This window comes from Agelaius phoeniceus, chromosome 3 (genome assembly GCF_051311805.1).
Source record: "Agelaius phoeniceus isolate bAgePho1 chromosome 3, bAgePho1.hap1, whole genome shotgun sequence".
Taxonomy (NCBI): domain Eukaryota; kingdom Metazoa; phylum Chordata; class Aves; order Passeriformes; family Icteridae; genus Agelaius; species Agelaius phoeniceus.
In genome coordinates this window covers 26,707,868-26,852,046 of record NC_135267.1, presented here as the reverse complement: position 1 = coordinate 26,852,046, position 144,179 = coordinate 26,707,868, and the positions used below count along the sequence as shown (strand labels likewise).

At 37.3% G+C, this 144,179-nt stretch overlaps 1 protein-coding gene across 1 annotated transcript; it reads right to left on the bottom strand.

Annotated features, from left to right (window-relative positions):
• Positions 1 to 52,811: 52,811 nt before the first annotated feature.
• On the bottom strand, positions 52,812 to 143,354 carry COL21A1 (collagen type XXI alpha 1 chain). The gene is made up of 30 exons (XM_054629981.2): positions 143,240 to 143,354; positions 120,425 to 120,544; positions 118,425 to 118,976; positions 113,889 to 114,057; positions 113,539 to 113,755; positions 112,021 to 112,194; positions 111,003 to 111,080; positions 108,718 to 108,726; positions 107,191 to 107,274; positions 105,047 to 105,109; positions 97,136 to 97,189; positions 96,114 to 96,167; positions 93,737 to 93,790; positions 92,858 to 92,911; positions 90,882 to 90,935; positions 90,750 to 90,803; positions 88,091 to 88,144; positions 72,789 to 72,833; positions 72,393 to 72,446; positions 68,020 to 68,073; positions 66,664 to 66,717; positions 66,110 to 66,181; positions 62,852 to 62,887; positions 62,164 to 62,208; positions 60,051 to 60,083; positions 57,113 to 57,259; positions 56,975 to 57,029; positions 56,498 to 56,698; positions 54,966 to 55,043; positions 52,812 to 54,219 (listed from the first exon to the last, which is right to left on the bottom strand). Exons 2-30 carry the CDS (start codon positions 120,510 to 120,512, stop codon positions 54,032 to 54,034), a joined length of 2,874 nt encoding a protein of 957 aa, XP_054485956.2. The 5' UTR covers positions 120,513 to 120,544; positions 143,240 to 143,354; the 3' UTR covers positions 52,812 to 54,031.
• Positions 143,355 to 144,179: the final 825 nt, after the last annotated feature.

Here is a 144,179-nt window from a genome sequence, read left to right as displayed (position 1 = left end):
AAAGAAAAGTGTTATTTCCTGTTTTTTCTTCTTTTCATTTGTTCTGCTCAGTCAGTTGCAATGATACATGAGACTTTGCCATACATATGTCTTTTCTAAATTTGGCCATCGCATAGCCTGCAACAAGACTTCTTCCTCTTTTCCAGTAATATATTTCCTTTTTTCCCTAAGCATTCATAAAAGCCAGTGGATTGATTGCTCAGAGGATTTAAGTCCTCAGCCCATCAGTACGTCCAGCAATAGAAATTTCCTATATTATGGCAAGTTACACATTAGTTAATTTTTTTTTTCATTAAAAAAGCCAAAAATGCCTTTAAATTCAAAGGTATTTTTATGTAGCAAACATCTTTCCAGACAGTAACTAAATAAGAACATATCTGAACTAGTAATCATATGTTTGATGAAAAGAGCTACTCTTATTTTTTTATGGAGCCACAACCAAACAAGTAACATAAATACAAAGCATTTATTTTACAATAACTTGCACTCCACTCAGGCACCAAATGTCCCAGACTAGAACTCAGAAATATTTTTTAAGTTTTTATTAATATAAACAAAATGTCCTTTTGCATAAGCCTATATTCCATAAATACTCAGTCTTAGCATGCGTATTTCATACAGGGCAACTCTAAAATTGAAAGTCTCTGCTAAAGAAGTGAAAGGTATCTGTAATCACAGATAGACCCCAATTTGCATTTCCAATATGAAACAATGAACATCTAAAGAAAAAATACCGTGCACAATTTCAGCATATCAAGATATAAACAGATAGACCTTTCTTTGCCAGATGCTAAACCTGGTAGCAATGTAAGAAATCACTTGAACAGCCCTTACCCAGCCCTTTAAAAATAAAAGGAAGACTAAAATGGCTCCAGAAGTGAGCTCCCCTTAGGGATAGATATCTGAGAGAGGAGCACATAACCAGTGGTGCACCTGGAGAGCAGGGACTCTGAGGCAGGAAAGCAGCAGAGCACTGTGCAGGCACCCTGGCAGTACAAGATCGGAAGCAGCTGCATGAATTTCTTAAACAATGTGGCATGTATGCACATGATGAGTGAATTCAGAGCTCATTACGTTTGTACTAACCTAAACAATGTTAGAGAAAATATCGTAGGGGAAGTAATGAAACCTGGGAATCCAGATCTTGCCAATCTTGCATTCCAATGGATCACCATTCACTATAATAGTGAAAAAAATTATAGCTACCCAACAGACCTCTGTAATCATTGAAGGTAGAAGTGGTTTTGTGGGCAATGCCCACTACTCAAAAATATACAAAAATCAGTGAATGGCTTCTCAGTGCAGAATCCCTTTTGTTCTCAATGTCACATCAATAGAGGGTGATTTGACACAGCAATGTTTCTCTGCAACTGTTTGGCAAGTTAGACTAAAATGCAGACCCTCTTCAGGATATTTGCAGTCTAAATCTGAAACATATGCATGCACACAGAATAATTCTGATGGCCCTGTCCCTCCTTAATGACCAGCTAAATTTGACATTCAGATCAATATTATGCATAAACAGATGATTCAGCATTAAAAATATTTAAGTCTGTTCTTGTTACCTCCCTGCAAGGCTATTGCTGCAAAAAGTACCTGGAGAAAGACTCCTATAAAAAGGTTTCACGAGAGCTGGAGAATAATTAGTTGCTAAAGCTACAGATTCCCCAGCAAAAAGAAAGAAAGTAGTCTGAACATCTCCTGGGGGAGGAATGTGACACTGACACCATAATTTGGCAAACCTGTTGCACTACCTGTATCCAAGTCAGATTTAGAGTGGTATGGACTGCATAAGGTGTACATTTCAGACTTAGGACATAAGTATGCATACGTCCAAATGTTCCAAATGTCCAATCAAAAAAACTTGTACATAACTTTCACTCAGGTTTTTATTTTATTGAGTTGGATGTTGTATGACATGTATTCTTACCCTGATAACATAAGAATTAAGCACAAATATATTTTTCTGCATCATTGAAAGACACATCTTCTAATGCAAAGGTAATTCCATTTGCAATGGGCACAGTGTGAAAACTGGTAGAATTCATTGCAGAAATTGGCAGTTAAGAAATAAATTAACTATGACGTTTGCAAACCCCTTTTATTCAGAGTATTATTTATTTATAGAGAGAGTACTTCCATTTTATGCTACAGCAAGAGGAATCCATTGCAAAATAATACAGATTATGTGGAAGTGTTCAATACTTAGATTATAGTGCTATTTATTCAGTTACCAACCAGTTTCCTGAAAAAAAGAGTTTTTCATCCAGGTATTCAAAAGCACAGGAAAAATCACAAATCAACCTAGGAGGTAAGTTCTCAAGCATTTTATAGATGGCATTTAATAGAACACTTTGTTTAAAATTTACAGAAAAGGCTCCAGCTTCAAGTACAATAATTTGTGAAGTTTGTTCTATTCACAGTACATACACAATGTTGTAAAACTATCAGCACAGAATACTCTGCAGTATTAAAATTATATTTTTCTTTAACATTAAGAAAATTGAGAAAAATAATTTTGCAATCTGCCTGAGGACCTTTTGAAACTTCTTGTATTCAAGGACTGAGAGATAAAAAACCTTGTTTCACACATATACTTCAGAAACGAGAACAACAAAATATACAATTAATAATATGATTCAACATCACAGTGCTATCATTTGTATAATTTAAAAACCCAAAGAGCTCCCAGAAATCCCCTTTGGTTTAAAGTAAGCCCCTAATTATCTCAAAAGAAAAAAATGGAGCTGCACTGAAGCAAATACAAAACACTTGGACAAGAGCAACAACATTTGCAAGTAGTAAAGCACTTTTAAAGAAGATTATTCTTGGCTCAGCTTGTAGAAGGGTTTTATTGTGCCCCAGCTGTAGACTGGTACCTGCTGGTCTCCTTGTTCTCTGGCTGCAGCACGGCCAGAAGTATCTTGTGCTGTTCCCAGGCTGGTTGAAGTGCTTTTCCAGGGAACATCTTCTGCCTCTTGCTGGAGTTCTTTTTATTTTCAACTACAGATTCAAACAGAAATTAATTTCTAAACGGATGCCTTCTAGGTAGCTGCACTGTACTATTGTTTATATCGTGAAATACTCTACCTATGTAAGTACAGGAATTATTTCTTCCCTTGAGCATTTTGCTACTCTATTCCATAGCCGTGGCTTTAGCACCTCTACTGGCAATGGGATAGTGCAGCAGTCTCTTAATCTCTCTAAATTAGTTTTGGGGCTTTTATACCGTTTTCCTGTGCTTCATTTTATACACTCTCTCCCTCTCTTCCCAATACTTTCTCCTATTACATCTCTCTACATTTAGTTTGCCACTTGAATGTGCTGCCTCTGATCCCACATGGACTTTCTTTTCAGCTTTTTAAACTTTAAATATTTTTTCCTCACCAGCTCCATTTTCACATTTCTTCTTTCCCCCTCCACATATCTGTAGACAGATGTTATTTCCTTCTTTTAAAATTACTTCCTTTGTTTAGCAAAGTTTCCCCTTTTCTAAGAGATCAGCTGGCCTCTCAGGCAGTAAAAAAGGAGCTGCTGCTCCAGTACTTCCAATTGAAAGTGATCACTACCATGAATCACACAGTCCTTGAGAGACTAGTAATCTCCTGCTGTTGGAGGAGGATTGTGGAAGAAAAAGATGTGCATGGTACAACTGCTAGACTATGTGCACCCTAAAATCTTTGGTATGTGCTAACTGATCTTTCTACATAGAATTGTCGAATAATTTAGGTTGGAAAAGACATCTAAGACAATCAACTCCATTAACCAGCACTGCCAAGCCCACTGCTAAACTATGTCCCAAAGTGCCACATCTATGTCTTTTAAAAACCTCTGGAGATGATATCTCAGCCATTTCCCTGGGACAGCCTGTTTCACTGACTGACAGTCCTTTCTGTGAAGAAATTTCTTTATCTAAACTTCTCCATGTGCAACTTGAGGTCACTTCCCTTTGTCCTGTCACTTGTTACTTGGGAGAAGAGATAGACCCCCCCTTTGCTGACCCCTCCTGCAGGTAGCTAAAGAGAGCAATAAGGTCTTCCCTGAGCCTCTTCCCCAGGCTAAACAACCCCAGCTCCCTCAGATATTCCTCATAAAACTTGTGTACAGACCTTTCAACAGCTCCACTCTGACCCAGAACTGGATACAGCATTCGAGGTGTGGCCCCAGCAGTGCTGAGTACAGGGGGACAATCCCTGCCCTGCCCCTGCTGGCCACACTATTGCTGATACAGGCCAGGATGCCACTGGCCTTCCTTGGCCACCTGTGCACACACTGGCTCATGTTCAGCCAAATGTAAACCAGTACCCCCAGGTTTTCTTCTGGGCACATTTCCAGCCACTCAGTCCCCAGCCTGTAGTTCTGTGCAGGGTTGTTGTGACCCAAAAATAGGAGTCAACACTTGGCCATGATGAGCCTCATAAAATTGTCTTTGACCCATTGATCCAGCCCATCCAAATACCCTTTCTTGCAATTCAGCATATCATGATACCTGCCCAACTTGGTGTCATCCACAAACTGACTGTGGTGCACTTCATTCCCTGGTCCAGATCATTGATAAAGATATTAAACAGGGCTGATCCAAATCCCTGATCCCTGGGGAACACCACTAGTGACCAGTTACCAAGTGGATGTGGCACCATTCAGCATCACTCTCTGGGCCCAGCTATCCAGTTTTTAATCCAGCAAAAAACGCAACTATTCACGCTGTTGGTCTATTTAATAAACCAACATGCTATAGCACTGTGGCAATGATAAAACACAAATCAAGAAAAGTCTTTAAAATAAAATACTGTTTTCTTGAATTTCTCTCCTTCAACCATACTCTCTTCTAGCATGTAATGCCTTGATCTTGCAAAATTATTACAATGGGCTACGGCTGATAAAATTTATTTAATTAACAATTGGTAACCGTTGCCAGTATTTACTACAGCAGTCTGTTCAAACCAGAATTTGATAAGCTGGCAAAGCAAAGGAATAAAGTGAAAAATCAGTTTATGCTGTTGGTCTAGAAAATCCATTTGTTTCTCTCAGATGTTTGTTATGGTGGTTGAGAAAAACTGAAATACTGGAGAAAGTATATACCTAAAATCTGCAGTAAATTTGCTGCAAAATCTTTACATTGAAGTTAAAAGATTATTGTAGCCACTCAACTTTCCTTTATGTAGCCAGAGGTCTGAAAACATGACCTGCATGATGCCAAATAGAGTAATCCAAGGCTCTTGTAAAGTAGGCTTAGGCAAGAGGAACATGATTTACATTGCAACCCTTGCATCTGAAACTGCATTGTAATCTGTAATCTGTAAACTTGAAAGAGACATGCGAGCAGTCCTTCATTTCTGCTTCTTTAGCTGTACTACTTTCAGTGTTTGTTCCCTTACATTTAGACCTTTAAATTGGAAAAAAGAAAGGTATTTCCGGAAGGAATTCTAGCTACGCCATGCAAATTAAAAAACAGCTACAGATGCCAACTGAGACTGTAGGACAATGTTTTCCTTTGGGTAGTGGATTCACAATATTTTCAGGTTTTATTTTTCAGGTTTATTTTAGGTTTTGCTATCTGTTGTTCACTGCTAATCATCAAAAAATATATCTGCTTCTCTAGAAAGAAGCATTGAATCACAAAAAACAAACTGAGCCTTGTTCATGAGTAGCTTAGATTAGGATGATACATATGATAAAAATACTTCTGCATAGCCCAAGCATGTGGGTGCACCTCCTCATCATGATCTCTCAGAGCAGATGCCCAATATTTTCTGTGCTTTTTTTCTCCTCTTTATCACCTTTTAATGATAAAATGTACACTGGGACAAATCAATGAGAATTTTCCACGACTTTTAGGCATTTTGGATATTTTCTGTATGCTCCTGTGAGCACTGCTAGAAGAACCACATGTAATGGACTGGCAGGAAAGCTTCCACCTTTGAGATGTAGCTGCCTCCTGGCTCTGACATCTTCCTTTGGCATGAGAAGGGTGCTAGAAAGGGAAGTTCAGTCTTGTGGCAGAAGCATTTTGCAACAATTCATTCTGAGGCCCAAGGTTAACTAAGTTCTCATTTCTTCATCGTAATTCAAAGCTGATCAGTTTATTATTTCTGTAAAGCTTTATGAAGTTTGTTCTCCTATATTTATGGACGTTTAAAGAACTAAAATTCTCTGCTTTCAAGCAATGACTGATCCTGTTAATGCAGATGAAAAAAATAAAATATGTTTAAAGTACAGAATGGCCAGAGAGCCTCAAACCATAAAACTTATTTAGTGCTCTCCTAAAAAGCATGAAGATCACCAAACATATTATTTGTATTTAGAGAAAAAAAAAGAAAAGAGAGAAACAAAACTTTTCAGGCTAAGAATTTTGTTTCCAAGTTCTATCTAAAATCATGTTTTATGGTTACATTATAAATTGCTTAAAAATGGGGTTTATAATGGAAATGGTGACAAACTTAAGTATGGCAGCACTAGCAGGCGCCAGCATAATTACAGTCTTCTCAAGACATAACTTATTACAGGCTACACAGCAGAGCCAGTATTTTGTATTTTAATTAAGAAACCTGGATTTTGTTTGTAATAATTGACTGTTATGCCGCCCCTCTTGCCAGGACACTCTTTTACAAGAAACTCTTGCCTCTAGTAGTCTTTTTTTGTTAAATATTTTAAATACATTTTATATTTTTGTCCTGAAGATTGCATGCATTTTATAGGTCATTATTAACTGTCTTTTGATGACTTCAGTTGTTCTATATTTTTTTATGGAGATCTTTGTTCCTCTCATCTGTGACCAGAAAAGGTTTACAGTTTAAGTCTCTGAGAAGTATAATACTGTAATATCTGTTATCTGCCTCAATCTGTACTATGCAGGCCTTCCATAAGAAAGCATTTTCTTTGGCAATGCTCTCCTAATGCCCTAGGCAGGTACTACAGACCCCGTTACCCAGAGATACCAAAACAATTACAGTGTTTCTCTGCTGTCCTGACAAGGGCATCATGTCAGCTCCCACCATGGGACAGAGAAGTTCAGTTCCTGGCACTGGGCTCTATATCCTACTTGTTACCAGCTCCTTGTGCATTGCTGAAATTAAAAAACATGGTGCATAGTGGTCTGAGAAACACCAGCTGTTTGTCAGTGCTGGGGAGGAGCCAGCCAGGCGCTGGGACAATGCCACAAGGGTTGCTGCCACCACTCAGCACCTCAGACCCTCAGTGGCCTCTGCTGGCCGTGCTGCCCACCTGCCTTGCCCTCAGCCTCACCCCTGCAGCAGCTGCTGCTACAGACACACTCCTTCCATTTTTCAGCTTTGCCTTCGTTTCCTCATTTCTTTCAGTTGTTCTTCATGTTGCAGGAGTGTGTCCTCCACGGCCAACACTGACAAATGGCAGCTCTGTACAAGCCTGGTCCACAAGCACTAGGTTTCTAATTTTGACAGCAGGTAATTAGATGTTTAGAGAACGACCTTGAATTAAGTAGATCACACCAGCCCATGTGCAATTTAATATGCTGTAGCTTAACAGGCACATGTACAAACGAGAACTATAGAAGCGTTTAGCATTTTTAACTGGAAACCACATATGAATTGAAGCAGTTCAGAACAAATAGAATATTTTTCTCAAATTGTTGTTTTTTTTTTTTTTTATGTGCCTGACTAGCACTGAGTACAGCAGACTCAGCTAAAAGCATTGCTCACAGACTCTTTCTCTCTGTTTGGCCTCAGAACAGTGCTGTTCCAACCAACACTATTCAGTCATTTTCCCCCAGGACTGTCTACCAACTAGAGAGATTATCAAAGTTAATTATGTCACTTCCTTTCTTTTCTCCAACACACTTGCAGACTAAGAAAAGAGACAAAGCAGTCAGCCTTACCAGCAGATCTCTCTCTGCTTCCTCCTACAGAAGTTTGCCTCCTGGCAAAAGGACCTTCAACAAGACTTTGCTGCTTTTGGATCTTCCAAGTGGAGCACAGAAAAAAGAGAGCATAGAATATAATCTACCACTACATGGTATGGGAGGGAAAAAAATCTAGAAAATAGTGGCATTGTCTTGTGATTTTCTTTTGGATCCTGAAGCACTTATCAGTATTGCATTAGCAAAGAGATGATTAAAAACAGACAAAAAAGTTTTTATTTATATTTTGAGTCCGTGAAAAACACTTCCAAAATGAAGAGTAAGTGAAGGAAGAAATAGACAGCAAGAAAATTCATAGAAAATACTCAAAAATTATATCACAAATATCTATATTTGAGATATCAAATATCTTAAAAATCACTCTTCACCAACTATTTATTAGGTGGCATTGATTTCAACTGTGTGAGGAAAAAAGCCGTAAAACATATTTCAGTGATAACGTTCAGTCAGATGAACTTGATGAGTAAGGAATAATCTGTGGGATGACTGGAAAGCTGAAGTCTGAGCCTAGAAAGCCCACATCGAGGTCCAGTGAGGTCCCTAGGAAAAGGAAAGTCTATTGGATGAACTAGTAGATCATTTTCTGATATGCACCCTACTTTTAATCATGAGAAAGAGGGAAGGCTGTAAGGTGAGATATCAAGCAAGTTCCAGTTCAGCTGATGCTACACAAGGGAAGGAACAACCTTGTCTAGGAAAGTTGTCCAGCACGAGAGGCACCCAGCACCTTCCAAGCAGTGTTATGGAGCTGAGGGCAAGGAATCAGGGTGGGGTATGACCACCAGACTTTAGAAAACACAGGAGATTTGAGGAATGCTAATGAAGTATTATTGCAGTCAGTGCTAATGCAGGTTCAGTTCCATAGTTTTTTCTCTGCTTGATCATATGTTAAAACACCTTTTCATCTGATTCTCCAAAGACAGCTCAAGCAATATTTCATCATGCAGGAAACAAGAGGGACCAACAAACAGACTGCATGTGCAATAAAAAAGAAAAAAAAAAAACAGCCCCATGATCTGATTCCTTTATCCAAACTGACTAGACTGATTGCCTTGACATCACGTTTATCAATTCCACATGTTTTATGGGGAAACTTTTTCTAATTCCCAGAAAAGGATGCCTACAAAGGTGAAAGCAGAAATGAGTAGAATCCATCTCCTAGGAGTATGTATTGACTGCAGCACTTTGTTTTGTGCCATAGAAGGGAAGTTAATATGCCCTTTAAAAGCAGCAATAAATTTTGAAAATATGCATGTATTTCAGAAACAAAACTTACAGAAAAAGAGGTGTGTCAGAAAAAGTAAATGGAGTATAATTGTCTCTTCTGTGGTCAAGAGGAAGACAGTCTGACAGAGAAGTTCTTGAACACCAACAGATTTTCCTCTTGAAGCGTCTTGTAATATGAACCTGAGTTATTGTCAAGATTTAGGCTACTCAAGAAGAAAAGATATAATTAAAAATACTATTAGGAATCATTGCTGGAAAATCAGAATTAGATATTACTCTCTGAAGAATGATACACAAATAGGAAACTAATGAACCTAAATCTCTGCCACCAGATACCAAAACCAGAAAAGATATAAGTAAAATAAAAGATTAAGGATTTTTATTGGAAATACAATACTATTTTTACAGTTGCCTGTGCAAAATGTATAAGAGCTAAGAGCAAAAGCTTTGTTTTGTTTACCTGACAGGAAACCTCTTCTATCTCATGCTATGTGTAAACAGAAGGGTCTTTAAACCTGAGAGCTCAACAGGAGCTGAGCAACAGGATTATCTGCTATCATTAGCAGTTGTGAATCCATTTTCAGGTTCTGCAGTCTTCTTCCATTTGTTCTCTGAATGCAGTGTGGAGCACGACTCCTTCTCAGCTGGAATTTTTCCGGCAACTTCTGTCATAACAATGGAATGATAGGAAATGTTGGCCAAATCATGCAGGCTTTAGTCAGGCAGTGCACCTAATTAAGACAGTGAGAGATCTTCCCTTCATTTGAACAGTGGAAATGAGCCTCATTCACTCACCGAACATGATTCTTACCTTTTGTTTGTTTGTTTGGTTGTTGTGCATTACTGAAAGATGACATGAACACTGTCTGGCTATTGAATGGAATAACAATCCTGTCCACCATGTACCAGCTCCATCCTTCACAGGGGTGCAGTTGGATATAAAGGTGTCTGTTACAGCACATGCACAAACTCATTCTAATCAGCAGCAAAATGTACTTTGGCCCCATTCCAGCAGAGCACTCAATCATTTGCTTATCAGTTGAAAGGATAACTCAAATACTCCAAATTATGAACACGCTTTTATGCCTTGTTCTATCACACCCAGAATGTTTGCACTATTTGCTTGGATTAATATTAACCAGAGACTGAGAGAGATGAAATGGGGGAGAGAGGCTTACAGCAAACTGACATTCCAAGCACCGCAACACACAACTGCAATATTTTAATCCTACTAATACTTTTCAAATGGTTTTGCACAACCACCTGCTTAACAGATGAGATTAGAAACTTAAGCCTCCGGTCTTAGGTCTCTGATTAGAAACTTAAACCTCTGGTCTTCAGGAGTACTAATTTCTTTTAAGAAATAACCTTGGTTTTAAGTCATCCCAAACCATTCCACTTGCATTTAAGTTGGTGTAATCTGTATTTCAGTTTCCTGGGATGAATACTGAAAATGTCCTAAGGTCTTTGCTTTTCCTAAAATTATTTCTCTTACCTGCTATGATGACACAATATCCATAAAATCAGGATCTCTTCCAGGTAGTCCCAGCTGTCTGTGGGTGATGTCTAAGTGAGGCAACCAATAGTGCAACTGATCAGATTCCAGACTGGCACAGCTTCTTTTCCACAGCCACCTGCATCTTTCCCTTTCTGAACCATGGGCATGACCCACTTTTACCCATTGATTTATTTCTAATGAAATAATACTCAAATTCAGAGAAATATTTATATGGATAAAGTAGTAAAGAAATTAATGACTTGCATGGGTAACATAAAATATTTCTTTAAATTACTGTGTTATTTGATAAAAGGTAATGAAAGAAATGCATCAAACCAGAAAATTTTGGCCATTAAATTTAAAAGACAGTGGCTACAGACAGTTACAGATGAACAAATGCATACAAAACCAAGAGTTAATGATAAATACTTTGAAAATACGTAGACTAGGAGAGAACCAAAAGTCTGTCAAAAGAAAAAGTAGGAGAGCAAAAAAAAGGAGGGAGGGATTTGTGACGAGATTATATTTTATAGAAATTTCTTCATTGTAGCTCAAGAAAATACAAAAATTGTTCAGTGTAAGTTTTTAAGGAAGAAAACAAAAATCAGAGTTGATGTTATGGACCAAAGCTCTGTGGTTACCATCATGCTGCAAATATCTTTAGGTTACAAACTAGTATTTATGCACACCTTTGAAAAAAAAATTAGCATGTTTCTAGCATGCCTTTTAATAGTAGTATGAGGCTGATACCAATGGGAGTGGTTCACTCCCATGCTCACTAGGCATATTTAACAAAAGTATCAAGAGTAAAAACACAGATATCCACACACAATTAACTCAACAAATGAGAAGTGAAAAAATAACAGTTCACTTTTACATGACATTTATGCTTTTGAGTGAAGCTTGCACAGACACTATCATTTACACTTCTTATTTCACCTCTAATCTACAGCAGTGTGAACTACCTGCCTTTTTATTCAGTATTTTTACTACCTGAATAAAATAATCTACAAATTGTCCATTACTTAAATCTCCTCTTATTTCCCATAAGATGACTTGTACAACTGGAAGCTGATCGCTGTTATTTTCCATCTTAGCTTCACTGTTCCAGTGCCCACTTTGGTTTGACAGAAACAACCTAGCTCCCTGTTGGTGACTATTAGGGAACCTTGTAGGACAGACAGCCATTTCTCATTGGGCCACCATCTCTCCTGAGGTGCCTGGGATTTCTACCCATCCTGCCTAATGGCAAGCATAAGGGTAGGCTCATCAGAGTCAAAAGAGAGGAATGGGGTTAGCCAGGATGCATTTCATTCCTCTGGCATCCTCATCCCTCTCAAGAAATTACAAGCCACTAGAATTCCGTACCCTGTAATTCTCCTCAAAGGACAGCACTGCTCTCCAAGCACTCCAGCTTTTCTGTTTAACAGGAGGTAGGTGTGTGAATTATTCAGCAAAGATAGTTGTACATGGATTTCTATCATAGGATTTTTCCATAAATATAGAGAAAAGAGAATTGATGAAATCTACCATGTCAACAACCTGCATTAGGAGAAAGCATCTATCTGACCTTATCCAATACAGGTAGAGGTCATTTTCAACACACTTGTGCCATTTACTGTTCACTGTGCAAGTACCAGTGCATCACTCCTAGCTGAAATAACTGTGATACACTTACAAACTCGATATATCTAGAAGACAGAATAATCCTGAAAATTAACAATGTCTCATAAAAGTCACTGACATTTTGATTAAGTTAATTGGGGAAACTATTTACTAAATATCTCAGTGAATTATTAAACCTAATACATCAAATATCCAAAATATATAAATAATGAATTTTAAATCTGTCAGAATATGGGTTAAATAGATCATATGATAAATATTATTCAACGCCACTAATAAATTTTCTTAAGCAATCTTAATCCTGCTTGCTGGTTTATTCTAAAGTAATATATGGCAAGCACTGGGGTTCAACTTAGAGCTTCATTTTTTATCATAAGTGAACACATATTTTTGGAGAAACACAGATTTACAATCAAGGAGACAGCTATATGACAATCTTGATAGAGAAACTGGTCATTCTGTGGGCATATTTAATAAAGAAATAAATCAAACATTAAAATAATTCTCTGAGGAAACTTACTTCATTTGAAGGGAGAAATAAAGGTTCACCAGTAACCATAGTGAGTTCATATTATTGCCTTTGTTTTTATAAGTTGTTGCCATGACTTTTTTGACTTTTGGGCTAGATTGGACTTAAAACACAACAGATGGCTACAATTATGTGTCTGTAACTCTTTTTTAGAATAACTAAACAGAACACAATAAAATAAACAGGCTTATATTCCAAAGAGACTCACACAGTTTAAGAGAGCTATACATGGTTATTAAAAAAAAACTCCAAAACATTCTAGACTCTATATACAATAGGAATAAAGCATAAATGAGAAGTTAGTTTCACAATGTGCTGTATTCCATAGGCACATGATTCATACCTATAATTTCATTCCTTTGACTAGCAATTTCAGGAATAAAATGAAATCACATTATAATTTTGTGATTACTTGGGGTCCAAGTGTGCATTCCTTTCAACAGAACAGCTTCCATTGAATTTTGTTTCAACAAGAAGTACTATCTTGGGCTTTTTGTAGGGTAGCTTTTAGGTAAGCACAGCTTAATTTTAATATTTTTATCTAAAATGAGACCTTAAGAGGCCTTTGGATCAATTGTTTCCTAAAAAGAAATTTATTTTATTACCTCATGGTACATCAATTTGCACACCAGCAGCCTTAGTAAAGGGCAAAAAGAGACTTTAATAATAGGAATGGAAAAAGTCATGGAAATTTTTTGTGACTAAACAACACCTCACTGAATCAAAACCCCAACATCATTGTGCCTTTAAGGCCATGTTGTGCAACACAGATTAACACAAGCTATTTTGAAGAGCACAAATGACCTCAACTGTTGCAAAAATCAGGGTATATCTTAATGGAATATCAGCTTAACCTTTAAACTTTCTAGCATTGTTCCTTGCTATTTTATTTTTTAAATGAGGCTGTTAATTAATTTCTTCTCTGTAACTGTCTAAGTTATTAAGGCATTTTAGACTTGTGTGTCTAAAAAGACTTGGGTATTACTAGTGGTTTCCTGGTCATACTCTGCCTGGGTCAGCCAGCAAAGAAACATTCATGGTCCGGGAGTGAGCCTTTCTGCTCCTGTCACACGCCAGGCTGCTAAGTCCAACCCATCCAGCACATTCCCACGTTCCTTTCCCATCTATGACTGAAGCAGAAACTCGGGTTTTTTCTTCAGATATCACTGGTATGTTCAGTGACTACAAGACCATACCTGCAAGACTGATGTCAAGCTGAAGTTTTGCAAGTTAAAGTCAGCAGCTTTTCCTTCATCAACAGCATAGTCTACCTAAACTGTAAACAAATGCAGAGCAATTTGAATAGGTCAGTCTCAAGCATCCATTCATGTAATCTTTTATTTCTCCTATGAAAAGTAACCATAACTTGCTCACTAATAATATTGTGGGTATCTGGATCCATTAGTGGTGCAATGTCATCCTTTCTGTAGGCTTCTGCTTCTCTAAGCTCATCCCTGAACACGTTAAGCATCTTTTCAAAGCCACATCAAAAGTTTTGAATGGACCACACTGAAGTTTTTGACACAATGGTGGCAGCACACTGAAGGATCAAGAGGCATGTTACTACAAATATGCTTCCTTATCTAAGAAGACAGGAAAGCAGTTTCTTGATCTCAGTCCAGTTGACTCAACAGTTCTCATTGATTTCATCTTTTGTTTCTCATCCCTGCTGTACACAGCTTTCATGGGACACTTTTTGCTTTAAAAAGCGTCATTTTTCACTATTTATCAAGAGCAAAGTGAATTTTTAAAGTGAGAAATTATTTAAGCTGTGAAAGCAAAGGTGACAAGCATGAGAAACTTAGCATAATTAAAGCATAATAAATCATAAGATACAACCAAGATATCCAGTTCAGGAAAGCCCTCCAGCATATGCTAACCTTTAAACACACTCAAAAATTCACTGAGGCAAATTCCTCTTAAGCACTTTATTGGATCCAGGATAAGTTTTAGAACACAGTAAGTAACAAAAAAAGGCAACAGATATGTCATCTATTTAAAGATTTATTTATAAGCATTTACTAAAACTCTGTATACAAAACAAGGTAATTTTGTTTTCATGATGTCCACAATTATCCTGATGATATCACTACAGCCTTTACTGTAGTGCCCCAATTTTAGTCAGAGTAAAATAGCTGGTAAATCTAAACACAGAGAAGTTATTCAGTCTGGCTGTATATATATTCAAAAATGCCAAGGAAAATAGGAAAACCAAATTTGCTGTACCACTGACACTTGATTCAGAAGTGTCATGGAAAAATAGAAAAATGCAAAAGGTAAGAGGCACTAGTACTGTTTAAGGTGGGGCAGACCAAGAATGACTGATTAGGTGTAAGTACCAATGCACATTTTGAGTTTATAATTTTACTGTCACGTTGTCAGTATGGCTCATAGAAAAGGCTTTGCTGATGGATACTCACATACACTGTATGTACATAATCATTTTCTGTAATTGCTATTCCTTGAATTATGAAGATAGATAGCTTTTCCTTAGTTTGGTTGATTTTTCAGTTTAATTTTGATTTCTAATGTATCAAACATGTTCTGTTCCTTGATTCAACAGCTCCTTTAAAGTCATCTCTTCACTTTTTCTCTGGCTAGTGAAATGTTTCCTAAGAATCTTTATAAGCTGTTGAGGTCTAAATGAAAAAAACACGGAGGATGCCACATGAGTAGGAAAACTCTACTTCAGTTCCTTCAAACCAAATTCCACCAGCTTCTGTTGAAATCATGAACTCACCACTTTCTTTATGAAAGCTGACACTTGTGAACACTCCCCAGAAGCTTCATTTTATAAGATCTGATGAAGGATGAAACAGCAAGATTTGTTTAATAGGTGAAGAGATAGGACCACACCAAAGTGTAAATGGGAATTGCTGGGTTGCTGCAAAGAGTTTTTCAGTCTTGCAGCACTATTTGTATGAGATTTCTTTCTCCTACAAGAAAACTGATGGGGGAGTTTTCTACAACTTGTTCAAACACTTCATGGAAAGGAGATTAGTTTGGCTTTAATTTAACCAACTAAATTGAGTGTTATTACTGGAAACAGCTCTAAGCTTTTCAATTCCCCTAATGAGGTCCAAACTTCTATGGATGCTATCACCTGAGACTACTGTAATATTTTATTTGGATTTAAATCTTTAACTTGGCAGCACTGCTGTGTCTCCGTGGACACCTCTCATTTTAGTTTTATATTCTCCCAGGTGGTTGATTACTTATCCCCGTAACAGGATTCCTTTTCATATTGAGGAAGCTCTGACCTCCATTCCAGCACCGCACTGAAATTTTAGCAGACGTGGGATGTTGTTTTTGTTTGTTTTGTTTCACTATCAAGACCAAACAACCCATTATATTGGATTTATTTGACAGATATTTCAAGGCACCTCAATTTGCTGAGTTTCTTTGATTCTTAATGTTGTTTGGAACTAATCTCTTCTGCTAACATGAAAGCAAACTAAGAGCCAAGATTTTTATGGGAGACAGGAAACGTATATATTTAAAGTACTGCTGTGTTATCTTTTACAGCAACAACAAAGGGAATATAGACCCAAATATACCCCCAAGTGACACAGTTGATTTTTTAACTGGTTTTAAGTGTAAGTACTCTTGGAATATTTATATGGTATCAGCAAGAGCATTAAAATCTGCTTAGAACCACAACCCCAAAGTAGCATTACTGTCTGCCAACTTGCCCAGAACTGTAATGGACACCTGATCAGTTGGAAATGTTATTTCACAGAAGGAATTTCCCTTTGTTGATGACTTGCCCTCTGTTTTCTGTTTACAAATAGAAAACTAGGAAAAAAAACCCCAAAGCCTATGCAACCTTTTCAACCAAAGTATTCATATACATTAAAACAGCTTCTCATACACAAGAAAGAGTATTTCTTAACGTAAATGCCATTCTGTATGACAGACCTCACTGAAATAATTCTCTTAAGCAATGTAGAGAGAAATAGCATTATACTGTCCAGAGTATCTTCTTCCAATCTAGTAATAAAACATGTTTATTTAGCCTAATTGATCTCTATGAGATGTTGAGATTAGGCTGATTTCTACACAGTGCTGTTAAGACATTTCATGACTTGTGTAATAGTAGGTATGAAAATGGTAGCAAGAAAACAAGGTTGAGCTCACTTGAGAAATACAGTTGACAGCACAAATTTTCTACAGGAGACATGAGTTAAGGGAAACAAGTTTGACAATGTTTATGTTTTCTGCCTTATAGAAGGATTAAGAAACAACACCATAAAACCAAAATCCAAAATAAAAGGCAAATTCCAGCAAGTTACAAAATAATTTGCTTGTATCAGCTTATAATTTCAGTAGTTAAATGTAATACAATGGACATCCTCAAACTACACAATAGGAGGAAAGGCATCCTTCAAAAAATAATTTGTGTTTTGCTATTTCATATGCAATCCAAGAATATAGAATTTTAAGGGTAGTGTGAGGGTACTGACATCATTCTGTATGAGACAGTTCTTGCAAGAACACAGGCTCAAAACAAGCTAGAGAGAAAGCAGCATAATTAAATTCCAACAATATATCACTATCTTTTTGCCTGATGCCAAAAATACTGAGATGGCTTCAGATACTGTCAGGACACCTCCTTTGTCAAGCCAAACATTGTACCTGAAACAAATTTATGCTGAGAACATGCATTCTTTTATGCTCAGTCAGCCCAATTTTCCTTCTGCAGAACTGCATATCCAGTTCTCTCACTGGAGTCATCAGATCAGATTCATCCAGATTAGAAATATATACATCTGAGCTGGGTTACCCCACCCACTGGCAGCAGACTTTAGAAGACAGGATATGTATTGTGCCTAAGAAAGCCTATGCAGGGAGCAGCACACAGTGGCTGACAGAGATGCATGAAATGGGCAGTGGTGAATCCAGCCTGAACCTTTCCTGTCTCTGGCCACAGTCCCATGGTCGGAGGGCAGCGTGCTCACTCATGCTGTGGGGGTGTTGTGTGCCCTCCCTGGAAGACCTGGGATGTGTAAATACATTCCTGGACACATTAACCCAGAAAAACCATGGAGATTATACAATTTATGTGCAAGAAAGGTTTTGCAAAGGCCTGTGACAGACTTTCATGTGAGTAGCAAAGGTCACATTCTGACTCCAAAACGCCTTTCCTTACCAATTCCTCCTCACTAGAATTTCAAATCCCTTACTCCAGAGCACCAGACAGCAAGACTCATTCAAAAAAAAAAAGAAAAAAAGAGCCAAGATTTTATTTTTAAAAAACATGGAGCAAATAATCCTTTTTCCCAAACCTTCTCAGCCAGAAATTTTCAAACATTTCAGCCTGAGGCACAGCCAGGATATAAAATAGTACCCTGAAAAAGTGTTTAGTTCAGAAAATCATAAGGGGATGAAAAATGGCGTTTAGAACTGGTAATATTAAAAGCATGGGTGATTCAATTAGTCCCAATAATAAATAATTTACATATCTAGATACTTTTAAGTCACGAGGATAAGTTAAGTAACTAACAGTTAATTAAAGCAAACTGAGGTCCAAGTATTTTTCTGTTTGGAAACTTTCTACTGACACTGAGCAGTTCATCTGTTCCATGGATATAAAACAATAAAATAAGTTTAGCTGGAGTTAAGGCCTTTTACACCCTTTTGCTTTCCACTGACCTTTTCAGAATATATTCTACAACCTTCAGCCTGAGACATAGCTGGGTTTTTCAGTATTTCCAGCCTGCAGATGATACTGAAGCCAAATTTGTATGAAAAACAATCACAGTAAACAATTGCATTATCAGCTGTGGAGTTGTCTCATGCTGAGAGAAACACCTAGGGGGGAAAAAAGTCAAAGCACAGATCCATATTTACATAAATGCATGTATACATGACAGAGGGAGATTTCTGTATCTATGTATATGTGCAGTGTACATTTGCTGCATTATTCAATGAAAATTCCAGCTGCTGGAGCTGCAAATGCTCTAGGAAGAGCTGGCAAAACAAGTATTATTGTCTTATCACAGTGCTGTACCTAAGCCACATTAAACTGAATATCCATGCAAACGTTAGTGAAAACTATTACAAGGTAAAAATCCTATCAACTCAGTATGTTACCCAATCCAAAGCACTTAAAATACAAATACTATATTATATATACAGTCTCAAAACATGGCACATATTACCATGGAACATTGTACACAATAGTATTTGCATCAGTTTCATTGCACTTTTGCAGCTTCGTTTAGATTGATTTTTTATACAGAAATTTCTATAAGCATTTCTGATTTCAATGCCATGTAAGTAGCAAGAGATTTTTGCAATCAAACCCTTGCAATTTAAATTTACTTATTTACCAACTTTTTTACTTACTAATTTATTAATACTTGCTTTATTTGTAGGGAGAGAGAGTGGGGCTGTATACTCCAAGTAATCTAGATAATGTATGACCAAAAAAACTTGTAAGAAATGAAATCTCTGTAATTGTGGGAAAAACACAGTATACAAGTCCAGTAATTCTGTATGTTGTTCGAATTGCTAAATACTGTGGTCCAAAGTATCTTCTGCCATCTAGTGGGAAAAGCACCTCACAGGCTGCCTTCAGGCTCACTGCTTCCCTGCCACTCGGAAAAGCCACGGAGAAATACTTACACTGACTGGAAAAGCAAGCATCACTGCTTTAGCACAAAATCAGGCTCACTTCGGAAATCTTCTCTGAGATAAGTACCTATCCAGAAAATTCGTCATTAATATATATTCTATAAATTCAAATTTTAAACACTGGATGGGTTTATTACCATGGCTTTATCACTTGAAGTACTTCAGAGCATAGTTAAAGCATAGCAAGTCTGTACCAAGGACCAAAGCATCATAATATCAGTCAATCTGGAGGAGGAATCCAAAATAATGGATTCAGTTTCAACTAAAAGCCTGAGATGGTTTGCTGTCAAAATGCAAAGGATTAAAAGACAGTCTACCTATATACTACTTAGAACCTCTTCCAAATAATGGTACAGTGCTTTCAAAAACCCTCACGGTTTCTTGTAGATGATTACATACAGTAAATTCAACCTAAAAAAAAAAAAAATTACTCCAGTAACGAATGAGATGAAAATTTTACAACCTTTTGTCCAAACAGAGCCAGAAGATACCATAATTTTAGCATAGCTAAGAACTATTTTTCCTCTTAGCTGCTCTTTACAGAACCACAGGCTCAATTAGGTTGGAAAAGACCTTTGAGATCATCGAGTCCAACCTATGACTGAACACCACCTTGTCAACCATACCATGGCAGCAACTGCCACAACCAGTCTTAGACATTTACAGAGAAAAGACTCCAACAATCTCTCTTCCAGTGCCTAATCACCCTTTCCATGAATAAATTCTTCCCAATACCCAACTTAAACCTCCCCTGGCACAGTTTAAGACTGTGTTCTCTGGTCCTATCACTGGTTCCCTAAAAGAAAAGGCCAATCCCCACATGGCTACAACTTCCTTTCAGGCAGTTGTAGATCCCTTCCAATGGATTTAGTATTTCAGATACACAAATCAGAACTGTCAGTCCTAAGAGGCAATGTATTCTTGTATTTACATTCACAGTCATAATCCTGATCTTAAAGTGTAGCCTGGAAAGCTGTATTGGGCACTTTTGCTGGACAAGTGACAGGAACCCAACAGACCTCCTGCAACATTCCTCCACCTCCCCACAGTGAAGCAATACAGGAAATTACAGCTTAAGTCAATAAAGACTGTCCATAGAGAAAGGCCAATGCTAGATTCAGGAGCCCTGAATTCAGCAGAGAATGAGAACCCATCAGAATGGGTTGTTCTGATTCACATCCAACTACGAAGAATCCCAGTTCAGGCCTATCCAAACCAGAGATTTTATCTTCATTGTTCCTAGAGAGGTGCTATTTCTCTGAACACTGAGAGGTGTAATTTCTCACTGACACAAGGGCTGGACCAAATTCTGTCCACAAGGCCACACCTGCAGGATGAAGGTGCAAGAGACCCAGGCTGGTGTCACAGCAACAGCCATAGGAAAGAGTTGGTACGGCAGGCTGGCCCCAACCCTCACACACACTTCCATGCTTATTCCCATGAGCCAGCAGGACCAGGGACAGGACAAACTGGAGTAAAAAATCCCATGGATTGAGATGAAAACAGGGAGACCAATTACCAAGCAGTGTCCTGGGCAAAGCAGATTCACCCTGGTTAAATGTTAATTAAAAAATCTATTTAACAACTGATCCAGAAAGTGTGGGGAAAAGGCAAAAATAAAAAACAGGGGAAAAAAAAAACACCCGTCATCGTGTCCCAGTCTCAGCTCCTCCTCAGGCACCTCTCCTCCCCACAGCTGCTCCCCGTGTCACTTCTTTCCAGTCCTTTCTTCTCTCTCCTTGCTCTTGCCGCAGGTGCATTCAGTGCCTTTAGAAGACGTGATGGCAGGCACAGACGATGGGGGTCAGTTCACAGTGGTTCCTCTCTGCCAATCCTTCTTTCCTCCAGTTTGCCCGTGCTCTGGCACGTGCCTTCCATGGGCAGGAGTGCCTCTGGGGTGTGCCAGCTCTGCCACAGGGCACCTCCTACTCCGCTGACCGTGCGCTCCCTCTGCTCTCCCTTCCCCGGTTCCCTCCTCCTCCTCCTCTCTCCCCTTCTCCCTGTCCCCCGGGATATCCCACAGTGTTTTCTCCCTCCTCGAACACCTTCCCTCGCAATGTTCTGCCCCGGCCGTGGCTCAGCCCTGCCCTGCGGTGCCCGGCAGGATCCGGCTGGAACCGGCCATTGGATCCGGCTGGAACCGGCTGTGTCCGGCTGGGGCAGCCCCGGCCTCCCCTCACGGAGCTCCGCAGCCCCCGCTGGGAGTCCTGGTGTCCAGAGGAGCTGACTAACACCAATCTAGGTTGTAATTAACTATCTTTTATAATATTGAAAGTAGCAGTAAAGGAAATCATACATCCTACATGGGAAGGTTATTGCAGTAAAAATAGAATTAATCTTAGCATAAAGCTAACCATACGTGTGTAGGTCGCATTATTTGTTTTTCCTCCATGGGGTCCCTAGTAACTAAAAGCACCAGGGAAATATTTGTTTACTGTTCCTGTCTGGCTCAAATCCACAGATTTTTAAGTGACACAATGTTCCAAGCATTTACTCTAAATCTTGCAAACAAATGTAAAAACAACAATTAAAAAATCAAATATACTGACGTAATTATTTTTTCTGGGTGACAAAACATCTCTACCTCAGGTACGACAGTGGAATCCAGCTCCCTTCTCTATGGCCATCTTGTCAATTTGCTAATTCTGAAACAGGGACAAGAAGAACTCCTGAAGATCCCTTTTTTGAACTTGACTCTTTAAGTCCCCACAGCTCTACAGCTCCAAAGGAACAGGAAATTCTGTTTCCATTGGCCACATAGGGATGAGGGCAAGCAGATTCAGAACAGGACTTCAGTTAGCATCGAACATTCAGATCAGAATTACCCAACTGCCCTGCATGCCAAGGGGAAAAAAGAGATTAAACTGTTCTATATTGACATTTGAACTTCATGTCACATATTTCTTCTATCAGAAAAGGATCAGGAGAAAAAGGAAGGGACAGTCAAAGTTGCATTAGCTTAAGTCTCAAAGCTGCCATCCTTTCAAAAGTCATACAGATAGGTATGCTTTCCACTAAGGAGCTTCTCCAGCAATTTACAATTACTGTCATTTACAGATGTAATGTTATAGAAAACACCCAATTTGTTAGTGGACCTTAAAGCTATGGACTTGTTCAGAGCATACTAAGAGCCAAAGGTCAGCACAGAAATATTTGGGAGATTCATCTGGTGTGTGAATACCTACTACAGATGGTACAGCTCATGCTTGATTTAGAGCAGAGACTCAACTGCCCATCTCCCACATCCACAGTGAGCACTTATTACTATTTGCTATTTTTCACTGGCAAAAACCCCTAGACATAAGCTACCTATGCAGCTGGTCTGAATTAGGAGTTTAACTCCAGAAGAAGAAATATAGATGAGGAGAGATCTAGATCTGGCACTAGCACAGCAGATTAGGAACAGCACTATAGTATTAAAGTTACTTAAAGATATAGATCAAGATGAATTTACAGTTAAAACTGCTAAGAAAACACAAAAGGGAATCCAATTTCAGCATAAAGTCTGTAGAAAAAATACTATTATTTTAAATATTTCAGGTCCATTAAGACTTCTATTTGGTTAAACATCCAAACAGAAATGAACTGAACTAGCTTGCTGCTCAAGGCTAGTTATAAATCTTTAAGAGAGAAGTACAAATACTTACTATTCCCAAATAATATAATGACAGTCAGAGGCTACAAACATTTTCCCCCCTGAAAACTACATAGAAACAAAAAAAATAATAACCAAACAAAACAAACAAATAAAAGGCCCCAAAATAATGGAAACAACTCGTTTATTCCATGAGCTGGAAGTTCTTCCAATTTATGCAACATGTTTCTAGATGAACATGTCTCATCAATTTTCTATTCCCCTGAGAGTACTGTTAAATATAAGTGTTGCAACTGTGTCTGATATGTTGCAAAGCTTCATAAGGTAGGACTTTTAAAATGTATTAAAATTGACTAAGAAAAAAAGTGTGGAAACAGAAATCAAGACTTCATGGCTTCCCTTAGCTTCTACCCCAGATGAAAAGGTAGTCAAGTGAGAAAATAAAATGCATCAGTTTATGTCTTGATTAACTTGGTATGATTGCATGGGTATATTGGAAAAAAAGAGATTGCTGTCTCATTTATAAATTATAATGTGATCATAGAATTAATGTTCCAAATCATTCTGATGAAGCAGAAATAAAAGTCTATACTTGATATTAAAACTGATGTATTTTTCTTGATTCCTTAGCCTGATCAAACAACTTTGATTTTTCTTATTTACATTTATAATTAAACAACTCTAATTTGTACTAAGTTTTCCTCCTTATTTTTCCTGACTCACCAGCAATCAGGTTCAAAGCATAGTTTAACAGGGATAAGATAAAGATGTCCTAGTGAGATGAGGATCTAGGGAGTCTTCCTTCTTACATCAGAAAGTGCAAACGATCGCTGTCTTCCCACACTTGTGCAACCATATCTTTATCTTCTCATACAGACCTGGGACTAGTTTCCCTTGAAGTATTAATTATACCAAAAGAGAACCTAGAAAAATTGAGACAACTCTAGCATGTACCAAAACATTTCTCTCTGTTGAAAATGGCCATCTTTTTAAGGGTCAGGTTTCTACTGTGAGTTCAAATTTGACTGCAGCAAACAATTTCAGGGTAAATAATAGACAGAATTTTAAAATGCAATCCAAGAAGTTTACTTTAGACAATTACTTTTTCTAAAGGGATTGAAGTAACTCTTCTGTGGTGTTTTATTTATGCTGTGCTTACTCTAGCATACACATAATAAATAGTAATAACCACTAAAAGCAAGAGCATAAACTGACCTCTAAGCTACACAAGAGTCAGACTGAACAAGAGCTGGTCATAACTGCATTTTTAATTGCATTCACTTTTTAATTACCATTTAATCAAACAAATGTCTTTTATAATACTGCCCACATCCTCTTAAGCAATCAGTGAAATTTTTTTTATATACAACCTTACCAAAAAGGTCACAACAAAAGTAAGCCATTAAGTTATCACAGATAAGTCTGGAAGTAATTATGTAAAGCCAAACAAATCCTGACAGATGAATTAAACAAATCAAAGTTCATTGTTAGAAGAACTAGAGCCTGACCCAGTAACCTCATGTGTTTGTTCCTCTGATTCCATGAGAAGAGAAAAAGAGGTCCTCAGAAACCCAAGATAAGAAAGATTAGTACTAAACAAGTTTATTAGCATGGCAGTCTTTCATGACCAAGGAGAGCTGGACTCCACTGTGGTAGACAGACATTGTAGAGCCACAGAGCAGCATGTCTAGTGCCATTGTTAGAAAGTCACTCAGCTAGCTTACCTTGAACTTATCTAAACGAGAAATCAACTGTTAAAAAAAAGGTGACTTTTGAAAACTTCATTAGAATAATTTAAAAAATCTTTACATAGAAATTCAGAACCAATCCTAATATTATCTTATCCAAATTCTGTGATTCTGTGACTGCTCCATTTCTCATCAGACTGGATGCAGTTGGGGTTTGGAAAACTGTGAGTTTTTGCTTGCATTTAAGAGACTTTAGAATTTTATTTACACTTCAGGAAAATGCATGTACTTAAGTGAGGAATCTTTTTTTTTTTTTTTTTTGGATTGCTAATATTTTTAACAGAGCATCATTTTATGATACCTACCAGGTGACAAACATAATATTTGAGGAGCTAGTTTTACTAGCTTTCATAATACCAGAATCACCCTTGGTCAGTGATTATGGAAGATCTGAAGACATATACTAATAAGCTAATACAAACTCAGAGTTGCTTATTGTGAGACCAAATGGAAGGACCTACTCAAAATCTGCTGTTTAATCAAGCTAGAAATTAGGAATCAAACCTTTGCTTAATTTAAATCAGTGAAGCATCCCCTAAAATCTGTCTGGGATGGAGGTCTGCTTTTTTTTTATACTTCTCCTTGCACAAGGTACAAGCAATAAAGATGCTGCACCCTCAGAGCAGTGCAGTGCCTGTCTTACTAATATAAGCACAATTTATTATCTGATTAATATAAACACAATTTTTTTTTCCAGGATTGTATTTGATTTCCTCTCTTAGCTTAGAGATAAAACAAGATAGATATTTCAGCCACTGGGAACCAAAGCCCCTACATGTAAGTAATCTCCATAGTAATTTAAATGTATCATTCCCATAGTGTGAATTCACAAGTGTTCAGAAACACTGTACAAAACAATTGCATTGGAAAGTACAATAGTTTTTAGTTCATTCAGGTCAATAGGTTGATTTCAGAAAATTAGAATCAAATTATGGAAGTTTTCTGCCCGAGGACATTGGATTTTAAATAGTAAAACTGATAACTAGAAATTTGAAATTTTGTACAGCAGATGGCAATGTATTCTTAAAAATGCCTAAATGAACTGTTTCATGGAGATCATCAGATCATTGCTGCTTATTACTGAGTACTTAACCTGTTAATAAGACCAACTCAGAAGACATTGATCCAACTGCTCTGATGAGCAGATTCCACCTGACTCTTCACCTGAAAATCTCAGCAAAGATCTTTAAAGGGTGGATTTTCCACTTCTTATTTTAAGGGGTAATTCTTAGTATTATATACTCCAATTACTCCAAGTTGAGATTTCAGGTTTATATGAATGCTTGTATTTTAGGCACTTTTCTTTTGAGAATTTCTAAAATGAAAATGTCTAGTGAAAAAGGATATTCAGTAGTAAAAGAGCATTAGTGTTCAGCTGCAAGTCAGCAAGTCTACAGGGCTTCATCTGACAACATTCAGCTTTGTACTAAACCCTCTAATCTCTAAGTTGTCAAAGAAGGGTGCCCAGCAATATTCAACTGAAGAAGAGGTCAAGGCATATGTGAAAACCTAAAAATCTCCTTCTATGTGAAAAGTTTTTAAAAATCTAGCATGTATTTCTTATTTTTTTTCTTCCCAGCAGTAACACAGCTAACAAATAAAGCACACTGGAACAACCTTTGCATGACGATTTACAATTTTGCATGATTGCTTTACAGTCAAAAAAGAGAGGCTTAGTCCTAAAAATCAAATTAAGTATTTTGCAGATTCCATAATAATTAAAACTTTCACACAGAAATTCCTTTCTTCATCTCCATGCAGTGACTTGGTTTTAGCATTGTTCTTCATGTGGAGAAGAAAATTGAAGTAAAGTCTTGAAACACAGGGATGAGAACTACACCATTCCCCAGGAAGAAAAATCTAAACAAATGTTTGTTCCAGCAACTGAAATTTCACCATCTCCAGACATAAACATTTCCTTTACAGTTCATGTGATCTTTGTCTCTCAGTAGCAGGGACTTACGTGTCATCAGACAGCCAGTGTGGATCCAAGCTTTATTTTCCAGATTCTTGATCAGATCTTGTTTTTCTACAGTTATGGCTGGGAAACTCCCTGATTGTGTCTTTTAAGGGCCACATCTTAGTCACTCAGCTAGAAGTCAGGATTAATCCTGCTTCTCTCAACAGCCCTGTTTCATTGAAATTACAGGTTCCTATCTTTGGCTTTTTACCAGCTTCATCCAGCTAGACCATAACCCTGCTTGCCATAGATTTGTTTGTCCCATATTAGAATTTTATTCCAGGAAAAAGTGGAAATGATTTTTCCTTAGAGGATCCCTGCTCAAAGCCTTTTGTTTCTCAGGTGTTATCCTGATTCACAGCACGTTCCAGACTTTCATTGAAGAACTGCAGGTCTCATTTTCTTCCTAATTTATACCATAAATATGGGCTTTACTGCTACTTCAGCTTCCTAAGGTACACATTGCTTTATGGGTATTTCAAATCCACCTAAAATTTTACCTTTTCTGCAAGAAAAAGGCTTTTCAGGGTAATATGTCCAAAAATTCTTCATCCACTTAAGAATGCAATGGAAAATTGTGGGCCACATTTGTTTGTCTTGACTTTAGAAACCAAAATCATGGGTGTTTGCAGGAAGTTAGGAGGAAAACATCTCTTTGGGTTCTGTGGAACAAGACAAGATCCTCTGAGGTTCTCAAAAATCTTAGGTAATACTAATTTCCTTCTAAAACTGTTTTACTAGTAATCAGCATCTGCATATCTAAGAGTACATATTTACCTCTTTTCTGAAGTCCCTAAGAGATAGGTATAATCTGAAGGTAAATAGTTATGGCTATGGAGACAAAAAGATCCATTCCAGAGATGTGAAGCTTTCATTCACTTGGAAGATCATACAATGGACAAACGTCCCCCCAGCAAAAATTTAAAAAAAAATTAAAATCTTACCAGCAACTGAAGTGCTCAGCTATTTGCAGTTGATCTGAAAGTATCTAAATATACGAAATACAAGCTCTTTGTGTAAGTTATAGTTGTGATTCAGTGGCTGACCTTTGCCCACAGCAGTACACATAGAGACATGTACACCACCTGTTTTGGGTAACTCCCCATTTTGTTGTGGGGTTTTGTTCTACACTTTTTACAAGCCCACACTTTTTACAAGCTGTCTTGCTCCGGACATGCTGAGCAACCAAGCCCCTTTGTTCCTCAGGAGCTTTGTGGCAGAGTACAAGTGACTCCAGGGATGCTGCAACAGACTGCCTGCGTGGGATCCCAGCAGTTCTTTCTGCAGGTTACAGCTCTAGGTCATGCAAACTCCAACAAATAAAATAATAACAAAGCAAATTCTGCTGAGAATGACAAGGCACCTTTCAAAATGTAACAGGTACCCTTCAATTGTAATATTTTTTGAGACTAATCTAAATCAGGATTGATTGTGTATTTAAACTCACCTTCCTTTCAGAAGCAGTTGATTTCAGGAGTAATATAGCAGGAACTATTGTTAATGCCGTGATGGATCTCTCTCAAGTCACAATTCATTTGTAGTAGGAACAGCTTAGGGGAAAAAAAGCAACCAATCAACCAACCAAACATGTACCTTTAAAATGAAAATCTATGCACAAAGATATCCACTATTTGAAATTTTAAAAGCCCCAACCAAGCAAAAAAAAACCCCACAAAAACCCAAACCCTAACCCTCAAGCAAAATCTTACATTTTCAAAAGGAGGTTAATTTTCCTCCATTTTTGCCATAAATGAAAAAACATAGTATTTTTGTCTTACTGTTTCTTTCTCAAAATATTACTCTCAGTCATTAAAAATTTGGGCTCAGAAACTGAGCTGCATGGGATGCCATCTAAGTTTCACTAACACAAGTGCTGATTCCTCTCGCTTACTTGGTCAGGTCAATAAAGAAATAACCAAGTTTCACTGATATGAAGAATAATATCTTATAATCATTGGCATAAAAATGCATTTACAAAATAAATTTTATGTTCCTGGACAGTGGAAACTACATATTGGTTTCAGCTAATGTGTACATATGTTGACCACATGTTTTAAGCCTGTCCTGAACACTTACAAGTATTTTCCAATAAATCCTCTGTGTTATTTCACCCTCTCTGCTCTTCCTAATGCAAGGATTTCTTGATTTTATTTAAAAAGTAGATATTTGTGAAGTATCAGTTATAAATATTTGAAGACTATACTGTACCCCACTGTGAATTGTAGCCCATCTATCCTGACCACTGTATTTTAAAGATGATTTGTAAGCACTGTTCTGGAGCCCCTGTGCAAGCCCGGCTTTAAACAACTGTTTTATTACTGAATATTTTGCCAAGAGGAAAATTGCTAGTTTTCTTTAAAAGAAAAGAAGAAAACTTTTCTCTGGAAATGCTTGTGAAAAGTAAGTTAAATGGTACTGACTGAATTTATTGCAGTCTGACGTCCTAAGTTTGCATGAATCAGTAGGTTTAAATGCTTGAAAAATATGTAGAAGGAAGATAAAATCCTCATTAACTGAATCCCACAGTCCATGTGAATGCTGTAGTTTCCCTCTATTTAATTTCTACACTGAGTTCCCTCAGCACCTGCAAAAGAGTTCACAACTCTTGCCTGAAGTGAGACCTGCAAGGAGGAAGTTCACATCACCAAACTTCAAGATAATATGGAGACACATGCACCTCCAAAGGGTAATTCTGAATAGGAACAATGGAAAACTTCCTATAGTAGTGTCTCTTTTTGGCATAGGAGTTGAATTTAAGTGTTTCTCTTTGAAGATCTTATTTTAGGATTTTTTATATATGGGAAGACAGAGAGACTATTGTATATCTTAGGGAGGTGCCTACAATTTGACAACAGAGAATATGAAATATGTCTCCTCCTCAAAATATATTCTATAGATTATATTGCATTTTCATGTCTTCAGACACTTTCACTGGTTAGCAATATTATGACAGTCTTTGTCATCTGAGCATAAAGCAGTGTCTCATTTTCCTTTGCAAGTAGAGTGTTTCTTCAGCCACCTTTTGTTTCTTGTTAAATAGATGTTCCATTTAATGAAAAATTAAGAAGAAGAACATATTATAGTGCAACCAGGTATGTTCTCATAATAATTTCATTCTAGTCTTCAAAACCCATGTGAAAAGAGTGGCTGTCATCTATAGTAACACTAGTTTTTGAATCTTCCTCTTAAAAATGTAGGATTGTAATGCAAATGCAAGTTCAAACAGTAAAAATCTTGATATAATCCAAAATTAACTCATAGAAGAGCTATTTTTGTCCCAATCTTTTGAGACATTGCTGACATGAATAAGAGGATCTGGCTGCACAAAATTTTTCCTACCTTTTTAGGCACTGGTCTCTTTAGTAAAATTGGGTTAGAATACCCTGTACCCTTATTTTGCTGCATAAGTAAAAAGCCTAAGTTCTAAACGATTAGAAATTTCACTTAAATTGACTTATCTGGGAAAACATTTACTAACAAATAAAACTTTTTTAGAAATAAATGTCTTGATCCTGCTGCTCAGGAGCTTGGTTTAGACAGTGACATCCCTCAATGGAGCTGCTAGTTCTAAGCTTTTGGCCAGAAAAAAACTGACCCTGACACAGTAAGTATATCATGTGGGTTAGACAACTACATTATCTGTGTTGCAAACACAAGTGTTAAGTGCATAATATATTAACTGCATGTTGTTAAACACAGAGCAGTGGAAACATGCATCTAACCATGTATGGTAAACTGGAGTTTATATTTCAGTTCATTTGCGAAGTATGGGAAGAGGAAGAGCCTACAATAAACACTTGTCCAGTTTGTTAAACATCATCAATAAATGACCCAGCAGTGCAATTCCTGTTTAAGGGCGTAATGTTCTTATGTACAGTCTCATGACAGAGCAAAGTCAAATGAAGCAGGGGCCTCTACACAATTCTCTTGTGTCCTGTCACTCTTCTCACTGATGTCCACATACAGCCACATTAGCCTACTGCTGGGAACACCTATTGTCCAGGGTGTGATTGCTTCCAAGTGCAGTAAAGAAAACAGTGTTATCACTCAGCAGAGAATGCACCTTCCCCATCACAAGTATTTAAGAATCAACAAGAGGAAGTACTTTTTCACACAACACATAATTACATTTTGGAACTCATTGCCACAGGATGTTGTTAAGGCCAAAGCATAAATGGAGTTAAAGAAGAGATTAGGCAAATTCATGGAGAAAGGGTCCACCAGTGGCTATTAAAATATGATGGTCCAGATGCTGACTCTAATTCAGGAAATCCCTAAGCCATTGATTGCCAAAAGCTGAGGAGAGAGTAAGGGACATAGAACAGCAGACAATGTTCAGTACTGGTGTGTTATTCTTGTATGGATACTCAGTAAAAAACCATTAAAAATTAAATAAGAACTATACCATACTATCAATCCTAACCTGCCTAAAATATTTTGATCTCAAGGTAACCAAGATTTAAGCAAATTTGACAAAGAAGTTGGTGAAAATAGGCAAATCAATGGAAGAGAGACTTTTTTAATGCCTCAAAGCTGCAGTACCAGCTCAGCTTTTATTAAATATTAACCCAAGACATATACGTAGGAGGTCCAAAAGCATTGCAACTCTGTTCACAAAGCTATGTGCTATTATAATATATAAATACTGCATAGCCCATCAAAATAGTTGCAACTGAATGAGAGCTGTAGTGAACTATAATGAATATTTAACACTCAACACAACTTATGGTCACATAAATAACCCTAACTAATTCAGAACCCAGAGTCAACCCAGCTGCTGAAATGCAATAAAATACATGCCATGAAATAAAACAAGGAGAAAAAACAGCCCTAGAAACAATAAGAAACAAATTTGTTTACATTTGATAGTAAAAATGTACATTTTACGTTGCCATTCATTTGCAGTCACATACCATAAAGTCACATCTGCACCAAATGTTCTACTCCCTCCTTTTGAACTCCTTTGAAATATTTCCTTGGTCTTTTTAAAGGAGAGTAAAAATGGCTTCAGACAACTAATTCAAGATCTGTTTTGTTTCTTTTCAAGATTTCCTTCCAGATTATTAAGAGGGCCTCAAAATTTAGCTAAACAAAATAATCATGTTGGAAAAAAATTAATGATTCATTTGAAAAAAAAACATGCTTCTTGGCAAAAAGGAAAGGAAACTTATAGAAGACAAAGGCAATAACTGAAGGACTTCCTTATAGAAACAAGCCTGAATGAATGTCATCACTGATTCCTTATAGTCAGCACACATGATATGAATTGTATTAACTCTTTGTGTGTTATACAGTATATATGGTAGTACACCTCAGACCAAACCATTTCACAAAGTCAATGCTCGTTCATGACTTAACTTTTTATCCAGCAAAGCATCTTCCTGGCATTACTGAGAGAGGTACAGAGTCCATAAAAGACAGAAATGAAAATCTGTCTTGTTAGAAGTTATTGCCCTTTGGGGAAACCCTAAATCTGGATGCAAAGCATCAGTATAGGAAGACTACACTGCTTGGCCAGGAAACAGGCATGCCTATGGGATTGCTTTTTGGATTGACTCTGACTTCAGTATATTTATTTCTGAATCTCAAAATTTCGAGCCAATAATAGTCCAAAGCCACAATTTTCATCTTTTAATATTGCATCAGAAGTGTTTTATATACTGCTCAACTTACAGTACCTTGTAAATGGAAATAAATCAATTAGAATACCCTGAAGACCAAACTTACTGCAAATGGCTCAGTCCTAAAGCTTGTAGTTTTAGTGAGTTCGCTAAGGCCGTTGAGTATGTTTAAGTGTGAAGGCTCAGAACCCTCTGAGGAAAATGAAGAGTAGATAATTGTCTCTAACATATAATTTAAATGTTGTGAGCTGTTCCCAGTTGTCCACAAAGAAGTCACTAATTCATGCCTTCTCCTTACAGAGAGGTAAGGAGTCTGGATAATAACATGACATTCAGGGAATAGAGAATGCTAAGACTTGCTTGAGATAGTAAATTTTTAATTTTTTTTGCAAAGTAATGAAAATTACATCTGCAATTGTCTATGTCAGACAATTAATTTATCAATAGAAAGGAAACTCCTTTAGTGGAAATGGAATAATGAAACTATTTTGGGAAAATAACCATTCCAGTGCCTCGAGGGCTCAGTGAGTGCCTCACTGCCTGTGCCTGAGGCTGCAGACAGCTGCAGTCTTGTCAATAAAAGTGCCCTCACAAGTTACATGCTGCAAAGCTTCCATCCTTGCCCAGATAGTGAGAAGGAAATATTTCATTAAACCTCAAGTCCATTCATTCCTTAATATTCAGCAATGCCAGTACTTAGGGGAAACCAAGAATATGTCAGTGAGATGAATATCTGTTAAGATACTCCCATATCACTTTACATTGATTTCAAAAGAATTTCCAGCTAAAGTAAAAGCCTATCAATTTCCAGTTCTCCAGCAGTCATGTAATTGTGTGATATAAGCCCATTGGAGTCTACTGGAGTCTTTCCAACTGCTTTAATATGTCTGGGGATGAAATATATCAGCTGAACTGACTAGGTAATAACACTGGAGCAGATTTCCTAGGACTCCAGATGAGCTTCCTGTCAGTTCCCACAGCTCTTCCCCCAAACAGCTCTGATTAGGAAACAGCAATAACCGTACTCTGCTCAGATGAGGCAGTAAGGCTCTGACTACTGTGTATACGCTGCAATTTGGAGGCTTCCTTCTGATAAGTGTTTGAAGGAAAGAAGCTAATTATTTTCCAGGAACTTAGGTTAAGAGTACATGAAATCATAGGAATAAAAGACATAAATCAAAAAGTAAGCTTGATTTACATGATCCTCTCAAATAAGGTATCTTTCTAAAATAAAGGAAAACATTTTCATTTTTTTTTTCATTAATACAAATGATTCAATTCACTTGTCCTCACACAGGCATCCAATGCCATTTGGGATATGCAGAAGCCATTGTGCGGTCTTGAAAGCAGAGGAATGTTCTTTCTTTTCAAATAAAAAATGCATTTAAGATAATCTAATTCTGAACTACAAAGAACAAATGTCAGAGTAAAGTTTAACTAACAATATCATAAATAGGTAATCTCATCACAAGTAATATTAATTTTATAGAGACACTCCTGAGACATGCTGGAGAAATAATGAATCTCTACTTTTCAGAATAACAATGCTGAACCCGGAAGAGAATTTCAGCTGATGTGATTTCTCTCATTGCTGGGCTTACCTGGCCAACTATTAAATTTTACCCAAGTAGTCTCTGTGTTAACATAAAACAGCAGATCAGGTAATGCCTTCAACAATTACAATACATTTTAATTGCACTCTCAAGGAATCTTCACTTAATTACTGAAGGCTCAGTTGATGCAAAATCATGTAATGGTCATACAGGTCAGGTGTGAATATTAGAGAAAAAAGTAAAGTCTTCCGGAAAAAGAAATGTGAATTATGAAATTTTTCAGCCTGATAGGCTTCATACAAATATTTTGGCAGGCCGGCCAAAAGTCCTTCTAATTTGGAAAAGGAATGGAGTTTCAGTTATTGTTGTCATAGTTACAGAGTTGTTGTCATAGAGAGCATCATCACCTTCATTCTTCCATCATTATGTATCCTCGCACGTCTTTGAAAAAAGATATGGAGTTATTTTAATGCAAGAAGACATGACAGAGTCTCTCAGTTTGGACAGAGATAACAAAAGGGAGACATGATGGAGGTCTATAAAACCATTAAATATGTAGAGAAATTGAATAGGGAAGCACTAGTCACTGGTTTTTTAGTATAATAATCAGGGAGTACCCACTTTATTTACCAGGCAGAAAGTTTAAAACAAACATAGGAAGTCATTTTTCACACTTAATTAGATTTCATTCAAATTAAACTGTGGAACTCATTATCACAGGATGTTGGGGAGGTCAAAAGTCCAAAAGGCTCCAAAAGGCATTAAAAAATTCTCATGGAGACTAGATCCATTAGAGGCTACATAGCGGATAGTCCAGATGAGAGCCACAGTTCAGGAAATGTTTACAACCACTGATTGTCATAAATGAAGGACTCACTCCAGGGAAGTGAGCAGGTGTAGCATATTCTATCCATATTAAATTTATATTAAGTGTCCGCTACTGGTCATTGCAAAAATAAACATTGACAAAATAACAGTCATGATGGACAGATGATCTAAATAAATATAGCATCACTTCTTTTCTGTAAATTTGTTACTTATATGAATGAAAAGTAAATATGGAGTGATTGCCATTTTGACATAGTAGAATCTTAAATGAAATTGATTAAAACAAAATTTAAGGTGCACAGTAATGATCAGGTGTTCCCTGGAGCACCATCAGTAAAATACTGCAGAGTTCCAGTTTTCCTCTTAGTTAAGAATTCAAGAGTGAAAACTGTGTTCTTTTTGTGCTCAAAAGAAGCATATTTTGTAAGAACTATGTATTTCTCAGCCTAATTCCACATAATCATCTACCAAAAGTATTGTATGTCTTTTTCACTCTAGTAGTAAGGAATTGACAGATTTCCTATGCCCTTATTGATTTCATCATCTAAATAATTTTCTTTTAAAGCTGGTTTTCCTCAAAGATCCAGATGACATTTATGAAATACTGATATATTTTGGAAAGGAAAAGAAAAATTGAACAAACAGTCATTGCTGCATATTGCTATTTGTTCAGGGAGTGTTTTAGGTGCAAAGCAGTATATATATTTATATATTTACATATTTAAGAAGGACAATATACTTGAACTAGAGCACATCATGTTAAAATACAGGCCAAGGCTATAATGATGTGTCTTAGTAAGGAAATTTCCAGTTCTCTTTACTATGTTTACAGAAAGAAGTGCTATGTTTTAACATCAGGCAAGAAAGCAAGTTTCCACAGGCAATGACCTACAACAAGATGCATTTTTGTAGCTAGCACATGTGGTAGTTCTATTAGCTCAGAGATTTCAAGTAAGAATCCCCCAAATCCAGCTGCACACAGGAGCTGCTTAATTTTATGTTAGCTACATGTACTTTTGTCCAGCTCAACAAACTGTGCAAATAATTTGACTAAGGATTAGATGATTCCCAGCAATTTTAAGTGTTCCAAAGAACATATGCTAAATATCTTTCTAGTTTGTTTTGCCTTCAGTGTATTTGAACAACTAAGGAAAAAGAAGAAAGTAGAAAATTAGCTAGTAACCAATTCTGATGAGCAATGTTATTTACAAGTTCTGAGGGCTTAAATTGCTGTAACTGTGTCCTGAAATCACCTTTTGATTTTGATAAACTTATGACATTGTTTTGTTCCTTTATGGTTAATTTGGAATATCCTGTGATGGAATTACACTACCATGTAAATTCTTGCAAATTAGGTAAGTTTCACTTTGATTAATAATTAGAGGTATCAAAAGAAAACCAAAGCCTTTTGCCGCCATGTCACTAGAAAATAGTTTTATTGTTAGGATTCTAGCTATTGCTCTGGACAACAGTAGCTATTAGTTTCAAAAGTAGATCTGAGTATCCACTATATTTTCATTTGATATCCTGATCTGAAAACAGCGAAGCAGAAGGGAACTAGCTGTTACAGAATTAAGTGTAACCAAAAGCATAACTGTTTAAAGGAGAATCAAATATGACAATGCATTGATTGAGTTTGTACAAGCCCACAAAATACAGATGTTTCTAGCATATCACATATCCCAAATCTGTTTTGAAGGACATTTTGTACAGGAATGTGTCCTGTGTATGGAACCCTTCCAGTATATATTATTTGCCTATTGCAAAGTTCAAACTAACCCCTCTTACTCTCCTCTTCTCGCCCATCCCTCAAGAACACCGCAGTTAGAAAATTACATTTGTCATGGAAATGTGCTCTCCAATGATGCAAAAGGTCAATAAAAGGATGCTTTCCCAATCTATTGTCTCTGTTACTCTGCCTTGATTGGTGAACTGGTGATAAATGGGCTGATAATATTAACTCAGTTTTTCTGTTCCTGCCCCTTGTCTCTTGCTCCTGGGCATCTTTTCTCTTTTGGTTTCTGGTGCATTCTACATCATATCTTTAAGATACCCAGAATTGTAGCCTCTTCATCAAATGACAGAAATGTACAGAATACCTATAAAAAAATTTTTTTTTTTTTTTTTGGTACAGAGGAAGAGTATAAAATTCGCCATCACATGAAATGTGACCATTGTCCATAACTAAAGAAACCTAAAAAAATGCTGATCTTATGGATCAGCAGCTTGATCTAACTTCATCAGCAGCTTGATCTAACTTCAAGTAGGCTTTAATTTCCAAGTTGGCCCTTCTTTGAGCAGAGATACCAGGTTACTTTCAGAAGTCCTTTCTAATCTAAATTATTCAATGTTTCTCTGTCCTACCAGTTTATCCTGGCGAGTAACATCTACTTGGCTTCCCCAAATTACATATGTGTTATAATAACCACTTATTTGTATCCATTTCTGTAATCACTATCTTGTAGGAACATACTCTAGGCTTCAATGAGAATTTATTGTAACCACCTAAAGAAAAAAAGGAAAGTAAAGAAGTAATGCAAAGGTGTTTACTGTCAGAGTTAAAGAACAGGAAAATGAAGATCATAATAATATGCAAGGGAAATGTTTGGGCTTCAGTGAAGGAGGGCCCCTTCATAATGGACCTTCATTGGAGACATCTGTTTGGCATATCTTCCACTGCTTCTGTAAAGGCTGTGTTCAAATGGGGATGCCAATAAATATGAGGATCTACTCATACAGACTTCTTAAAGACTGGGTCTTACATCCACTGAAACTCAGGAAGTCAAAATAAAAAAGTCCATCCAAAACGTTGCTGTTAGGAGGTCCTCTCAAGAGCAGCAGGAGAGCTTGACAAGGAAGTGGGCTGACTGAAATATAATAAATATGTATTTGCCTGAAGCAGAATAAGATCTGGAAGTGTGAAGGCTCTAGGTTATCTAGGGAATCTGAAGCAACTCTGGCAGGAGAGAAGGAATGTGGCTCAGTCAGGAATGCTGCTTGCTCAGCCTTAGCAGCCAAGGCCAATAACTGATTTCTATCTTGGTGACCTGCAAGGAATCTACCCTACAGATTTGAAAAATGTGCCCTAAAGCATCTACTTCTTTTTTATAGTGGTGCTTGCGCATTTCAAAGAGCAGTGCTTCTGGGACTCAGTGCTGAGGAAGCTGAAAGAATGATCTGCTGACTTGTGAAGTATCAGAAAGTGCCACTGCAAAGGGCCTGGAGTCCACTTAGAGAAAAGCTGCCAGGGCTCATCTGAATCACACACTACTCCACCACACTGCTAACTCACATAAAAATTTATGGTTCCTCTGGGACTAAAAGTGAGTAGATCAGAAACCACTAGAGCCAGAGGCCCACATTATATTCTCCTCAACTCTCCACAGTGTATGAAAAGGCTAGACAATGACTGACCTCTTTTGGATAGAATGAGATAAACACATGCTTTCAGGGATATAAGGACAAAATAAAAGCAGTTAGTAGAAGGAAGAGAAAATATACCCTGTTTATGTGCCTACCTATTCTGGTAGCACTTTGGCTTCCTTCTTTATGCTACAAAGAGACTGCTGCATAGACATGCTGTAGCACCCAAAAAGAAAGGAAGGAAACTTTTTGGATATAATCATCTGAAACTCTTGAAGAAATTTCAGTGATTGAGGATAAGAGAGTAAAGTGGCATGAAAGAAAAAAGGAAAGGTAATTCGTTAGGTTGATGAATATCGTCCATCCCAAATTTCATCCAAAAGTAAAGAGCCCAAGCAAAATCTGGAAGCCTTCATACCTTCAAAATTATTAGCCAATGAGAATAAAAGAGATTTCTTGGATACAGCATTAACAAAGATCTCAGTTTTTCAGAACTAAAATACAGTAGGAAGATGATTTAGGGGTTACCTGGAAATATATGCATGTAGGATTTGGGGTAGAGGGAAACAGCAACCACAGTCATGATAAGGACAGCAGTGATTGTCCATAGATATTGAAACCAATGGGAGTTCTGAAATAGAAATGGGACATTAATACCCTCATACTAGTTAGCTATTGGTTTATTAACTTTCCCAAGCAGGTAAGTTAGTAACTTCCCCAGACAGCCAGGTCAGCTGGGATGGAGCTGGCAATGTCTAATCTGATGAACTGTCTTGGTGTCTAAAACGTGGTGTTTATATGTGCCTACATGCACATGTCTTATGAGATGGTCTCTGGAATATTTTCACTTCAGAACTGAACTTGGCAATTATTTAGGTGAACATCATGCCAGGGGTTTTCCCTCTATTCACTGACACAAAAACATTCACTGGCAGTATTTCACTTTCTAGTACAATTCAGCCAGAGAGAAGGATGAATCTTGCCTGTTTTTAATATAAGTCCATTGTAGATGCTGCTCCCAACATAGTAATCCTTAGTTCTCAGTAAATGAGAACAGGCACTTTTAGAAAGGATTTAATCTAGACTAGCATGGGCATTTACACTAAAATGAGAAAAAATCACACTCTGTTTCTCTCTCAAGAAAATAAAAACAATAAGAATGTAGCTAAGAATGAACATTGGAATGGAGTATGCCTGCCTAATTTTTCAAAGCTTCTCAGCATGATCCTGTGCTAAGCTAAAAGAAACTATCATGCACTAAGAGTAAAAAAATTCCCAGGATATTAGTAATTGGTTAAAAGCCAGAAAGCTAGGCAAAAAGAAATAGACTGAGATGGCAAGAATCTGCTGTCAGGTCTTTTTTGCTGCTCCATATTTTCAGAAGTTATTTGAAATATGGAACAAATAATGAGCTTACAACTGTTGCCAAGTTCACAGATGGCAGGGATGTACTCAAGATCATCAACTCTTAGACTGGATGAATAGGGCAATAAACAGAAAGTGTTTTTTCACTAGAAAGTGTTACCAAGCAATTACATAGACTGAAGATGAAAACCATTATCCAGTAAGTGAAAACCTATGGATGTAGGGGAAAAAGAGTTCCAAATCACAGATACAGAAAGGTGTGTCTGAATTTCTCATTACATTTCAAAGGCCTCAGATTTGCTTTAAGTATATTTGTGAAAACATCAATTTAAGGCTCAGACATACTTGAAAGTCAAGCGTTATTTGGAATTACTACAGTAAAGGAGGAAAACACATCAAAAACCAGTAGAAACAGTACAGAAAATGAAAAAAACTCACTGCATCATGCCATGGCATCATGCTTTTCAGGATATCATACAACTAGGAAAAGCTCAGAAAAAGAGACTGTAAGGATGGCATGGAAAGACTCCTATACAAAAGCAGATTAAGAACAGAAAAAGAGATATTTGAGGAAGAATGTAGTAGTGATCTACAAAATCCTTTAGAGTATGAAAAAACTGAGCAGTTTAACTCACAGATTTTAGAAAACATAGGTCCAGTGAGGAATCCATATCCAGTTTGGAGAAAAGTTGTAACATGAATGAGGAAATTACCCATTTGAGTGAGAAATTGAAAAGAAGTAAAACAGTCTTTGCTTTTTTTGGTCACAAAAATGTGTTTCATTGTCCTACATCTCTTGCTTTGGCAAAAGAAAAAGGGAGAACAAAAAAAGAAGATGAAGAAAACAGCAAGCCCTTCCAACTACTAAACGTGATTGGTTTCCATTTCATGTAGATTCTGTCTCACAATTAAATAATAAGTAATTATGTGTCTATGTATGGAATTTCTCAGCTAGCTTTTCATGCTATGCTCTTTAACAAAAGTTTGGGTTCAAGCAGAGAATGAGGCTTTGAGCCTTCTGACTGCCTTTTTTAATATCTCCCATTTGTATACACATACACATTTTATTTGTTTGATTGTAATGGGTTTGTTTGCCTTGTGGGCTTCTTGTCCCTACCTCCTTATTCCCCTTCTTTTGTGTCTTTTTACTTCAAAAGCTCTGTTTGATTTTCCAGGAATGAAAAAATATACAAAGTTGTGAAACAAAGGAAATGTAACAATTTAATATTCCTCCAGGATGGAATTGTATGAGGAATTTTATAGGAGGCCAATTATAAGCCTCAGTATGGAGCTTTCTGTCTTTTATGTGTGTAGTAATTTTGGGCACTCATTTGGGCCTGGGACCAAGTCTGGAACTGGCTCAACCCAAAAAAACAACTAATTGAATGTTTCAGACAAAAGCTGCAATCCTAAAATCCCCCTTAGTGTGCCACTGCTGGATGCAGAGAGCAGCTCAGCTCAGTGCTCCACATCTTCTCCTTTGAAGTCCCCCAAGTATTTAGACAGCAGTGAAACTTCTTCTAAAAACAGATGTAAAGCTGGTCTGGTGCCCGAATTCAAGCCCTACCACCACCATCCATGTGAAACCAACAAGGTTTTTTCACAGAACAACTTTTCTGGCCTTGCAACAGGGTTTGTTCCTGGCCCAGCTACCTCCAGCTATTTCAGGTACCCCCTGGGGGTACCATGCTCTCAGACCTTCCCTCTCTACCTCAGGAGAGGGGCAGAAACTCCCACCCTCCTCTGCATGTGCTGTCAGTTCCAGTTCTGGTTGTGTGAGAGGGGGTATGAAGGCAGCCATTTCAGCCCAAAGGACTCAGTGGGCTCCAGGATGCAGAGGAGGATGTGCCAGGAGCCCACTGAGGAGGATGTACCAAGAAAAGCAATCTTACTGTCAGGGAAGGGTATATGCGGCTGTTTCTTTTAATTATCGAAGTTTTAAAAAATAGTGCTGCGATTCGTGAACGGGAAAGTGGAAAATGTCCTGCAGCAAGCTCCCCAGTTCTCCCTCAACCCCCGTCCCTGCCGTCTTTCCCTATTCCCGCTTCCCCTAAACCGGCTGGAGGGGGGGAAGCAACCCACCCAGAGCAGACACAGGGCTGCTACCTTCTCCCTGGCTTCCCCCAGTACCCTGGGTACCCTTGCCCCGACAGTGCTGGCCACACTGTGGGGGAACCTGCTCCTAACCCTCCTTCCAATCCCCTTTTCACAGTTTCTGAGCCCAAAAAAGTTCAAGGTTGCTTTTTTTTGCTGCCCAAAACCCCTTCCTCGCACGATCCCAAGACATGCCACAAGATGGTCACCACCTCATGGCTCCCATGCTACAAAATGGCTGCCACCACGTGACTGGGTCTTTTACTCCCTCTTTGTCATCGCAAAATGGCCACTGCCACGTGGCGACCATGCCTGCGCCACAAAATGGCTGCCACCTCCTGGCAGAAGCATCTCCTTCCCACAATCCCTTCTGTCCCGCCCTGCCTCCTAACCCTGCCTCTTTCCCCTCTTCTTCCTCTGCAGCATTTACATTGTTTCCTCCCACATGATTACGTAACGCCTCCTCCCACATCACCTGACCCCTCCCCTTTTTCCACGGCAGTACCATCTCCTCCGCCCTTGCTCCACATGGCTTCTGCCCAGAGTTCCACCCCTCACCCTCAGGGTGCTGCCCCCTCGGTTCCTGTTTCCCACACCCCGCCTTCCAGTTCCCACGGTGATGCAGCAGCTGGAGGGGGGGGACCTGGAAAGCAGGATGATATAAGTAATGCAGAGCCTTTGTTCCTCGCTCCAGTTACATATAATAGAAATGGGACGCACCCACGGTATAAGCCTCTTTCTTATGATCATATCTGGGATCTCTACAAACCCGAACTAGAATTTGGCCCAAAAAGCGAGTTTTTTCAGAGCATTTTAAAGACAACATTTTCAAGAACATTAGTTCCCAAAGATATTAAACAGCTCTTTAGTTGTCTGCTTGCTCCAGCTGAGTATCAATTGTGGGAAAGGACTTGGAGGAGGTTAGCAGGGGACCTCCTCCCAGAGATCCAAAAAAGTGAGGACTATGCTGCAGATACTGAGGGCCACCCAATTACAATAGATCACCTTATGGGTGAGGGGGAGTGGAATTCTGTGCAAACGCAAGCGGCAAAAATTCCCCGAGAAGTCCTGAATGTGGTGAGGGCTACGGCCAAACGAGCCTTCTTTGGAATGCCTTCCAAAGAACCTGCAGTGCCTTACACTGCCATTAAACAATCTCTTTCTGAACCATTTATAGATTTTGTTGACAGGGTAAGAGCTGCAGTTGAGAAAAGGGTAGACAGCCCTCAGCTACAAGAGCAGCTCATTCTAGACACTGTAACCACCAATGCCAATGATGCCTGCAGGAGGGTCATCCTCGCTCTTCCCACGTCACCACTGCCCACACTCACTCAAGTTATTGAAGAGTGCATGCGGAAAGCCACGCTCATCATTGAAGATGTCTTTAGAGCCAATCCGCCACCCGAAAGAGCGATGGCCGCAGCCTTCTCAGCCCCACGTTGGATGCCAAACCGCAGTCTCGTCCCGCAGCCACTGGAGCTGACAGGGCAGGCTAGCTGCTCCCGGAGTGACCGGTGGAGACTACAAATCCCACCACTCCCAGGTCCTCTGCGAGAGCCCCAAGTAGTGGCTCTGTCTGCGGCGTAGTGACGCAGACGAGAGCAGGACTGTGAAGTACTGAGGTGAAGGAAGGAAGGAGTGGACACACGTAGGGATGCCAAGGTGCTTTATTGACCCAGGCGGGGCCAGTGACGGTGTCAGGGAAAAACCGTTAGGGAGGCACTTATAAAGGGGAAGGGTGTAATGGAAGGAGACACGAGGGACCAATGAACGAAGCCCAGGGGAGGAGCAAGGGACACAACTGAACCAATAGGAATGGCCCAGGGGAGGGAAAAGGCTCAGGGGACAAATCATATGTTAGGTAAGGAAAGACTGACATAGAAATTTCTCAAAAGGAAAGGGGGTTGGTTACATTGATTGACAGGTAACTGGTGGAAGGAACGAACCATTACAAGGGAGAACATGGGGGGAACCGAGGGTCTAACCAAATTCTTAACTTTAAAAAATAACTACCTTTACAATAAACCCATATAAAACACACAATGCTACACTGACACCAGCAAATTGGAGAAACTTGGCAAACACTTATTTCTCATTCACAATACCTGGTCTGGGTTGTTCCCTGCAGAAATCCTGCCATGACCCTTGTTCCAGGTTCGCCACTGCAGCCAGCTCTGCCACTTAGAACTCCGCCAAAGCGCCACAGCCCATCTGCAGGAGGTCACACCCAGGCACCAGGGAAACATCCAAGAATCAGGGAGGAGTTTCAGCCCTCTTGACATGAGACACTCAAGCTCCCAGCCAAAGCACCAATGTAAAGAGTACCCAGGAGTGCTTTCTTTAATTCCTGATGCTCTGTAAGCTTTTCTGCCAGGGTGGGAGCACAGCACTGTGGTCTGACTTTTAAGGCACTTTATCAGCAAGTAGTGCAGTCGGTTCAGTTCAAAGCCTGTTTCTGTAGGCAATGGGCATTCACACATGTGGGAACTTCTCTGGGGGCAGTAGTAGCATTTCCACTTTCCCACACAGCTTCTGGGCAGGTGCCCCACAGCTGTCCTACAGTTCTGCCCCTCCTGCTTCAGCCAAACCACACCCTTCAGTTTCAAGCAGGAATCAGTTCTCACTGTATTTTGGATGAGTGTTTTCAAACATAGCCCACTTTATAGGAAAGGGAAATTGCTATCAAATTGCTGAGTATCAGGAGAAAATTTCACAAGCCTTAATTCAGATGTGGCTAATGGGTTGGAAGATTTGCTACCCTCCCTAGCACTGAGGGAGGTTATTTCAGTGCAGAATCCAAGGCTGATCCATCCCTAAGTCTTTCCCTTTCAGCTTGCTCTCAGCAGCTCTTTATTAGTTTAGGAAATCCAGGTACATCACCCAGGGTTCTAAGGCCAGCTCTAGAGATCACTGGCTGTATTGGATCTGACTCAATCCCTTTCCAGACCTTAAGTACCTTCATGTCAGCTCCCTGAGCAATTATGCACACTCTTAGAGTGGTGTGGTGAGTGAATCCAGAGAATTTTCACTGCTTTTCTGTGTTCTCAGTGTCACAATGAGAGGAATTTCAAGCCTTGTCTTCAGTCTGGAAGAAATATTTCTTTCAAATTAAGATCAGCCATTGCTTTCTGAGGGCATCTGATTCAGTAGCGATGGACTGAGGCTGATACATATACTATAAAAATATTAATTCTCATTTCAAAGAATTAGGAAATATCTGGCTGTTAATTTATATCCTCCCCTAATTTGAAGAAAAAATCAGTTAGAAAAGCAGCATGATCACTTTCTCTAGAAAGGCAAGTATCCCTTGACCTGGAATTTACTCTTTCTTGACTGGACAGGCATTCATTCCAATGAGGAACAGAGGAGCTATATCTGTAGCGTTCCTTTAGCTGTAACTCTGCAAACAGTAGAGACTCTGCTTTTTCTGAATAGTTTTTAGCATATTCATTTCCTTTCCAAATTCTGGGCTATTTTTGATTACGAAAGAATACACTCAGTTTTCAGCAACACAGAATGCTAAGTTGCTACTGTCTTTCAGCCAACATGTCTTCACATGTAGGATTTGGATGTCATCTGTTAAATGAGCTTTCAAATGACAAAGATATTGCAGAGAGAACTTGATCATGCATATTAGCACTGAATATATACTTTTTAGAACTTAATGAACATTGCTGAACTGCTCAGAAATGTTTGTACCTTACATTAAGGAGCTGTATCTATTTTCTCTTCTGAATGAAGTGCATACTTAGAATAAACACAAGACACTTTCTTTGACTTGTGTGCTGGACTGAACTTCAATCACTTTAAACAGCTTGAGAACTGAATTTGATGGCAATGTACATAATTCACTGAATATGCACAGAAAGGTGAACTTACAGACTTGAAGCAGAACTGCACTGAGCACAGTAAAGGTGAGACAGCCAGGAGAAGCACTTAATTAAATAGCATATTACAAGAGCTTCTCATGGCATCAGAGTCACATGAACAATAACAATGTTTCGTCTGATCATATTTTTAGACATAATATCATGGTTTAGACCATGAAGAGACTTTCCAGTTCCAGTCAGGCTGTGAACAGTGCTGGATGAAGGGGAAAGAACTTGCATGGAAAATTTCCCTCTATTACATGTACAAGTAATCAGATGAAGTTGTGTGAAAACAATGTGCCAAGGTGTACAGCTGTGTGTTTTCCTTCTGATCATCCAGCATGGAAAATGCGGCTGCTTACCGTGAAGGATATGCCGGAACACCTCCTGTAACCATAAAATTTCCCATAAGTACACTTGCTATAAAAATTAATTTCCATTTGTCAACACTTAGTGCCCAGTGCTCTCAAGGCATTTTAACAGATGACAATTTGTTTAAACTTTTGATTTAAACATGATGAACATTTTGTTATGTATCTATAAAGCTCCAAGTATGATCCAAGTATTTTTACTGGAAATTAAAATGTCACTTCTTCCAAACATGTTATTTCTTTACTTGGCATACGGGCACGACTGATGGAGTAAATGTGAGAAATTGCTGTAGCACTGAGAAAAGGTGGTTCTTAATGCTGAAGAGTTTGGAACTGATGTTAAAATTTGCCTCCTTGACTTCCTTGAAGTCACTGCCATGTAATGGCATTAATGCACATACTGCATAATCTTCCAAGGAATAAATGTTGATAGATGCACTGATGTGAAGCAGCACTCTCCAACAACCTGGTCTAGTGAAGGGTGTCCATGCCCAAGGCTCACAGCCCCACCCAACCTGGCTTTGAACACTTCCAAGGATGATGCATCCAAAAGTTTCCAGGCAATCTGTTCCAGTGTCCCACCAGTTTCATTGCATATTTACATTGTGATTATATTGATGCCTTGAGAGGCTACCTGGAACAGAGGCTGGAGAGAGTCCAAGGAATAAGGTAGGTATTTATTAAAAGCTCTTCAAAGGATGCACCTTGGGCAGTACAAAAGCCTGGCTCACACTACACCCAAGATGGACGATGGGTCACACATTTTCACACTTTTATAAGTTTTGGTTCATTTACATATTGGGGTTAATTGTCCAATTACAGCTTCAGGTTATGAAGTCCCATCCTCCCAGACTGCTGTATTTGCTGATTAGACAACATAGGAAACCAAGCTCAAACAGGCAAGAAGTTTAGTCCTAAGAGACACTATTTTTATTACCACGTCCTTCCAGCTCTGATAACAGGCACACAAGGCAGAAGGTTTCCCCTGTCAATATCTCAGAGCTCCCTCCCACCACACAAAGATTCCTTACAGCATTGGTTCCATGAGTCCTTCTCACAGACCTGTTCAGCAGCTGCCCTCTCCTCCAGGCAGTCTTTTCTCTCTCACACAACTTTGCAACCAGAGAGAACAATCCCATGGTAGCAAAGGAATATGCACACAGCTCTCAACAGGCTGCATGTCTGCCAGTAACTCCCTTTATTCCTCAGGATCTAGGGAAATACCTGGTGTTTACACCTCTGTTTAAAGGAGCATTGCAAGCACAGCAGAAGAGACTGAAGTAGAAGGAAGATGTGGATAAAGACACATACAGACTGTGACATGACAAAAGCAGAACAAAAGCTTAACAAAAACAGAAATGTAGTTAAAAAGAAATGTAGTCACAAAGAAAAAAAAAGAAAATGAAAATGAGATTAAAGAAAAAAAGTTCATTGCAGATAGAGGAAAAAGAAAAAAGAAGATTCACTGATGAGTTACCATCAAAATATTAATTACTCCACGGTTTCTCAAGCCTTTGCCAGTATGAATGAATTACAAAGACATCCTTTAGGTAGTAATGTCATTGTGAGGTAAAATGATAATAACCTACTTCTGTTTTGAACTATACAAAATTTTCTTTCTCATGACAGACACTGCCTGAATTTATCTACCAAAAAAGTAAGTTTTCCTATTTATTATCCACTACATCTACATGTTAAAGTAACATTGATAGTAACTTTTAATACCTGTTTGCTTTTGCCTGTTGGTATTTTGTGGGTACCTCCAGCTTTTATATGAGCTCAGTGGTATGCACACCTGTTGGAAGGCACCTCCAACAATAATTTGATTCATAATTTAGTGTACAATAATTTGATTCATAATTTAGCAGTGATCTGGTTACAGTGAATACTGAACAGTGACTTCTGAACACTGCTTCTGTTAGCCTGAGTAATAATGAGCTGCCCTGGAAAAAGCTGCTGGCTGCTGGATTCCTGAGTGCAACAGACACCCTGGTGCAAGAGAAAAAATGAAGTTTGGGGGATTTTATTATTTATTTATTTATTTATTTATTTAGGGGGAATGCCAGTTCAGCCCCTTCTTCAGAAAGGCACATCAGCCCAGTTCCTGAGCACAGATGGCTTTGGATATTCAGTACAAGATTTATGTGACCACAACACACAAAGCCACATTCTTTTTCCTCAGTTTTAGGTTTGGGGTTTTTTTCCCTGACAAGCATTATAAAAGGACTAATGTGTACATGAAAAAATATCTTTAGACTTTCATAACACAAATACTGTTAAGTGCTAGCATTTGCTTGCCAATTTCCAGAGGAGGAGATAGTATCAGGGTGAGACAGTCCTGAATTCTCATCCAGACCTTTGGTCCCAGCTGTCAGAGACTGCTGGTGCTCATCACTGACATATTCATCATGAGCTGTCACTTTTGGGAGGTCTGTTCCTTCATATCAAGAGAGGTACTACACCCACAGTGTACTTTCCCATATTTTTTTTTTTTGAGAAGGACAGGGAAAAGCACAATTCATTCAATATATATTATATCAGAATGAAGGAATAAAGTGGATGACCTATTTCTTCCCTTTCATTTGCTACCCAGACTCCTGTACTGCTTAAGCCATTTTTTTTCTTCAGGATCCATCTTTGTTACATTAAAGGGAGCCATTCATCCCCATCTTACATACCTTGAAGAACCATGTCCCAGTTAGAAGAGAGCTTTTTTTTTCTCCATCTCTCAGGTAGCATTACGTTTTTCAACAGTTCAATAATGTTATTTATTTGAAACACAGTTTCTCTGCATTATTGGGGTTTTTTTGCGTTATATTCAATATGTGATTTCAGTGTTTCCCAGAGATACCATGATTTTTTTTTTTTACATGTTTTAAAAAAGGAAAATCAGAAAACAACACGTTAAACACTCTTTGGAGTTACGAGCTTCCAACATGAGAAAGATATTTTGGAAGCATTATGGACATATGATGTTGTAACTGTCAAATGGCTACATCTTCTGATGAATTCTCACCTACTTTTTCCTCAAGTGGTTACTACATACTTTTATAAGCATAAAATTGGGGAAAAGTGTCAGAAAATCAATACAGAGCACTTTAGTTTTTTAAGCCTATCACAAACAACCAAGGAGTTTCAACCTGCCAAGATACCCACAGGAGAGCTAGCTGAGTGGCCAGATATGACTTCTGAAAAAACATCTAGTGCTTGCATTTTGTGCCAAGAAAGAAAACCACAACACAGAGTAATACAATTTACTGGAATGTCACCAGAATATTTTTTGATATGAAAAAGCACTTCTATGCAAATACTGGGAGAGGGAAGATGCATATAAAGAAAAAAATCGGGGACCATATAGTAATGATTTCCCCATTGTAAAAATGGACTTAAAGTCTCCAAGATACACAGATGATGTCCTCCTGATGAGAAAATCCTGCTTATCAACAGAAGAAAATAACCTACAGAAAATAACCTACAATTTGTTTTTATATTAATTCAAGTTTTAAACATTTCAATAGCACTCCAGAAGGCAATAGCTCTTAAACGGGTTTATGGTCTCTGCTGACTATGGACTATCAGGTGATTTATCACCTATGTGTTCCCCCTACAGGAAAAACTTACAGTATCTTTTCACAGAGGTTTGATTCAATCCATGTGAGCCATAGTGAGTGTTCATTGCCAGGACAGTCAGATGTGCTGAAATTTCATTTTAATGCACCTTGAGTTTTCACAGAAATGAGGTTCTCTAGTTCTGAAAGATGCACAGCTAGCAATTCTCAGCTCCTCCTCTGAAAGGCCAACCAAACCTGACATATGCTGACTACTCCTGAAGCTGACAATGACACCTTGGCTCTGAAGCAGTAGAAGGACTGAGATTGTTCAGTTCCTACAAGACTAGATTTCCAGACTAGACTGCACAGTCCAGAAAGACAGGATGCCATCCACAGGGCCATGGACAAGCCTGAGAAGTGGGCCATGACAATCTCATGAGGCTTAATGAGACCAAGTGCAAGGTGCTGCACCTGGGTCAGGGCAACCCTCAGTATCAATCCAGGCTGGGGGATGAGCAGATCCAGAGCAGCCCTGATGGGAAGGACCTGGGGGTGCTGGTGGATGAGAGGCTGGCCTGGCAATGTCAACTTGCAGCCCAGAAAGCCAAACGTGCCCTGGGCTGCACCAAGAGCAGCGTGGTCAGCAGGGTGAGGGAGGGGATTCTGCCCCTCTGCTCCACTCTGGTGACACCCCACCTGCAGGGTCCCCAGCACAGGAAGGACAAGGACCTGTTGGAATGAGTCCAGAAGAGGGACACCAAGATGATTAGAGGGATGGAGCATCACTCCTTTGAAGAAAGATTAAGAGAATTGGGATTGTTGGGAAGAAATATTGTCAGGGTGGTGAAGCACTGGAACAGGTTGCACAGAGAAGTTGCAGATGCCCCATCCCTGACAGGCTGGATGGTCTAGTAGAAGGAGATGTCCCTGCCCACGGCTGGAAGTTGGACTTTAAGGTCTCTTCCAACCCAAGCCACTTTATGATTTTATGATTTACTTTTTTATTTTTATTTGTAGGACTATGATATCTTTCAGCCAAACAAATGAAGAACTGAGAATGATACATACACACACAGATATATACACATATACACACATGATATATACATGTATATATTTACCAAATAAATCTGTACATGTGGAAACCATCTGTGACATCTGGTCTTTTGCTAAATCATATCTATTTATATATAGACATATCACTCCATATGTATTTACTCCAAACTTCTCTAAGATCATGATTCTCAGAGGTGAAAATTGCTGAGCTCCATCCACACAGCATTAGGCTTTCATTAAGAAATCCAGTTCCCACAGTAATACTTTTCCATTCTGCATCTTAAAGTCCAAGTACATGCCTAAGAAACTGAGAGAAAATAGCAATCAATGAGCATAGTAAAGTATTAAATCTATTTTATGCACACAGAGATATTAGGAGTTGAAGCCATATTAAAAATTTAGTGTAGTGAATCATAGTTCCTCTACTGACACCAAGAGGCACTAGACAACCAGAGAGGATATTTCTTAACTCAAGATTAGACAGCAAAATGATACAAAAAAAAATCCTGACTTTTTTTTTAATCTTGCCCTCTGCTTAAAAATTAGCCCAAGATCCAGTTTTAAAGACTATCATCAGGAGAGTAGGTAAATGTCAGTTAACAGAGTTTCTAGTTATTATTTCCAGAGAGTATCAGAGATGGTGACATGTGCACTGTGATCATTTTAATTCACAGCTTCCGATTGAAGATTAACATCTGCAAGAACCTCATATAGTTTGCATCAACAGTAAATAAAAGTCTCTCTCCTGTGGATCATTAATCTGATAATACTCAAGTTTATACCATTTGTTTAACCTCTTACTGTAGAATCAGATGAAGATCTGGAAATATATTCATATTCTCAGTTAAAAGATCCAATCAAGATACAATCTTGGACACACGTACACTGCTGTATAATCCCACTATATCAAATGAAGTCAGGAAATTAAATGATTATGATGTCTACTAAATTCTGGCTTGATAAAATTTTAAGGAGGAATAATTGAAATCACAGGTTCCTAGGCTATAACATATGCATTTCACTGGGATGGAAGATACTTCCTACAGAGCTCTGGGCATTTCATAATGTAGAACTACATTTCCAAAGTGTCTCCATGTATTTAAGCTACTACTGCTAATTTTCTAAAAGGCACCTGCACAGACTGGATGGCTAGCATGTCTTCTGGAAAATTCCAGCTTGTCAAAACCAAACCTTTTTTTGTAAAAATGCCACAGTTTCACAGACTCAAATTCAGAGCAAAATACCAGAGATCCAGCAGCACTAAAGCTCAAAGCATCCAAACAATTCAGGAGTGTAGGCAATCAAATAGATTCAGCATCAGATCTCCCCCTTTTGCAGATCAAGGTTTTGAATTTGGTTTTACATTCAGTGAAGCCTCTTAATTATTTAGTTTACTAACTCAGTCTTTCTTACCATATTATTACCCAAAATGAAATGGGTCCAACATGAGATTTTGTTTTATAGCTATTGCTAGCTTAGATTGTACTCTTTGAGCAGCACTGTACAGAAATACTCACGCTAGGCCAGACTGAGCTACTTTAGATACCAGAAGGAGCAGAGGATAAGTAACTATCTCTTTTATTTGCATGGAAAAAAAAATTAAGACAAATGTTCCTTAGCAGCCTGACAAGATGACAGCCAGAAGACCAACCACCTCAAGTGTATGCATATCAATGCACACAGCCTGGGGAACAAACAGGAGGAACTGGAGCACACTGAGGTCAGTAGTGGAAAAAACATTTTAAATTTTAGAAGAGAAAATTTCAGCTCTCTCAGACCTAAATTGGGAAGGATTTCATGGGAAGCCTCCATGAAGGATAAAGGAGCTAGACTGTGCCAGGAGTTTTTCTTAAATTCTCTTCCTGGAAGCACAAAAACAGTTCATCTCCTTTAAAGATAGAGAAGTAGGCAGAGCAAGAGACCACCTTGGCTGAACTGTGAGCTTCCGAGTCTGTTCAAAAGAGAAGTGTTCCAGAGATGGAAAAGCTGACAAACACCTGTCAAGAACTATAAGGGAACTGCTACAGTGCACAGAAATGCAGACAGAAAACCAAAGCTGAGCTCAAATAAAAATTGATCATACATATAAAAAACTACAAGAAAGGGGCAATTAATAGATGCAAACTGGAAATTACTCATAGATCCTTAGTCAGTCACTCAGAAACAACCCTCCAGTAGGACTAATGGGGTGACGAAACCACCACTACTTTTAAAATTAAAGCTTGATATATGTGTTAATTTGATCAAATGAAATCATAAAGCTACCAATCAGACTGGCTGAAAATCAAGAGGATTTTTCTACAATTAGGGAACTCTGGTCTTCTGTTTGTATTCACTGTAGTCAAAGGTCCTTCTGACTTGCACTTGTTTGGTTGGTCTTGGTTTTGCCTCCTCTCAGACTCATAATTCACTCAACCATACATCTTATTGGAAAGTGTGTCTTTTATTTTACCTTGAATGTCAAGCATATTAACAGTCTCTGATAGTAGGACAACAGAAAAACAACACATTAGAAAAAGTGACTCACGAAGCACAGGTTAACTTAATACAGGACTCTGCCTTAATTTAAGAAATGGATTTTAAATTCTCATGGGAACTGTGCCTTTGCTCTTTATGTAAAAGCAAGCAATAAACTTCATTAGCAAAGCGTACAATGAAAATTACACACAGCTGGCTTAAAATGAAAAAGGAAACAGCATAACAAACATTGCAGCTGGTCAGCCACCAGTTAGACCTTTCTCCTTGTAAACCTGCTTCTTCAATTTGGCAACGCAGTCCTTGAGCAGAAGCAGCAAAGAGTATATAACTTGATACTTCATTACATAGAACTGTTACATTGGGGTTGTGCAAACATTTTTAAATCTTTAATTTCGTCAAATCATAGCTAAAGCCAGCTATGTCAGGGTTTTAGTATTTTTTACTTTTAATGCTTTTTTCATATGAGTTGACAGTACCATTTTCAATAGAACCTTGGCCCTTGGACCTGTAGTTCTACCTTTGCACTTGACCTTGGTTTGAAGCAGAGCTGCATGGCAAGACAGGTGGCATTTCTCCTGTGATGAGTCCAAATATCTGTCTTAATTCATAAAAATCTGATAACATGCTTTCACTCACATCTGGAGCAATGACATATGAAATGGACATACGACAATGAAATTTGCACACATATGAAGTCAAAGTCAGCCCCATTCTTTCAAAATCAAATACTGTGTATGTTGGCTGCATGTGAAAAATTTCACAGTTATTTATACCTGACCAATGCCATTTATGACCTAATTCTGCTCCCAGTGGTGTTTCCAGCAATTTTGCAAAGGACTTGCTTTGGTAAAGAGAGGTAAAAGGAGAATGATAGGACACTTAAATACTAAATACCAAATATTAGAGTTAATTTTATTTCTATTAAAACTGATAATCTCTTTAAAAACACTTGAGATTCAACCAGTGCAAGGTATAAAAAAAGTACAGGTGTTTTGGAGTTTCTTGAAAAGGAATGTATAACCTTTGAGATCATTATTTATAATGCTTTTAATGTCAGAGGTACTTTTGTTCTTTCTTATGGGATTATTGCTGGTCACCTTCCTGAGATTTGAAAGACCATGAAAGATAAGCACCGTAACTATTCCTCTAAAGTATCATATCACAAATTAATAATTTGGTCCTTTTCTAAATGGATCTCTCCCCACAATTACACTAAAACACAGTGATGGGTCACAAATTCCAGGGGGTCCAACTGGTCCTGGCATTCCTGGAGTGCCACGATCTCCATCTTTACCAGGCTGCCCACGCTCTCCAGGACGTCCTTCCTTACTCATCCCTGGTGGACCTTCAGGACCTTAATAACACACATGCAATAAATAAATAAATGCATTACCCTTAAAATGAAAAAGAACAAGTATGAATCCACAACACCCCTGCTCTTTGGTAAAGTATGCAGATAAAGAAAACTTCATTTCCTGCAAAAGACACTTCTTGTTAGAAACTGCTTATATATTTATATAAACGACACGATATCTTATAAAGATTTTTTTAAATCACATGAAGAACACTTTAAATAAAGATAGCTTTTAAAGGAGAACATGAAAATCTGCTTTAGTACACTATTCTACTTTATCATATTATCTGGTACCACCATGGCAAGAATCAGTCCCTCTATTTCTATTTGTTTCTCTGCCTTTGGATGGGGCCCTAATATATCTTCTAAATGCCCAACTTTACATTTTGTATGCATATACTAATGTTATGAAGAATATTTTCCCTCATTAAGCAATCCTTAAAAGTCACATGATCATATCAGGGCTCAGTTTTCAGATATAGCTGACTTCAGGATCCATCTATCATGAAACAGCAGTCTCACATACCAATCTCCTACAGGACCTGTCTTATGTTAAATAATTATTATATGGCAATTTATAAGGTGCAAGTGATGCAAGTGACAGGCATTACCCTAAAATATATTTGGTAAGTAAAATGTGTACAAAGTATGCAAGTTTTCCCAAATTACATCAACATTTTTTCTAAACCACACTTCAAAAAAGTTATTAGCATGCACTGAATCTGCACATCTGAACCATCCTTCACCTGGAGGTCCTGGGGGGCCTTGGATCCCAGGAACACCAACTCCTTGGTTGCCTTTTGCACCATTCTTCCCTGGCAGTCCTGTGAATTACCAAACACACACATATCTTTGCACATCATTTTCATCCAATGAAGACAGAAATCAGCATCTGATAATATTTATTGAATTAAATATGTAATATTTCAAAAGCAAATAATGGGACGCAAAACAACCCTTTTTTTGTAACCTGCACAGTGTGACTGGGTTCTAAATTATGCTAATTTCTACTGAATTTAGAGTTGATGCAGCAACAGTTAAGCAGACAGCCACTATCAGCTGAGGGAATAGATGACAGGTAATTAAGCAATTTGCTGTCATCGTCTTCCTATCAGCAAAGTTTTTAATATGTTGTATAAAGGAGGTGTAAGTTTTTCAGCATAACCCTGTGGAATACAGAATATATAGAAAATGTTCCACAACACACACAGCAGAATTAAATCTCCACCAAAGAAGTATTGTGAGAGTCAAAATATGAGCTCTCTTACACCAACCCAGTAAAGTCAGCTTCTTCATAGATACATTATCTATTTTTCCAACATTTATGGAATAAACAGAACTGCTAGTGTCAGCTCCAGAGGAAAACTGCATATTCTCCTGTTGGAGATTAAATTACAAAAGTACTACAGGCAAATCAGCATTACATACAAAATTAATTTGGTGTGCTAGGTCACAGGTAGTAAGTCACAAAGAAAGTAAATATTTATCAACCATTTGTCTGTTTACCATTGGCACATTATTAGCTAGCTGTTATTTCATACAGCTTTCCTGATTATTTTCATGCTACCAGTTACCAAATTATGGACTCCATCCAGTCTCTTGCTCTAGTTCCAGACTACATATGCATACATAACATAAAATCTGCAAATACATCACAGAAATCAGTTGGAATGCTTGGACAGCTGAGTTACCTGAAAGTATAAACCTTAGGCTGCCTAAAAAGAACCAATGAATGTTTACAAAGAAAGGAGCAGAAATTCTTTTGAGATAAAGAGAGCAAAAGGACAAAAAGTCAGAAAATCAAAGGAATATAAATACAAAAGTTGTTGGATGTCAAAAACCAGCACAGCTAATAAGTAGCCAGTGAATACTGTTTCTTAAAAAAGCAGAAATGAACAAGTTTGGAAGAACAGAAATCAGAAGACATGGAAATACCTTGAAATCTATGTATATGCATATTTGAGCTAAAAAAATAATCAAAATGCAGGTAGAAACATTTACATGAGACTAAGAACTCTCTAAAAAGATCAGAACAGAGTTTATAGTACACCACAGTAGAACTGAACAATAACTATCTGGCTGCGTTCCTGTATTCTCTCTCCTGTCACACGTTGCCTGAAGGTGGTGAAACATCCACACACTGCTCCATAGTCACAATTCCTTTCAGCCAAACAATCCCAGCTATTCTCTCACTCCACCCTGCATGAATCCCATCCAAAACTAGAAGCAGAAACCCAAGATATAAAGGCCTTTAGCACCGTGCCCACACACACTGTACCTCTTGTCCCACGAGCCCCAGGGCGACCCGGCATGCCCATCAGCCCCGGAATGCCATCATTCCCTGGTAAACCAGGAAACCCTCTTGGGCCTTCAGGGCCTCTTGGACCTGGTGGTCCTGGAAGTCCTGGGGGAGCACTTTGGGACTGACAATGGTTACAGTTTTGTAGTCTTCCACTCTGGAGAATGGCAGGCAACTGGGCTGGGAGGATTCAAAGAAAAAATTGCTTGAAGTGTTGTAACAATAGAAGTATTGCCCCCAACCACTAATACAAAATCAGTTCCCTCTCTTAACAGAATATAATAGTTTGGTAAAGTATGGAGCCTGTGATGTGGAAATATAGCTCCACACGTGTAGGAAAAAATGAATAAATTGGCAGTATGGAACTTGCTTTCAAAAAAGCATTTCTGTAATTATCAGGAAACTTCTTTAGCACTTCAAACAAGGAAACAACAGTAAAGAAGCTTTCCAACTTACTTCTCAGTACATCCGAACACACCTGTCGAATAAACTCTTCTGAAAATTCCCGTGCCTGAATTGAACAGAGAACAGAGCATGCAATTCTTTCTGGTTTTTAAGGTACCAAAAATGAAAAGTCTGAACTCCTATACATACAGGTTTTCCATCTGATCCAGGTGGTCCTGGGGGTCCTCTATCTCCTGGCTGACCTCTGAGGCCAGGAGGTCCAATCAAACCCTGGACACCAGATTCTCCTTTTTGTCCACTGATGCCTTGAATGCCTGGATCTCCTTTCTCACCTTTCTGGATTGAAAAATCAATGAAAAGCCAATTATATGTTCACAGATCATTTGGAAAGTAGGTAGCACCAAACCAAGATCTTCTAAGAAATCTTTATTGAAGTTCTTCATAAAATTAATGTGATGCCAATGAAAATTAACTTTATATTGATGAAATGTATTTTGCTAAAATGCATTGAAGTTTTCAGATTCCTTAGTAGCTGTTTCAGATAAAATTACCAAAGAGAATTAGAAATAAATTACCTTTTCTTAACTTTCAAGACCCATTTTACTATTCATTATTAACACATGGAAGGAAGGGTTTTATTCACTTTTTCCTCAGAATCAGAAATCTTTTTTATAGTCTGTTAGAATCCTTAGAAAGTCGGAAAAATTGGATGTGAAATTCTGGCACCACTGAAGTTCCTGGAAACTTAAAGCCTTTTACCTTTTATCTTCAGTGTATAACACAAAGGAAAAAATAATTTTATTTTAGGTAGGGATTTTTTTGTTTCTTTTTTTTCCATCTGATTGATAGTAACTGCAGTCTGTTTGCATCACTGGAAAAGGTAAAAAAAATGCTGAAAAATATTTTGATGTACCTTCACCAAAGCAATGGTTCCATTTATGGAATTACCTATTGCAATAGTTCATGTGGAACTCTTTCCCTGCTATGGAGCCAACAAAACATCATTATGTGCCCAAGATTAAAGTCAGTATACTACACTTGCTCCCTTATGAGTTTTTTCCTCCCTTGTTTGCACAGCTTCTGCATAACATTATCAGTTGCTGAAAAATTTTCTTTCTCCACTTCCAACTATTTTAGATGGAACTGTGAGAACTGGACTATTATATATGACAAACTTATTGAAACAATTAATAGAAGTTTAAGAAACGCTCATGCATATGGTCTTAATAGACTTCCACTGAATTTTAAATTATGGTATTTATATTACTTTGTAACATCTCCTATATTACTTATCAAGATTCTTCACATCAGAAAAATTCAAAGCTTCCTGTCTTGGTCTATATTAGTAACAATGCCCAGAATTCTCTATATGAATTACTACAGGGTAACAAGCTTTAAATTCAGTGTCAGATTAACCAGTTTTATGAGCTAAGCTGTAAAATCAGAGAGGTACTTCATGCTCTTAAAGAAACAGAGAAATGAGACAAAATGTGACAGATGTCAGTCAAGTGCCTAAGAGTATTGCTGGAAGGATGGCCAGTTCAGGGGCATGACCTGAACAGCAGTCCATACCTTCAAAAGTCATTCATTAATTCAGATACAGCTTCTTCCAAAGTTGTAGTTGTAATTTATTTTCTTGATATTGTCATCTTGAATATTGTAGTCACAGAGAAGGGATCCTCTTAGCTACCTCATGTAGATTTGTACTTGCTCACTTCTAATACATTATTGCAGAGGTGTTTTTTTCATTTAAACAGTCAGGAAGGCTCAGAGATAAGCACATGGTGCTTATGTAGCTACCTATGGCTATACTAGAAAAGGTATGTGCTGAAGTCTGAAATCATCTTGGGTTTATAGCTAGGAGAGATTTTGTTTTGGTTCTTTTTAAATTTTAATTCCTATTACCCTGTGGACTATATTTGCATAAAAGACTTGCAAGCTGAGCTATCTGAACTAAATGTTAGAGGGGCTAGAAGGCATTAAGAACCAGAGAATACTGGGGAAATAGCATCTACTGTAGAACAACATTAGAGGCAAGAAGCCAGCATAAAAACACCAGGAGAAAATGTTGGAAGCATCAGCAGAACTGCCTGAAGAACTTGCCAAGGAACAACTGAAACTGTAGAGGGAAAATTTTCCACAGTATATCTTGGTGTTTTAATGCTCAGCCACATCCATGTGAGGCCTTGTTTGCTGACCCTTGCTATTGGCAAAGAAAAGCAAAGAAAGGAAAACAGCTCAGTGAGTGCTGAGACTTACAGGCTGAAGAAACTTATTAGAAATCAGAGTCTAACAAAAAACGTACTTTAGAGAAATGGAAAATAAACTAATTTTTTAGGTTTGATAAGTAAACACAATGACATCATTATAGCTTAATAGGTAGTAAGAAATTATTTAAATGAATTTCCAGTAGACATATTTTATTGCCATGTTTTACAATACTTAAGGAGACTAATTCAATAGCATACAAAGACTCTTTTACCAGTTTTGGCAATAATTTAGTAAAATACCTATAAGCCAAACTGCAACTGAAGAATTTCCTAGAACCACAGAAGCATATGAAACAATTCATATGTTAAAATGGATAAAATAATTTCATTATCAGAATGAAACTTCCAGCTAATGTATCCAGCTATTGATATGCAACAATGCTCTAAGGAAAAAGGTTGAACAAACAATATCTAAATAAATTTGAAGAAGAATTTGAATAATGGGAAAGTGTATACTCTGATTTTACAAAATATTGAAATAAGTAAATGATAGCCAACAAAATTAATATTTTAAATACCAATTTTTAAACAACATGCAACACAATGATTCTTTTTCTTTAGTTTTTTTCTTTGGTTATTTCCTCTATTCAACAAATCCCTTCTTTTTTTTGTTGGTTGGTTTCTTGGCTTTTCAATTCTCTTAAAGTATATGTTTGGATTTAATAATTTTTAATGAAATGTCTATCTCATTCTGTCTCTTTATAACTAATACTTCTTTGATATTTTTCAATTTCTCCCCTGTTGCATATAGACATGTGAATATAGATGACTAAACACACATTTTACAGATCACCTAATTTGCAGAAACAAATGGAGTAATTTTGTAATACTATATTTATCATTGCAAAAATACATACCTCTCCTCGTTCTCCACTCAATCCTTCTATTCCCTTTAAAAATAAGATGAAAAAGAAATTTAAAATTTAGGTTGAGCCAAATTATTTGGAATAAAAAATTAATATTTTTTGTCCTTTGTTTTCAGTAATCAATCACAAATGGTAATTTTTAAAGATTCTCTGATTGCTATAGTACAAAAAACAAAGCTATATATAATGATAAAAAATTTATATCAGGGTGAATGAACAGTTCAGTATTACCTTTAATGTAATGTACCTAGAGCATAAGTTGGGAATATATCACACCTATTATAAACGTATAAACATAATATAGATTTAAGAGACAAAATCTTATTCACTTTACAAAAGAAATAGCATGTGTCCTAGCAGAAGTAAACTCCTGATTCAAACTGTTTAATACCATCTTACTAGGCAGAAATTAATTTCAGAGCCTTAGAAATAAAGACTCCATGGTAAGGCAGATTTTGCAATAATTATTTTGGTGTCATTTCTGCCAAGTGATTCAGTGGTGTTACTGACCATTACGTCCCATGGCAAGATGGCAGTTCACCCTTCTGATTCACTCTTATGGACAAGGAGATCTGTAGGGTGTCTTGGAGTCTTGAGAATTCTTGGAAAGATCTTTTGCTGTCTACTAAATGACTGATTTGTTTGGTTCCTGACCAAACCAGATAAGCATAGGAAACAATTTTAGACTTAGTCTGTACTATTTTTTCAGCTTTCTCAAAAAGAAAAAAAAGAAAGCAAGCAAACAGCAATTCAGTTGCATCATTCTATCTGGAAAAAAAACGTTTTCTTTCACTATCACTTTGTTTTCCCTTATAATTGCCCATTATTTGCAAAAAAAAAAAAAAAAAAAAAAAACAAACCGGAAAGTTTAAATTGTAAAATGTCAAAGTTTAAATTCTATAATGTCAATCAAATGACATTATATTTGGTTAAGTCAATGACCTGTCTTTTAGTTTAAACTATTTCTTTATTAAAAAATGTGGTCAGGTTTAACAATGAACTATTTTCAACCTACATATCTCTGAGAGTGTTAACTAACATGCAGTCTAGATCTCCTGCCCAGAATCCCCAGGAACTGGGTCCATCTGGCTAGACAGGCAGCTGTATCAATGTTGTAATTCTGAAAAAAGCAACCGTGGCTTCCTTCCAAGTCTAGTTTTAGATATGTACCTCTGAAAAATACTTCTCTGCTTAGACATGACATAGATTATGCAGTTAACAAGTATTTATAAATACTAACAGCTATTTTCTGCAGAATAATAAGATTGCCAACTATGACACAATCAGAATACACTGGCCTAGAGTTAAAGAGATACAACTGGATTGCACTGATTTACAGCTGAAACAGGAAACATCTGTAATTTATGAGCACAGATGTCAATAATGACTCCCAGCATAGTCTAGGAGGTAGTGAACTGTATGAAAGTGTAGCATAGTGCATGAAAATCTCAACATCTCAACTAACACTATTATAACCTTTATGCAAAAGCCACTATTTGCTGTTATCTGCATTTTATATTACTTGTAACTATTTTATAAAAATATTCTATAATTAAGGCTTTACTACAATAATAAAAGAAATGCACTTATGGTCTGTTTCTCAAGATATAATACCACAGAACACAGAAAGATGTAGGTTGGAAGTGACCTCCTTGGATTCAACTTCCTTTGCAAAACAGATGCAGCTTGATCAATTCAACAGGTTGTTCAGACAGGTTTTGCCACAATATCTATGAACAACCTGCTTCAGTGTTTGACCACCTGTCCTGGTTTAGGGCAAATTTGGAAGAGCAGAATGTTTTTCCTGTACATCAAGTTTCTGTGTTCCAATTCTTGTGCACTTCCTCTCCTCCCTCAAGCATGTACAGCTGAGAGAAGTGTTACTCCATCTTCTCTGTATGTTATAGTTATTATTTTAAAAATACTAAGAGTGTTTAAGAGGCAACTTATATAACTATGTTACCATGTTACACATAAATATATTTCACCTGATGCAAAGACCTATATGTGTTGATGGAAGAAGTGTTAAGAAACAAATATGAATCATGGCCTCAAGCTAGGGTCACTATGGCTCTCTGAAGTAGGATCAATATTTTAACAGTACCTGTAAGCCTGGATTTCCTTGTCTTCCTTTTTCTCCTTTCAGTCCCTTCAGAAAAGAAGCACATTTTATAAAATATAGATTTATCTGGCACGTGTTATTAAATTATCAAAAAAATAACACAAGGAGCTAAATACTAAAACCTCATTCTAAACCAGGACAAATCAACCTGAAAAGTTACTTTTCAAAGAGATCAGAGCAGAAACTGTGAAGAACAAAATTTCTACCCTGAACACAGAGGAACCAAGCCAGGATCCAGGTAATGACAGAATACTCTTCTTTTTCTTGTAGGTATTTCCACAATTTTAGATAGCAAGGAGGAAAATCCCACATGCTAATAGTAAAGTAGGTAGGCAGAGGCCAGGTGGAGTTCCTTTGACCGTGTTTCTGTGATCCTGCAGGCAGGGACAGAATGCATTCTGTGACAGGGATATTCCTCCTCTGGGGCAGCAGCACAACCTGCACCCTGTGCCTGCACCATTGCTAGGAGCACACAGCTCTGCACCAAATACCAACAGCTTGCTCAGGCCCCCAGAAATACAGAAGATTTCCTTGAGGGAGAGTTACTGCTGCTATTCAAGTTAACCTTCTGTGGAGTTTAATCTTAAAAAAAAGCCCTGTCTGAATTAATACCTAAGACTTGTATAAATAGCAATGCCAGATGATTTCATTAGAAACAAAGTTGATATACCTGGATACCAGTGTCACCTTGGTTTCCTTTCTCCCCCTGTAAAAATTAGAAGAACGGTCTCCATTTAAACATGAGTCACCTCTAAAACATGTAGTCTGTGCCTTAATTTAACACAGTAATTACAAAAGAAACAGCTATCTTTTTCTTATACTGAAAGAAAACAAATCACTTTATCCTCATGTACACAAAAAAAAAGTCCAGAAAGCTATACTAAGAAAGGACTTTGTCATTAAAACAACTATGAAAAAGAAAGTGGATGTTCACATACCAAGTAAAAAATTAAAAGCTACAACATAATGAGGTGGCAAGTCTAGCAGGATTTTATCTACTCAGTGTATGGAGTGGAGAGGATGTAGGCAGGAAGAGAGGCAATGTTTCTTATGGGTTAAATTTTAGCTGAATGCACCACTGCATGCATAAGTTATGCAAAACAAGAAAGTATTTTTTCACCACAAACACCTTTATATTTAAATTCAATCAAAATATTTAAGGACTAAGCTCCATTTGGACTCACTTTTTTGCCTCAAAATGTTTAAAGTTAATAATAATGAGGGGATTGGCAATCAGATAGTGTAAATGGTGCTTAGAAGTCAGGTATGTAGTTTTATCAACTTGTCTGAAGACCACCTAATTGACATTGGAGAGAAACAGGCAGTGCATGAAAACTATTCACTCCAATTAACAACAGAGGCATAAAATATGTATGCTGAAAATGTGGCCATCTCTCTTCATTAATTGAAAAGGAAACTTAAAGTTATGAGAGGTAGCTCTTACTCTAACTCTGACATCTTATGTTTAAATAGACATAAATCAAAATGTTGAACCATGAACATAGCAGCTCATGGAACAAAAGACAGATCTGTTGGGGGGGTGTGCAAAACTGCATTTAATAAAAAAATAATTAGAATGGAGATTTTTGGGTCCATTTTGTCAACTTTCCTGTAAGAGCCAAAATTTTGTGTGTTTGGTTGCTTTGGTTTGGTTTTTTTTGGGGGGGGTGGGGGAGGGGGGAGGGCAGTGAAAAAGAAAAGAATATTTAGTTAAATGTGAACAGTAGTGAAGAGGAGACTTTTGCCATGGCAAATATTTACCTGATTGAAAATCCCAGAACATAAAAGACATTTATGCCACCTGTGGTTATTTTGTTGTACGGTACTTGAAAGTAAAATATTCTGTTGTTTCAAGTTTTGAAATCATCTCTAGCTGAAAGGGTTCACTTTTACTACCAGATGCCCAAACTGTGCTTTTCTTCCTGAATAATTCCAGTGTGTCATTGGACTTGTAACTCCAGCTAACTTGCATCTTCATATAAAATAAATGACCTTTTCAAAGGCTTCTTCAGTTTAAAATTTAGAGAAGTTCCATAAATTTTAACAAATTCATCTTTCATAAAATATTGTCTTAGTACATGTGCCTTATATCACCCTGAGATATTGAATTGAATATATAGTGATAATGAATGATTAAACTATTGTTATAACACTGAATCCATGCTCTAGTCAATGTAAGGCACGTCCATATATGTGTCTACTGACATGTGAAGTACTCTAGTATAAGTAACACATGTATATGAGGCTGGCATATATGACACTGGACATACAAGAAATGTGTGCCTTCTGGAGCAGAAGATGAACTCTCTTGGAATACTTCTGCATGGGGTTTTCATAAAACTTGAATCATAACACCACCCTTCTATCTTACTGTCTCTTTACCCTTCAACCTTTCTCTTCTTATGAAAGTGAAATGCCTGATTTAATTCTATTTCTCTAATGCCCTATTGGGTCTGGCTGAGAAGGAGTTCATTTTGTCCATAGCATCCCTCATGGTGCTGTGCTATGCAATGGTGGCTAAAAAGGTGTCGATAACACATCAATGCTTTGAGTACTGCTGAGCAGAGCTCCCTGCAACATCAAGGCTCTCTCTCCAAATCCCTGCTTTTTCCTGTAAGCTAGGGCCAGGTAAGATCTCAGGTGGAGACACAAATTCAGGCTAGGTGGAGAAGGGATTGAGAGCAGCCCTGCAGAGAAGGACTTGTTCATGTTGACAGATGAGAAACTTAACATGACCTGGCAATGTGCACTTCCAGCCCAGAAAGCCAACTACATCCTGGCCTGCATCAAAAGCACTGTGGCCAGCAGGGCAAGGGATGCAATTCTTCCCCCTCCACTCCACTCTCCTGAGACTCCACCTATGTCCAGCTCCAGGGCCCCCAACATAACAAGGACATGGATCTGGTGGATCAAGTCCAGCAGAGGGCCATGAAGATGATTAGACAGCTGAAGCATTTCTCTCATGAAGACAGACTGAGAGAGCTGGGGTTGCTCGGCCCAGAGAAGAGAAGGCTCTGGAGAGACCTTAGAGCAGCCTTCCAGCACCTGAAAGGGGCTTAGGAGAGAGCTGGAGAGGTACTTTTCACAAGGGGCTGTAATGACAGGACAAGAGGGAATGGCTTCAAACTGACACTAGGTTTATTAGGATAAAATTCCTTATTTTGAAGGTGGTGAGGCACTGAGATAGGTTGCTCAGAGAAGGTGTGGATACCTCCTCCCTATAGGTGTTCAAGGCCAGGTTGCATGGGGCTTTGAGCCACCTCATGTAGGGGAAGGAAGTGTCCCTGCCCATGACATGGGGGTTGGAACTAGATGATCTTTAAGACACAACCATTCTATGGTTCTATGACACAGCCAGATGACCTAAACTGAAAGGGATATCCCATACCATGTCTGCTCAGCAATAAAAGCTAAAGGAAAGGGGAAGGAGAGAAAATTTTAATTTTGTGACATTTGTCTACACACCTCTATGTGTACTGAAGTCCTGCTTGCTGGGAATGGTTGGGACAACACATACTGACAGGAAGCAGAGAATAAATACTCTGTTTTACTTTGCTTCCACATATGGCCTTTCCTTTTGCTTTATTAAACTGCCTTTATATTGACCCATGAGCTTTCTCCCATCTTATTTTCTTGATTTTTTCCCCTGCCCTGCTTAAGAGGGGAGTGATGGAGCAGCTTGGTGGGCACCTGGCATTCATCCATATTCATCCATTGTCAACTCACCACAAATGCCTTCACATCAAGGGCTTTATCCTTCAGAAGAAAATTTTCAGGATGGACATATTATTGTTTTAAATGTGTCCAACTGTTATCTACTAATAATGATATATTTAGAGAAAGGATTTTGTAAAATAATGATCACTTATAAGAAAAGCACTTCCAAAAAAAAGATGCAATTAATGTAAAACTGGGAAAAAATACTTACCTTTAATCCCTGGGTACCAGGAATGCCTGGGTAGCCTGGTTCACCTGGAGCCCCTGGTACTCCTAGATCTCCCTGAGTAATACAATAGCTTTGTGTCAGTGACATGCTGTGTATAAAAACACACATTGCATGTTTCTCAAGGCCACAGGATACACTTTGGCTATGATATTTTGAAATTTTACAACTGAAGATCATTGAAATGTCTAAAGGAGTTTTGAAGGGATGGTGAATATAGAGAAGCCACATTCAGTATCTATTTTTATTCTCTTTTAATACAGCTGATGTTTCAAAATTACACAAAAAATACTACCTCAAGTAACAACGTTTGCAGGTTTGAACTTAATGAGCATCTGATTTTCACAGCCTAAAATCTAGTATAAAATTAGTAAGAGTAAGTCATCAAAGGGATTCTGATGCAATGTGATGTTGACTAATATTTTACTGTGAAACCAACTGCCTTATAATTAGCATGGGGAAATAATGGAAAATTAGTACATCATGAAGAAGTAAATGAATCCCTTCTTTAACTAGAACACTGCCAGAATCATATTTACCTTGGCTCCTGATGATCCTGGTTTCCCCTGTATTCCTGGTTCGCCTTTATCACCCTATGTAACAATGTGGGGGATTCATCATTATGTTTTGTCACATGTGGTATGTCTAGCAAACATAAACAGACACTTCTGAGAAACTGACTCTTAAAAATGGGCCCAGGTAGTGACTGAAAGGCTGAAGTTCTTCTCCATTACAGGTAGCCTGAAGGTTTAACTTTCTCTCAGGAAAGATGAGATACTGATGACAAAACCTGATCTGCCAGCTTTTGCATACCTGTCCCATCTCCACTTGCCTCATTTGCCTCACACAGTTACACCAAGTTTGTGTGTACTGATCTCACATTTCCATCATCTTATTTAATTGTCTAAGTCAAAATACTTATTTATGTCCTGGTTTTTATCACAGCCTATGGAATTAGACATATATTCAGCATTAGGATTTGCATTAAATTTAGGAATTATTGACTACATCATGATGGACGTCTGTAAGAATGAGCTTATTAAGAGCGATTCTCTAAGAAACAGCTTATATTCTAAGTGAGATAAATATACAAAATAAAAGCATTTTTCACAGAAAAAAATGCAGCTAATTAATTTTCAGCTGTATCAAGGGTATTCAACCTTATTGACCACAGAAAACATTAATACTTAAAAAAATTATACTCTCAGTATACAATTATAAATAAATGCATATGCACTTTTGGATGTAGACTAATGTATGGGGGAAAGCAATCTAAATGTAAATGCAAACTTAGGGAAATGGTTTCTGTATTCCTAAATATTCTCTAGGACATACAATTCAATACTTACTTACAATTTAATCCAAAACTCATTTTGGATTAAATAAAAAAGTTACACTAACCAATCTGAATTTGTAGTATTTATTTTAGCTTTTGAGAACATTGGTAAAATTAGTTCTTGCTGTAGCTGAAGTGCAATCAATAAAGTTAAATCTGAAATATTTTTGGCTCCTTGGGTGGAAGAAACAGCACATCACATTATTGAACACAATTAAAATATAAATAAATGTAACATGGGAAAGTTCAGATGTATATTGAGAATTATCTGGTTTCCAGCATTGCAGAATGTTTTCCAGGACTGTAAAGCTGAAACAAAGTCTGACCATTTCCACAACTGCTAAAAACCTCACGGGATGACAGGCGCCATTTACTGAGTTATATTAACCTCTCTTGAGACTGAACTATCATAAAAAGGTAACACAGGGAAAATCATCCAGCTGCTCACCAATATTCAATACACAAAAAAATGAGCTGCAAAATCCTGGCACTGCCCAGATCAAATTTGCATACAAAGCAGTCATGTATCAGTCACAAGCAAATTAAGTCAAACACTTACCTTAGGCCCAGGAGCTCCAGGTAGACCAAGTGAACCTTCTGGTCCCATCAAACCCTATTTATTTATGAAAAAGAGAGAGATGTTTCTGTACTAAAACAGAGGAATAATGAGCTTGGTATTGTATTAGTAGTATCATTGTTCTATTTCTTTAGTGAATTAAACAGTAAAATGCAATGTTTTTATCTTATTACTATACAGGCTACAGTTTTGATACAGTACAGTGCAATATTTAGACCTTCTATGGTCTGAATGACCACAGTAGACCTTCTAATGAAGGGCTACTGTGCAATAGAAAAAAAATCATCCAGGAAAAATGAACAGGCTGTCATAGAATACTCCTGAGAGAAAAATTCTTCAACTCAAGACCCAGTCTGTAATGCTTCCTTAGTCATAACTGAAAGTGACACAAAAATTTCTGTGGTTCTGTTTAGGGTTTCCAAAACCAACAGAAGTATTTGTGGCATTTCATAATTCTCTTTCTCCTTTCTGACTGTGTGTCCCTCAAAGGTTGTCATAACTTGACCCATTGGGCAAATTTTGTGGAGATTTATCAGGAGCAATTAACTTTTGGGGCCACACCTTTGTATCTTCTGCAAAATCTTCAGAGTTAAACTACTCATTCAAGAACCCAATAGCTTCTGCCATTTCAGATCATGACACTTCGGCACATGTACAAAGCCAAAACAACCTCTTGGACTCCACAAATGGAATCAAGTTCATAAAGGTATGTTTAGCTGCCTGTTTTAACCTAAAATAAGAGCTAAAGAGCATCAAATCATCAAAGGGCTGACTTCCTTAATTTCTGTTTAAAGCTAGTCTCAAGTATACATTAGAAAAGAAATCCTTTGAAATCATACTTTCCAGGAAGGAATTTCCATTAATCACATTTTCCACATCTGTTGTTTACAATTCTCTATTTCACCACTTCATCTCACTTCACTTTTAGTCTAGAACAGCATGCATCAATAAAATCAATATATTATTATTTTTGTACTTGGACTTGCTTAAATACTGTGAAATACAATCTGCAATAAGAGCTGCAATAAAGGCATAATGATACAGAAACTCAAACAAGTAAGGCCTAGAAATCTAACTTGTCAGAGATTAAATTTTATCAATTATTCCAACTGATAATATTTTCAAAATTCACTGTTATTGCTGTTTTTTAATCTTTTCTTTCATATAAATAAAAAAAATCACCTTCTATTTAGTAATAAATGTTAGGAACAATTCACTCCCACGACATTATCTCAGACTTCTTCCAAAAGTCACATGTAATCAAAACCAGATATAATTTCTCATACAGATAACAACGCAGCTTTGCAAAAAAAAATTAAACTTTATTTGTTTAAAACTAAACTAAAACTTAAAGGGTGTCTTTGTTTCCACAATAGAAGAGAAAATTCAGAATACCTAAAGCAAGAAGTAATTCTCTGTAGCCATTGTTTTCAGAATTTCATCAGTTTTCTGGTATTTCACCTGTGCTTTATTATTAACCAAAGATTAATACAAATTAACCACAGATTAATTCATGTTTCTTGCCTGCTTTATGGTAAGAAAATACTGGTCACCAAAACTTTCCATCAATAAATATAGCAACCTTTTCTTTAGGCCATAGACAATCTACCGCCACACTAGATCATTTCTAGCGAAATCCACATCAGTCTTTGGGTTACAGAAGTGGCATATGCTCACCAAAAATGTCCCTCATTTGTTTTATCTTATACAAAGCAGAAGTACTATAGGTACAGAATAGCTTCTTTTTTTTTTTTTAAGTTAAATCAGCCATGTATTCACATTGACCTACAAACACACACTAGAGAAGGCAAATGAGAAAATACATTTAGTATAATTTAAGGTAAAGAATACATCTGCAGGAAAAGGGGAAAATAAAGTCCCTATTTCCTGGTTTCCTTTTTTACACTTTCATTACTAGGCCATATTTGACTTGTTTTGTTTAAAAAATTACATGGAAACTACTAAATGAAATCAGCACACTGCAAGAAGGAAACTTTCAGATGCAATATAGGAAAAGCTTGTGAACATAATCTAAAAGCTATAAAAAATTAGAAGAGAAGAGAATGTCCTGAACAAAAATGTAGAACAAGGACATAAAATATAGCATTATCATCCTGTTTTGCAGAGTTGATATTGTATGTCAGGTAAATTAAAAATTGCTGGTATTGGCAATGCAAAAGGGATAGTGATTACTGAAGAAGAGCTTGTTACTGAAAAACTTTCCCAAGCTATTAATAGACTATCCACAAGCTTTCCATCTGTGTTTTCTGGAACAAACATATTCAGTGTGACTAATACAAGGAAAATCCCACTATCTTTTCTGGTTTAAATTCCCTAATGCCATATAATATATTCACATATTCCATGCATCAATCTCCTACTTAATTTATCAGGTGACAAAAAATACATTAAATGAATTGACAGGAAAGAGAAATAAATTATTTTCAAGTGTATCGTGAACCAGATGTTATTTATCTAAATAAAATTTGAAGAAAATATGGTAGGTGAGTTAAATAAATATGAGCACTTTGGAATCCCACAAGGCTTTATTGGAGTTGATGATATAGCCTTCCCTCTAGCATTTTGCTCAAATTTGCTCAGAAAGAAATGGAGAAAGAAATTCCAGTAACAGGCAATAAAAATAGTTAGGAGGAACAGGTGAGAGAACAAATGTTTATGTGTTAACTAAGAGTAGGGACATTTAAACTTCCAGTTCAGGCAGTGTTTCATCCAAACTTGGTCTGAACAACTGCAATAACTGATTGTCAAGGAGATCTATTTTTTCCAGAGATCTTTAGGAGGTAGCTAGAAAAGTCCTCAAAGTTCATGAAAAGAAAATTAACCAGTGTACTCTATATAAAAAAGGCATTCTGACAGCTGTAATGTAGTGATTGTGCCTGTGGTAGTCAGGAAAGGAAGAGATGCTCTTTGGATATGGGGTAAGTATACTGTGTAGGAAATTCAAAGTGTTTTTGGATATGGGGTAAGTATACTGTGTAGGAAATTCAAAATGTACTGGATGCCAAAGTAGCCCAGAGATTTTAAAATTCCAAAGTAATTACAATTTCTGTCTCCAACAAAAAATACATCAGGGGAAGGGAAGGGAAGGGAAGGGAAGGGAAGGGAAGGGAAGGGAAGGGAAGGGAAGGGAAGGGAAGGGAAGGGAAGGGAAGGGAAGGGAAGGGAAGGGAAGGGAAGGGAAGGGAAGGGAAGGGAAGGGAAGGGAAGGGAAGGGAAGGGAAGGGAAGGGAAGGGAAGGGAAGGGAAGGGAAGGGAAGGGAAGGGAAGGGAAGGGAAGCCATACCATGAGGAACACCCCAGCACACCAGAATGTAAATGATGCTTAGGTTAGTAGTTACTTTCATACCCAGATGGCTGATTTGGCATGCAGTGACATGTAATTACACAGGACTGCACATACCAAGGTGGTCAAACATATGTGTTGCTAACCTCCATCCAAACAAGGATTCTCTTCAGAACAGGGAATACTGGAGTGGGATGTAAGCCCAAGTAATTTTGGTTTCAGATCTGACCTTACACACTATAGAGGATGATAACCTTAGCTAGGATGTTAAAGAGATTCATCAAGAAAGACAGAGGATTAAAAGGTCCACATGGACATCCTTGGCATCCTCTTCCTTCAAGGTTCCTCTCATCCAACCAAGTGAGGCAGAAGCCACTGTAGCAGCCCTGCAGTCACTGAAAGTAGGAAAGAATGGTCCCTGAAAAGATTATTCCTGTCATGCAAGGAAAAGCAGCTACTAAGATGGCCTTAACAATGTGACAGTCCTCATGATTGAGAAATGAATATCAAGGCCTTTTTAGAGAACCACTGAGTATTCTGTATTTGTCCTTGAAGATACAAATGTGTACTACTTCTACTTTTAACACTGCAAGGGACATCAGAACCCCCTTTGTCTATCAAAATGGATGAAATCCAGCCTGACTACTGTATGTCAAGGAGAAGTTCACTGCTGAAGATTTTCATAGGGAAACACCTCAAAAAATGACAGGAGAGATCAACTGTGAGACAGGCAAGTTACTAAACTGAAAAATACAATCTCTTAACAGCTATCAGAATCCAAGAACCTATAAAAACATAAATTCACTCCTTGTCAAAATATTCAGAACTTGAAGTAATGGCAAAGGTAACAAAGAAACAACAGTTCACAGCTTTCAGTCAGAATTTCCATGCTGCAAAAATGCCATTGAGCTAAAAACTTGCATTTACCATAGACTTGTCTTTCCAACCTGTAAATGCTAGTTTGTATTTACCATTGCATGTTTGTTTATGACAAGCATAGAATGGCAACACTGCAGTTATTTGTTCATAATAACACAATTTTGAAACTTACAGTATCTCCTGGTGACCCTTTTGCTCCCGGTTGACCTGGCGGTCCAATTTCACCCTGTATTTTTTACATAAAGAGAAAAATTCTATGACTAATGTATGCATACTTAACATTTTTTAATATATTCTTTAACTATGCAGATTTAATTCATTAAGATTGTTTCTTAATGTATTAGGAAATTAGCATGGTTCCTTTTAAACTATTCATTCTTTCTGGAGTAGTTAAAGTAAAACCTAATAAGAGATTTTTAAACATGCCATGAATTGTCTCCATTCTTTTGCAGCATGATTTGATGTTATAAATCCCCACTAGGAAAACTCTTCTCTAAGCCTGAACCCTTAGTTTGGAATGAGTACATACAGTATAGGTTTTAACTGTGTTTTGAACAACTAATAGTACCTTTTGTCCTTTTGCTCCTTGATTTCCAGGAATTCCAGGAATTCCCTGAGAAAGAAAAAGAAAACCTTTTAAATATAGGGAATAATTTCACCAGAAATTTTTTAGCATTTGCCTAAAATATTTGGGTTCAAAATATGGGGAGGGACAAACAAAACAAAACAACATAACAAAACAAACAACAAAAATACAAAAAAAAAAAAAAAGCCAACAAAAACAAAAATAAAAAAAATCCCTCAAAGGACCAAAAACACATAGGAGAAAGAGCTTCAGCTGGAAACATGCAGACTACTCTAGAGATACAGTGAAACACCAATGTTGAATTGTTCCCCACTGCTTTTGTTGCAGTAGCCCATGTCTACTGCTCAGCAGGCTCATATGCTCTTGCTTGCCCCAAAACCCTGACTGACACATGGAAAGGAACCACTTTACATTATCCATAAGATTTCCCACATAAATTAAAGCAAAAGCCCTGGTCAACAGGACCATCAGCATCACAGATCATATTATCTAAAATACAGTGACTTTAAAGAGACAGATGCAGTTTTACTTGATGCATACTAGCTTCCACCTTCATAAATACTTGAAGATCTCTGCCATTTCCTCAACATCATGCTCATTCAGCTCTACAGTACATCTCACATTTTTCTAGCAGTGATAATTTCATTGAATGTGATTCAGGTTAAAAGAGACCTCTCTGTATGCTTAATGCAGAAGTCTATATTCAGTTAGTTGATTTTTTCTCTCAAGTAAAAACTATTAATTCAAATTTTTCGGACAGACAATGTCCTACTTGTACCATAACTAATCTGCAGCAAGAATTTGGCTTACAGGCTTTACATTTTAATCTAATATTAAAAATAACATGTTGCAGTGAAGACAAGACAACTGTTCTAGACACCACTGAAACAAATATATTCTATAGGAAAACATAACATGAATGTAACAGCCATAACCTAATAGTTTTCATATGAATTACATCTTTGCAAAAGGTAGTCCCATTGTTTTGCAGTTTACACCCACTTTTAGTAAATAATGACCCCACAAAGTAGAAACAGTTCATTGGTCAATGGCATATGAGTTAACAATTACATCCTGAGCATTTTACAGACCACCAAAAATCTGATGTACCTATCATTAAAGGAAGAGATCAAATAAGGCAATAAAAATAACTTGAAAATAATGCCTCATACTGAGACTTCCAATCACATAATGTTATATAAGTCTTCGTAACTTTTGTCCATAAAAACCTTCTTAGATCTTTTACACAAATAAAGAGATGGGAAATAGGGCATGTTTGTCACCACATTTAGGAATTTCCAGACCCATCGGTGAGTTCTGAATATAATTATTTAATATAATTATAATATTTAATAATGTAGGGGTTTTTTTCTGTAGCTGTAAAATATAAAACCAAATTACAAGTGTCTGTACCTGTAATATAAACCAGAATTTAATATATGCTAAAAACATCCCACTAGGCAGCAGCCCTCTTATCCTGAATCTAACAGAGACTTCCAGTTACATTTCTGGGTAATTTAGAGGGCTCAGAGAAGACAGTTCTACACACTTATCCAACACAACAAATGATTTACCATGATATGAGCATGCCTAGGAGAAACACAATGTCCTGCTGAGCTGTGTTGATCTTTCTTGGTTAAAATAAATTGCTAGTACACAACATTTAATTTTATATCAGTGACAAAGAAAAACGAAACTCCAAGAACAACAACTGTAAAACTAAGTCATATTTCCTTTCTTTCCCCCCTCTTTTTTTCCCCTTTCTGACTGATTCTGCACTACTGAGGTATGTGGAAATTAGACCCTTATGTCAGTGAGAGGTGGTCTAAACCCTTAAAATTCTCTTATGGTTCATTAACATTTACTCAGCTAAGAATGAATAAATCACTTATGCTGATGTGAGTGATTTTCAGAGTGCATGAGGTAGAGATTTTCAGATACTCTCCACATGTAGACTGGCACAAAAGGAGAATAAAGGGGCTAATTTGGTCATAAAGAGTGAGTACTTCCCACGAGTTATTTTTCTGTGTAGCTTCTATGGTTAAGTAATTACAAGGACTAATTTCTGTAGAATCAGCTCCAGAATACCTAAAAAATTAAAAATTATTGTCTTTTGATCATCTGTCCCAATCTATTACTTCCATTTACATGGATTATCTCTGATTATGCCAATTAGAATTATTGGCACTTTCTCTTGAAGACAAGGTTAAAAGGTAGTTTAGATATCAAGAGTTTCTTACCTAACTTCTAAATCAAAAGCCAAATCAAGCTTTGGAAATGTGTCTTGTTCCCAAAGAGAGATTTCATTCACAATACAAATCCTTAGAATCTGAGCATCTTTTTTTCTTTTTTTTTTTTTAGTTTCATAGACATTTTGAATAGGAAGTTATATTTAATAAGATGACATAACATTAAGCTGTCAAAGAAACCTTATTTTAATTATCAAAAAATGCATTCTAACTTTAAAATATGAGGCAAAGCAATTAGTTTTACTCTATTAGTAAGACAAAAAAAAATATTTTTTTGAAGAGTATATTGCAACTAAAATTATAACAAATGCCTGTGTTTAATCAAAACTTAATATGAAACACATTTATCATGCAATTTTTCTGCCACTAAGGGAAAAACAATGTTTGGAACTGCTACAAATGGGAAAACTGCCACCCACTGGGAGTATTAGAATCAATGCTGTGGAATAGTTCATGACTCACTGGCCTATAGAAAAATAAACCCTGCCTTTGGGGATGTCCTTTGCAAAGCTATCGAGCACATTTTGTTTATATAAAATATGAAAAGGAGTTGTAATTCCAAAGTTTCTTTTTCCTTGCCTTTACAGAAAATGTATGTTAAATGGTTTGTGTATATCACATATGCAGTTATAATAGCAATAGAAAGTAGCATTACATTTCTAGCCAGAATATCTGAAAATCAAACAATCTACTGTCCTTTACTGATTTCTATCCTTGTGTGAGTTGGAGAATTTCTATACTTTGAATTGGTTAATGTGTTCCCCTTTTTCTTTTACATCAAACTTCATGAAAGGTTTATTCAGTATTTCTTCATACTTAAAAATTAAGTTAATTGCAAGTACTGCCTCAGTTCTTCCAACATCATCAATCTGACTTCATCAATTACCTTCACTTCATTCCAATGCCTGCCTCCTCTTTTTGAAATTTTCCATTAAATGAGAAGTCTTTCCTTACCCCATAAAAGCCTGTAATATTATTCATTATTTTAGCCTTTATCACCAAGTGCAATAATCACATGAAATGTAAAGCCAGCAAGATAGTCGAGCAAATCTAATTCTTTGGTTTAAAGTCATGTTTATTCTAAAAATTCTCAACTGCAGTTTTATCACACACAGCTGAGTTTGTGCCTAAAAATTAATGTCACTGTGTACCTGTCTGGCAGCTAACTAAGATTTTTGGAGATTGGGTAAGGACTGCTGTCCTTACTCTTTACTCAGCCTCTGTTACTTGTTTAATCATTTATCTTCTACTTTATTTCAACTATGTGTACCCAGAAGTCTGTCAGCTTTCTAAGGCCCGGTTAGGCCTGGGGAGGCTTTGCAGGGTAACCCCAGGACCTAAAGTGACACTTGAATGCCATGTAGATAATTGAAATCATCTCTAGTGTCACTGATGGTGCTGTGGGGTAGCAGACCTACCCTTTGAAAAAGATGTCACTCTGCTCTAAAAGCTGTGTAGTGCCTGCCAGATGCTGCAGCTGTCCTCACACAACTCCAGTGGCTCTTGGTGGCCATGCCCAGGCAGCCAAATCCCACACAGCTCGATATCTCCTTCTGTCTCAGTATCACATTGCCAAATGAAGCTCATCTCATATGCAACCAAATCCCTGGATGCAGCCTTCCTCAGCTGCAGCCTGCACAGCTGGGACTTCAGAACACACATTAATTTGTTTCTATTGTGATGATGAACCTCAATTATGACAGTTACTATATTTTGTATAAATATTCTATTTTATTCCAGTTTCAACAATTTAAATAAATCTTCCACTCTTTGATAATATCTGGCAGATAGAATGGATTTAACTGTAATAGAATGGAACTCTAAGAACTGAACTGTAAGAGGAAAATGTTTTCACAATCCCTGGAAAAATTTTCCTGTAGTTTTCATTAATCATGAGGTGTCTATTTTTGTTTTGGATTATACTAAACAGATGGACTTTCTTCCATGCAGCCCCACAAAAAAATCCTTTAAGGAAATTGCCTGGGGCCTCATATACAGTTTAACTAGGTGTAAGCATTTTTACTTAAGACACAAGCTACATTTCTCAAAATATTTCCTGCTTTTTGCAGTTAGTACCAGGATTATTTGCATCTCCCTCATGGTTAATTTTATGCTTGAAAACAGCAGAAGAAACCACACAGAAGACCTTTCTTAAGAACAAAACAAAACCTATTTTAGTCTTAAAAGGAGTACATATTAGGTAATTTTTATTCCTTATTTTCTGCTAATGTCTTTAATATTCCCTAATTCTTCAGTGTCTTGTAGGACAAGATACCCTGTTATGGAAAGTAGGAAGTTCTAGGCTACAGGTAGCGTATCCATAATCATAACATTTTATCTCTTCTCTGGAAGATGTGAAATTATAGAGTATTTCCAAAAGCTATTTTGTTAAGAGCAAACTGCTTTGCAGTCAATTCCCCAGGTAGATGTAGAGAACTTTAGTATATTTGCCTTTATTATCTTATTTAAGATGATTTTTCTAGCATATATGAGTTCTCTGATTTATGTTTCAATCAAATGGTTCCTTCCAGTCTGAAAAATCTGCAATGCTGAGATGACCCTAAAGGGTCTTACATAAATTACAGCAATAGAACAAGATACACAAAAGATATCTATCTATCCACATGTTCCCATGATCCCTCTAAACACCTGGAAAACTCAAATCTTCATGTATTACTGATCCTTATTTGAAAAAGCCTACTTGATGATACATGAGAGATTTACTGGAGACCCGCAAAAAATACAAGTCAACCCATAATTTGGAAGAAAGTACAGCAATCAAAACACTTTTTAAAAGATTATAGCAAATCCATGATAATCCTAATAGAATGAAAGAGACAAACCAAATTTGGATGATGTATAAAACTGGATAAGAAATTCAATTAAGCAGAATCTGCTACTACTGAGTAGTTGCAATTGATGAAAGAAAAAATAAAAGGGCTACATACAAAGAAGCATTCCCACAGATATAATGACTATCCACCAGACCAGCACAGCAGCTTTAAATTAAGTTCAGGAAAGGAAAAAGCATTACCAAGATCTTTGCAGTTATAAGGCCACAGTTTTCAAACACTTTTTTGGCAAATCAGTTATTAGCAATAAAACACACATGTTAAATGTGGAACAGAGTGACCCCTATTGCATTGCCAACACCACGGACCTTGGAAAACTATAATCTAAAAGCTGGAAATAGTGATAGAAAATGAAAACTATATATATCTTGTCAGTGGCTGAAACTGGTGTTACTCTTGTTTCTTGTAAAGAACCCTCAAAAGAATATGAACATCAGACTTGCCAAATCTTCATGGATCCAAAGATGGGCAGACAAAATTGAACTCCCAGCCGTGCAGGTGACACCATGATACCCTCCCTCTGCCTATCATGGTAGCACTGGCCTCAGGGATTGTGATAACCAACATCCCATCTGTCAGAAATCCTACAAACATCTAAATGCTGACAAACTGACCCATGTTTGACACCTAATCACACTGATACTCAAACAGTTACAAGCCTTCAAAATGGTTTAAAATTTCTCCACCACTTCAATTACAGGGAAACATTTATAAGGGTCACAGCACTTGAGCACTTAGACACAGTGAGACAGGGCAGGCTGAAGCCAGCCAAGCCTCCCCGAAGGGCACTGACTGCTGCCCTGCTCCTTACATCCACCACATAAGCAAAGAGTAGTCCTTATAGGTCATACTGATGCAGTTGGATAGAGTTTTCAGCCACATCTCTTTCCCACAGTTAAATTAGCAGGGAGTAAGTTTAACAATAAATCATTCACTCTTTTTTTTCTCTCTTTTTTTTTCTTTTAATATGGCGGATTCTGCAAAATTGGTCACAGAATGCAGCAGAAGAAAGCAGTAAAACTGTGTTCCAAAAGGGATTGTAAAATTCCTACAGAATTGGTCCATTGCTGGCTATTAAGCAGGATGGGCCAGCCTGCATTTTTGGCTAAGAAAGTCCCAAAGCTCTGACAGAGAGAATCTGGCAGTAAATAACAGGTTAAAAAAAAAAAAGCCAAAAAACTCCTCTATGTTCCTATCCATTCCCAGAGAAAAAGTTCTGTGATAATTCCTTTAGTCCAAGTCTGTTTGGCAGCTGTTACCTGTTTAAGAAATAGCTAATAAAAATTGGAACAAAGGCTGGGACAAAACCCTTCCAGAGCACAAAGAAAGAAAATCACACCTTGTGATCACTCAGCAATCATAAAGGCTAAATTTAATTAATAAAACTAACTACTAAAGCAAAAAATAATTTGCACAATAACAGGCAAAGGTTGCTTCTTAAAATGGTTTAATAATATTAGGAGAAATATTAGTTAAATCGTGCAAATGGATTTAAATTCACTCTTATGGATCATGGTGTTTTGATTTGCTTTGTTTTGTTTTGTAATGGATCAGAAGCCAGACTCTATTCTGATAAAACTTTCCATAGCTTCAATTCGTAGTAATTTTAGTATGGAAGGATTAAAAAACCAAAACACTTTTATGTGCCACATTTCCCCAAATTTTCTAGCACTATATTTTCTTGAGTGTCTGAGACTTGAGCATCAGTTTCTCAATTTCACATTTAAAGCTATTTGTGGACTAGAATAATGCAGTGTAATTGATCAAGAAGGTCACACAGAAGAAACACAACAAGTAACTGATTACTTTGACAGCCCAACTACCACTTGAACATAAAAGTAACAAAGCAGTCCTGCTACAAATTGTTTGTTTTTCTCTTGTGTATTTTTTGCAGGGATTCAATTAAAATCAATTAATCCAAATATCTAAACTGTCTAAGACAAAACAAAAATGATCCCTTCTATTTGAGACACGTATTTAGTAATGAGTTAAATGCAGATATCAGTTTCACTGTAGAAAAAAAATCATATGAAAGAAATAGACTAAGTATAGACTTACACTTGACTATATGAGTTGAAATGAAAACCATTCTGGGTAATGCTCAGAATGCAGACTGCAGATTTGATGCCAGACTCAGCACTTAGAGCTAGATACAGCTAGAGTGCTTTGAATCACCACCCTGACCACAGCTCTCAAGGAGGCTGTAACTCAGACCTTCTGAGGACTCAGGTACAACAATTTTTTTCTCTAGCTTCTCCCATGTTGAAGAAGAAGGATGACTAGCTGGAAAACTGGCTACCCTGTTACTACTCTGTTGAAACTGGATCAGAGGAATGAAAGTCAAACATCCTTTTGGTAAACCTCTTTCTATTTGTGGTTAAGTAACTTACTATAAACATGTTGCAAAGCATAGAAGAGAACAGCAATGTGCCAATGAAATTAACCAAAATAATAAATATTTATGTCTGCTACATTCTAACTGAGTATCTTCTTCTTCATTCAAACTCTACTCTCTGTGTCTGGTTTCTAAGTATAGCAATTAGCTGGGGGAAGTTTCTGCTTGGTCTTCAGAATCACTGGAAATTCCAGCAGATATTTATCTAAGTCATAAAATGTTAACAAGAAAATTGCATGGCAAGAATAAAAGGAAATGTTGTTCTTTTTAAAGAATAATCAGCAAATGTGAAACAATGATTACTTGAAGTATAAACCAGGCACTTACAGGTCAGATGCCAGTCCAATACACAACATATACCAGTCCAAACATTCTCTTCAAGCCTTTTCTCTTCAGAAAAGCCTTTCTTAGCTGAATGAAATTAGCACATGCATTCAGGAATGCTCTAAATATTACTACTGACATCAGGTGACCCAAAAGAATGCAAATGAGTTCTTCTTTAAATATCACATCAAAGGAAGTGAATGTTGAGCACTTCAGGTATGTTTATTTTATTCCGTTGTACTATTTAACTTCCAAGATCTTTACTAGTTATTTTCAGCAGGTTGAAACAACCAGTTAACCAGTTACAGGTACACACACACACACACACACACACACACACACATTTTATTGCTTTAATTCTTTAATTTAAGCCAAATCAACAACCCCACTTTTAGCTGATACTTGAGAATAAAGAAATTTCTGATAAAGAACACAGGATCAATTCACAGTTTTGTGGATTTGTCCATTCAACTTTTCAAAAATCTACATTTCATCAAGTCCAGTGATTTTTTAGAATGTCTTTTTCTCAGTCCAAGAAATAGTACATTAAGTAATATACTTGAAATGTATCAGTACATCATTTAATTAAAGCAACAAAAACAATTCACCAGAAATGGTTTTAAATGGTTTTGAACGACAATCTCTTGTGGTAAACTGATGTTTTCCCACTTAAAACACATTGTCATATTACATATCTATAATGTTAAAATGCAAAAAAAACCCAACAATTTCTATAGAAAAACCCACTGCAATACTAATACCAAGAAAATTTAGTTTCTGGTACTGAGAAAAAAGGTAGCGATGTTTCTAAGCACGCACATATCGCAGTCTCTGCAATTTCCTAAATGCACAAGCATTTAAATAGGCAAACATTTATTCATATTTTTGGGGAATATTACCATGAGAGAGTACATTGCAATGAATACATCTATACCACCAAATTGTTTTCACTCTTAGTTTCAACCCAGATCCCTAGACTCCCTCAAAGCCAAGCTGAAAACGTGACAGCTAAAGGCTCAACCTAGACATCATCATTCCCTCAGGGGAAAAAACTCAGGTGGAACAACATAAGCTTATAAGAATAAGCTTATGCCAAAGCACTTCATCTGGCAATGAAAGTTCACTTTCTAGTACAGATAACTATTGAGCCTAAAGTCTCTATGTGAGAATTTCTAAAAACACCCCTAATTATTTCAATGCATAGAAGAAATCGGACTCTTCAGAAGGGCCTGTGGGTTTCTGTATAAACAGGTCTAGTTCATTGGAATCACTCATGGAATACAAATAAATCATCACTACCACTAATTTTGTGCTTAGAAGTCAGTTACTGCACTCTTTAACAAAGCTGCACCTCCAAGTGCTCACTGCAGGACAATTCTTTCAGAATCACACTGGCTTAACACTCTTTTTCAGTTTATAAAATATTAACAAATTAAGAGAAATGATAAGCACTTCTTTATTAGAACACAGCTCATCAAGTCAGTAGAAATATTTTAAATAGTTATAACACATTTCCTAGAGGTATTTCTATTTCTATGTTCATAAAACATAAGCAATAGGGGAGGAATGCTAATGTCTAACCTCTATCAACATATAAATTAGTAAAAAGTGCCAGGGTAGCCATAAAAAGGACTATAGCATACAAGCAGAAAACAGGGTACTTTGAGTACCATTTACAACTACTTATAGCATATGCCATTCATGTCCACAATGGGTTTACAGCTAGAGCTCCTTTCATATTTCCTTACAACTTTAAAGAATTTCCCTTTGTTAACATTGCATTTATAAAACAGTCTTAGATGTTAGCAGGAATGCCACCTCTTCTCTACATGATTTTCCCAAATTTTCAAATTTAAAATGGCATTAGCTGAACAAAATATAATAAAAAATAGTTTCCTAAGTCTCTGTAGACAAAAAAAAGGAGAAAAAATATATTATAATTATAGCAAATTAACATATTAACGTAAGTGCACTGTGGGAGGAAATAAATTTAAAAATTAAAAATCATGACAAACAGGCAGAAAGTGTGAATTAGTTGGGACAGAACTGGTAGCTTTACAACTTAGAAAAGCAGGCTTTATTTTCCAAGCTGCAATAGGTCAGTGGGTCCAAGTTTATTACAGCATTTATTGTGGCCACAGTCCACACTGGATTCAATGGGAATCTTTCCACTGATTTAATCCACTGTGGATTAGCAGCTATGCTGTCATGTCGTGTATCATCTTTGTCAACTGGGAATAATGAAGTAACTCAGATTAGCCTGCCTGAAGTTCTGGAAGTTTTAATTACCTGTTTCATTACAGCACTATTCTCATATTCATCTTCTTAACAGCAATTAACTTCCATAATTATCGTATGGAATGAATTTAGTTAAAATAACTTGTCAGTCAGAATGAAGATAACCTAAGTTGGAAATAAAGTCTGCTCAAAATACATACAGCTACCTAGAAATTATATTTGACAGAAAAACCTGCATTCAGTCTAAAAAACATGTTTGGACTTGCAGCACTGTGTAATTAACAAATGATTGCTGGGAGTCTTGTGCAGTCAAAGCTGTCATCTCCCCCTTTCTCAAATGAGAATAAAACTAACATCTGTTATGTAGCTCAAGCACTCAGAAAGTCATCAGCAAGACTCTGCCTACCTCTACAATTTAGATATTAGAAGAAGGAATAAAGAAACAGTATCAAAAAGAACATTCAACTAACAAAACCTACTTGTAAAGAAATAATGATGCATGGCACATGCCTACAAACATCATCACTTTCAGCTGATTATGAATAAAAAAATCATCCCACCTAAATAACAAATTATTTTTTTATTTACAGGTAAAACTGAGAATTTTCAAAAAGAAATAGGTATTCTTTTGAGACCCACAAAATTTGCAGAGAAAATGCTAGTATTTATATCCCTCATGACTGTAATGCTAACACCTTTGAAAAGCAGACCACCAGAGCTCAGGTCTTACTATCAAGGCATCTCAGACTAGTAGAAAAGCATGAATATCAGATCAGAAATGAAAAAAAATTGATAGACTCACACCAACTACTTTGTTGAGTATCCTGACCACTTTTCTCTTGAAAACTGACAGGAAATAATTTCTTTATCGACTACTTACGAAGAGAGTGCTATTTTATAGCAGGGCCTAATTTAAGGTGATATAAAATCTGAAGGAGTATACGGTGCTCTGTGGAGTATTTCCACAAATAATTCAAACAATACATGAACTTTTGAGCACTGGAAATACAACAGGACCTTTATGCTTTAATGTATGAAGAGATTAAAAGTAGAAATTTAATAATCAGACTAGATGGATAAAAAATAATGTAACACTTTCAGAAAAGAATTTTTTCACAAGGCCTACTGTGCAGATACACAATAGAGGTTTTAAGTTTGCTTCTATCCTAAGTACTTCATAACTCAGTATGTAAATGCAAATATAAGATACAAATGTTGAGTAAATGGCATCTTAGTACCTAAAATTGGTACAAATCAACATCAACATCAGGAGCATCAAGAAAAACATTATGTGACATAAAGAGGAAAATATTATTAACAAAAAAAACCCAAACTTTGCCTGCATACTACTATCTTACTAGATAAGGATTCTTCTTTCCTTTTTTCCTGTTTCTATCAATCTCAGCATAGCTATTAAATGCAGCAGAATTACATTAACTTTTTATTTGCTTTCCAAACACACAGGATATCTGGCTATACCAGTTTGTTTTCAGGATTTCTGCATTATGAAGACAGTACAACTTCTGTTGTACTTTGTAGCGTACCTTGAACATGTTTCAAAAAGAATTTTGCTACCATTGCCTAGCATAAAACACACTTTTTTTCAGAGAATGCATTGATCTGGCATTCCTGATGCAATTATAATAGACAAACCAGGGGTATAGATATAACAGTGGGAGTCAGGTCAGAACCTGAAGTCACGCTGTGCTGCTATCGCTGGCACAAATGAGGCCACATCTGAGGTCTTGCGATGTGACCTAAATATTGAGACAAAACTCTGCCATTTTAAGTGTTTGCAGATGTATTTCTGAAAAATATGAGTTCTGGATAGTAAACATGAGCAGTTGCAAATGCTCAGACATATTACTTGTGGCAGGAGAGCATATGCTGGGCCTAGAAGAGTGCTATAAATGTCCTGCCAGCTTTACCCACAAGCACTCACTTCAGGGCTCCCATCTGCATAATTGCAAACACAAGGAGATTCCATGGAAACCCAATTCTGAAAAACCCTACCTATGTTAAAAAGCACAGTCAGGCTGGAATTAGGATCAAATAAATCTTGATTTATTCTATAGACATTTGGTCCCTAAAAACAATGCATTTATCCAAACTGCCTGTCATCAGTAAGATAGATGACTAGCCATTGAACTACTTAAGTGACAGCATGGACTGGTTTTGTCAACAGGAAAATAAGCTTGATTACTACCTTTACCAAATCTTAAATTATTCTGTCCATACTGTCACATGTTATTCTACAGAGTGGGTAGAACTGGGACAGTCTGGTTAACTGAAGTTCCAAATAGTATTACTGAGGGAAACCAAGCACATCTCTTGAAATTATTTATTTATCTTTACAACCTACTTTTTCCATTTGTAACTTTGGGGATTAATAAGAGTAATAATATACCAGAAAGTATTCTGTCCAAAAAATAACCACACATCTCAAAGGCTGGAGGCAATGGGAGTTCAGTTCACCTATGCTCTCCAGTCTAGGCAGTTGCTCCTGAGATGTCTCAACATGTATCCATTTCACAACCATGTTATTTTTATTTGCTAAAGCAAGAATGATCATAAGATGTCTATTTTTTAAATCATCAACTTAACAAATTAAGCCATGTCTAACACTAATATGGCTGAATGAAAGAAATAAGACTGTCTGCATGTTTGTTTGTGTGGGTGGGGTATCCACACAATCTGCTGAGCTGTCCCAGGGCCACAGCTGCATGTGGCTGGTTAATGATATAAAGACATCCAGTATCATCCAAGGCTTGTCTTGTGCTTAGGCAGCCTATTAGGCTGTGCCAGGGATGGCACAGCACAGCTCAATCCCTCTCTTCCACACTAGTGCCCTAACTATAAGGGTGTCCCACCAGAGAAGTTTACACTGAATTCCACAGAAGGGGAGCCTAGAAGAGGCACTTTCACATGATATTTTAAATACACATTGGGGGAACAGCAGAAACAACACAAGCAGTAAGTTGCACAAGATATCACTCACAGTGCCCAAAATCCAGCTCACTTTCCAACAGGTGAAAGCCAATTATCCTCTACTTGAATAGAGGAGCCCATATATGTCACAGCTGAAGATAGCTTTCATTTTCCACAACCCAAACACACATTTCCACAACCCAAACACACATTTTCACCTCAACCTTTCTGCAATGAACTGCAGAAATGCTGCTTTTTGCTCCGCCTCCAGGCTCTAAATCGATGGGAGCGCTGTGTTGGTCATGAAGGATGGTGCTACATCAGCAATAGAGGCAGATGGGCAGGGATGATTCAGTGTCTTACATTCCCTAATGGTGACCTTGAGGCAATCTCGTGGTCAGCATGTAGCCTTACTACTCTTCAGAACCTCCACTGATTATAAATGAAGGATAAAATGCAATTTAGCTTGCTCTATTGGGATTGTTTAAATTTTTTTGTAGTTGTTTACGTTTTGGAAGTCTCCCTCTATAGTGTTTTGCGGTGATTTAAAAAGACTTCTTAGTACTTTTAATGTCTTAAATCTACCACCTCATTTCCCTTTAGAGCAAAATTATGGGACTTCAGTGATGGTTTTACCTTACTGTTTAAAATGTTATATTGTGAATGTTATATTAGATATGTAATTTATGTTAACTTTAAACCAAAATACATTTCAGTAGTAGATACAGTTCATACTTAACAAATGCCATCACACTAGAAAGACAGCTGTTAACGTATTAAATATTTAATTTTCTTTAGGTCAGAAATGCCCTTTCCCTTCCATTTCTTAGATTAATTTTTTAAAAAATCAAAATGACCAACTAACATTTCTTTTGTAAAAATGAAAAGAGGCAAACCAAGGCAAGGGACAATAACAGAACTCACTTTTATCTCAACACATTCGTTAAGGCATACCAACTTACAATAAACCAAAATCCCTTCATTTGTATTTTATCATATTTAATTAACATTCAGTCTTTCTTACATTTGGAGACACCAGAGACTGTAAAAGGTTAAAACACCTCACAGTTATTTGGGGCAGAAAAATAGGAAAAAATAAAGCCAAGGGAGGAATTATGTGTGTTTTTCACTTAAGCCAGACGAGCAGGAAGAAAGTCTCTTGGTCATGATTTCTCAGTGTTTTGCAGTGTAGTCAAAATGTTTGAGAAGGTTTTGGTGATTATATAAAAAATTTAAATTAAAAACTTTCAGAATTTTTCAGCTAGAATAGTTATTTCCAACTCCTCATTATCAAAACTTCGTATCACATTTCAGATCCTGTAACTCAGACTACCTCCCATTACATTCAGTATCACAAAATTTCAGACTGTATAAAGCTGCATCTCTTTATCTTACAATTCTAAATGTAATTCAGAAGGCAATTCATCTGTAAGGCAGTGCTCCATCAACTGAGCTCTGTTTACTGCTCTTGGCCTGCAGAAGAATTGCTGATGGTTTGCTGACAGCTGGCTGTCTCTCAGCACTCAGAGCTGCTATCTTGGCTCATCTGCTTCAAGCAGTCTGCCAGCCTGGAAGGAAGCAAGAAGGAACAAAGGAGGACAAGGAGGAAACAAGGAAGGACAAAGCCTGGCTATCAGATATTAAGGGGAGGTAAAATGAGCTGCCCAAATACTGGGAGAGGAACAATGTCTTTGGAAAGAAGCAAAGCAAAAATGAAGCAGCACAGTCCCCAGCGAAGCGAGAAGCACAGAGATGCAGATAATGTGGTGTAAGAAGATGCATGGAAGTAAAAGGCTACTAAAACTGGGCAAAGGAAAGGCAGTGGCATATAGTGAAAAAATAGACTTTACAAATGTGATTAACAAGTATTTGAAAGAAGATAAACCATGTAATCTTCTAGAAATGAGAGTCAAACCCATCCAGTCTTTCCTCAAGTAAGTAATTATTAATATTTAACTATACCACAACATCAGCAGGACAGAATTCAATAATGAGACAATCTTATACCATAAATCTCTCAGTATATACAACAGCGATATGGTGAAGAATCTTTTCTTTTAGGGCATCTTTGACTTTAAGGGCTTGTTCATTGCTTTTCATTAAATCAAATTTAAAGATGAAGAGAAAAAAAAACCAAAGTATTTTTTAAAAAAATGGACATATCAACCAATTTAAAACAACATTAATTAAACATGAAGCATAATAGCTATTAACTAAAAAAAATAAAATAAAAAAGACAAAACCCAACAAAACGAACAAATCAGTACATAAGGATATGTCAGCAATTTAATCACTTACAGGCTCTCCTTGATGTCCTTCTAGGCCTGGAGATCCAGGCTGCCCAACTTCTCCCTTTAAAATAAAAAAAGTCTTAATAAAACAACTTTATTTGCACAATAAAAATTATTATTTTAAATAGTAAATGATATTTTTAATCTAAGTAAAATTTCAAAGCAATATACATTGAGACTTCACCAAACAAACATCTCTTAACAGTTTAATACACAGCAAGAAGTGTCATCAATCCAACATTCTCTCATGTTGTGTCTGACAGCTGTCAAACAGCTTGCAAAAAGAGATGAGAGAAAATTTTCTGTTCACTCAGAACAGCAATTTCTGGTAGAAAAAATGCATAAAACAATAACAGACTGTTACTGTCTAATTGTTAGCATAAATAATACTATGAAAAATATTTCAAAGTACTTCAGAATACAGCAATACAAAAAATGATCAAATATTTATCAAAGTATGTATGATACTGAAGTACTCAGAAAATCTGAATAATTCCAGAAATAAAAGCACATAAAAAAGGCAAAGATATAGATATAGATGTAGATAGATATATACACATACACATGTATAAAATAATCTGGCACTAATCATAAGACCTGAACTTCAAGGAACAATGGGTAGCATCTGGGTTTCCAGCCATGTTTTTTCCACATTCTTTCCCAAAATTAATATTGTAAAAACCAGGAAAGCTCCTACAGAAATTTCCTTCAAAGACAGCCTGTTTTTTACTGTTCTGAATTTGATTACAGACCCAAAATGAAGCAATATTTTATAGCAAGCAGATGTTGAAGTCAGGCTAACAAAATGTTTGAATGAAAAATATGGCTTCTATTAACTATTGTATTATAAAATTAATAAAAGCTAATGAGAACATCATATTTTTGGTACTACAATAAGGAAAATAGTCCAGAAAATGTCTTTCAGTTTAAATGTACACACATTTACACAATATTCTGAATTCTCTGTATATTGCTTACAAGCGTAAAACATATACTCCAAATATATGTACTCTCCAAATTCATGCTTTAGCAACACAATGCTTCACTCTAAATTGCCACCAGTGACAATTAAAATTTGATGTTAATGTTAACTGTGACTATTACCTGTCCATGTTATCAAATACCAGAGAAGAAAAAAATCTAGTATCTATTTTTTTCCTATGTGAAGTACCAGAGAAGAAATTTCTCCTCCAACTTAGCAATGATACCTGTGTATGTGTGTGTGTATTTATGTGTGTGTATATATGTGTGTGTATATATATATATACACATATATACATATATATATATATATATATATATATATATATATAAAATAAGAGAGGATTTATTTGAAATAAATTCCTGGAGGTAACCAAGCTCATATCACAGATAACAGAAGTCTAGTCTGGACAATTGATGGAGGATTGATTCAGCTGACCAGACACCAGGAGTTGAATTCCACTGCTCAAATACAGACATTTGATCATATCATTTGATCATATTTGAGTTACCCCGTGGTATCTTGCCTACTCCCACTCCTGAAAGGCACTGGCTTTCCATAGGACTTATGTCATATTTTTCAGCTCCCTGAGGATGTTTTGGACACTAATGCATTTCAAATGCATCAGGGGCTTTTTATGTGCACAACTAAACTGAAACCTATGAGTCTGCCTTCTCTGAGCTGAATTACTCTCCAGACTCCACTGGCATTACCCTGGATCCACCCCATTGACAGCTGCTGCCCGGAAGGTTTTAGGTCTCTCATGGGTCTTGTGTCATATGTCCCTGCTGCAGCAGATGTGACAGATATGCCAGGTGCATCCCCAAGTGCACTAGACAAACATGGTCACAAAACAGAAGATCCAGATCTCCAAAAACAGCAATATTAATTTAAAATTCAAAATGCAGTCCAAATTTTGCATTTTTGAACACTGAAGTAACATTAATCTTGAGCAGCCCTAGATAATTTCATTATTATTAAAAAAAAAACTTCTAGGAACAAAGGTGTTGTTGAAAAACTTCTTTAGATCAATTCAATTGAGCATTTACATCACATATTATTAAAATCTTTTCCCTGTGAACTTATAACTGATACTACAAGTCTATGTTTTCACAAATTAGAACAGTGCAAGCAACAACTTGTCAAACAAAACATCCAGTAAGCTCACAAACTGCAATACATTCTAGAAACACCAGGTTCTGTTGCCTTTTTTACAGTAGACACATTCTTAGTTGACTTGAAAACTGTTCTACATCAAATATGAACAGCACTGCATAGTGAAGAGAATAAGAAAACATACAAAAATATGAATCCAGTACTGAAGGTACTTTCCCCTAATTTTGCTGCAACTCCTTTCAAAAGCAATTATGTTCTCCAGTGTATGCTTGTATATGAATCTCTTTACCAGAATCATAGGGTTAGAGAAACACACAAGGATATCAGAGATAAAGCATAAACAATCTCTAGTGATCACTAATACACTCTTAATAAAAGCTTTTCCTTTGCTCACTGAACAATTGAAAACAATGAAATCTGCTCATTGCTGCAGTAAACTTTCACAGCTCTCAGTAACAACATTATTTTGATTTCCCGTAACACTCCACAGAATAATCTCAGTATGTTTGCACCATGAGCAATGCTATTGAAGACTTTTATCGAGATATTAATATCCATTTCTACATACCTTGAATCCAGGACTGCCTGGTAATCCATCTTTCCCATTTCTGCCAGGGTCTCCCTGTGGTAACATTTAACAGCAATCAGCAGGTAAATTAACAAGCAAAAGCTAATGACAAATTGTCTTCAGAAAACTTACTGATCGCCCAGGCAGTCCTGGCAACCCTGTATCACCCTTCTCTCCTTTTGAACCCTGAGAAAAACAACAAGTGGAAAGTAAGCAGTGCTCCATGTTTGTGCTGTAAATTCAATATATTTCACCAATAATGCATGTATGTTATTTCTTATTTTGAAAAAGTACAGAAGATCTGTTTCTTTCTCAACTCAGGCAGTTGCCAATTAATTAACTACAACCCCATTACATAAACAAAAATATGCTTCAAACTACAGAAATGCTAACACAGGCACTCTTTCAAATTGCTTAAAACTCTAGACTAAAGACATGAAGAAAATATAAGGCCAGGTGAAAATATAGCTGTTAACACTGGATGGCTAACTATACTCTCTGCTTTATATAAATTACAGATTACGACATCTCTCTTTCCATCTGCTATCAGCCCCACTCCTTTTATGTGCTCTTCTCCTCCCTCCCCTAACTCCTCTCCCGCTCTCTTGCTTGGTTATATGTACATCTGTATTAAAAACCACAGACTTCTTTGCAGTACAATTAGTACATATGCCCTGTATATGGTGTGTTACACCATAGACATATTCACAAAAAATACATGCATTTTGTGCTATGTGAAAATGAATTACACCAATCCCCTAGCAGAATGAAAAGGTTCTCAAAATATCCAAATAAGCAGAGCATGAGTTTGACATTACTAAATGTAAATACATCCAGTAAATTTGACATTACTAAATTTGATGTTACTAAATGTAAATACATCCATTAAAAGCATGGAAGATTTTTCTGAGCTGTAAATAAAGAATTACATTTTCTGTGAATATGCATGTTATAAAAATATCAATTATGTTGTCTGTGGTTCCCATGCCCAGGCTCCCAGTGGGAATGTGGGGGCTCCATGAGGGGAGGCCAGGGGTGCCCCAGCCAGATACAGCCGGTTCCAGCCAGACACAACCGGTTCCAGCTGGTTCCAGCCGGTTCCAGCCAATTCCAGCCAGACACAACCAGTTCCAGCCGGGCACAACCGGTTCCAGCTGGTTCCAGCCAGACACAGCCGGTTCCAGCCAGACACAAACAGTTCCAGCCGGTTCCAGCCAGACACAAACAGTTCCAGCCAGACACAACCGGTTCCAGCTGGTTCCAGCCGGTTCCAGCCAGACACAGCCGGTTCCAGCCAGACACAGCCGGTTCCAGCTGGTTTGAGCCGGGCACAGCCAGACACAGCTGGTTCCAGCCGACACAACCGGTTCCAGCTGGTTCCAGCCAGGCACAGCCAGTTCCAGGCAGATCCAACTGCGCACTGCAGGGTGAGGCTGAGCCACGGCCAGGGTGGGAGTGTGGAATGAGTTTAACAAGGGATAGAAACATGACACCAGCAAAATGAGGAAAGAGGAGAAAAGTGGCAGCTCTGCAGACAGCAAGAAGAGGGTGCTGGAGCAGAGATTCCCCTGTAGCCTTTGGAGGGGCTATGGTGGAGCTGTGGTAACCAAGGTGCAGCCCATGGAGAATCCGTGCAAGGCCAGGTTTGCCCTGAAGGCCCACAGCCCATGCGAAGGACCTGCCCTGGAGCAGGGGAGGAGGGTGAGGGGAAGAGCAGGGAGAAGCTGTTAAAGACCACCCTACCTCACTCCCTATTTCCTATCCCATGAAGGAGAGAAATTGAGCCTGGGAAAAGGCAGGGTAAAGGAGAAGGGGGTTTAGTTGGTTTTTTTGGGTTTTTTTTTTCCTCACTCTCCAGACTTATTTTAGTTGCCAATAAATTAAATTAATTTTCCCCAAGTAGCCACTGGTTTGCCTGTGACAGTAACTGGCAGGTGATCTCTCTTATCTGGACCATCAAGCTTTTCCATCTTACATTCTCCCCTGTACTGCTGAGAAGGGAGATTGAGAGAGGTGCCTGGGGGTTTGCACCAGGCATCCAGTCTAGGTGACCCCATCACAGATACCAATAGCATTTTGCTTTAATTTATGTTTATAAAGTCACTTGCCTTTTTTCCATATATTCCTGGCACTCCTTGATCTCCTTTAGGACCTCTTTCTCCCTAGATAAAATGTATGTGAGCAAGTTAATTTTTAAAATAGAAGTAGTTACCAAAAGATATATTTATATATAAATAAAGTATACATGTATAGCAGACACAAAGAAGGCAAAGAGCTCCATGTAAGCCCAAGCCTTAAATGCAAATCCTGAATTTGCAGTTTTCCTAGAGGAGAAGGCCAGAATGCCCCATACCGATGGTGAGACAATCCACAGCTTGCAGGCTTAAGGGTTCTACTTTCTATAGAGGACACTTTGTGATTTTCATTGCTTCAATATAGGCAGGAACCTAAGTGAAAATTCAGCTTCTTGGAAAGGGCTGGACTTTTCTGAAGACCTTATTTGAAGAGTTAAAAATAATAATTTGGAAAAACTAAGAGGTAAATTCTGTTGAGTACTAACACAGATGAGCAAAAACTATGGGGAAAATTGTTTTGGGGAACACACACATGAACTAAAATCACTGTGACAGATCAGAACTGTTCTTCAAAATGCTGTCACTCAAGTAGAATGACATAGAATTGTTTTTATTTTTTTAAACATTATTTGTGATGAAGAATCCTCTAAGTAGTAGTAAAATCAAATTAATATAAAATCCCATAGAGCAAAACAGATATTAAATAACAGGAGGTTTCTATTGTTTGGTATCTATGTAATGAAGTCCCATGGCATGTATTTTCCCATGATATCACTTTCATATCTATTAATCTTGAGCAATTCATCAAATTCTCTGAAATAGTATTGTATATAGACACGTTTACCCTTTATATTGAACTACAGGGCAAGCTGAAACACAGGAATATTGTAACAAGAAATATTCAATTTCAACCTTTGGTGCTGGCATCCCATGTAATCCAGGAAAACCAGGTAGTCCACTGTCACCCTGAAACAGCAAGCATATTTTAAATCCTTGTATCAAAATAGTGGTAATATCCTACAACAACATTCATATTCTTGTGATCAAGTGATCAACAAATGGAAACATGTAATATATTACAGTATCAACTTTTAACATTGGTATGATGACCAATAAGAGGTTTTTTATCTTTAAACAAAATTCATTACATGAAAGAAAAGCCTTAATCACTAAATTTCAGAGTAAATTTACAGTACTTTTTTAGTAAGTCTTACGGAGGTCCAAAAGCAGGTATTTATGACCTTATGAAATTTCCTACCAGCTTACCCTGGATAAGTGAAGTATTAAAAATAAGATATTAAGTATCTACTCTACAAAAGAAACTAAATTAAACCAAAATACACTTATAAAACAACTCTGGCAATTTGACAAATGAGTTCTCATTTCAGAGGAAGAAGTAATACACTTAGGTTAAAACAGTTAGCAATTGAAAAGACAAGGCAAAATACCAGTTCTTTTTTTTGTTCTCAGACGTGTCAGGTATCAGGAATTCCAAACTCTTGCTGTTGGTACCTGACAATTTGTCTTCAAGTTCTCTTGAGCAATAACAATGAAATCCTGAATTACAACTTGTCACTACTTGATTTGAAACAATAAAACCAATCCTAGTTCCTTGGTTCAGTAGACTACTTCCCACGAAAAAACAGCTAACCACAAAATCATTTTTGGGCAATCAGAATGCTTTCTTTCTGTTAATGCCTACTTTTATATTGAACAATATATTTCAATTTGTTTAATATATTTCAATCAGATAGAAGGAATAGTAAACTATGCTTAGAAAGTTATTTTATATAATATTTCAAATTCTAAGACAAGGGTTAAACCAGGACAACATGTCTCAATGCTGTTTATCAAAGCCATTCATGCCTTTGCAGATTTGGAAAGGTCTGTCATGTGTTTGCAGTAGGCAGGAACATGACCACAGGAATGACAGCTTGTGGGTTAATGCTATCACAATATCTCTCAACAAATAATTATTAAAAGCAGACAATGGAATGGAGTTTAAAAATCAGCAAAGGTTACAAAATTAACACTTCATATATCCATTGCTTCTTAATGAAAAAGTGTGGAGTCTTGATTTCTACTCAGAAGTGGTGGTTCAATTATTGGATAAACTAAAACATTTGGAAATGAAAACTATTTTAAATTAGCTACTATAGAAACTTTACAAGTAATGGGATGAAATAAAGAGATGAAAATTTGGGCAGAATTTCCAGGAAAAATATTCTAATGGCAAGACCTTTTTTACAATGGAAATGTAAAAAAGGAAATGTTCTCTAAAACAGTGGTGGAAGCCCTATTTCTTGGCTTATTTTACACAAGGCTAGACTGAGCAATAGGAAATATTCTATCTGTCACAACCCTACACTGTGAGGCAATTAGAGTTTTTCATCAGCAGCATCTTCATTTCTCCACATAGCCCAATACTGACTGATTAGATTAACTTCTACAATCAATTAGATTGAGATGAAATTAAGCACAGAACACATAAGCAATTTTCAGCTCTAACCATGAATTTGAGAATTCTGCTGAACAGCAATGAATTTAAGGATCTAGTTATCGGAAACTTTAGAAAGAAATTCTAAGATCTGTTGGGAAAATAAGTACTTGTTTTACAGAAAGGGCTTTGGAGTTTTAATGAATCAAAACCAAAATAACTGTCATTACAATCAGCTTAGAACTCTTCTAAACATAGGGCAGAAATGTGAGAGAATGCCACAGCCAATGGGCAGTTTATTCACTGTGTATACAGAAGATCCCAAGTCAAGTTTATCCTGATTACCAGGAGACAGTTACATATAAGCTTCCACATCTGTCTATATCTCCAAGCTACTGGCTACACCTCAGCTAGAATTTTCCACAAAAAGTTTTGAGTTCAGTTAGCCAGTGTTTTCTGATATAAAGTGCCATCCAGGAATTCCTACCTAAATTATCTGGATACTCACTTAAAGAGAAAAAGGGTGAAAAGAACTTTAAAAAAACCATTCTGACAGATGTCTGTATTGTGCTTCCAGGTACCCATACTTAGATACACTTTCTAAGTATATGTTATTCAGTGAATTAAAGTTGTTACTGGCAGTGCCAAAGCCTATATAAACTTTAATAAATAAAAAGGGTCAGATTCAGAATTTAAATTTAGGATTCTTAGTCCTTCCTTATTACCCTTTTAGCAAACAATTCTCACAGAACATTCATGTGAAAATACCGATACTATTACCTGTACAACCAAAAATTATAAAAGGTAAGAGTAAAAGCTTTTTATCTATCATTCTGGTTTAGGTTCTTTTACCTTTGCTCCATCTTTTCCTGGTTCTCCCTTGATACCTGGCAAGCCACGAGGTCCCTAGATTGAGAAAGAAATGAACACCAACTCAAATATTGATAATACTAATACAATGTGATACAGAATTAGACACAGAAATGTGACACAACATGGGCCAGAGACCAATGTGTCAGCTGCCTGGTTCCAACATTTCCATGACTGGACACAAAAGCAGAACTAAGCACAATGTGTACCCATGGATGAACATGGCACACTATCATAATCCATGACTGAGGAACACTCAAACATTTTTTTCTTCTAACCAAGAACACCCCAAAAAAAAAAAAAAAAAAACAAAGAATGTCACACAGCCCTATTAGCCTGTTCAAAATCTCAACCTGTCTACGTGTGAGGCCAGAGATGTCCCCTTCAATAGCCCATCAGACAGCCTCCACATATGCCATTTTGCAGGCTTGCTCTTGGCCCCAGCAGGCTCTCAGATTTTGTGGATTTAATTCCACTAATGAGTAAATCCTTGACTATCATCCAGACTGGATCAGGCCACAAGTAAAATACAGCACAGGTTTCCAACAACTGTCTCTGGAAGGACTACTAAATTAATACAACAAAGAAAAAGAATTCTCCTCCGTCAATCTGGGCTTTATGTGAAAACTTGCTTGGGACTTGTGAATCGTGGGCAATCCATGACCATGACAAGACTTCAGATCACCGCTAGAGATTCACAGAAAAATTGAACAAACTACCGTTGGCTTCTGGATTGGGATAAAAATATCTAAGCTGTGGCTGAGTCCATCTTCTAGAGGCTTTGCCTAGCCCTGCTTCTAACTGTTAGCCTACCAACAAACCCCAAAGCCATATGAATTTCAAATTCATTTCAATTTCACCCAAGGATGGCCCCTGATTCATGACACCCCTTACGTCCTCTTCATTCCCCACACCTCAGCTCTCAATGACAAATGAGACATTGAGAGAGACTTGGCAGGATTTGTCTCAGATATTCAAATTCTAGGAATCAAATAGAAACTTACTTGAATCCCTGGAGTTCCTGGGATACCTGGAGTTCCTGCTGATCCCTGGTATCCCTAAGGAAAAGAACCAAGACTTGTGACTTTTCAAAAGCAACATACACAAATTTCAAAATACCTATTTAAAAAGAAAAAAACCAATCCTTCTGCTTACTAAAGAACTTTTGTCACAATCCTATAATTTTACATCACAGATTTTAGCAACTGCTATGGCAATCATACATTTGGGATTTAGATTTCAGCCTTCAAAAGCCTTCATATCTGCAGCTGAAGTTCTCATCCTCCAGACTTTAGCTAAAACCAGTCATTTTAGAATTGTTAAACAAAAGCATAACAAACATATTGTTTTATTTTCCACTGGGAAAAAAAAAAGAAATCAATCCACATATGTAGCACATTTTTTTTTCTCTCTCTCTCTCTTAAGAAAAATAGCTGAAACTGGCCAAGACTTTTAAAGGCTTTTATCCAGTTACAGAAATCAGCTTTAACAAACAAGGTATGTTCTAATACATTATGCAGCTAGTTTTATAATATCTCTGCATAATAAAAATTCCATTCTTGATACTAAGCACTTAGCTATGAACTTGAAGGTATATAACAGTCTATACAAACAAAAATAATTTGAATGACTGAGACTACAAAAAGAAATACTAAATAATTCATGAGTTAAAAAGAGAATTTCAGGAATGCTTTGCTAGAAATCAACATTGGCAGAACAAAAGAACCTTTACAAAAATCAAAATCTATGTCTATATTTTAGTATATTTCATTCAATTGGTAAAGCAAAGATAGCCAGTTTTCATGCAAAATTAACAAGGGCTTTAAAAAAATCCTTTAAGAGAGGCAAGTTACTGAAGAATAAGAATTTTGCATAGCTCATTTAAAAACATGTCCTTGCAGTAGACAAAATGAGCTACCAAGAGGATTTTTTAAAGAAAACATATAAAGCAAGAAGAGAAATTGTTCTATAATATTCTGAGGCTATTTGGTTCAGACATTTCAGCAGGCAGACAAAACTAAGTTTGATAAATCCCATTAAACAGGCTATCCAATTTCAAATACCCAGAATCTGATCTTGATTGGAACTGAGAGAAGTAATAATCCTATTTCCAAATGGGTGTCAAGCTTAAAACCTTGGCAAAAACATTTCCAGGGGTGATTTCCACACTGGCAAAAAGGCACTAATAGAACGTTTTCAGTACAAAGGAGGCAATGTGTTTGTCTGATTTCTTCTTTAAATCAGTCAGAGCTTCCTAGGAATAATAAACAGAGCTAAAATTATTTGCTGGGTTAGATACAAGAGAGTCCTTGCTGTGCCCTCTTCCCAAAAGACATTTGAGCAGTTGCCCGATGAGCCAGCTGGTAATGTTTAATATAGAAGTAAACAGAATTCTAGGTCTCTGTCATACATGGATCCCGTATCAAGCATTTTACTTTTAGTGCTCAAGGCAGTTCTAGCAAAATCAGCTTTAACTGTAAATGGTACAGTATCCCCAAAATCAGCTTTAACTGTAAATGGTAGAGTATCCCCAGAGTGCTTATAGGCCTCCTGGGTATCTGAAACAATTCACCAAATCAAAAAATGCCTCTAAAAGTTTATCCATTTTTTTATTCTCCAAAAAAATCGCTGTGACTTTCTGTAGGATATAATTCTATACAAATAAAGCTCTATTTCACAATTTAGATCTCTGCAATGCAATTTCCCTTCTCCCTCTAACTGAGCAGGGGAAGTAGAAGAGGACAATTTCCTGGCTGAACTGAATTTCAAAATCACAAGATGAATGGAGGACAGCAGAAGAGTTTTCAGCTTACAAAACTGCATATTTAGCTCAGGGCTAGATATTGTAATGTGATTTCAATACAAATCAAACACATTGTCAACGTGTTCTTTTAATGGAAAGCTGGAAGAGACAAGATTCAAAAGGAAATTCACAGAAAGTCACAAAAGCTAGAATCACTATCTGGTGCAATAGCAGCGCAATTATTTGGGCAAGTTAAAAAACACCTTCTATAAAATAAAAAAAACCAATGATTTCATTAAAAAATGAGTATATATTTGTATCACTACTCCTTTTGCAGTATGGATCACCAATCTAGATGCTAATGCCTACAATTTTTTTTTTGCACTAAAGTCAGCTCAAATCTTCTTTCCCTTATCACAAAGTCCTCAGTAGGAGTGCCTGTGTGACATACATACATATCTGCAAGAATAGCAGTGCCATGGCTGCCATTTTATGTAAAATTAACAGAGATGAAATCTCACTTTTCAATTGATGAGTTCAGGACTGGAGGTTCTCTTTCAAATAGGGTGAACACACTATATTTGCCACCAAAACTAATAATTTTTACCTGAGTTTGGTCTTCTCTCATAAACTTTTCAAATAGCATGAGAAGTGTTATAGTTAACTCTGAATTTGATATTCAGTTTAGAATGCAGTTGCCTGAATATAGGCAGCTCCTGCCTTTTGAGACTCCTGAGACACTCACCCAATGTTAGAAGACAGTGGCACAAAGTATTTGGGAGGCAATAATTGTCTTGCAGTGTGGGCAAGAAAAAATACCTCACAGCATAAAAATCCCATACATTTTGTGGTATATTAATTAAATAGTTGACTACTATGAGAATGTAGACACCCTGTGTCTCTGTACCCATTTAAATCCTAAATGTATGTGCCTGAAAATGAATGCTACCTATAATTTTTCATCAATGTTTTCAGTCAGCACTACTCCACAGCACTTTATATTCTCATTTATTATTTTACATCGGTTCATCTGAAATCAGGATTACACAAAATTTACCTCACTGTTTACTGTTGTGAGAATGGTACTGATAATTTTCTAGTGCCTGAAAATCCTTAAAAGGAAAGTGATAAACAGCAGGACATTGAGATTAGTTTTGTCCCAGATTGCTGGGTATTTGAAAAAATCACAGATAAAATGAAACTTTGGAATTTAAAGAAAATGGCAATAATTTGCAAATAGTTCTAAGGAAAAAGACTGTACACACTTCTTAGGTCAAAGAACATATAACAGCCACAAAAAAATAGCAATCATCCTTACTGGAAAAAGAAACTTAGTTTGCCTGTAAGGGAAAAAAGTGAGCAAGAAGGACATATGATGAGAATTGCAGAGAACTCTGAGTGCAACAGCAGAGGAAAGCTCAGTATATCTTCAATGCATTTGCACACCTAAAGGACAAAAGTTCACAAAGCATTCCTAGGCATATCTCTTCTGATTAGGATAAAATAAAAATAAAAATAAAAATTAAAATTAAAATAGAGGGTTTATGGATAAGTCAATGAGAACTGCACTGCACACTCCCATAATGAAAAGCTTTTGGAATCAATGGACAACATCCACACCAAAGGCATGAACACAAGATGGCTTGGGAAAGACAAACGGAGAAGTAAGCAAGCTCAATTTGGCTAGGAAGGAACCAGGGATCAACAGTAATGGTCTAAAGATATTCAAGGACTGTAAACACTAAGTAAAAAGAACTATTTAGGGTGATGTAACTAAGCATAATGGAATTCTACTGCAAAAGGAAAATTTAACTTGGCGTTAAGAAAACACTCTCCAAGTCTGCAGACCTCTTGTGGGAGTTTCTTGCAGAAAATCTTTAAAGCACAACTATCTAAAGCATTACAAGACAAGTCTTCAAACTCTTTTCATAAAATACATTACATCTTAACAGAAATTGCTGTAACTATGTAGACATGTATCCATGTTTATTATTTCTGCATTTCATTACACTTTCCTCCATTAGCTACTCCATCATCTGCCAAGGCCTTCATAATTCAGAGCCCCTAGCAGAATATTTTACCTAAACACAATGTTCTCAAATAGCTCAGAGGAAAAAAGATCCAACAAGATCATTAAATAAAAGGCTGTAAATCCAGCTTTAAAAGTTCATAAGCTTCAGGCTATTGGGAGATAGGATGATATACCAAGGGAGTCTAACTTCCTGCTCACTGTTTAGATGTTCATCCTTATCATATCTCTGCCTTTGGCAGTTGCTGCAGGTAGTGATGTGGCCTTTTGTCTGAACTCTACAGCTGTCTCTGCAGCACAAGTCAGCATCAGGCATTGCTCTGATTCCAGACTTGTAGGTCTCAGGAAAGGCATTACATGACTGCATCAGAACAGAGCAGAAAGATTTCCTCTAACAATAAAAATGCCACAGTATTACTGAGTAATATATATTTTCCTGGAATTGAGAACAGCATTTCACAGCTGAATTATCAACTCTGTCTATGAAAGTTTTCTGAGAAAAGTAGCTCCAGAGTTTAGAACAACTTAAATCCCAGGCAAGCCATCTGGGAACACACAGGGAATTCTATGTATATGTGAAACTATTTACCCATTTTTATTCCAAAAGTATTGCTGAAATAGCTCATCATTGCTCTTATAGTAAGTAAGTACATCACAAAAGGTTTGGCCTTCAGATGGTCACCAAATATTAAGCTCTAGGTAATACAGCTGTAATAATGTTCTATAATCTTTTAAAACATATATTGGAATGATCAGAAATTACTTATTATGTGTGGCTTTTGATACCTTATGAATTCCATATCTACTTCTATCAGTAAAGTTGGTCTCACAAGATTTTTTTTTATAAACTGCTTATTTTTTCTCATTTCTTATTTTATTTTCTTGTACATACTGTAAAGACAAGGCAAATTGTTCCAAACTTTCATGAGTGAAACTAGATGGAATACTCGAAAATTGTCCAGATTTGCCAGCTGCAAGTTCACAGTTCAAAATTGACAAATGGGTGGATTTTTAAAATTTCTGTCTGCAGACTGATAACCTACCTCTATTAACCACAAGTGATCACTGCATAGATTCTGATAATTTATTTTTCCCCTTAAACTGAGTTTTTCCACAGTACATACAAAGCATCTTTTGGAATAAAAAATGGCTTTGTGACCACACAGTTAGGCTGCTGAGTGCTTCCAGGGCCAGAAATCACTCCAATTGCTTCTTTCTGATTAATAATGTTCATGAAAATGAGTTCCATTTGAAATTCAAATATCATTTTTATCTTTGCACTTATTTATCAGTGGTTTTTTCTTGACTAGACAGTTTAATAATTTCCATTTCTAAATTACATTTTTTATTGAAAAAACATATTTTCATTATTTATGCTTCTCACTTTCAGGCTTTTTTACAGTTTTTTTAATTCATCTCTTCTGTATGTATCAGAATATAAACAGAGGTGGCAATTAAAGGGGAAAAAACAAAGATTGTCTGAATAAAACTAATAAAAATAACACTTAAGAAATGTCTGAAAAAAAGTAATGCTTATGTTCACTTCCCCAAATATTAGAGTAAACAATTTTACTGCTAACACCAGGTAGACAATTATGTTCTGGTAAGTTTTTAGATATTAGGAATTGTTTTTAATTTTTCTGGACTAAAACTAACAGTAAGTATTACAACAATATAGCCAGCCCACAAACAACAAGCTAAATTTTATAAGATGTTTTACTCTAAAATCAGTTTCACATAGTAATATAAATGCATGCCTAAAACCCTTCTCAGAGGAAGAAACATTTTGTTGACCAGTTATAGTGTTCCAAGAAAATTAATAACAGATAGGCAAACTGGAAAGACTTTAGAGAAGAACATAAAAATGTGCTTGGGAACAGAAAAGACTGACTTGCAGGAAAAGCTTTTCATGCAAAAGCCATTTGATTAAACAAAACTGACTACACAACTACCTGTAAGCCTATGGTGCTGTCTGAATTAAATGCTTGTTTCTCAGAGTTCCCTGAGATACAAAACTAAAAAGATTCAGATGAGCAAAGTTTCCCCAAACAAGAAAAATCACTGACAGCACAGAAAACGTGCTAGTTGTATTAGCAAATACAAAAGTAAAACAGAAAGAAAAAGACAGAGGAATCTATTTTCCTGCACAGTGGATCTAAAGAGTCTCTGACCATTCACAGCTAAAAGGTCGCCTGGAATGCACTCAAAAATCTGCTGTAAGGAAAATAATGTACTGGCCAAAGGTGAGATGATCTAATTGGTTTGCAATTATGTCCTTACAAAGAACAGGCACAAAAACTACAAATGATATTTCAGAAACATTCTTTAGTTAATAAAGTTACAGGATTTAGCAGCAAGCACTTAAAATAATGTAAGTCCTTCAGCAAAATCATACAACTTCTCCTGTGCTGGAGCTTTTTGATTCTCATTCTGAGATACTCTGGTAATCTTTTTTATGTTCAGAGAATGCCCATCTATGCACATTATGACTTATTTGCAGAAAAAAATAAGCCATGACTGCCAGATTACAAAGTTACAGTAGGTCTACAGTTTCAATATATTTCTCCTTCATTATTCATGCTGTTACAAATTCTAGTGCTTATGGGAGGATAAATAGCCTTGAAGTGGAAATCTTTTTATTAAAATATGAAAGAGTCATAACAAATTGTTTCTAAAACAATATGGTTGTACCTGACTGGATGCTTCAGAAATGAAGTCTTAATCTATTTGTTAAAAGAGAGAAAAGAGAAGAGAAGAGAAGAGAAGAGAAGAGAAGAGAAGAGAAGAGAAGAGAAGAGAAGAGAAGAGAAGAGAAGAGAAGAGAAGAGAAGAGAAGAGAAGAGAAGAGAAGAGAAGAGAAGAGAAGAGAAGAGAGAAGAGCTGACATTTCCCTACCAATATCCAGTCCATTCTGCCTTCACAAAAGCTTACATGATAACATTTTACTTTTCAAAGTATCAGATTTAGCTGGATTGAAGGCAGCTCTGCTATGCTTATCAATACTGCAAATCTATTTCCAGAAATCAGCATGGTCAGATGTGATGGACACCTTCCCCCATGCAACTCCATGTTCAGACAGTCTGTATACTTGTCTTTTATAGGAGATCAGAACTGCTCTTCATAAGCTTAAGCACCACCAAATATCAATTGAAAAGCTGTTCTGGTTAAATAGACTTCCCCATCTTAGAGTACTTTAAAACCTGTATTTTCAGGATCGTCTAAAATCAAAATGCAGTATTTTAATCACTGATAGTTTCTAAAATCAAAATGCAGTATTTTAATCACTGATTTTAAAGCACTGATAGTTTCAATTCAGATTGTCTTCTCCAACTCTGGTTCAAAAAACTCCTGAATTTAACAGCTATTGAAAGCTGTTTAAGAGCAAAAGGATAAAAACATTTTATATCACATGTAAAATGAGTATATTTGCTTGTGAGACTGATGAAAAATTCATGTACGCACTGCTCACCTGTACTATCAGGGTTAGCATGCTCAGGTTTCAATATAATAAGCCCCATATTTTAAAAGAGCGAAATTTTCAATTTTTAGAAACTATTACATTTTTGATTTTAGCATCTATTTTCTTCCTGTTAAACTAACTCTGCTTACAGATGGAATCACCACCAGTGATGATGGTGATTGAAATTAACCTGTTTGGAACTAAAGAAGATCTGTTTTTTTTTTTAATTTTACATGCATATCTATATGTTCTGATGGACTACTTGAGGTAGCCTACATGAAATTCTATCAACCAAGGAGCAAGCCCTAAAAAAATAGATAGGACTTCAGGCAACCCAAAGTGCTTTCTAGTGAACAAATTCTTAAGGAGTAAAGACTGAGGTAGTAACATAACTGCTGCAAAGTAATGCAAAGATCAACAGAAACACTCATAGTGTTGTAAAGCAGAGAACACACTCTTCTCTGCTTTACAACAGTACCCAACTCTAATATTTACAGTATTTTACCTTGAAACAGAAATACAATGATTGACATATTTATACAACAGTTGCATACAGTTAAATGACATTCACAGTTTCAGAGAAAGGCAAAAAAATGATCTAAATTTCAAAAATTTCAGTGTTCCATGTTTTTTCTCCTGTTAGTTTTACATTTACAATAGATGACTAAGTTTTTAGTACTCACAGGCTTACCATCTGGACCAGGCAGACCAGGATAACCATGATTCCCAGGCTGCCCAGGGTCACCCTATGGAGATGCAACATGTGAACACACAAAATATATAAGCATTTTTAAATTGTAAGAGTATTTTCAAATGAGCACAAAGAAACCTTAGCCCTAACACATTCCATAAAACAGTCTCTACAAGTCCAGAGAGCTACTATTGAGGAGCAATTCCTACAGTGAAAAAGAACTGGTTTTGGGGGGGGAAATTCTCCCCAACTTCTCCCCAACTTCTTGTGCAGTACTTGGACAAGTGAATCCACACTTGGTTACAGCAAAAGTTTCACCCATCAACTTAAAAGCTTTCTAGTCTTTTAGCACTTAAATGAAAGCAAATAGAAACATTTTTTATCAAGTAGATGAAACAATCTTTAATAAAATTTCTTTAATGAAGTAGTTAATTTTCTGAAGAAATCTCTCATTTGCTTTAGCTGAGCCTAATTCTTAAGATAGGAATAAAACCTGTAAAATAATAAACTCTCCACACAACCATTGCTCTTGAAAAAGATATTTTTTAGATTTTCTTGTAAGTTCTTTGCAATTATTTTGATAATCACTCTTACAGTCAGATTGAAGTAAAAGGAAAGTTGCTTGCCAAGGCTTCATGTTTATGGTGAGAAAGCAGGAACTTAACACCCTACTCAGTATATCCTCCTAGAGTATTGACTTTCTCTATTTGTTTCAATAACAGCTTTGATTTGAACTCAGCAAAATCCAAAAAAGACTTGCCCTCTAAACTATTTTACTTCTGCAGGGGTGTTAAGCAGGTATTTATTTCTTCAGCCTGAACCATTAACAGACCTATGGGTCACTTTGAACTGCAGAATTGTTACAAATAGGGAGGACATTAGAAGGGAAACAGGAAACTAGCTTTCAATGTGAATGTGAAAAAACATCATTTCACATATAAACCACAGAAGTGTAATGCTGAACCAAGTGGAAGATAATATAGAATAATGTCTTTTTTGAAAAGCATAACAGTGATCATTTGCTCAATTAGAACAAGCTACCCAGAATTATTGTTGTCCAAATTAAGAAGTCCAGGTTTGGATTTGAGAAAAAAAGAAAACATTTGCTTCCAAATATACTATTTAACTGTGAAATTTTCGGCTTTTAACTTGAAAAGCTTAAAAATCAGTTACTTGTATTTTGAAATTGTTTTGATTTAATTCAATTTATTGCACTCCATTAATATCACAAACAGAAAAATTAAGTTTAAATTCATATGGTTCTAGAGTGCAGTATTCAAACATCAATAAATATATATTATAATTTAGACAACCTATTCAACCATAAATTGGCTTCCTTTTCACTTTCTGCAGCCTTTTGTGTTAGGCACCATCTTCTCACCTGTATTATTCAATTATCCCCAAACAACTATTACAGTGCATTGTAGATGAAGAATTGCACATAAGGCAATAGATATAGATCATCTGAGTTCTGAAATTTCATATTCCTTCATACTTTACAGGAAGTGGTTTTCAATTCTCTTAAAAATATAAATACTTCATTCTGTCTCTTTTTTCTCTAAAGAAAATAAAAAAGGTAAAAGACCACAGATATTCTATTGCATGAAACAATAATAATGATCTCTGTGTTTCAGATTTCAATTCCCTGACCAGAAATCTTCTCCACTGTATCAAGAAGCCCTTAGATTTGAGGTAGCTACAGTATACTGTAACCTCTTTTATGATGACAGCCAAGAAGGTTTTTATTCATTTGCTTAATAAAGACAAGTGATTTGGGGTTTTCTTGTCTGCACTTATAAATAATTCTGCAAACACTGCTTAGTACAGTTATTGAGAGAGATAATGAAGCAAATACTGGGGATTTGAGTTTGCCATGTAAGACTTCTGCAGCTCAAGGCTAGTTCTCATTTTAGTTCTTCATCAACACAAAAAGGAGGTCATCAGCACAGCTAATGTGAAACTCTCCCAATCAGCATCTAGTTCATTCTTTTACAAAGAAGGAAGAAACCCGTCTCCATTTAAAGATTTTGTCAGAAAACCATTTCATCCTCAAACAATTAACAGTCCAAATAATTTGCTGAAGAGTAGCAGGGAAAGACAGGTCATACACACTCAACAAGACAGAACAGAACTTACTTTGGGGCCTGGAGGTCCTTGCTTTCCTGGTGGGCATATGCAGGGGGCGGGTGTGGAGCCTACGTCACTGGGACCATTCATGCACTACCAAGAGTGAAAACAGCCATCAGCATATGCCAAAGGCAGCCAACAAACTTATTGGAACACCAGGTGAAGCTGACCTTCCTTAGGCTGCCTTTCACTTAGGTCTTAGCATTCACTCCCTTGTTCAGCTGGAACTTCTACTTATCTGAATATTGCCCTCCAAGTAGTTTTCATGCATATAATCATTTTATCCAGAATAAAAATTTAAAAAGTAAGTATTGGTATTGGGTTGACACCTGTAACTGTTTTTTCACAAATATTTTGTCATATAGTTTGAAAATTTAAAATCTTGCAACCTGAAAGCCACTTCTTCTAGCTAATCTATATTCATAATTTGAAGTGTGACCAATTCTCAAATATAACAAGTTAATTTAAAACTGTGTAAAATGATGTATATAGCATAATGATCCCAACCATTGGCATGCTATGCTGTGCAGTGAGCCTGAAAAGAAGATAAACCCCAAGTATCCTACATCCTAGGCATATGTTCCAAGTATGAAGCTACCTGAGGGGAGGCAGGACACAGCTGCTACCACTGACTCCTAGAGGACACTAGTCCTGGTGCCAAGAGTGCCCCTCCTGCAAAGACCATTAGGTGACCTCCTCCAAACCATGCTCCCTGCAGCACTAAACACTAAACCTTGGCAGATCACATAAACCTCTAGAATTTATTTCTTTTTTTGTGATATTTACTTCTCATCATTAAGCCCCACATGAAACCTCAGTATTTTACTCGGGCAGGCAAGGGGAGAGCCACTAAATCAAATCTATTATAGGTATATCTCTACTAAATCTATATGTTGAAGTTAGATCCAGTAAATTCTTTTTCATCCATCAACCCTAACCCAGCAAGTTCTTAGACCTATGGAAAGGCAAAAATTTAAGAATCCAAGCTAAAAAGTTTTTTTTTTTTATTATCTAAAACTTTCCAGAGCATTTTACTCATATTTTCTAGAATAATGACACCTTTTAAGGTGTTTCTTGACTGGAATTCTTTCTTGGGGTCAAATGATTGACCAAAACACAAACACCCATGTTTCCATTGCAATGGTACAAGTTGGGAGTTACAGGTAAGGTTAGGGAAGTTGTCACATTAGATCTTCAGAAAAGGCCCTGTTCGGGGAGTTCCCATAAGCACAATGCAGGTAAGAGCTGCATTATCCCCTGTGCATATCCCCCACCCCCCTGCAAATAGCAGCAAGTGAATTGAACTGGGGGAAAACATCAGACCAGTTATTCAAATAAACATGTGTTTTTTCAGAAAAATTATTTTTAATTTGGCTACTGACTAGAATTCAAGCAAGGGAAGTCCAGCACTCTTAAGCTTAGCATATCTCTGTCCCCTTTTGAAAACAAAGTGTATATTACCTAGAATATTAAGAAGCTTATAAAAACTCAAATACTACCTTAAAATGAGTTTGAGTAGTTTAGGATCGAGCCTACCTCTCCATTCTGAAACAAGAAGAAACACAGTTTAAGAGTACAGCAATATTTCTAAAAAGAAAATCCATTCATTTGGAAACACTATCAAAACCAATCATAACTCCTGAGCTGTAACTGTCAAGAAATTATAATTCAAATTTTTAGACTTTCTGAGACTTATGTACAGCTGCTATCAATGCATATTAAATTAATTTAGTTAACTGCTGTTAAGGGTCTGTCAATGGGAGTCATCAGTAGCAATTTTTAAAAGATAATGACAGAATTAATACTAAACCATGTCAGTATTTACACACTAAATGTTTAGATTTGGTTCAAACCTTTTACCAGAAGTAACTTCTCATCAAAAATATGCTCTGCTTGCTCATTCATGTCAGAGAATGTACCAAAATATTTCTGAAATCTCTGCTCTCTGCCTGAATCCAGCATCTGGGAAAACAGAGCAGCACAGAGGCAAGGCTGGCTTTTTCTTGCTTTCCTGTGACTGCATTAGACTCTGCTATCAATTGATTTTTGGTATCCAGTATCTGCAACATCACAGAACAATCCAACCCAAAATACTTCAGCAGAGCAACCATGAAATTTTCTGTCTTAATAGTTTAGTAGCCACCATTAGCCACACTGACCACAGGACTATTCTGATGCACACAGTCACTGCAGATTTCATACACACTCTGTGGACACAGAAAGCTTCTTCTGTATTCAATTTTCAGCTTGAGCAAACCCTAGAGAAAGTTTTCATTCTCCACAGATCATAGAAGGAGCTTAAAATTACTATGCAGCAAGGTATCTCTGGGAAAGGGAATTAATTTGGTCTGTAATTAGTACATAAAGCCTCTGCTTATTTCAGGAACTCTGACACAACCACACTCTGACAGAATACAACCACAAACCACATATTCCTCCTTGAAGATCATCCAACATTTTTATTTTCTCAAGGAGTCCAGAATTTCATGGGCAAAGTCCAAATTTAATTTACAAAAACAGACAGTGAAACTAAAATGGCAAAAAAACAACTTTTGGCTTCAACTCCTTGATAAATAGCAGAGAAAATAAGCTATGAAAGACTTTTTAAGTGTTTGCTTTCTTTATGCAAAATATTTTTCATTTGATTACTTTTCATATCTTACTTTTAATTTTTAAAGAGCAGAAAGATATGTGGTGCAGTTAAATAATAGTTAAATAAATACTTAACTTTCTTCAAGATTCAAAGTTAATTTTACAGAAGTATTCCTGCACCTGTTCAGAGTTCAGAACAGCTAATAATCCATTCACCTACTTGCTGCTTGACTGAAAGTTGAAAAAGCCCTGATAAGGATGCAACAGACCCACTGGTCCCAAAGAAAAAGAAGAAAAACAGACTAGCTGGCAATAAGTGCCAGTCTGACTAAAAAGAAAATCTGGATGCTGGAGATTAAATGGTTCTATTGTCAAACCAGCCAAATGACACAAAATCTAATCACAACATGAGGAATGTGGGTCTACATAGTAGGACACTGGCAACTGATAATCTTTAGCTCAGTTTGTTTCATCCACCAAGCAAAGGAGATTATTTTGAATTTGCATGTTTAAATCAATCTCTTGCATATGCTTTGAGATGGGAACTGAATGCTTAAATCTGGCTCTGTCAGTCATGACTGGTTTCCAAATCTGTTTGTATATGTCTTACATTGCAGTGCATTATTAACTTTAAGAGGAGCAAGAGAGGGCCAAAGGTCCCCATAAACTTGCTAATAATTGTGTACATGAGTCATAAAGTCTTGATTTTATTTCTGCCTAGTACTTAATGTACTTCTTGAAATCATGGCAACAATTCAAATAATGGCGTGTTTATCACAGACCTCAGCACAGATATTTCAAACAGGAGAAGGCAATTTAGAAATGCAGGTTTGCTGATTATGCACCAAAATTTCATAGATTAAATGACCTGTCAAGTAGCAAGGAGTATGTCAGAAAAGTTGAAAAATCATATTTACAAAATTTTACACTGAAAAAACCTATAAGTTTCATTATTCTATAATGCTTAAAATCTGAAATTTTAAGAGAGGATTCTGAGATTCTTCTATACTCATATATATCAAAAATGCACCATTAAATACCTAAACTAAAACAACTTGAAAAAAATGTGAGAAAATAAATTGAAACAAAGAAGGCCTGTAACAAACATCTGTTTGCACCAGCTGAATCAATGTAGATTAATCTATTTTAAAAATTCATTAAGTCAGCTTTAAACAGTGATTTGTAAAAAAATGCCACGTAGTCCTCTAAAGTTCGTCTATCATACTCACAAATCCTGGGATCTCACAGACTGTTTCTCGATTATTTTGCTCTGGGTCACAGTAGATCCGCAGTTTTTGTATATCAAACTGTAATTTCAAACATAAAAGACTCTTTAGAGGTCTGTGCATTCACTACAGTTAAAAATCAATTAACTGTATGGAAATATTTTTAGGTTACTCATAATGATTAATATGCATAACCAATTAAACATACTGTAACAGAATTACTTAAATAAAAATAATCAATCCAAGAATTTTTTTAAAAATCACAGAAATCACCATCCATATTCCCTGGGAATTAATCCAAACACATGCAGCATGAACTATACTGGCTGCCAATATCATTGAGGAAACAAGTTAATAACACAGGCAAGCCCAACCTCTTTCTTTTCACCTTAATGGACCCGGGAAGATGCTTCTACACAGACCTGCTCATATTAGATATAAGATTAGTAAATTCTGGTGAAGCATCTGAAGGCATCCCTAATGCTTAGTGTTTAGTATACAGTATAAATCTTTAAAAAGCATTGAATAAAAACACTGGCATGAGGTAAACAAAAGTTTTATGCCATTCTCCTTTGTTGCTACATTCCAAAAGAAAATGAAACCACTGTCAGTTTTTCCAGCATAAACTATTGTGACTGCAAAGCAAGGAGAAAGAAACTTGACCAAAATTTTCCTCTTTTACCAGCATCACCCGTACATATACTGATGGAAGGACATCGTGTGCAAATGTCAAGCAGAGGAAATTCCCAGATTTGAGACACTGCTTCCCAAACTCAGGCAACCACGTTGCATCAATTTTGTCCTTGGAACCAATGAGACCAGTTAAGTATCTATGTCACGGGATAGATCACTTGTGCTAAGTCCTCCTGACCATTTTTACTCTCTCTTAAGTATTAAATTTTGTACACTAAATTTCAGTCTACTCTAAGTTAGAAGAGTAAGCTCAAGAAAGCAGAAGCCACCAATGCAATTTAACCTACAACAGAATTACTGAATTATTGTAGTTTTAACATATGCCTACCTGTACCGTTTCCTCCTTTCCAGAATACTTTCCTATTTGGGTTAGGCCACTGATATAAATACCTAAAACAGGATGTAATGGCTTTGTTTCAATTTCTTGGCCATCTATATACAAAGTTACAAAGTCTTCTGTTACTAAGAGACGAATTTGATGCCAGCCTTCATCAAACAATGTCTAAGAAAAACAAAGAAAACAGCATTGTTTAAAACAAAATGCTTTCAATTTAAATAGCGATAAAACTGCACTTCAACAATCAAACTGCTGTTAATGGTTGAGCTGATCAAGGCTGAAGATTTTACATACAAATTATTCTAAACTATATAGTAAAATGAAGTATAGCAAAATAATATTGTAATTGAAAATATGAAAATTGGTAATAATTAATCCCTATTTCAGAATTATTTTACAACTCACATAGATTTTTTTTTTTTTTTAGTCTATGACTGTGAACAAGCTCAAACCTGTATTTGTTAAAAATATGCAGCCAGAAGCCTATTTATAAGCACTGGTATAACGTCTCAAACACTTCAGATTATCAATTATGGTGAAAAAAAAATTGGTACTTGTGATAAATTGATAGGTGATAAATTATCATAAAGTTTTATTAAAGAAAAATGTTCATTAGGAGTGTATTGGCATTTATACTCTGTTTAGAGACGCACAAGTCTAAAAAAGCCATGAAATTATTGTTCTCCATAATAGCAAGGCAGGCATGGAGAAACAAAAGCAAACAAACAAAACATGGATGTTGTGTGTTATCATGGTTAAGTTCATTGATACCTGAGACTGCATGAATCAGATTGATTTGTTTGTGCAGCTTCAAGAAATAGATAAATATAAATAGAGTATTGACTTGAAACTGGATTTTTTAATTCAGTTCCAAGTTTCCAGTAAATCAAGTTTAACATAGCTTCCTAAAATAATAAAAAAATTATTTCGCCTACTAATAATTATTAAAAGGTAGAGGAAATTTGGAAAGAAAAAGCAAAAATTCTCCATCTAGTAACAGAAGTATAAAATGCCTCTAGCATAAAAAAGTTAAGACCTATTCCTTGGATAGGAGTCCTTCCTTTACTGAGGATTTATATTTAAAATTCCTTCAGCCTGAATTGGAGTAGGGATTTGAAGGCAGGCCTCCACTTCCCAGAAAAGTTGAACCCACTTGGCCATGAAGTGCTCCAGCAGCAAATCTTTCCCAGTCTTTTTCTGCTGAAATAGCCCTCTCTGTTCACTTAAATAATGCTCCCTGTGGCAGGAAGGGCCATCTCTGGGCTGCACATATTCCTGCTACAAATGCAATAATAGGGACATTCAATCTCCAATCCTCTGTCTCATCTGCACCTAAGACAATCTCTTTTACAAGAGTGGAATACTCCACTGGAAATTACTGAAGAAAGACTGAAAGACAATCTTCAGATTGTACTAGAAAACAATAAAACTGGTTTGCTCAAAGAGGGGAATACTGGAATAACGTGTACCTAAAGAAGCATTCCAGCATGATAGTGACATACTCCTTACCTTTACATTAGGTGCAGCAAATGTAATAACTTGTGTGCCATTTATTAAACTTGTTGTAGTGAATGATAATGTTTTTTCTTCTCCATTAACAGTGACTGCTATCTGTGGTCTCTTATCTAGACTCAGAATTCTCCACAAATCCCATGTCTTCTTTACTTTAAATCTTTGAGTGGAAACAAACACATAGGATGGAGGGAGACCTTCTGGAAACACATTCCTAAATAAGGGGAAAGGGTGGAAAAAACAAGACACTACTTGAACCTTTATATAAATCTTAAAATAAGTCCTTCTTATTTAAAGAAACAAAAACATCTTACTGGATGTAGAAGAACATTTATAAAATTCAATACCTTGTTAATTCTGAGAGGTCAACACGTGAGGTTACTTCATAAGCTTTTGCATTAGTGGTTGATATTTGAATTCTCTTTTTAACTTTTTTCTTCACACCTAATCCTACAAGAATGTCAAATCCTTTTTCATCTCGAGCTGCCACTGGAATTCTTGTTGGACAAACAGATTCTGAAAAGTAATAAATGCAAGGACAGTCCAAAATATGACTTAAGACTTCCAAGAAAAGTAGCCTCCCACCCAACTAATTTTTTTATCTGCCTTTCAAGAATAAAAAGAGAACTGAAAACTGTCAGTTAAGTACAACATGAGTAAAGTGGTTTACAGGATCCTCAGGAACTTAAAGCAAGAATGTTAAGATGTCATATTTTACTGCAATTACATTCACATAATATTTTGAATTGTCACTAACTGTATGTCACTAATTGTATTTAAAGAGTATTACTGTATCTGGCTAATGAATATATTGAATTTCATTTCTAAAATTGCATGGTTCCAAAATTATATAAAATTATAGATATTAATTTCCAAAATGCACTAACAATTTGAATTCAGCATCCTTCCCAACTATAAAATCAGTCTGAAAATAGAAAAAGTTAAAATTATCTCTGACTTTTATTTTCATTTTATTTAACTCAAAATGGACTCTCAGCTGTTTTGTCTGTTTCACTGAAATCTGCTTCAAGTTATTCTCAATGGAAAAATAGAGTGTGTGATATATTTTCTGTGACAACATAAGTTTTCTCAAACAAAAAAAAAAAAGAGATAGGACAGTGAAACCTAATACTAAAATGAACATTAGGATAACAAATCAATAAAAAATAAAGTTTTTTGTTTTATTAAAATTATGCTAAACTGCTTACAATAAATATCATTATTCATTTCCTACTGTTTCTTCAGAAAAGCAGCAGTTCATAGACAGGGAAGAGGTTAGGAATACATTCCAATGAAGGGGTGGAGAGTTCTCCTATCTCCATTTGGACCAGCCATGGGCTGGAGAACTCCTGTCTCTCTGCCAGGGAATTATTAGCTTGAAGGTCTAGACTGGTTTCTCTTCACAGTATGAGCAAGACTGCATGACTTCCCTTTCTAACCAACCCCAGGGCAGTCAGAAGCTGCCCCATTCTGGTGGGGGAGGCAGGATATATATGCTCCAAGAAAATTCTGCTAATTTTCTGCACAACCCTGTCTGTCATGGGAAAGGACAACCATGGGGATGTCACAGGTACTTGGGACAGCAGCAAGAAGCCACATAAACTCCCCTTAGTTTTCTTTTCCTCTCCACAGCAAAATGACACCTGACTTCCAAAATAAAAATAAATTATTCGTCTGTTCTAAAATAAAGAATTTCAAGAACTCTGCACACATTTTGAAAATTAAAATGTCTGCATCCTGAATGCTTTCAAAGAAAAAAAAAAAAACAAAGTCCAACAAAACATTCCTTCTCATTCTTCTCAAAACACAGATTTAAGTCAACATACTTATGCTATTAAGTAAGAGTAATAGTGGCTTTTTCAGGTTTCTTCAAATGTGCATTGTTATCATGGAACTATTTTCTAAACTGTTAGATAACCACATACGTGTGGTTATCACATACGTATACATCACATACGTATACATCGACAAGTATAGGGCCTCCTATCAGTTAGAATATTACAAATTTGGTGTAAAATCAAAAACTAAAGGCAGAAATAGGAATATTTTATATAAGAGGCTCATTATGATGGATCAGGGCCAAAATAACTGTTCCGAACCAATACCAACCAAACAAATTAAGCATGTGTAAAATTACACATTAGGAAACTATTTTTTCTTTCCAGTGGCACATTGGTGAATTACATGAAAAATTCACAGTCTGGTAGATCCTTTCTGGGTCTTCTATTCTGATAACTAACTGAGCCACTATACAACTTGCAGAAATTAGTGGTAAAATTAAAAGCTATTTTTCATGGGAAATGGGACTATATTTCTAGTCCATAGTGCCGGTCACTTCAACTCTCTAGCCTTTTCTAAAATCTTTTTGCCTTTTAGTGTTTTTACATAGTTTTCAGATGTTTATTTTCCTTCCTAAAGTGTAAAATAGCTTTATGATGTTAAATCCCAGTATCTGGGACAAAGCAACTTTTCTCTGCATCCTTCAAACAAACTTCTAAGGTCTGCACTGGATTTTCTTTCTGAATACATTCCTGAGATACAATTTTTTTTTCCTTGTTATAGCATATTGATAGTACAGGAACATTTGACTTTTGAAAATAAATAATTAATATAATTATTAAATATTTCATTCAGTTCTGGCAGACAGGTTCATGAAGTCTTTATTCCCCTGATGTACTCTAAAACAAACACTAGAGTCCCCAAAAGGCACATTAGACACCACCTGCAAGCCTGTTCCTAAGAGCAATACTTGCTCCAAGAACCACCAAACCTCAGTCTTCATTGTCCATAAAGGAAATACTGCCCCTGTGGCCTTTTTGTTTACACTTTTACTTCAGAATGGATTTTAAAACTCCATAGAGCAACAGCTAGCTTTTTTTAGACATTTACACAAAGACCATGAAGAAAGAATTGCTAAATTTTCAGGCAGTTTCATGTAGTTGATCACAGCCAAACCATTGCTGCTCAGCCCTCATGAACTTCCTCTCCCTCAGTCAAAGTCAATCTTAACAACACAATAATCAGTAAGCAAATAAATCAATCAATATGCACAACTTAGCTATAAAAATTCCAGTTTATCAGTCTTGGAGTTCACCTGGTAAAGACATTGTGGTTGGAAATGAAGCTGCCAAGTGTCTTTGATTGCTCTGCAAAGATCTAAATGCTATAACAAGGGAAGTGCACAATGTAAGGGAGACAAAGCAAAGGGTCACTTCAAGTGAAAGAGTAAGTACACTTTGTATAAATAGTCAATATTCACAGATTACTGCTGTAAATCATGTGAAATACCACAGATGAATTACAAAGGATGCTAGTTAACTTGTTGCTGAAAATCCATCTTGATGAAATATAACGGCACTTCTTCTAAAACTTTAGTCAAAGAAAATATTGTGTTTATTTAGTGTTTATTTAGGGGAATTTCTCCCTGTATGAAGTTCTATTAAAGAATTTAGCTCCACTTAGCGGATTTAATTTTTGGACTGACAACCTTACTACATCAGCCACATGGTTTTCATTTAATGTAGCAGGAAATAAACACTAGTATCCTCAACAAAAGCATCACCATATTTTTTCAATGAAGTTGATACTCAAAGTGAGAGCAAACAAAATCTATTTTTCACTCTTACTAAGTACAGAAATATGGTAAAACTGAAATATGTCTTGCATCAATTCTTGATAATAAAACATGTACAAAATACCACTGACATACTAGAATCTGAGTGATACATTTTAGGAGCAATTTGCTATCTTTTTTATACATAAAAGAAAGCCATTGTTTTACAAAATTTCAGAAACCTCAATGCAGTAATGCTGTTAAAAGAGTCACTTTACAACGTTGGTCTTGGCTAACTCTTCTATAAAATTCTTCTAAGAAACATCATAACTGCTTGCTACAACTCCAGATGTCTATTCCACTCCCATGAGCCCCTACCTGGAGTCCAGCTCTGGGGCCACAACATAAGAAGGATGGACCTGCTGGAGCAAGTCCAGAGGAAGCCACAAAGTTAATGAGAAGGCTGGAGCCTCTCTCCTGTGGAAAAAAGCTGGGAAAGTTGGGGTTGTTCAGCCAGGAGAAGAGAAGGGTGTGGGGACACCTTAGTGCAGCCTTCCAGTACCTAGAGGAGTCTTACAAGACACCTGGAGAGGGACTTTTCACATGGGCATGTAGTGACAGGACAAGAGGGAATGGCTTTAAACCCAAGGAGGGTAGGTTTGGATTAGATATTAGGAAGAAATTCTTTACAGTCAGGGTCTTAATGCATTGGAACAAGTTGCCCAGAGGAGTTATGGATGCCTCATCCCTGGAAGTATTCAAGGCCAGGCTGGATGGGGCTCAAAGCAACCTGATCTACTGAAAGGTGTCCCTGCCCATGGCAGGGGGGTTGGAACCAGGTGATCTTTAGGGTCCCCTACAATCCAAACCATTCCACAATTCTATGATTGTTACATACTAGAAGTATGTATTCAGAAGAACTCTTGTTGCAATGCCAGGCTCTCCTCTCACCTCCCTAGAAGAAAAGCTGGATTATGTGTATCAGTTGCAACTAGGAAATCAATAAAGCAAACTCTATATTATTGCACTATGAGAATTGCTGTAATATTTTAGTGTTTTTAAACTTTATCAATGAAAAAAACTTTGGGCTTAGGGTAAAAGGATACATATTGAAATTAAACACATACTGTGTTAAACCACCATACCTTTCCCAAATATATCTCTTTGTTTGACAGAGAAAATAACATTTTGGGAGGAATTTCCAAAAAATAAAGATCATAGTAAAGAGTATCAGGTCCCTTAGGTTACATAAATAATGCATTCTGCTTGTGAAATTAAAAAATATATGTACAGAACTACATTTTGCACACCTAGAGTATTTTATACTCACCTTCACAGAGTTTCTGTTTTATAACTTCTTTAATTCTTGATATTGCAATATAGTCTTCAACATAAAATACATAAGTTGATGAAGGTTTATTGGCAATAGCTTTAAGTTCATCCTCCTCAATTTCTGAGCCAACACCAATTGCAAACAAAGTGATCTTATTTTTCCTTGCTTCTGCTGCTACATCTTTGACTTCATCTTGGGACTTTCCATCAGTGAGAACTACTGCTATTTTTGTTAAAAATCGTGAAGATTTTGCAAAAAGATGGTCAAAGGCAAACTGAATAGCTCTTCCTGTTCTTGTATTTCCTCCCAGATAGTGTATGGACTCCATTTCCCTGATGAGGTTCTCAGTGGATTCATGAGTTCCGAGGGGAATTTCAAGTACAGGGTAATCACTGTACTGGACAACTCCAACTTGAATAAACTTTGGCCCTATGTCAAAATTTCTTGTAATATTGACAAGCCAACTTTTGATTATTTCAAAGTTTTCTGGGCCAACACTGTAAGAGCCATCCAAGATAAAAACTAAATCTGCTGGAGCAGTTCGGCAACCTAAAAAAAAAATCAAACAATATTTTAATGAACACTTTCCCTTTCTTCCTCCACAGTAAATGTTTGTCTTATCAATTAATGTTTATATTAGGATCTATACTGACATATGCATTCCAGCTGAAAAAAAAATAGCAGAGTTTATCAGGGCAAACTTGTGTAAGATTGTGTAAGCTACACAGATCCAACCTGGTATCTGAAAGCAACACCTGGTTAGCAATTATCTGGTTTTTACATTAGCTCCAGAAACAACTATGAAAAATTCTGGAATTCAGTTCCTTAGCTGGCAATTGCATTCTAGTCAATAAACAGAGAGGAATATATATTGGGTCTTTTCATATCTCATCTGCAGAGATGATAAATATAAAAACTCCATTTTGTTAGCAAACCAAGCACACGGCAGAGGAAGGCTATAGCCTGAATACTCCAGAATCCTTTTACAAATACCTTTTAATTGACTTTTGACACTGCTAAATGGCATTTACAGAACTAGTATTATAAAATCCTGAGTCTCAATTGAATGTTGCTGATAGCATATTCTGATTTTTACAGAAGAAAAGTATTCAGTGAATGAGCTCAACCTCCAGAATACCGAATCTCATAAGCATTAACTAACTACCTGTAACTGCATGATGACTTAGGCATGGATTCAGCTCTCCTAGCTGCAGTCATGAACTTAGTTTTTAGACTAAGTTCCCAACTGCAGGCAATGGACAGACACAAGCATTTTCAGAGGAAAGTCCTTCCATGCTACATACCCATTCTCAGATGGAGGGTGTAACTTTCTTAAGGAGAGAATCACCTTCCATTGACTGTGAAAGAGGTTTTGATAACTGACACATGAGGTGCCAAGGACATGGCCAAAAACAGGAGGGATTATTTTGATCTCATGGCACATGAGGCCATGAGGCTTACTGTCCTTTTGTTTTCTGAAAGTCTGCAGCTCCACCACAGGGAGGAGAGCTTTGCCTTCCCCTGAAATCTGCCTATGGACACTTCTGATCAAGACAAGATTTCACCTTCCTTGAAAGCAAGTGACCACAATCTGCTGGAGAAATGCTAACTGGAGCTAGCTTCCTCTCACAGAGGAAGCTTTATTCTTCCTTATTTAGTTTCTCACATAACACTCAGCTATTCAGAACATGACTTCTGAAGCAATGAAAATACAAATACTCAAACTCAATTTTAAATCAAGACTGGAGCTTTATAGTTCCATCTGCCACCTTGGGCATTTCCAAGACACAAGTAAAGACATTTCCATCCTAGTGAAGAAATAAGATATTTAAGCTATTTTTATTTTATTTTTATATTATTGGATTTTCACCAGGAAAACTTTATTGAAATAAAATCACCATCAACAGAAGGGTACATGTGAACACCAAAATGGATATTAAAAATTTGAGGCATGCTTTGAAGTTGCACTTATCTGAAATGCAAAAATTAAGACCTACTTGCTCTTGTTTCGCCATCTTCAGCTGAGATATAATCATGCAGTAGCAGAACTAACAGCATCTGAAAAAATGTTACAATCTGTGCCATGTGTATTTTATTCTCAAGGTCTTGATACAAAACTAGATGGGGGAAAATGAAAAGAAAATACAGTGTTATTGTATTACCAAAAAAAATCCAAGCTTCTGCAGTTTTAAAACTGTCTCTGAGGAACATCTCTGCATCAAATCTGTAAGACCAGATGTGGCCACTCTTCAATGAACCATTGACTCAAGAAGTGTCAGTCATGTAAGCCCAAAATTGAGATTCTAAACTCAGCAACACTCACCAGCCTTTTTGCAGAAGCTCAGTTTTCACCGGGGTGCATTTATATACTTCTCCTGCTAGGCACATTGACAAGTAGGTTACATTCCTAGTCACACTTGTCCAAACACTATCCCACTATCCCACTCTGTAGCAATTATCAAAAGACATTACCAAAAGATCCAAAACATGGCAAGTGTTTATGTATTACTGGTGGGGAGGTGCTGCTTTGGTCTCAGCCTCACACCTGGCTGCTTCAGGGAGTCTGGGACAGCTCCCACTCCTCTACCCCAGGACTGAGACTGACACCAGCAGTCAGGGTCTCAACAAGCCCCAGCCCTTCCCCAGCAAAGCTAAGCCCTGCAGATGGTGTATTGCAACATCTAAGATTACATATATCTTCAACTTTTGATTTTTTTTTCCTCTGTTTATGTCTCCTTTGCTATCATGGTTTATGAAATATAACCCCACGTCAAGCAAAGATGCAATTTAAGTCTCATATTGCTGTTAAAATATTATTTGACTAATTTATTTTAATTAAGAAAGATTTATTCACTATGCTTAAAGAAAAAAGGTATCATACTGGTAAAAGATACATTTTTGGGGTACTGTATTAGAGATCGATTAATTTCAAGACTGTGAAAGAAAGTATACTGAATCTCTTTTGTATTCTCTTATCTCATCCTTCAATGTAAAATGCAATTTTCAGGGTGAATTCATTTCACTGCAGAGCAGTCAACTTCCAGGAAATTCTACTCCCACCTAATGTAATTCCCTGAAGTTAATAAAGCATGACCATAATTATTCTGTTATTAAATTTCTCCTTCAGATTACAGATAATTGCAAGGTAGAGCCATATTTTGTTATTCATGTTACCTTGTGTCAGAATGGGTAAGAAATCAGACACATCTTGGAGTCTATGGGATAGGACATAAGATCCAGAACTTCTCCAGTTTTGCTACACAAATCCTGGGATATCACCTTCATTCAAACAGATTAAGTGGCAGGTTTTTATTCCAGCTATTTGAAAAAGGATTCAAAATTTTAAACTATGAAACTGTGTATAAGTATTAGGCTTATAATACATAAAAGAATATAGTAGAGGTAGACATTTTACATAGATTATTTGGTTTGTTGGTGGTTTGCACAATTGATCATTCTAAAATCTCTTCCAGCCTTTTCCATGGCAAGGTTTTAAGTATAAACCAAAATAAATGTTTAGTAGGCCAAAATGGACCTATTAACAGGAAACAAAATTAAAAGGATAAAACTAGAGCTTAAGCAACCAGATAATGAGGATTCCAATGCTCAATTTACTAGAAAGAAAATAATAGTATAGCACTGCATTTTAACAGTTAAAAAGAGATGACCAACAACCCCAGAGACCTAGCTGCTGTATCTTGTCAACACAGTAGTTATTGAACAGGCATCAAAAGTGTACTTGAAACTTACAGAAACACCACCCAATCCAGGAATGAATATTTTAAATAAAACTTTTGGCCTCTTTTTCCCTAGTGATTAGTTTGTGGTTTTACCAAACATAACCAGGAAAACACATAGAACTGGCTTCCCACTTCTCAGTTATACCAAACCACTTTTAACGTATGGAAGTTGATGTAGGAGAAATTCATACAGGGTTACTAAATAAATACACAGATGTTGCATCCAGCTCAAGTAAAGGGTGGCAGACTGAGAGAGTATTAGTGGAGAAATAGCACATGTGTTACTGTATTTTTCAAGGCATCCTCATAGTTGTTTATTTTTTCCACTTTAAAAGGGACAGAGCCCCACAACCAACCCCAGGCTTTGCAACGCTGGTGATGCATAGGGTGGCAGGAGCAAACCTCTGGCTATCTCCCAGCACCACTAAATTGTTTAAATTAAAGCCACAAGATTTAATGAGGGATTAACTGAGACAGGATACTGGATTGGGTGGACCTTTAGTGTGACTCATTATGGCCATTCTTTCCACTGTATGCTTTTTATCTCGGTATTTTATATGCCAGTTTGATAGCAAAAGGGATGTTAGAGTGAGGGGAAACAGTCCTCTAAGGAAAACTGCCTATCTCAGACAGAGGGAAAATAAACAGCTTATGTAAAGGCTTCTGCTCTGAGCTCCCAAAATGAGGGGCTGTAGAGCAAACACAACATATCTGAGTGATCTGAATCAAGACTCAGGCAAATTTCTCTGCATCTGAGTGTACACAAAAGATAAGGTCCTAGCAGTGCTACTAAACATCAGAGCCTTGAACCAATGGGGTAGTAGTGTAAGACCCAGTTCTCCAGAGTAGAGTTCAAAAAGTATTATTTCTGTCTTCACCAAAGGCAGGAGAGAAAGGTGGCACAATAAAACCTGGCTGCATCAGCCATACTCCATGAGAGCATGGTCAGAGATAGGTGACAGCCTCCCACATGCACATTCACTGTTTGCTGTGCACAGGAGGAAAACTCAATGAAGTTTGGAAACCAGTGACACAGCAACTCACCCACATGCTGTCACTGCAGGCAGCCTTAACCATTGGGACAGTTCCTGAAACTTATTTCTCACTTTCTTCTGGGCAGAGCAATTTTGCTGTGCAGCAGCATTTGCACCAACAGGGCTACTGAAATCTGCTGACTGGGAAGGGAATGGAATTCAGGTTTCCTATACAGTGGAAATGTGGTACAGCCATTACTGAAACCAACAGCCTCTACTTGATTTTCAAACTAATTCAAGACTGTCAGTGTGTTACAGATGCAAAGGCATGCAATTCCCAGAACAGCTTTGCTGCACACAAGTACACACAGGTTCAAATGACATCTCCTCTGTATGCACAGCAGAATAATTTCACATCCAACTTAAGTTTTCAGTAGAAAATTTGTGCATCTAAGCAGGTCAGGCAGTATTTACACCTTGCATTTATGATGCCTGAAAGCAGCACCTTCTGCATCTCAAAGGGCAGTTTACTGATGCAGTCTTTCCACAGCAATTTTTCCAGTGTCCAGACAAATAAATAATTTTATTCTTTTCATGAATACTCTCTGAGGAAACTTTCCATTTAGAGCAATTTGGAATCTTACAGAATCAAAAATATTTGCTCTTCAGTGCAGTTTTGTCACTATTCAAACTCATAGAGAGAGATTTCTTCTCTCCAAAATCTTCTGGCTTCTCTGCTGCATGAAGATTTCTGCTGAAGAATTACATTGAAAGGAAGAGTTTCTTCCTTCACTTCTTCCCACTGCTAGTTACTGCCTAAGAAGAAAGTCAGGAAGGGTATGGTTCTAATCCTTTCCAGCATTCTGAGAAAATAACCAGACTAAAGGTTATATACATTAGCAAGCTTTAGAAGAATAAGTTAACACTTCTCTCATATTGCATCACTGCATAAAACTCTCATAATTCAATTAGAGATCATTAAGTTTGCTGTACAAAGGGCCAAGTATGAAGACATTACAACAGTAATGAGTGAAAGGACATAGAGAAGACTCTTGGCATTTTCAAAATTTACACAATACTACAGGAACTGAGCAGCAAGAAAAAGGAACCCTGAAAATCCTCATTAATATGCATTAAGTAATGTGGAAAAGTAATGCAATATTTCATCCCCACGTTTTTATATTTGCTTCCTTCATTTTCAGAATTAATGGGATTTGCAAATAAAATGGTAGGGCAATTTACCTTTAGCTCTTTATTTCTATCTCTACCTAATACTACCAGTCCTATGCATTCAAAAAGTCTGAGTCTAAGTCAGTTTCTTTTATCAAGTAATTTATCTGAATCTGTATTTATTTACACTTGGATTTCACTCCCATTCTCCATTCACGTTTTCCACATATTGTTCCTATTAATTTATTTTTCTTGGTGGGCACAACTGATGAGGCTGTTATACTTGCAAACATTTAAAATAACAGCATTTCCTGGGAAGGGTGAGGCTGTAAAGATATGATTAATTTAAGCTTGGTTTGCACCTATATACATGTACATAAATGCAAGATTGCCTATAAATAGATAAAATCTCCAAAAGTGACAAGTCCATCAGTATCCTTCATGCCATTTCTTTCTATTTCTATGTTGGAATAAAAGATTTTGGCATAATCAGCAGTATAACTACATTCATGCCAGGAGTTTTCTACAACATTAAATATATGATTAAGGATGTGGTTTAATTAAGAGGGGTCAAGAAAGAAAATTATGTGTTTAAGTTACACATACTAAGAATTTTCTTTTGTGTTTTTTTCTTTTTTAAGTACTAGTGCAACAAGGATAAAAAGCCATTATAAAATGGTTCAATTCTGGCTAATTCTTAGCTGTACTAAGTCTATATATGAATACATGGCAATATAAAGTACACTTAGTGCACAGTTTCAGATATTTTATTTCTTTACCCTGAAATCAAGCAGAAAGCAATGCCTGGACTACCTTGAAAAGAAAAGACTAATGCAGGCACTGCTTGGGCCACCTGACCCATTTCCACTACCTTTGCTATCTCTCTTTTTACAACAGCAAGAAAGGTTGAGGAGTTTTGCTTACTTTCCCTCTATGAATCTAAAGCCTACCTGGCAGACAGAATAAAAACCAGAGATCTCCTAATGGAGCTGGAGAAACACATGGAAAATTGAGAAGGGATGCAGACAAAGACCTCTGGCTCAAGTCCACAGCTGCAGCAATGAGAGCTGTGCAGAGTTAATGGCCAAGCAGCTGAGTTAGCTGAAGATGAATGTCCAAGCATGTGAAGAACATGAATGAATATTGAAGACCTCAGAGAAACAGTAACATCACATCTCATCTCCATTTTCAGAAATCAATCTCACCTTACTCTGCACATACATCTGTTGTCCCTCAAGTACACATTAGCATGGTCTGTTTTGCTGTTTAAATGTTATATTGTATTTCTCCCTCAAAACACAGCAAAGACAGTAACTAGTACTTCAAGATGATGTTTGATATTTCAATTATTTGTGCCACAGATACAATTTAAATCTCTCAGTAAAAATAGTTCACTTAACAGTCAACTGTTAAAACTACTGCCAAAACTACTGATAAAGTAAACCACTTCACTCTTCATTCCACAAGACATTTTAGGGATAGGTAAGAAAAAAATTCAGTGGACCAGTAGTTTAAATGCAGTCATTCTCCAACATGATTACAATTCCTATTTTTAGTGGTATTCAATACAAAAAAGATAAACTCACAGGAATTGGTACTACATGTTAAGATTACACTTCATATTTCTAGCTTTGATATATATATGACATATAAAGTACTATGAAGATTATATAAAGGTGCAGAGAGGATTAAGAATTCATCACCTTCTCAGCAGATTTTGAACAGAAGGCTTTGCATAAATTTTATAAAGGCTTTATATCAAGTTCCATGCTAGACATTGAAGACTAAAGTAAGCAATTGACACATCCTATAACCCAAGTAAGACTTTACATAGTTTTGAAAGCAAATAATGCTCTTAAATGACACGGGCTGACTGTTTATTTTTCACATGATTCAGTAAAGCACACAAACCCACATGTTCCTCCAGTCTACAGCAGAGACAGTTTGGATTCATGCTCCAACATCTGAAGTCACAGAAGACTTGTATTTTTAAATCCAATTTATTCTGGCACTTCGTACTTTGTTGGATTTATTCCCACTCCAAGAGGATGCTGTGCCAGGACCTGGCAATTAGTTATTATGGGTTAAAGAAAAAGGAGTTTACCACAGCATTTGAGCTACTGGACTGACACACGACTGACTGGGAAACAATATCGGATGGGCAACTTCAGGAAGTAACCAGACTTGGCAGCTCAGATTTCTGGCTGCAACAAAAGAATTTGAAGTCTCCCTGGAAACCATGATTTAATCCTGTCTGTGAAAGGCCTGTGCTGTAACTTCTCTCTTATCAAGCATCTTGAGATTCCACAGAACTTTCCCTCCTTGGATGGACCCAAGAAAAACAAAACAGCTAATCAATAGGATAAAATCTGACACTCAAGTGGTACACTTGAAATTAACCTTGCATATGATAATAGGAGTCTACATAAGAAATGTTCCAACCAACTCCTAGAGGAAATCTCAATGTTTGAATTTTGACTGTGCACATGTAAAAGTATCTATATTACCAAACAGGGAAAGAGAAAAAAATTAATCAAAATTACAACCTGGTGCAATAGTTTGGGAGAACATTTTGTTTTCACTAAGGAATTTAGAGTTCAATTGGGCCACTGACAAGAGAAACAATAACTGGGGCAAATAATGAAATAACTAGAAATTATATAAAGTGATTATATATAATTACATTAAATTATATATCATTTAGCAGTGAAACCACTATAGAAATCAGTTTAAATCTGAGAGAAAAGTACAACAATCTCTAACAATAAGTGTTGATAAAAAGAGTCATAAAGACAACACAAAAATGGAATCAATCCAAGTAAGAACTCCTAATGCAATTATAAGACTACTTTTGAATCATTCCCATTTGACAAGAGATACACAGAATTGCTCATCAGTTACTGCTGTGGTCTCAAAGTCCTCAGAAAAGCAAGACAGTTATGGACCTAAACACTGTCAGTGCAACCAGATTCAACTAGGTTGTCGTATGTGAGACATACATTTCTGCCAATAGCTCCTCACCCGCTTCTTTTTTTTCCCAATACATGGATTTTATTTTCATCTTTTTATTTTAGTTCTATACTTTTAAAAAGCGAGGGCAGGGTTTGCTTAGCTAAGATGTTATTTGCAATGTGAGGACTGCAACATTTGCCATGAAAGCAAGAGAGATGCAGTGAGAAATACACAAGAGGGGATTTAAAATAAATTTACGGTGTAAAGGAAAGAGTAAGTCTGCAGGCTTTGTTTGTCTCCTGCAAGAAAGGACCTGAATCAGAAAAAGAAATTTTATTTTTCAATCTTCTTATCTTTTTCTTCTATTCCTTTCTCCTATTCATCCTCCAAACAAGTTTGGATTCCAGCAGCAAGACCGCTAATGAAATTCATTGTCTTTTTTCACAAATTATACTTTATGCTATTATTTGTTTTAGTATAAGTAATGTCAAAGGCTGGAGAGGATAAGAATAATGCTGTGGATGCCTGCTTTAGCCAAAGGCATCAAAACTTCCTTTGAAAGCCCAGTCCTTTGCAATTCTTTAACTGTCCTCTCCCTTTTCCCATAATTTCTGGGAAAAAGTCAACTAAAAGCAAATCAGACTCATCTTTAAAAAAAAAATCCATAGCCACAGGAAAGGATGATTAAACTATCTGTTCAAGCTTCAAAACCTTATGTCATTGTTTTACACTATAGAAAGAATGGGTGTTTATTCAATTTAATGCACTTTAGACTGTATATAAAGGTATCATGAAGCATACTGCCGTCTAAAATATTTGATTATATGTTAGTATTTTAACAATATACAAACTCACTGACATCAATCCAGGAAGAATCATACAAGATGAATAGATAAAAAGGATTTTTAGGTTTTCCAATTCTATTGTTTTTAAATGATAGGAATCTATTTACTTAGTCCTGTTTTCATCAAAAATATTGACAATTCACTCAAAGGAGGTTGTGATGGATGAAGAAATGAAACTAGTAGAAATTCTTGAGGAATTTAGGACCTGAAAAAGTTTGAAAGAATTACAGTTGTATTCAGTGGAGCTAAATCAAACCATTAAGATTTAAAACAGTTTGTTGAGGGAAGAATAAAGAACTTTAGCACATGCATACTCAAAGGGGAAAACAAACATTTTCTGTTTCAAGTATATCCAAAATTTGGTACTTTGAGAAATACTCACATTTCCAGAAAAGTATGATCCCAAGCAAAAATTAAAACCATGCAGAACTTCTACACCCAGCTGCTTTACACCTGCAAAAAGACTAAAGATATTCCAGCAAGCAATCCAGCTCACTTTCTTTGAACTGTAATGACTCTTACAGCCTATGTAGACAATTATTTCTATTACTTTTATAAAGCATAAAATTCCTTCCTAACCCTACCATATGGTTTCATTCACTCCACCAAGCAACTAAGGAAAAAGCAGCTGCAGAGTTGAGCAACAAATAAATGGACAAGCTGCATCCAGGAGGCTTTGCAAAGATGCAAAGCATCTTTGGGCAGCAGTCCTGCACTATACAAACCCTATCTCTGGGTATTCCTCCTGTAGAAGATTCCTGCGTATTTCTCTGCTTTCAACATAGAAAGATAAAAAGCATTAAGAAAAAATATGAAGTAAGCCAGTAGATACCATACAAAGGTCTTCCTGGATGCTGTAAATCACTTTTTCACATCGAAAAAACACCAATATTTCCTGATGTCCCAGGCAGACGTCTCAACAGGGAGCTGTTCTTTATTTTAATATGCTTGTTACTGTAAGATCCCAGATAAATTCCCTATTTCTACTTAAAAGCCTTGTACTTCTGTGGTGGGGTGACTCCAGCTAGAGGCCAGGTGCCCACCAAAGCTGCGCTATCACTTCCCACCCCAGCTGGAAGGAAGAAAGAAAATACAACAAGGGGTTCGTGGGTTGAGATGAGGTCAGGGGGAGATCATGACCAGTTGCCATCACAGTCAAAACAGACTCTACTAGGGGAAAAATTATTTTAATTTATCACTAATCAAAGTAGGATCACAAGAAATAAAAGCATATCTTAAAAACACCTTCCCCATAGCCCTTCCTTCTTTCCAGCCTCAACTTTAGTCACAAATTCTCTCCTTCCTTCTCCCAGCAGCACAGGGGGGATGGAGAATGGAGGTTGCAATCAGTTCATCACACATTTTCTCTGTTGCTCTTCAGAGGAAGATTCCCATGCTCTGGCATGGGGTCCCCTCCCATGGGATGTAGTGCTCCACAAAGTCCTCCAAGGTAAGTCCTTTGCACATGATAAAATTCTTCATGAACTGCTCCAGTGTGAGTCCCTTGTGGGGTCACAAGTCCTGCCAGGAGCTTGCTCCAGCACAGACTTCCCATGGAGTCACATACTTGTTCAGGCATCCACCTGCTCCAGAGTGGGCTCCTCCAGGAGGGTGGATCTCTGCACCCCCATCCTCCATGGGCTGCAGGGCCTCACCATAGTCTTTGCCACAGGCTACAAGGGAATCTTCACTCTGACACCTGGAGCACCTTGTGCCCCTCCTGCACTGACCTGCTATCTGCAGAGCTGCTCCTCTCCCATGTGCTCACTCCTCTCTCTGGCTGCAGTTGCCATTGCACAGGTTTTTTCCTTCTTCTTAACAAAATTATCTCAAAGGTAGTATCACCATCAGTAATGGGCTCAGCCTTGGCCAACAGCAACTGCAGACCCACCTTGGAGCTAGCTGGCATTGACCCTGTAGACACAGGAGAAGCTTCTAGCAGCTTCTCAAAGAAGCCACCACAGAACCCCCACTGATATCAAAACCTGGCCACACAAACCCAACACAACTTCACATATCCAAACAGTCTGCTCTATTTTGTCCCAGTCTTGGAGCAACAGTGCATATTTAGGTGATTATCTATGGAACAGTAAGACAAAAAAAAACATTGCTGAAGTAATCTACATAGAATAATCTGATGAAAATTATTCTGGATGATCTAGGAAGTGCTGCTTTTTAGATATCCCTCCGTGTCTGCTAGTAAACCTGTCTCTGATTATTTAAATAATGGCCTTTAAAAAAGTAATTTAGCTCCTTGTGTGGGTGTCTGCATTGCTACAGGTCACTGAGAGAGAACCTAGCGGAAGGTCAGATGTCTGAAGGTCTCTGGAGGACTCTTGGGGTATGGGGAGTGAGGGTGCAGAAGCTGCATGCAGTCCTGGTCAGCACGCTCTTGGGGCTGGGGGAGTTTAAGTGGGAGTGCAACACTAAATCTCCAGGATATTGTGAGAACTACCTTGAAGGCTGAGAGTTTTTCAGTATTACAGTATCAAAGGACAAGGGCATGCAAGTTTGTTCTGCACTTAGAAGTTCTTAGAAATCTCAGTGTTCAAAACTGCAGAAAATAATTTCTCTGCATTGTAGGCTGTTCCCTACAAACTGGCACTGCAAGGATGGAGTGGGGGTGGAAGGCTGCATCCTGTTCCATCTTGCCAGTTTACTCATGGGAAGAAGGCAAATTCCTTCCTCCCACTCTACATCCATGAAGAAATACTCAACATATGGGTTAGAGAATCGTCTGGCCCCCAGGCCATGAGACTTGCTACTATACTCAGCAGTGATCCCAAACAGTCATAAGCACTCATCACCCAAACATCTCTTAGGTTCCCACCAGGGAAATGAAATAAATCAGGCACTTTCCTCCCTCTTTTGAGCAACAGTTAAATATTATTTACCAGAAGACCTACCACAGACTATTCTGAGAGATTATATATTTTATTAAATGGTTATATAATCCATACAGTAAACAGCCAAAGACTTTCCCTTGAGGACATGGTTTAATGGTCAACGTAGTAATGGTGCTGGGTTGGAAGTTGGACTTGATGTTCTTAAAGGTCTTTTCCAGCCTTAAGAATTTTATTATTCTATTCTGTATCCTTCATGCCATTCCAATTGCAACTTTCATGTTCAAGAGAAAAGTGCAAACAGTTCTGCTTTTTGCTTCTTTTTGACATGAAGGGTCCTAGAATCTCTTAATAATTCAAGAGTGTCACATTTCTGAATCAGTCAACTTGACCTAAATTAGCCACCGGTGAATTAAATGACCAGTAGAGGTTAGAGCAGTATAGGGAACATTTTTTTCTTTCAAAAACAGTGATTGATTTTTCTGAAGTAGTTCCCATATTTCAAAATGTACAAGACATGAGTAACTTATTTTCCATAGAGTCCATTAAGAAGTGTCACCAAGGTAGTTTGCAAAAGGATGAAAAAAGCAGCATGGCACACTTATTAGGACCTATGGCAAGTTGCTTACCCAGCATATTGATGGTAAAACACAGGCCTGAACAAAGTATAGGTCATGCTTTCTTGCATAACACCAGGTGTACAACTTGGCTTTCAGAGGAATACCTCAAATAAAAAAAATAAAAAAAACCCCAGATTTTATATTATCACAAGTTTTAATAGAAAGTTTAAAAAGTGAAAGGAATACATTATTATTTGTGCCAGAAATCATTTTGAGACATATTCCAGAGCTATTCAACTTGAGATGAGCTTTTCTTTTTTAATATCAAACTCATGCTCTTAGAAAAGTGGTTGATTTCAGGTTGGTTTGTTTATTTGTTTGTTTGTTTAAAAAGATGAATTTATATACAAGAGGGAGCACATCATGAGCATCACTTACAGCATTTCAGAGCAAACATTTGTAGTGTTTCTAGGGTTTATTGTGGCACTTGAAGCTAAGGATTACACAGTTGGACAAAAGCACTATGCATACAGTCTTAGCGACCTCATATAAAGAAGGCTTATGGAGATAAATGCATGTGTTAAACATCAATTTGTATTTCCTACAGTAAATAAAAAGCCATGGTTTAACAGTACCACCAGCACAGATTCTTCAGGCCATGGTGTTCTGCAGCCTCCCTTTTGGGAGTGATTCTTTTTAATTATATTGAGACAATTGTCAACTGTCTGCCAACATTCCCAAGAGTTTGACCATTTTTCATCAGAGCACAAAAGATGCTGGAGGTAATATTAGGGCATTTTTACAAGTTACAAAGCAGTTAGTTACAAAATGAGGTGCTGCTGGTTCTTGTTGTGGTAACCCCAATCTAGAGATTCATCAGTGCCTACATTTATGCTATGGAGAATCAATATAAAGTAACTTGGTTTATATTATTTCACCATAATGGTGAGATTCCGAATATTTTTTAGAGTGTTACTAGAAAATATCTATTAGCTTTTAAATTGTGGGATTGATAAACTGTTGAAAATATAGTAAGAATGCAGCATGAACAACTACATATGGCAAAAAATAAAGGTAAAAAAGCTATATAACCAACTTATACAACATATAGCAATAAATAATTTAAATCAGACAACAAGCACAAAAAGAAATCAACATGGATGCAGATGAAGAGTTTCTAAACATAGTCCCTTTTATGTTCCTGGTCTATAAAGTTTGCTTTGCAGAAAAAATGTTAGTAGACTTAATTAACATGAATTTTAAAAAGGTTCAAAAATGCATTTGTATATTTATCTCCTCTAGTAAGGTAAGGGGTAAGAACACAGTATGACCACGAGGTGTTGAAACCTCTGTACCAGAGGGCAACCTTGTGGCGGTGAAGGTAGACTGGAGTTAGGCACAGCCCCTGCCACAGGTCTTGGCTGTCAGTGCTCCAGAGCATCACTGAGTGAGTGCCAGAGACAGGGAGACACTTCTCCAGTTCTGCTCAAAGACATCCTGAAGGGGAAAATCCTAAAGAAGCCGTTAAGTGGGCTATTGGCTACAAGCCAATAATAATGTTACCTTACTTCTACCAAAGAATATAGAAAATTTTTTTACAGAATTTAATACTAAGGAAGAGAGACAAATTTGGTTTTAATAAAGTATGTTATTGTCTACATTTCATGCTGAAGTATAAAAAATATGTAAACTTTAACACAGACATGTAAAAATAACTATAGCATTTACCTACAAGTTGTAAAACTAACATCTGTGTGTTTAGACAAAACCAAGTATTGTACAGAGTGTAACTTCTTCAACTTAAAATGACTGGATAGACTGCAGTTTCCACTCAAAAAAAAAAAGAATAGTGATCTCAATGAATGGATCATAAAATCTGCACCTGGACTGTAATTTGTTGTGTTAAGGCATAAACAAAGCATTGTGTCTGTACAACTGGGCCTGCAAACAAAACAGATCAAGAAGTAATCAAAATAAATAAGCATACACATTACACCCTCTCACTTGAAACTTTAAATAACAGCTATTCTATTTCCAGTTACAGAATGATATGCAGTGCTCAAACCTCCACCAAACATTGTCTTTCATGTAAAGAAACAAAAAGAAGTATTCTTTGAAATTCTATTCCTCCAATGTTGATAATATGTTTACAAAATACAAAACTACTGAAATATTGAATTCTACAAGAATGCCAACTTAAGTCTTTCAGGGTAATTTCACAGAAGTTATATTTGCCACTGCAAAAATTGTGGTATTTGAAGATACTTTGAGACCTCAATAATTATGTAAGTGGTGTGTGAATTCTAGATAATCTATGCAATAGGCTAAATAACTTCATATGGTTATTTACAATCTTATTTTATATAACGATCATCTCCCTAAAAAAATGCATTTTTGGAGGAATCTTTGGTATAGTATCAAGAGTCAAAAATGGTGTGGATAGTATCATATACTGTTTCCTTACTTAAACTATAAGAAATAAATCCAGCTCTCACTAAAATGGATTTTCTTGTAACTGAGCCTTATTTCAAAATGTGTGATTACATTCTTGGTTCTTGTTGGGGCTATGTAATTCATGAGAACTCACACAATTTAGCTATGATTTAGCCACAACAGCTAGCAATGCTATTATAATACATAAGCATTACTTTATATTTTAGCTCTTTAAAATGAAATACTCTCATGTATGTTTTGGAATGAACTTGAACAGGAACTCTATATACGTCCATGATAACTGGTTCTCAGATAGCATTAAAGGAGAAAAAAAGTGTATATACAAATACAGAAAGCAAATTTCTTTTCAGTAGTGTTTTTAAGGTTCCACAAAAACCAAAATAGACTGAAAACATCAACTAGTGAAAAAGGTGGAAGCAACAAAAACTAGAAAATAACTACTTCATGGAAAAGTACAAAAATCTGTGTCTGTATCACAAAAGGACATAGAAGTAATTCATAACAATTTTTGTAATAATTATCAATATTTTCCATTGTATCAAAATGTTCTCAACATCTTAACCTACTCATTTTCAGGAGGGAAGGCTACTTCCTGTTTATTCAAAGGAGAAAACAGGTTATTTAAAGCAATTACATATTTACTTCAGGTGTCAATCATCAGTGCCCAAGTTCTATTGTAGTATTAATGTAAGAGAGTTTTCAGAATGAAATCGCCATGTAACAGAATTTTCATAGCTCCTTGATTTCTGAGCAAGATTTCATTGCCTGCAGTTGCCCAATAAGCATCCTATAAGTAATTCTGCAGGAGCTGGAGACATGGATCACCCAGATCTATTTAAAAATCACATACAGTGACTATGAAACAAGTCCAAAACTGCATGTGGTCAAATGTTGAAGAACAGAGAAAACCAAGCCTTCTTCAAAGGGAATGCTCTGTATTGGACAGCTCCAGGATGGTTTTGTTGAATGCCTTTTCCTTCCTACTGAGAAGTACCATCAAACCATGAGCCACTGACAACTACAGTGAGTACTTAGTAGGTATACTTATGCATGCACAGAGAAGAAATTCTCCTTTGCTAGAAACACCTCTTCTGAGGGCAGATACCTTATTTAAATCCAGATCAGAAAAGAAAACACAAGATAAAATAAATGGAATGTCTTTGCTCTTTAGGAAATAAAAATTAATCTTTATTCTTGGTACTGCTTAGCTTCCTCGAAGACAAATATGTGCTTCTGAAAATTAGGTGCAGCTGTCCTCTCTTTTGAGCTCCTTAATGAAATCCTCTGCGTTCCGGCTTCCCTCCCCTTTTTGGCAAAACTTGTCAATGTTCATTTCAGCCCAGTCATGAGCACGCCATGGCCATGTGGGCCCCTTTGCACAGCAAATGGACTTAATCACAGGGGCATACAATTACATTCCTTTCTCCTCATTGAAAATTCACCAGGGAATAACAAACATAAACCACCATTGTCTAGGACCTTTAAAAAGAATTTGCTGTTATTTCTATTCAGCAAATCTTCCTCTTCTTCCCTAACACTTATTCTTTTCCATGGTAGTAAAACAGCAAAAAAACTCCTTTATCATTTTATCTTCTTTGTACTGAAAGGGCATATCTTTTACAGTTTAATATATTGTGAGCATTTAGATAGATTTTATCATCACTGATTTCTCATGGCTGTTGTCATTCTACATAGGACCTGAAGAATTCTGGATTTTACTTTTCAGGGATACGAAAAAATGCCTCCAGGTCTCCTAACTGCCATTATTTCCCCATTCTCTCTTAACTTCCAGACACACCTATTCAAAGACATTTAATTTATTTGGTTGGGTTTCTTAGGTTTGCCATTTGATGCTCACTTTCACTGCAAACGACAGCTTCTGAAAGACAGAGGACTTCTTTTCAGTAGGTGAGAATTTAAATTTCTTTTCAGTGGGAAAGGTAATAGGGGGGTTGTCTTTGATAATTCCCCTCCACATATTAACACTCTGTATTATTATATTTCCACATAGAGTTTCACTTCACTTTTGCTATGAAGGGCTGCACAGTAACTCCAGTGTTCTTGGCTGTACTTTTCCACACTGTTCTGTCCCATGAGTCGACAGAAGATGTCATGATCTATCTCAAAAGTTCTCTCACTTTCATCCACCCAGTTCTGCTCCCTCTTAATGGAAACTTTTAAAGCAAAATGTGATAACTAGGCAGATACCATTCCACTTGGGGGAAGAAGGCACATAGCTTCTTACCAAGACACTGACATTCAGTTCAGCTTATATTTTGCCAGGAGTGATCTACTTTACCCTTTATAGTCCTGTGCTATCAAGACCAAGAATTAAAGAGCTGGAGACTCCCATGTCCACTTTCCATGGGTAATCAAACCTCTGATAAAATGGAAGTCAAGCATTATGTAACTTTCCCCTGGGTTTTTGTCTTGGGCATAAAGTGTAATCTCAGAGTCACTTCCCAAAGAATGCTTTTTTGCAACATTTCCCACAACTGAGAAAGAAGTGAATTCACAATACTACAAGCTCTGCATGGTCCATTTCCACTTCTTCTATCAAGCCACGTTCTGCATAATTCACCCACCCTGTAAGCATTGCACAGATGTGTCTGCTCCTCTTCTCCACACAGGACACTGCAGCTATGCTTACTTACACTGTTTAATCAGCTGGGAATATTATTCCATCTTTTCCATGTGCAATGAGTAAAGGGGAAACAGTAGAAAACCAGGGTCAGATCCCAAGTGCAAGTAAGGAGGAACATACTGATCTGGTCAAGGAAGGTTGCAACTAAAGAGGTTTAAATGGCCTTGCTAAGATCTCTGTCCAATGGAGTCTCTTGGGGACACAGCTCCAGGGTAATCCCAGGTGGTTAAAAGACTAAGAAAAAAAAATGCATTTGAGGACACTGACAGTGGAGTTTTCTAGTTGCACCTAAAATTTGAACCTTTTCAGCATCCAACATCAGGAAAAGAATTGCATACTACTTCATACATCTTCCCTCAAATGTATGAATTACACAGACAGTCTAGAAAGCCCATCATGCTTGCTTGCAGTTCCTCTGCTAGTCTGGCAAAAGTCTGCACACTTTAGTGAAGCAAGAGTTATACCACAAATTTTAAACTGATCTCAATAATCTGATACTTTTATAAATTGTACTCTTAATACAACTATGCAAATTTATCTAGACCTCTAGATACATGATCCTGGCAACTCTTGTGGAACCAGGGAGCTCATAAGGGGGTGGGAATTGGAATTACCAACTGAGACCAAAAGGAGCACAAGGTACTTTTGATAAGACTTCCCAAATGTCTATTAAAGGCTACACCTAGATATACTCCTGCTGTTATACCAGCTGCAGCACGATTCATTTATGTGTCTTCGAGTCAGCTTCGAGCCCCACAACTGGGCTCCTTTTTATATGCTGAGACAGTTCTGACTAAAAAGAAAACTTTTGGAAATCATTAACTTTACTTAATGAAGAAAGTACAGATTGTTATAACATATTTTGGAAAATACAAGTTGGCATGCTTTAAAAATTGTTGGCTTAATTTCAAACTAGAGCTCAGAGTCTGTTTTTTTTCTTCCATTTTTTGATGTAGGATAAAAATTAATTCAGGCAAGTTAGGACATGTTTTGTCATCACAATGGCTCTGAAAATTTACACAAAAGGGAAAAGAACTTTCAGTTTGGATAATGCAAATCAATACTGTGTATTGGGTAAACTGGATTAAATGCAAAAAAAATACAGAGGCTTGGGTAGAGTAAGCGGTCTTTAAAATATACAAAAAAGTTCTGAGCTAATCCAAATGGCATTGTTAATGAACACTCCAGCCACAGAAGATGGGGCACTCTTCATCCCAACAACTCAATTTTCCCTTTCAAAGACAGCTTGGGTAAAGACACTTTTCTAACATATTCAACAGATAAATAGATATCCTTAAATATCCTACAAGTTTTATTGCACAGCACATACACAGCTGTGTATATTCCATATTTAAAGCCCTCCCAGATAAGATTAACTTCCTAATTAAAACATTCAAAAACCCAATGATCACTTCTTCATTCAACATCTTTTACACCCATGAACCTGCACTTTTGTAAGCAAGTAGTCCCCTTCTGCAGCAGATTTTACCCATGCTAAATATGGGAATGGCAGAGCTACATCCTGAACTGCTGATTAGCACCTATTCACACAGCACTCTGCCACCATCTCCAGGGACAGAGACTGAGTCCATGTGAGGCACACTTGCTGTGCCTCTCTGCCAGACATCCCTCGCATCAAGCAGGGCTCCAGAAGGAGTAAATCTCTCTCTAAAAGGTTACTGAAGTGCTGTCTTCACCTCTGCCCAGGCCCCTCACCTCTCTTCATACCTCCCTTTATCACCTTCCTGACAGCAGGAACAACTGACCCTGAGATCCCAGCTCTTTTCCCAAAGCCTGGGGGGGATTAGCAGGGGGCAATGAAGAGGGAAAGAAAAAATGTTAGCTTGAGTAAAAATGGATGACTGCAGAGGCCATAAAAGGCACCCCACAACGTGGGACAGTAAAAAAGACAATGAGAAGAACTGGTCTGGATGGAAAGTGTGAGGGAATGAAAGAGACCCTGCTGCCACAAATCTCTGCCAAACCTTCCCTGTCCCTGAGCCCTACTCATGCCTCTGTCCCATTGTCAGCTGCCAGAAGACACCAACTACTAGAGTTCCAAAGCCAAAGAGCCCTTGCAGCCACTTCTCAACTATTCCTGCCCCAGAGGACCTGCAGTTCATCCCAGTCCCTCCTTGTCTTACCTTCTGTGATCTCCATAACCAGCTCATTTTGCCATATTTATATTCATTTCTGTCATTACTAAGAAGCCTCCAGCCCTTCTTTGTTATTAGTTCAAACTAGAGCTTCAGAGCAAGCTACCAGAACCACAGGAGAGAGAAAAATCTTGGAATGCAAAAATCTGAATTATGAAGCAGCCTTAAACTACAAATATACAAGGTAGAAATGTAAATTTCCTATGTGCTAAAACAGTACACTTAACTGGCTTGTTTTGAACAGACAGAAAATTCAAGGAAAAATGCAAATCTCACTGGCATGAATGATGGTTTTATTCTGCACCACATCAAGTTTGAACAAACTTCCCTGGAATTTTTGCATGTTCTTAGTTATAGAGATTGGGTCTCATTCCAGTGCCTGTGTGTTTTACTTGGAGCAACTATTAACTTCTCACTATTTAAATCCTGTTTCACTACAGCATAAAGCACACTAATAAAAAGATCAATTATACAACATTGAAATTATATAAATCACACAAAATTCCAAAAGGTTGACACATATTTACCTTGTATTCTCCACTCATAGTATTATTCAGTATGATCAATATTGCTCATCTCCCTGGTCTCTATCTGCTGTTAATCATGAATAGTGTGCCTGACATCTACCCTCAAAGACTAAATCAATCAGCAGTGCTTTAAAACAATGCCTGTGCAGATTAATAGCAACTTGGAAAAGTTTCCTTTGTAAGTCTCACTGCACCCCAGTACCACAGAAACCAGAGAGAGGAAAAAAGTCCCTCAAGACATTTTTCTACACTCCCACAGGCCCAAGTTTTCTTCTACCACATATTGTGTTTTTCCAGTGCCAGACAAGTTCTAAATGAAGGAACACAGAAGCCTTGCAGGGCTCAGCCTATTTTCATGGGCAAAAAGGGGGGAAGAAATGTCAAGCCTTGATTATTATGGGGTTGCTTTTACTCAACAAAACAGTATGTCTTGTCATGGTGTAGCAATCTTCTTGATAATTGTCTGCTTACCCTAAATTTTACTCCAGATGACTAGTATTGGCTACTTACAAGCAGACCTGGCTGGAGGAGCCACCTTCAACCCAAAGATCTGAGTTTTGCCACCAGCGGTGCTGGAGTAGGTGCCCTGGATTCTCCACGCAGAGAATGCACAGCAGGCAGCAAACCCTGCAGCCCTACACGCTGCAGGACAGGCGAGCCAAGGAATGCTGCAGAACAATGCGGTGCTCAAGCACACACTTCTCTATCACAGAACACCCGTTCTAGAGGCCACGTTGGTTTGTGTAACTGGGGGAGCTAAACTCTCAGGCAGACTCTTTGTGACTGTCACCCTGGGACAGATGCCAAAGTTGACCTTCCAGGTTGTGTAGGCCCACTCTCCCTAAAGCTCAACATTTCCGGATATTTCCGATACCTGCTACTGTGCTGATGGGTAGATTTCACATGTTACCAACACAAAACTTGGGTCAGTGAACCTCTGAAATGAGTCAAGGGCCTTCACCAAGTCTTCACCAGCCCATCCTACAACTCGAGCTGCCATGTCAGCCCCCTGAGCCATCAGCCCCTGTCCCAGTGACGCCACCGCCCAGCCTGACCTGGCCATGGGCCTCATGGAGCCAGGTCCAGGTGCAGGCCCAGGTCCCAGCCTGGCCTCAGCCATTCCCCAGGGAGGCACCAGATGTGCAGGGCTGGGGCTGCCCTGATGCCCCCAGAGACTCTGCTCTGTGCTGGGGCAGTGGGACAGGCCTGGCTCATCCCTGCCACCCCTCCATGGGGAACCCCTACTGCTATACCATGACAAAATTCATCCTTGAGATGATTCAGAGAAACTCTGATGGGGTCCAGAGCCACAAACCAGAAAAAACAAATGAAAGACATTTTGTAAGGCACATATTCAAGCACTCTTCAAGCACTCTAGCCTGCCACGCTGCCATGGGTGTGATGGAAAGCAGCTGAGAAGCAAGGAGCAGAAGATGCCTCAGGAACAGCATGTCTTCAGCAGGCCTACTGGGCTCAGCTCTGGTCATGTCAGCTCAAAGAAGAGAAAAAAGGCAGAAACAAAGACATCTTAATAAAACAGATGACTAAGAGCATTGAAAGGGTCTCTTTTTTCATAAAGAGACACTGGAAAGATTGAATCAGCTTTATTCAATGTCTATCCAAATACTAAGGGCAGAACACAGGACACAAAATAGTAACAAATAATCTAGAAAGACAGGTTAGACCTTGCCTGTTCCCACTCTTATAAAATAGGAATGTTCAAAAAACTTAAGTGATCCTTTTTTGTACCGGGAAATTAATTTCTGGAAGTAAAGACTGTGCTAGAATTTGTAATATAATTAACATTAAAATTCATAAACATAATACAAAGAATAACACGATAAAAGAATAAATATTGAGGTAAGCAGCAAAAAGCTCTAGAATGGAGGTAAGGAGAAGAAAACCACCCATACTCATTTGAGTCAGCTATTTCTGTAATTAGTTTGGCTAATACTGCAGGCAAAACTTTGTTAAATGTAGTAGGACAAACTACAAATTTCAAAGTATGCTTGCAAACTGAATTATATTCTGAGTACTTTCCACAATGATAATCATAGCCAATATAGACATTAATTAAACCAAAGTAGTTCTGCCTCATGGACTTTCTGAGACACTCTGAATTACTGAGGACTCAATGAAACAAGGTGATCCACTTTGCAGAACTGTACTTCAAAACGCAGCTGAAATTTCCTAACATTTACCAACAAGTCAATTTACTGGCTGGATGGTACCAAACCAAGATGTGATGTTCACCAGCAGATCACACACCACTGCTCTCAGACTTCAATGGCAAATGCAGTTTGAGCAGAAGGGAGAAGAATCACAAAATCTAGTATAAAAGTTAGGCATGAGAGCGAAATATTACAAATGGATCACTGAGCCCTGTTTACCTCACAGAGTTGGTTCTTTGATATGCATGATCATCATCAGGAGTATATGAGTTCACAGGCTGGTCTCCTAGTTGCATCTGCCGCCCCTGGAATCTTTAATGGACCTGGAGAGGTCATTTAGTGTCTTTGACAAGAGGAAGGCAGGATCACATTTGTCTTATGGATTTCTGGTGATTGCTTGGACATGAAATGCTCAATTATAATTAGACAGGATTTTCCCTACCAATTTAACCTAACCTTTCCTGGCTCTTGTCATATCTCCACTGGATGTGGAGAAGAGTTTGCTTCCCACCACTCTGCAGAAACCAATTATACAGTCAAAGACTGTTACCACATCTCTCATCAGTTTTTGCTTCCCTAGATCGCAACATTCCAGTTCTTGCACTGTTTTCCCAAAGATTATGTTTTCTAGATCTCTGACCACCTCTGGCTACTCATCTCCTGCTGAATGAGTAAGATTGCTGGAACTTTGGTGTCTAGAATCTCAGATAGTACTGATACCAGACACAAACCCTAAAATCACAACTACCAAGAGATGCCATCGCACATCTGCTATAATCCTGCTATGCATCCCCAAAAGAAATTTTTGATTTTGCACATCTCTAACATGTTGTATCCTGTCAAAGTCTTCATGCTGAAAAATAAATTTCCTAAGGAAACTACTTAGCACAATCCTTCAAAGAAATATTTTGTGCTCATCCTTTAGTTCGGTATTATGTATTTGAATAAATATTTGAGTGATATATATAATGAGAACAACCACAATCAATAAGGTTTGGAGAAAATTTCCAAGTTTACTAACTCTAACAGATCCACAAGGCTTTCTCAGGTGCCTGGAAGCTGGAAGACTTTCACAATCAACCAATGGACAGGTTTCCCAGCCTTTTAATCCTCAAAGACCAGATCCTTTCAGCACAGTAAATACTATGTACATCTAAGCATTACACAACTAAATAGTAATAATCAGAAGTGGCCCACAGAGTAAATTTTTCTTTTCAGGTACAGAAACAAGTATAATTGCAGTTATTATGAACCCATCTACTTTACTAATTCTTGTAAAGTTTGTACTCCCATGCCACAACCTATTAAAGCAGTTAACCAGTAACCCGGTACTGGTTACAGTGCAAGAATAATGCAGGTTTCTGTATGGCACAGAAGGACATAGCAGGACATAAATTATTTCATCTCGTGCCAATAAACTAAGCGAGGGTGTCATGCTAGTCCAATCTCCTGCACGCACCGCAGTCACGTTGCAAAAAAGAAAAAAAAAAAAAAAAAAACAAAACCACCCAACCCTGCATCAGGGACAGAATCCACTGTCAGCTCCCTACTAAGGAGGGGGCACAAGCTTCTCTAGCTCAGCCCCCCGGCTCCCCAGCGCCCACGGCCGGCTCCCGCGGCGGCTGCCCGGCTGCGGAGCGGTGCCCGAGGCCGCCCCAGGGGCTGCACCTGCCCCGTGTCTGTCCCTGTCCCCACTGCTCCTGCAGCGAACGGAGCCCCGCCGGGATGCGGCCCCGGGCAGCCCGCCCGGCCCCGCGTCCCCGGCACCCCTCTGACCTGCAGGCGGCCGCTCGCCGTCCCTCCGCGGCCGCGGTGCCCCCTTACCGCCGGCCGCTCCCGCTGCCGTGCCGCGCTCTGCCCCGCGCCCGCTCCACCGCGGCAGCCTCGGCCCCGCGGAGCCGCCCCGCCGGCAGCGCCGCCCCCGCGCCCTGGCACGGCCCTGCTGGCCCGCGGCCAGCCCGAGTGCCGCCCCCGCCGTCCCGCACGGCCCCGGCTCGGACAGGCTTTCCCCGCTCTGGAACAGCATCCCGACCCCCGGCTGCATCGGGGATCAGCAAGCTGTTGGATACCAGAGGGACAGGCCGGTGGTTTGAAGTAGTTTAGTGATATACTCCTGCCCATCATTCAGCGTTTCTTCTCCAGGTGAAGGGACAAAATGACTTCTGAGTCTTGGCCTCAGAGATTGCTGTGTCCAGGAGACAGACTGTTGGGAACACTGTGTTTAGACAATAAGCATATGACTTTCAGGTGTTAGGAGGTTTTACTGAAAGCAGGAGCCAGTGTTTCTCACCACCTTCACAAAAACTTTGAGAATCCCCACACTTGAAAGACCCACCTGGTGTGCAAGCCCACCTGGCTCAGGTGAAGCAGTATTTAAGACCTCTAGGGCCATTCCCTAATTATTTATTTACAGGTTGTACCTAGGTGATTGATGTTCCCCTTGCCTGTTCCTGCACATCCATGAAAGCTCTTGGAGAAATATCAGAGCTGTGTAACACAAGCCTTGACCTTCTGTGACAGAATGCATATAGAGAAAAGCATTAAGTAAATAACACAGAAGTGTTAGTTTTCATCAGACTGGGTGCCTAGCTAACATGGGTCTGAGGTTGATAGGTGCAAAGGGGAGTGCTGTTCCCTAGTTCTCTGCAAATAAAGCACACCTACATTAGAAACCAGTGTGGCTTATGGATGGCCAGCAGTCGCAAGCAGAGGCTCC

Excerpts from the sequence above, each read along its gene's own strand:
- COL21A1 (XM_054629981.2), bottom strand. The coding sequence starts at position 120,512 with ATGGCACAGATTGTAACATTTTTTCAGATGCTGTTAGTTCTGCTACTG. Across the intron at positions 92,912-93,736 it reads ATGGGATGCCAGCACCAAAG|GGAGAAAGAGGTCCTAAAGG; the intron begins GTTGAAATTGAA and ends CATTTTATCTAG. Across the intron at positions 68,074-72,392 it reads AAGGGTCACCAGGAGATACT|GGTTTGATGGGACCAGAAGG; the intron begins GTAAGTTTCAAA and ends ATAAATAAATAG.